We start from the raw sequence: 143594 nt of genomic DNA on the forward strand, positions 1-143594 counted from the left end.
ATTTCCACACCTCACCGGTCTTTCTGTTGTTCAAGTTTGTTAACTAAACCTTTTTAAATTAGCAAATGGGGTGTCCACTCTTTTTGTCATGGCCTTACGAGCCAGGTTGTGACAAACCCCCGTACTAGTTTTTTCTATTTAGGTGTGGCACTACTGAAATACAGAATTTTTGTACTCTTGCCACCTCTGCACTAATAAGGCATTTCACATTTACCTGCTTAATGACCACCAACTTTATTAGAGTGTGATTCACTTTGAAAATCCATATTGAAGCTGTGGTGCAGCACACAGTACAGATAGCGCCCAAAAATAAACTTGAAATAAAAACTTTTCATTAGTCAAGAAAAGAAGAAAGCAGGAAAAAAATGAAGAAATAAGTTTCTTACTCACTGAAAATGCTGGCGTAAAGCTGTATATAAATAAACAAAGTTCATGTGAACAGATTTTTTTCTTTTTATATTCAATTTTTGTCACGATTCAGGGGTGCAGGCCGCGTAGCGTGGAAAGGAGGTGAGGACCCAAAAGCAGGACGCAGGAGATGGTGTTAAAAGGTGAACCAAAATCAGCCTTTATTATGGCAAAAGAAAAAGGGAATGGCAAAATAAACTGGAGCAGCAAAACAAAGAAACCTACACTGGAAAATAACTAAGGAGGTCTGGAGAACACAGGGAAACACAGGACAACAAGACTGACATCTGACCAGGGCAAAACTCAGACAATAAATACACAGAGGAAACGAGGGGTGAGTGGAAACAGCTGGGGTAACAGGTGAACAGAATAACACTAACGAGACTCAGGGAGGTAACGCAAAACACAAGCACACAGGATAAGGAACTGTCAAAATAAGACAGGAAGTAACCCACTATGGTACACACACACTTGACACATAAGGAGACTGGCACACAGAGGGAATCTAAACACGACTAAACAGAATCCAACAACTCCTAAGCTGACACCAGACAGGGAACAACTGAACAGGGAAGACACAGACACCTGAGACACAAACAATGAAGACAAACACCAGCACACAAGAACGTGGGGAGACAGATACACAGAGGAGCACAGACACAGGAGCATAAAGACACAGGAAGATGGGAACCCAGGAAAATCAGAATAACCTAATATTAACCAAAACAATACAAAACTACAACAACTGAGGAACTAGACTGTAAGAAAAACTAAGAATCACTAAGAGAACTCAAAACGCAGGCCCACTGCCTCAGGATCATGACAATTTTATATACTTTTTTACTGGATACATTTTTGATAATAACTAGGTTAAAATCATTCTTCTTAAAGTTAAACTGTGTAAAATCTCATCATTAGATGTCAGTCAACTAGTTCTATTTTCTTACCTCTGGTAACTCAAGCGCAAAATCTATGGTATCTACAGTGGCTGCTGTAGGACAAACATGTTTAGTCAGCCAAAAAAACAAAAAAAACAAACATTCAAATGTGCCCCATAAAGTCCAGCTGGTGTGTAAAGTGAAAAAAACAATGATAGTCTCTAGCATTCTCAGTGGTCCCTACATGTGTATCACTTTATGATTTTTATGATCTTTTTTTTTTTTAATGAATTTCCTTATTGAAGCCACCCCATGTTGTGTCTTTGTTTAATAAACTGACTTGTGTTGTTCTTCAATGTCTCTTCTGTTCAGTCAGTTTTGAGCAACTGTTGTGTGTGGGTTTATTTTTATTTTATATTCACTTTGCCTTTCAAACACTGGTCTGAAGCTCCAGGTCAGTCCTCTCGTGTTCTTCCACATTATTTAAAGTTATCAGGCAATGATGCACCTGCTTTTCTGTTTTACTTGTTCAATTTCTTCTTCCTGCTTTTTTTGCATTTCCTCAAATTCTTTCTTCAGAATTTCTTCTTTGTGGCTGGAAAGGTTGTGCAAAAGAGTATACTCGTGTTTTTGTTTATTTTGCTCTTGCATCAATTTCTCATATCTTTCCTTCAGATCCCTTATCTCCTCATTATACATTTCTATCAGGGATTCAAAGTCCCTGGTGTATTTCTCTCTGAATTCATTGAAGACTTCTGCTTGATTTCTGGCCTCATCTTCATATTTCTGCTTCATTTCCTCCATTTTCTTCTTGTAGTCATTCTCTAATTTTTTTCGCTTTTTCCCCTCCTGCTCGATTCTGATACAGTGTTCTCTTATTATTCTGTGATATGCTTCTCTTTCCTTTTCATATTCTTCTTTGAGCTCTTTAATTTTTATAGCTTCCATTTCCTGTCTTTGTATGTTTTCCTGACACCTTTTTTTCCACCATTCTTTCCTCTCCATCTCCCAGGCCTCTTTCTCTTTTCTCATTTCTTCTCTGGTCTGCTCCAGCTGTCTCATGAGCTCTTCCTTTGACTCAGATTTTATTTGCTTCTCCAAAGTTTCAAGTTTTTGTTTCCACTGTCGTTGCTGAATTTCTTCCTCTTCTCTCGTCTTTCTGTCTTCTTCTTCTCTGATCTTCTGTTCTCTCTCTCTCTTCTCTCGCTCCTGGTTAAAGCAGTCCTCCATCTGCTGGAGCTGTTTCATACTTTGCTCTTTCTCAGATTCAAATTTGGAGATCTGTTCTTCCATTTCTCTCTTTATTTTTTCCAGTTCTTCCTTGTGTTTCTGTTGTAGCTCCTCTCTCTCCCTTTTCATGTCTTCATCTTTCTCTTTCAGCAGTCTCTCCACCTCCTTCTGTATCGCTGCCTCGGCGTCTTGGAACATCTCAGTAGTGTAGTAGCTACCACCATTCTCCTTCAGCATGGCTTCAGTTTTGTTCAGCAGCTCTCTGACCTGTGTGCGGTTAGTCGGATCTTTGTTGTTGAAGACGTGGTATCTGCCCCCACATTCATTAATCAGAGATTTTACAAAGTCAGCACATTCTTCCTTTATGTAACTTTCAATGGATCGATCTTCGAGGTCATCTCCTCTGGTGAAGGTAACAATGATGAAGTTACCTGAGTTCTTGCCAAATGTCTTCTTGATCTTTTTCACAGCATCTTTTTCCTCCTCTGTAAAGCGGCCGATCTGCAGCACCAGTAGGAACACATGAGGTCCAGGAGACAACATGCTGATGCATTTCAGAAGCTCCTCTTGAACTTCATTATTGGACAGAGTCGTGTCAAATAAGCCGGGGGTGTCAACAACAACAACATGACGTCCATCAATCTCTCCTGCTGCTTTTTGACATTTGCTGGTCACAGATTTCTGACTGGCTTTGTATACAAACACCTTTTTGCCCAAAATGGTGTTTGCAGTTGCACTTTTCCCAGTACCAGTTTTCCCAATCAGCACCATCCTGATGGAATCTCGGGTTTGATTTTTATCAGATCCAGCCTCAGTTTTGCATTTAACTTCCTTCAGTTCAGCTTTAAGTCTTGTAACACGCTCAATCTGAGCTTTGCATAACTTCTCAATTGTGAAGCTTGTGGGTCCTTCAACTCTCATCTGTTCCACTTTGTCCATCAGCTCAACAATTGCTTCCTTCTTCTTGATGTTGAGAACAACATATCTTCCTCCCCAGGTGTGACAAAGCTCCTGGATGTCCTTGTTTTCCTTTACAAAGTTATCAATAGCTGGAGCTGTAGGATCTGACTCCACAGTGAACAGAATTATGGTGAAGTCACTGAGTCGAGAGCTGAATGTGTTCTGGATGGTACCTAACTCTTCTTTGTCTTCATCAGTGAGGGGACCCACAGGTAGGACCAGGATGAAGGCATGGACACCCTCAGGATCACAGAGGGAGATACACCTGAGTGATTCCTCCATCACTGCCTCCTGAGGTTTTCCACACAAGGCAGGAAGCTCCACCAGGGAAACCCGACGTCCACACACCTCTCCCTGATGTTTAACACACTCTGTGTTGGAGACTGAATGAAGCTCAGTCTGACCTAAAATGGCCTTGGCTGCTGAAGTCTTGCCTGCTCCTCTCCTCCCACACAGAACCAGGTTCAAAGATGGTTTGATGTGTTCAGGTTGTGGTCTGATGGCCTCTTCAGTGACTGTGAGGAATTTTCCTTTGTTCTGATGCACGATGTCCTCAATCTTCTTCATTAACTGTTTGTGGTCTTCTTCGAACATGTTATAGTGTCTTCCTCCACAGTCTTTGAGGAGTTCACCGACAGAGGAACTTGTTTCATTGTCATGTGTGATGATGACCATGGAGTGTTTAAAGGAATCTTCACCAAACAAACTCAGAATGAACTTCAGAGTTTTTCTGTTCTTCTCAGTGAAATCAGAAGGTTTCACTAACAGCAGCAGAACATTTGGTCCAGGAGGACAGAGACTCACACAGTGCTTCATCTCTTCTATGACAGTTTCCACTGCCAGACTGAACATGTCTGAAGTTTTCACTACTGTTAAAGGTTTTCCTCTCCAAGTTCCATGATGGGAAACTAGCCTGGCTTTTTTATTTGTAATAAAGGCACAGAGTGATGTCTTCTGTTTGTGGCTCTTTCCAAAGAGCATGATCCTGAGTCCATGTTCTATGAAGAAACAAACATACAAGAATTAGTTTCAAGAGTTCATGTAAGCAGTCTGACTGCACTTTTTAGTAAAATATCTTTGACAGGAACTCTGCATGAAATAAGCATGTGTCTGTTAAAGTGTTGTGATGAATGTGTTGTAATGATTGGCAAACCCTTGCTTTTTCCAAATGAAAAATGTATATATAATTTTATATATTAATAACTTTAAAATGTTTATAAGATAATACTGTAAGCAGATCTTCTGTTTTCCTCTAAACCACTGATCGTTCAGTTGGTATTGGTTCAAACTGCAGAAGAGTTTGTGAATTTGTGCATCAGAACATATTGATGCACTGTTTAATAAATTAATGCCTAAAATCTATGCCTACCCTTTTTTTTTTGTTTTTACAATTCCAAAAACCTGATCCTGTCTTTTCACAGGTTACTCACTCACTCATCAGATTGGCTTCTTTATTATTTTTGCTGTTTGTAGTAGACTGTGTTGGTCATCAGTGAAATGAACTGGCTGCATCTCTGTGGCCATAAATTTAAAATGGTTTGACTGGTTGATTTGTGTTAGACTCAAAGTCCCAGTCACAAGAATATAATAGTAGGCTATGTGTGATCAATTTGGGTTAAACTTTTTACATCATTATTAAAATATTCTTCTGCACTTACCAAGAGACGGAGCACAATTAAAATTAACAGGGATTCCAGTTCTGCTTGGATGTTGATAAATCACATGCTTTCCATCATTCCTCTCTATAATTTGCTTCATTTTTGTCAGCAGCTCATGAACTTCAAGGTATTTCAGTCTCAGAGACTGATATCTACACCTTCTGATCATGTCCTGTAAAGATGCACGGTACATATAAGACTCATCTCCTTCTCTGAGTGCTGATTTCAGTATCAGTGATTGGTCAAAAGAGTGATCACTGAAGCGGTTCAGGATTTCACAGAGCCTCAGTTTTTGTTCCTCAGTGAAATCTTCAGGCTGTAGAACCAGCAGAAACAGATGAGGTCCAGGATCAGAGAGGCGCACACAGTTTTCCACATGTCCTCTTAGTTTGTCTTCAGAGATGTCGGGATGAAGCAGATCTGGTGTGTTGACGACAGAAATTTCTTTGCTTTGAATCAGTCCACTGACTCTCACACAGCAGTCTGCTTCTTCCACTGTGTTAAACTTGTTCTCTCTCAGTAAGACGTTTCCCACAGAACTCCTCTCAGACCAGCTGTTCCCCAGCAGAACAATCCTCAGCTCAGACACTGGAAATGGTAACAAACATTTTAAAAGTTAACTATCATGGTTGGCCGGCTGTGTGGCAGGCAGGGGATGGACCCAAAATGCAGGATATGGATGACAAGTATTAGGGCCACAAAAAAATTTTTAATTGTGCATTTTGAGAATAAAGTCAAAATTTCAAGAATAAAGTTGAAATTTTGAGAAAAAAGTCGAAATTTTGAGAAAAAAGTCAAAATACTATTTTGAGGAAAATGTCAAAATGTGCAGATTTAAGTCGTTTCAAGTCAAACACCTGCCACGCCACGTCTACTATAACCTCCAGAATGTCTTGTATTATGAGTTAGCGAAACTATACTTTAGAATCGGTTTTAGTAACAAGGAACTTATTTCTCTTTTAGTACATAAACACAATGTAGTGATGACTATGAGGATGGTAATGAGATGTGCAGAAAGCTGCATCGGCTCAGAAGGAAAACCACACAAACTGGCAATGGTCAGATGTAAGGATTTCGATGATTGCACATTCGTGCAGTACAGAGGGGATTTGCAGAATCACAAGTCACAATAAGGGGCTCGCCACACGGGGAGCGACATCGTTCGCTCTCCATTCATTTCCTATGGAACTTGTGCGATGAGGCCACAATCACTTCGCAGAAGTTCCATGAATGGAGAGGGAGCGACGTCGCTCCCCGTGTGTAGAGCCCCTAAGCCAGCTGATCAAGATGTTTCATCTACCCAAGGCATTTTGTAGAGGGTATAGCATCCACGGCCGTTATTTGACTTGAAATGACAACTTGGACTTTTTTCTCGAAATTTTAACTTTATTCTCAAAATGCACGATTTAAATGTGGCCCTAATACTCCGACGTATCAAGGAGTCTGTGGAGATGATTTAAACAATTTTGCCAAAGCATATAATATAGTTGAAGTTATTGCTTAGTTAGTTATAGTTTCTGAGTGATCAATTCTCTGTTTCTTGCACCATACTGTCGCTAAGCAACGCAAGTTATCTGAAATGGTTTAAGTCGTTTCCATGGTAACCACTGACTCACAAACTTAAAACGCAATGTTTCCCTCTTCACAGGGTTAACAAACTTGCAGTTGTCAGTAAACCCACTTTCTGGCATAGGTACACCTGCACCATAGTTAACTAAAGAACAACGTTTCACTCGGTGTAGTCTACATTTTTGTAGTGGGTATACTGTGCTTAGAAACAAAAGTACACCAGTTAGTGATGTAATCAACAATTTATATTGATTTTTAAGCATATTTAACACTGCAAAATTTCTCTGATGCTTACATTTGAATAAATGTACAACAAACTGTAAAACAGTTGTCTTTGTATTAAAAACATGTAGAATTTATAAAACAGTATAAAAGCAAAACATGTTTAAGTATTAAATAGTAAATACAGAAGTACTATACAAAAAAACAGGTTGAACCAACTATGTCTATCAAACTGGCAGGTTCTTCTAAAGCTGACTCTGTGACTTCAGCTGCTTTATAAAAACATCCAAAAAGTGTCGTTTGTTTTCTCTTCATTTTCAGAACATTGTAAAATCCTCTAGCTCACATGTGTCAGACTCAATCATAGGTCGGACCAAAATTAAAGACAGTCTGAGTCGCAGGACGATCAGGATTAAAAATAACTTTTATCAGCAATATGAATTTGAATGGCCAGAATACAGCAACTTTTTCCTCAACACATTAACTAAAATATAACATTATTTTTTTCTTTAAAAATAACATCAGGAAAAATGAATCTATTTCAAGCTGATGAAAATTTGCCAATTTTTCAGGTAAAAACTGTGAAGTGAATTTATGCTCTTCACAGTCGAAAAAATGCTGCGTAAACTGTGTGTGCAGTTTCTCAGCAAAAAGCGCAGCTGCAAACAGTGGTGGAGACCTGCTCTGATTTCATGCGTACTCACTCGGTCCCGTCCCTGAAGCTGCAGGGGCTTACAGTAAGATGCTTCATTGTGTTGCAGACTCACACAGCCACCTTTCATCCCGAAGCCCTGCTGGGACCTAAACCTTTACTTTTCATGAACTGACAGATTTCCTCAGGTAGCTCATGGCACCTGTGTGATAAAGAACGTCACCAAATTCATAAGCTATTTCCTCCGAAACTGTCAGTGATTTAAATCTTTTCCTCTTACAAAGTTCATTGTCTGTGTTACGGTGCTTATGACGTGTTCTGTTTTCAGGACTTTGCTGCGCGTTTCCTGCTGTGTGACGCAGCGATGCACTGTAAGCTCACCTGTGCAGGTCTCCCCCTGCATCTTCTCCCATATCCGCTCGTCTCCCCGAACATAGCAGGCGAGGGGGGGGGTGGGGGGGGGTGCACAGGTCTTGGCCTACGCGGCAGCAGTTCCAGTGCATTGTGAGATTTGTAGTATACGTGGTGGGAGCGCAATTTACCCGCTTGCCCGTTTGATAAGTAAGTGAAACCAGTGGTGTAGTCTACGTAATACGCTGGTATATGCTGTATACCCACTAGAAAAGCTCTGAGAATAGCTTACTATTCCGATTTTCCACAGAAAATCGTCTTTGCCACGTCGGCACAAGTATAGAGTGAAATATTTTCAGCGGAAAAAAAACACTAGACTTCGAATAAAACTCAGATGACCAAGCTTTCCACCAGCATTTAAACGCACCATGTACGCACGAATCTTGGAGCTCTCCGGAAGCGTAAAATGTGTCTCAAAAAACTGCCGTTTTGTCCGTGCGTATCAGGTGATTCGTGTATCTGTATTTTACGGTTTGTATGCGTACTTTTATTTTGTATTCATAATTTCTTAATATTTGTATTTGTATTTGAACACACATTTACAAGTACCTGAAATTACGCACAAAACGTTATTTACAACAAACAAAAAATTACAAATCCAGCATTACAGACACACAGATATTTTGCGTCAACTTTCTCTCCATACCTCTGGGCCACCATAATAAAGTGGCTGTCAGAGCATCAGAGGAGCGAATTCATCTGCTGACGTTTATGTTTTTACAAGCACTGAAATTCCAGTTAGACGTTAGTTTGTTATTTTGTACGTAACATGAAGCTTTTACAGTCGTGACAGCGATGATGTCACGGATTTGTAATGAGGCAGCTGCAGCTGTCAGACTGTCAGTCAGTTCCTCTGAAACATTTACTGTAGTTACTGTAGCATCACTGTTATATCACACTGATCTGGATGAAGCTTTAGACACAGAACACACTGATCGATCATTGATCATTGGTCGTATTGTAAAAGCTCACTGATGGAAAAATGCCTGAGTACCCGGAGAAAACCCATGCAATCTCTACACAGAAAGGCTGGATTTGAACCCAGACCTTCCCACCACCCACCACACCACTGTGCCATACCCACAAAATAAAATCATAGATGCAAAATCATTTTTTAATTAATACAATTTAATTATTATAAAATTGTATTGTATAAAAATGTGTCATTTAAAATGTAACTCCATGACTTTATTCAGTGTCAGCAACAGAATCTGTCAATGTCTACACATGTATTTGTCACAGGACGGCTGTGTGGCAGGCTGAGTTGGACCCAACTGCAGGATGTGGAAGTCAGAATTAACTCTAAAAACAGCTTTATTTCACTGGTTAACTCAGGAATACAAACTACAAATACTGTGAGCTGGCCATGAGCCAGGAAAACATAAACGCAAGGGTTATTTGGAATTGCTATGAAATTTGAGGACACACAGCAGGCAGGAAGCCACAGCCAACAGCACAACACGGGGAAATTGCAGATATAAACACAAGAGAACGCGGACAAGTGGAAACTAAACAGAATAAACAGGGAACAAGGGTTTGCCAAAATAAAACAGGAAGAGCCCAAACGTAACACAGACGTGGACTTAACACAGAGAAGCATACGCTGAAGGAATACAAACACACAGAGACTTAGACAAAACACAAGAGGACATGAGACAGGCACGAAAAACTAAACTCCAGATAAGAACATAGAAATACTATACCTAAAGTAATACAAAGGTGAGAAACTACACCATAAACAACATAAGAAACAAACTGAAGAAATCTAATACCAAAACTCAAAAGTTCAAAAACATAACGTTGGGTCAAAACCCACGATCATGACAGCGTTATCAATGTCTACATATGTATTGTCTTGACTTTGATGATGTTGGACACATAGATCATATAGCTGGGTTTGAACGGTTTTTGATATGATAATATGATAAATTTGGCTCTGTACATCACTATAATTACCAGGTTTATACATGTAAACATTAAGATGCAACTTAAAAGCATAACCAAACAAATCTATCCATCATGTGATTTTTTTCTGTAATGTTCACTGGATGGTATTTCACTGTAAAGATGAACAGTAGCCCAAAACATACCATGTAATGTTGAAGGTAAAGAAGTGAAATATTCTGCAGTTGCTGAGTCAGTCACCTCATCTTAACTAGATTAAGCTGCATTTCATAGCTGAAGATAAACCTAAAGATGAAAGACCCACAACCGATCAACAGCTGAAGACGGCTGCAGTAACAGCCAGACAAGACGTGAAGATCACACATTTGTGATGTTCCAGATTTCAGTTGCATGTAAGATTCAGACAGTTAAAGGCAAACATGAACAGGCTGAAACACAGCTTCTTCCCTCAGGCTGTGAAAGCCATCAATCCCCCACCTTCAGCCAAACTATTCACCCTGATGGGCAAACAGCGGAACTAATGGACAATTGACTCAAATGGACAATTACAGTGAAATCCACCCCAATCCCCGATCCCCCCCCCCCCCCCCCCCCCCCCCCCATCCCCACCCCACCCCCCCATCTGCCAGCCCACCACCGACTGCACTTGTCACTTTAAACAATCTAACCTTGTACATACTTTTCCCTAGCATTGATATATTTACCTTAATCTGCTACATTTACTTATTTATTGTTGTCTTGCATATGTTTTTTAATTACTGCCGCAGAGAGGATGCTAAACTGCATTTCACTGTTTTAACATTGTTCTTAGCATTGTTTCTTTTTTAACAGTGACAATAAAAATGCTATTCTATTCTAAAGGATTCTTGAGAAAGCTGATTAAAATTGTTACTAAGTTACAGATTTTTGTACTTAGTTGTATTTTACTTTCTTCAATAAACAAGTGCACATTTGGGCCTGGATCAAAAACATGTAGTCTTTCAAAACTCACTGTCGGGTGGTATGAATTCAAAGCTTCTCCAACGTCTCATGGTTAAGATTTCTTCTGGAACTGTAACAATAAAGAAAAACATGTTTTAAGTCATTTTTTCTCTCTTTTTTTATTATTATTTATACACAGGTAAGGGTGGAAAAAAAAGAAATCTAACTTAAAGTAAGGTAGGACTTGTTTTACAAATATAAATCCTGACAGGAATGGGGACTTTATGACTTTAATGTGCATTTAATCTGTTTGATGCTCAACTATCTGCAGCATTTGTAGAGAAACAAGTGAAAGTGGACTGTTACTGGAAGAGACTATAGACCTGGACTAGGACAGGATTTATGTTTTTTATTTTCAGAAAATAAATCCTGATAGACTTTCAGTGTAAAATGCATTTTCAAGGCAGGGATAATTCACCTTATATCTTTAAAAGTATACAACATATAGCAGTTAACCAGGTTTCTAAAGCCTAGTTATATGTTATATAAAACTATAAGTAGGAGCAGCTAACTCAAGGGCAATTCATATAGGTCTCTTAAATTTCTGCTGATACTGCTGCCTTACTGTCACTCTGCTGAAAACTCACAGAAATGCCAGTAAGAACTGATACTGTTCCACAGAAGAGAAAGCTGAAGGCTCTGCATTCTGTTCTGTTTGTAGAAACTCTATGAAAGACCAGTAAACCTGCAGTCTGGGAGTGAAGAACTCTGTTTGGGCAATACGGTCTCTTTTAGCCTCTCAGTACTTTCACTGCAGCATTCTGGATTAACTGAAGGATTTTTAAGGGCATTTTAAACAACCTAATAATAATGATTTACAATAGTCCAGCCTAGAAATAATAAATGAATAAACAAAACTTTCAGTATCACTCTGACACAGGATGCCTCTTATTTTAGAGATATATTGCACAAATCCAAGAAAGCAGTTCTTCGTATTTGTTTATCATGTGCCTTGAAGGACATATGCTGGTCAGAAACAACTCCTAAATTCCTGAAAGTGTTACTGCAGACTAAGGTAATGCCATGCATACGCCCCCGAGGTTCCTTACGTAGGACATGCCCAGAACATCTCACCCAAGAGGAACCCAGGAGACATCCTAGTCAGTTGCTTGAACCACATCAACTAGCTCATTTCAATGTGGAAGAGCAGCAGTTCTACTCTGAGCCCCTATTGAATGACTGCAGCCTTCACTCTATCTCAGCCACCCTTGAGATTAAGCTCATTTCTGCTGCTTGTATGTGCGATCTGGTACTTTTTGGTCACTACACAAAGCTCATGATCATAGGTGATGTAGGGACCTAAACTGAATGGTAAATCGACAACTTCACTTTAACCCTCAGTTTTCTCTTCACCACGACAGGCTGGTGCAGCATCCACATCACTGCAACCACATTCCCAATCCATCTGTCAATCTCCTGCTCCCCTGTTCCCTCATTCATGAATGAGATCCCAAGATACTTGGAGCACCAGCTTGTCCCTGACCCACAGTGCGCTCTGCACACGACAGCAACTTCCGCTTTATTTTTACACATCGTGTCAAACTGCCAACAGTTAATTTGCATATCTTATTTTAACTTTTGTATCTTTACTGTGGGCTTTTTGCTGTGTAAAACAAACAGCGGTGGATGCAGCAGCTAGTTCACTTTTCTTCACCGTGGAGTTTGTTGATCAGGTGGTTGATGAACCACCTCAAGTGTTTCCCATTAAAGGTCTAATGGTGGTTACAGGAACAAGCGCTGCTGTTTTAGATGATAGAAAAACGTTTTCTTTCACTTCGCCTGAGCTCACCATCTTGATAACGGGTCCGCCTCTTTGCACTTCACTGAGTGTATGCAGATGTTGTGTTATCAGTAATGTTGTTGAAAATCTGGGGGCTGCATGGGCTCAGTGTTGTCATATTTTTCTTTCACACGTGTGATCCTTGATACAGTTTCTATTGATACATGTTTTTAGTCGCTACTGTGAATAAAATGCTTTCATGATGACACATGAGCATCGCAGAGTTTATACGAAAAACTGAAGCAAAACACACACACACACACACACACACACACACACACACACACACACACACACACACACACACACGAAACCCAGCGTTTCCCTCATTTAATGCTTAACAAACTCAGCTGCTGGGTCCCCGACCTTCTCATCTTTCTTCTGTTTATAGTGATATTATAGTGACTGTGATGAGAGCAACCATGTCTCGCAGTAAGAACAGAAAAGAGAGGATTTGTGAAGATCTATCCACATGGTTTAGCTGTCATATCCCAACTTCCCCCAGACTATGCATCTTAGGTGATGTCAGTGAATTAATTATGGAGTTAAATATATCACACATAGTTCTTACTGCCTTGTGCATCGCTAAGAAGATGATCCTCATGAACTGGAAGACAAAAAATAAACTATGTATTACTCAGTACAGAAATTTATTAGTAGATCATGTTAGTTTAGAGAGAATGTCTGCTTCTTCTAAAAACAAATTGGAGGAATTTGACTCTCTTTGGTTCCCACTGCTCAGCTCCATTACTTAGTGGGGGTGGTGGGCTGCGGGCTCTGCTCCTGATGTGCTTTGTGAGGGGGTGGGGGGGGACTCCGGGGGCCTGGGTAGCTGGTAGCCTCCTGAGGCTGGGGTCCTGGGGCGACCTTCTGGTGATGTCTGTGTGCCTGTCCTGGTTGATGGTGGTGGGGGCTTGGATGGTGCTGCCTTCGGTCCTGGGGTGTGGGCGGGGTGCTTGGGGGGGTGGTGCCGGCCCTCGGTCGGTTGGCTGGTCTTCCCTGTGTGGCTTGGGGGCTGGGGTCTGGGGCCCCGGCACTGGGGCCACGCCGGCTCCCGGTGGGCCCCCCCTGGCGCGGGGGGGGCCTCTGCTGTCCCGGCCGCGCCGCCGGGTGGGGTGGGTTGGCCTGACGTCGGGATGTCCGGTCTACGCTTTTGGGGCCCTGGGGTGCCTGCATTGCGGGGGGGTGGGGTGGGGGATGGGGCCGCGGTGGGGTGGTTGGGGGGGACTGGGCACTGCATTTCCATGCCCAGGCCAGTATGTCCTGTCGCCTGTTTGTGTCTATTGTTGAGTGAATGGGCATCTAGGAGGAGCGGGCCGCCCTCTGCGGTGGGGGCGAGGGCGCCAACCTCGGGTGCTGCAGTGCTCCGGGATGCTGTCACCGCGGCCCCGGGCTCACCTCCCCCTGCCCTGTGCTGGGGTGTGGGAGGTCGGGGTGCCTATTGAGCCAGCGGACAGCTGGCTCTCTTCTTCCAGGATTTTTCCTGGTCATATGCCCCCCCCCCCTCCCCCTCCCCCTCCCCATACACAAACACACACACACACACACACACAGAATACACATCACTCACAGATGTAGGATGGAGAGGCCACGTGGAGAGCTGCACCACCACTTGCCTCTCCGTTTTAATTGCACTTTAGTCATTATAACTCACAACACATACACACTTACACCCTGATACACATAGGACCTTTGGGGCAGGCATGTTACTCAGAGGTTGATGAGATGGGCCGCTGAGGTGGCCCCACTCGGATCCTCGTCACTGTCTGTCTCCAAATTTTATTTGCACTTTAGACATGGAGGGTTTTGGGGGGGCAGTGTGGGCAAGCGCTGACGACCAACAGTTGGCGCTTGTGGCATAACTGTCCCCTCAATTTTAACTGCACCCTATACACCTCATTCACTCACAAACATTAACACATAGACCTACAAGTTGGGGAGGAGGAGGGGTGGATGGGTCATCTTACACCCCGATTTCTTGCGTCTCGCCCGGGGTAGGGGTCGGGGGGTTCCTTGGGGACCGGGCTGGTGGCGTCCTGGGGTCGCTGTTGGCCCTGGGGTGGTTTCCACTTGCCCCGCCTTCAGAGGGTGGGTAGCTATGGATGAATGTGTGTCTTTGTGTATTTGTCACCGTCTCCGTGAGTATGGGTGGGTGAGTGAATGTGTATGTATGGCATATCTGTGTGTGGGTAAGTATGTATGGGCATGTATGAGTATCTGTGTATAAATGTGTACACGGGTGTCTGGGTGTGTTTGTATGTATGGCTGGACCTGGGTCTGGGCCTTGTGCCTTGCCTCCTGGCCACTCCTTGCTGGTTGCCTCCTCCCCCCTACCCCCCTGGGATGGGGGTGCCTCGGGGTTCCTGGGTAGGGCTGGGTGTTCTGGCGTGGGTACTGGCCTGCCCCCCTTGGGGGTGCGGTGCGGGGCTGCGTTGGCTTCTTCGGCGTGGGGGGGGGCTCTGTGGAGGGTCGGGCGGTCCTTGGGTGCCGTGGGCCCGGGAGCCCTGCCGCCGGCCAGTGCAGGGGGCTGGCCGCTGGGGGGGGCTGGCTTCTCATCGCCTTGGGTTCCCTGGAGCCCTCGCTCCTCGACTGGGGGGGCTCCGTCTGAGACCACCCTCTCCCGTCTGCTGGGGTAGGTGTGCGGTTGTCTTTGGACTGAGTGGCCGGGGGTCTTCCTGGCTCTTGGTGGGCTGCTGGTGGCCTGGGGTTCCGGGGGCTTTCCGTACCTGCCTCTGGCTTCTGATGGGTGGAGCTGCAGCGTTTTGCCCTCATTGGTAAGTACGTTCCATGACACAGACACAAACATGACACAGACACAAACGCCCACTCAATCACAACTCAACAAAATTGTTGGTGTGCGTAACATGCTTTGTTAGTTTTGTTTTTCACACACAAATTTATTTTTACAAGTATTGATAGTATTTTTTTATATGTTAAAGTGATGAAGTATCTGATTAATAGACTTGTGCTCTTTCCCCTTTTTTTTTTTTTGCTCCCTTTCTCTCTCCCTTTTTCTTCTCTTTATTTTCCTCTTCTTCAGCCTGTCAGCTCTGGCTGTTACATAGTATGTGGAAAAATAACTCAGATAAATAAAATAAAGGGTTAAAACATCAACAAGAAGAGCCTATTGAGAACCTATAGAGCTCATCTTGAAATAGCAAATATGTTTGGCACAACAACGCATTCAGATCACAGTTCTGCTTGCAAGATCTACCAGACATGACAGGCTATAAAAAAAAAAAAAAAAAAAAAAAAAAAAAAGAACAGAAAAGAGAGAAAAACATCATGAGGAACACTTGCGTAATGAAAACAGAGATGAAGATGACTTTATTATCTATTTATAAAGTCTGTACATATGAGGCTATATTATACCTATAGCCTAATCATACACGATGTGTGTGAATTAGTCATGCTGTGCTTTTACTGCTCAAAGTAAATTAGAAAAGTGCTATATATGAACCAGTCCATTTACCATTTAATGCACCACACATTTATATCTTAATCCCTCCTCTATAGACAATCCAGATACTACATAGTAAATAATTTTATAAAGCCTAATTTTGTTCACTCACCTGTTTCGACTCCTGCTGCGACGCACTTAAGATGTGATCGAGTGAAAATGAAAGCTTGCAACTAGAAAAACAGGCAGAACCTGCTCTGACACACCAGACAAAGCCAGAAAACAAATATTTCCCGAGTCCCTTCCTGTACTCCCTGTACACACACAACTGTAAGACTACTCACAATACAAATGGCATTGTGAAATTATTAAATGATACAACTGTTTTGGGCCTGATCATCTGAGGAGCTGAGACAGCAGTAGGTACAGAGGCTTACTGTCATGGCTTGTGTGTGGCAGGAGCAGGAAAACCCCAAAATGCAGGACTCGGAAGTGATGAACTTAGTGTTATTTATCGAAATGAAGATTTAAAAAAAAAAAAAACAACTGAACTGGGCTGAAGCCGGAACTAAACCACAGGATACTAAGTATCCTGCTCCGAAACCTGGTTCCAAACACCTACATCACGTGACCGTGGCTAAGCGAGGCTTCGGTGCGTTTCACTCCCGCCAGGCGGCCGAGGTGCCAGGATTCATTTGTTTTTTTCTTCTTTTTTTTTTATTTAATGAATTTTTTTTGTTGTTGTTGTTGTTTTCTTAGCTGGGCCTTATTTTTTAACCTACGCTTCTATTTAATACAAGCAGACACACGCACGTATAAGTCATTGTTTCTGTGGACTGTAAAGAAGGATCCATGTGCAAACAGCAGAAACATTTCTTTCGGTGTAAAAGTGGATCAACGAGCTCACACGCTGGGACCGCTGACTGTGAGCGCTGAAAATCCTCAATCCTCCATTTGTTTCTGCACGCGCTGAATGACCTCTATTTGTTTTCAGAGACATTAGAGGAAGTTCCCCATCAACCCTGCATCCACCCTCCGCTCAGTGTCCTCCTCAGCCATGTTGGTCACCACGATCACTACAGAAGCGATGAACCAAATAATTAAACTGAGATCGCACTGCAATAATTTACTGGTGACATCGACGTTTAAATTTTTCATTACCATATTGTATGAATTTGTATAATTTATAGTTGATATGTATCAGTAGAATTCAGCTGAGGGGTCACAGTGACTTGACTGGACGGGCCTGGACCTCCGAAACCGTCCAGAACGTTGATGCTGCAACCTGCAACCTGCACACTGCACAGCAGGAGGTTCCTGCGCTAAATAAATACATTTGTTTTTAAATCAAGAAAAAGCACGTCCAGGCGAACTATTTCTTAACAATTTTCATGACAAATTAGTTTTTGTTCCTTTTTGTTTTTTTTCATCCCCACTGCGTCCTAAATATCTCACAGTGTTTGTATTGGTCAGTGTGAAGATGTGAAAATGACTGTTGAGACTGGAATGAGCCCATGAAAACATAATTTTAACCTTTATTTTAAAGAAGGAAAAGATTTTTTTCTTTAGCATTTATTTTTAAATGAATAGAAACTAAAGCCGAAGGCTACACCAGCTTGTAGCTTTAACTGTGAAAACCTGACGACACGAACTCCCAGAAAGCTTAAAATCAACCAAAAACATCCAAACTTTTATTTATTTTTTCCAGCGCTGGTAAGAAACAAAGCCGACTGAGGCCAAAGACAGTTATGCGGTTACCACAGTAAACACAGCATCTTTTCTCAGTATTTTATATTTTATAAATTGGTTTATTGTGTGTTCCACTGAATTAAGCAGCTGAAACAGCCTCATGAATGTTAACAGAGAGAAAATAGTGTTTGTTGAAGCGCTCTGTTCACTGCAGCTCGCCGTCTTTAACAGTCTCCTTGTTTCTCCAGAACATGTGCTGATCATCAGTGGCGGTTTCTGATATGGGCGACATGGGCAGCCGCCCAGGGCGGCATTTCATCAGGGCGGCCCCCTTCCCCCAAAGCATTGCGAACGCCGCAGCAGCGCCTACCGCACTACTCCACTTGTGGGGTAATGGGCGCCCTCTGCCTGCTGTGTATTGCATGTAGCTTTCTGCAATGGTCAGACAGGTTGTAACAGAAGGAAAGGGGCAGGCGGGGGATTCTCTGTCTCGCTGTCACTGCTTCACTAGACCGTCACACACACACAGCGCTGCCCCGCCCCCTTCTCCTGCGAGTCAAGTGAAGCAGTGATGGCGTGAGAGTGAGACAGTCAGCCGGGTTCATTCATTCATGCCTGTACAGTTTTGGCCTGGTTACAGCCAACAGTAACTGCTGAATTATAAATAAAGGCAACTCACCCAAAGCTCTGTATATTTACCTCCGCCAAGGAGGTTATGTTTTCGGTCGCGTTGTTTGTTTGTCTGTCTGTTTTTCAGCAGAATTACTCCAAAAGTTATGAACGGATGTCACTGAAATTTTGTGGAGCGGTTGGAAATGACAAGAGGAAGCAGTGATTAAATTTTGGCGGCGATCCAAATCACGATCTGGATCCAGGAATTTTTTTAAGGATTCTTCAGTATTGCGGGATACAAGCAGAGCCTTCCCCTTTAAGAGACACCACCCACTTTTCTCTGCCCCGTGTGTGTGTATGCGGGCTAGCGTGGGAGATGAGCGCGAGGGAAAAAGTGTGTTCGGTGGCGGTGGAAAAAGGAATAAAAGTTCTGTTGCTAAAATCCTTCGACTTGCTGCATTTCTCCGCCTTGCTAAAGGTGACCCACATGGATGAGCAAGTTAGTTACTAGCCACGAGCCAAGCGAAGTAGAGACCAGAGGTCTCCCTACTACGGTAAGGAGCCGCGATCTGGTCGAGGTAACACACTATTGCGGGATAGGGGGTTATTGTTGTCTGGGAAAGATGAAAGATTATTTCAAAGTATTTAGATACACATATTACAGCGTCAGTGACCCTATGGCCTTGGCGGAGGTTTGCGCTCTGAGTGCTTCTAGTTAAATATATATCACACCTGGTGCTATTAACATGAGTTTCAATGGAGGTTTTGTTGTGTTGGGCTGGCAACTGTCAGTCAGATCTGACAACCCTGTGGATGGGCGGTGGTTATAACCTATTCAGCTTCAGTGCAAATTACGGCAGATGGAAAGGAAAAGGTCAAAGCCATCAGGAACAACAAGAACAACAGGAGAAATAAGCAAAGATGAAGGTAAGCAGAAGCTGTGTAATATTTCAGTTTCTTCCATGTTTTTTCAAATAAAATTTAAAAGAAATTCTGAGTGTGCCTGTGATGGTGGGGAGACCTTCAGTTAAAAGCTGTCTGTCAGCCCATGGCAGAAAGCTACATGCACCACACAGCAGGTGCTCATTACCCCCCAAGTGGAGTAGTGCGGTAGGTGCTGCTGCGCGATTGCTATGGGGGGTTGGGGTAGGGGTGGGAGGGCGCCGGCAGGGATGCTCGCCCAGAGCGCCAAACAGGCTAGGACCGCCACTGTCCATGTGGGTCACCTTTAGCAAGGCGGAGAAATGCAGCAAGTCGAAGGATTTTAGCAACAGAACTTTTATTCCTTTTTCCACCGCCACCGAACACACTTTTTCCCTCGCGCTCATCTCCCACGCTAGCCCGCATACACACACACGGGGCAGAGAAAAGTGGGTGGTGTCTCTTAAAGGGGAAGGCTCTGCCTGTATCCCGCAATACTGAAGAATCCTTAAAAAAATTCCTGGATCCAGATCGTGATTTGGATCGCCGCCAAAATTTAATCACTGCTTCCTCTTGTCATTTCCAACCGCTCCACAAAATTTCAGTGACATCCGTTCATAACTTTTGGAGTAATTCTGCTGAAAAACAGACAGACAAACAAACAACGCGACCGAAAACATAACCTCCTTGGCGGAGGTAAATATACAGAGCTTTGGGTGAGTTGCCTTTATTTATAATTCAGCAGTTACTGTTGGCTGTAACCAGGCCAAAACTGTACAGGCATGAATGAATGAACCCGGCTGACTGTCTCACTCTCACGCCATCACTGCTTCACTTGACTCGCAGGAGAAGGGGGCGGGGCAGCGCTGTGTGTGTGTGACGGTCTAGTGAAGCAGTGACAGCGAGACAGAGAATCCCCCGCCTGCCCCTTTCCTTCTGTTACAACCTGTCTGACCATTGCAGAAAGCTACATGCAATACACAGCAGGCAGAGGGCGCCCATTACCCCACAAGTGGAGTAGTGCGGTAGGCGCTGCTGCGGCGATCGCAATGCTTTGGGGGAAGGGGGCCGCCCTGATGAAATGCCGCCCTGGGCGGCTGCCCATGTCGCCCATATCAGAAACCGCCACTGTCCGTCCCCATCAGAAAGGTGACATTCCATGTCCCAATAGCCAGCCTCGATAGCCGGGGATCGGTCCGCCAGGGAATCAAACCCGATACACACTGCACCCGACACCTACGGCACCTCCTGCGGGTGGTGGGACATTCTTTTATCCACTAACTCTGGTCACTGTGTTGATTTGGTCCTGTTGGATCTAACAGTGGCCTTCGATACGGGAAAACTGGGTGGGCATTATGGGTGTTGTTTCAGATTGGTTCAGATCCTACCTTTCAGAGAGAAGTTTTGTGTCCATATTGGAGCTGCTGAATCTTGTGCAGCGCCCCTTACATGTGGGGTGCCTCAAGGCTCTATACTTGGCCCTCTTCTTTTCTCTCTGTAGCTACTTCCAGTGGGATTAATTTTTAGGAGGCACGACATCACATTCCACTTTTATGCTGATGATTGTCAAATTTATGTGCCACTGAAGCAGCAAAATGCATATTCTGAAAACCATCTTTTAGAGTGCATTGGAGATATTAAGGCATGGCTGTTCACAAATTTTTTGCACCTGAATGAAAAAAGACTGAGGTCATGTTGTTTGGGCCCAGTGACACCTCCAAAATTAATGCTGATCTGGGTCCTATGAGTCAACATCTGACACTGACAGCAACAAATGTGGGTGTAAAACTGGACAGTAATCTTAAACCTGATGCTCAAATTAAGTCAGTAGTCAAGTCCAGCTTTTATCTATTAAGACAACTGGCCAAGGTGAAGCGATTTCTTTCACGGCACCACTTTGAGATTTTAATCCATGCTTTTATCACTACTCGCTTAGACTATTGCAATGCACTTTATGTTGGGCTGAACCAGACACTACTCACCCGACTACAGATGGTACAAAATGCTGCTGCTCGTCTTTTAGTTGGTGTCAAAAAATGTGAACATATTACACCAATTTTAGCCTTACTTCACTGGCTCCCAGTTCATTTTAGGATTGATTTTAAAATTCTTTTTGTTTTTAAATGTCTTCATGGCCTTGCCCCACCGTATCTGTCTGACCTTCTCTACTTATATGTCCCTGCACTTCCCTCTGGTCAGCTGATCTGTCACTGCTGGTTATCCCAAAGACAAAGAGGAAGATGAGAGGTGAGCGTGCTTTTTCAGTCATTGCCCCAAAACTGTGGAATGATCTCCCTCTGCACATCAGGCAGGCTGACTCATTCTCTGCTTTTAAATGCTCTCTTAAAACACATAAGATTTTGGTTCTTATTGTTTTAATTGTGGTTTTACTTTTTTTATATATGTATTTTAAACCTATTTGCTCTTACTTGTGTACAGCACTTTGGCCAATGGCATTAATTTTAAAGTCCTTTATAAATAAAGTTGAGTTGAGCCTCTCTGCAGCTTCTCTCCTCCTGCCATCCCCCCAAAACCCCATCCCCATAGATTCGGTGCCTGCTCCCAGACCACCAAAAAACAAACCTAAAATCAGAAAAAAAAAAGAAAAAAAAACTATTTAAGCATTAAAATTAAAAAAGAAAAATTAATATAGCTTCGTTGTGCCAAATCTCCCTGCTTCGGGGGTTAGCGCGAGAGTTGAACGTCACAACTGCGGGACCCTGATGCTCGTTTTTACGCCCTGCACCGCAGACTGGTGTACCTAATAAAGCGGCGAAGGAGCATCACGGTTAATGGACAGTTTCTGAGGACTGGGTGTGCGTTCATGAAGCCGTAAGTGTCATTCTTCGTCGGGTTACGCAATACGACAGCGGGGCAACTGTGTCCGTATCGTGAACGTATATGTCATTCCCCACATATCTGTTGTAGCTCGGTAGCAGGTTAAGCTACATCCGGTTAGCCTGTACGTTGCTACTGCAGCCTGACTGTTCAATAATGACGGCACCCAGTTATGTTAAACTGTACAGCGAGGCCGTTTATATCGGAATTGCATTTTATTTATCTCGCTTTGTGTGTTATTAATATACTGATAAGTCCGAGTCTGTTTGTCTATTTGTGGTCTATGGAGCCCTCTTGTGGACGTTATATAGTAGTGCGTGTTACAGTCAGCAGAGATTGAGGTGATTGTTATTACTCTGCTTGTTTATACTGTTAATGAGTGGATTGTTGTCCATGCTTTTTCAGAAACCACATCTTTTATCTACCCAGTCACCTACCTGTTACCGACTCTGTGCCTTCATTGTGATTCACCTATGAGACTTTATTAAAGACTGTTCCCTTACACTCCTGGGTTGCTGCAGTCTTTCTGACCGAAGACTTAGGCCAGACCTGTATACACCACCTAGCCAGAATATCCCTTACATTCGTCAACTGCACCAAAGAGTAAAACTATTAAATGTGGATTATTAAACATTAGGTCTCTCTTCTAAGTCCCTGTTAGTAAATGATTTAATAATTGATCAACATATTGATTTATTCTGCCTTACAGAAACCTGGTTACAGCAGGACTCTATAAGCAGACGTAAAGTAAAATGTCTCTTATTGTTGAGACCAAAAACAAAAGGAAATAATCCTTCCTGGAGAAACAAAGGCTAGAATCCTGAACGTAGAATGTTCTTGTGGAATAAACAAACACACCACCACACAGGAGATGTACGACAACAACCTGACAAGGAACAGATAAGAACACAGAAAATATATACACACTATGTAATGAGACAATGGGAAACAGGGAAATACGGGAAGCAAAACTAAACATATATATATATATATATATATATATATATATATATATATATATATATATATATATATATATATATATATAGTGTAAACATTAAACTGTTTTTTTTTTTTCTCTCTTCAGCTCTCAGCGGAGACGGTCGCACTTTTCTTCTCTCCCCTTTTTCCCCTGCTTTGCTGCTTGCTGCTTTAGAGCCTCTCTTCACACAACTTCCGAACTGGAATTTATAATTATGGATCTGGTCAGCTGGTCTCTCAACGCCATTGTTTTTATCAAATTTTCACCATGAGGAGATTGGGGGAAGGAGAACCCTATTCCCTCTTATCAATTGACATTCCAGCTGGCTATGTTATGGTTCCTGTGTGGTGTGGAAGATGATGTGCCTGGCCGTATTGTCAATGGAGGACACACACATTTGTCTCATTGACACTGGGGTTTCTCTGAGTTGGAGCTGGAGATACCTGGCTTGTCGTTGCAATTAAGGAAGTCTAGGCAGCTGTCTGGCCTTGGTAAGGTTGCTTATGACGGGAACGTGGGAAGGTACAGACTCAAACTCAGACTCTGTATATTTGGAGTTGATTCTGAGGGGTAAGATCTTGGAGATGTATGTATCTGTTTCTGCACAGCGAAGGAACGAACCAAGAAGATTCAGATGAATTGGATTTTTTTCACCACAGAGAGATGCCAGTAAGACTGAAGGCTGTCAACAAATTAATCAGTACAGTCTGTACCAAAACAAGTCGTAGAATCAGGAATTTGGCTCCCTGGCAGCCTTGGACTGCTGCTTATCAAATTGTCTCCGGGATGGTTGTAAACAGATGCTCTACACCCCCGCTGTCCTGTCTTCTTCTGACCTGTGTTGAACTGATCTCCCTGACCTAGCCGCTGATGAACTCTACATTTTATCAGAACTGTTAGCTGAGGTGGGAGTTTGAGTCAGCCCCACATTAGCCCCCCCCCTCGCCTCCGCTGGCTCCCCTGTCCATCCCTCCCCACCCTAGTGCTCTCATGCTATATGTTTCTGCTCTATCGCAGATGTTTTTTGTGACCTTATACTGTGTATGTGCATATGTATACAAAGTATGAGATGATTTTTTTCCTCACTCATCCCTATATGTTTTCACTATTGTTTCTGTCTTTTTAATGGCCTAACCCTAACCCTCCAGAAGGGGGGGCAGCATGGCCACAGTTCACCTATCTCCCCATGTTTGTTCTGTTTGTCTTCTTGGATGGGTGTTCTGTTAACTGTAATTTCCCCATTGTGGGATCAATAAAGTATCATCAAATACTAGATACCAGCATAACCTGAAACACAAAATAACCCACACCCAAAATCTAAGCCAGGAATCAAAACCAGGAGCCTAACATAAGAAATACAACATAATACATTAAACAGAATATTAAAGAACACAAAACGCTGGCCAACAGCCCAGGACCATGACAGTATTTGTTTTCTGGGTTTGTCTGGTGTGTCAGAGCAGACTGTGTCCACACAGGTTCTGCCTGTTTTTCCAGTTGCAAGCTTTCATTTTCACTTAATCACATCTCGATTGTATCGCAGTAGGAGTCTTAACAGGTGAGTTAACATAATGAGAATAAATATATAAAAGGAATTACTATGTAGTATCTGGATTGTCTATAGAGAAGGGATTAAGACATAACTGTGTGGTGCATAAAATGGTAAATAGACTGGTTCTTATATAGTACTTTTCTACTCTACTTTGAGCAGTCACAGCACTTCATACAACATCATTCACTCACATCATGTATGATTAGGCTATAGCTATGATATAGCCTCATATGTGCAGACTTTGTGAATAGATCATAAAGTCTTCAATGAAAACACTTGATCTGTTTTCATTGCACTCCAAGTGTTCCTCATATCTCTGATGTATTTCTCTCTCTGCAGAAGAGGGTTTTTTTGTCCATATCACTGGGCGATATGGACCAAAAACAATTTCTCAATATTTTTTTAGCTGAATGACAATATATGAACTATATCTTGACATTTTTTCTTCCCAAAAGGTATAAAAAAAAGGCACTTCTGAGTCAAAGCTACATGTCCCAAATGTCACACAGTTACATTCATTCAGCTGTAGATGTACGTGAGAAATTACTCAAAAATAAACCACTGGCATATTTAAATAATAATCCTCCTCAAATAAATTAATACTTTTTTCTGCAAGCACACGTAAGATCACGTGACTTACGGTACAACCCAACTTCTGCTGCGTATGGCGGCGTTTTCTAACCTGCAGGCAGGTACTTTTGGGGATCCAAACAGACCGGACACAATAAGAAGGCTGTATGTACACAAAACAAGGCGACAGCGGAGGATTTCAGGTTTAGAAAACTCTCCGACCTCACTGGAAAAAGTCGTTAAATTTATCGTTAGTCGTCGGAGAGTGTGTGTGTATATATGAATACAATATGTAAAGCAGTAAAATCAAATGAATATATGTGAGTGTGACTTTGCCAGAAAAAGACAGGTTAGTGATCTTTTTCAGTTATGAATAAAATAATACTAACAGCTGACTGAATCTCTTGTAATGCTGAAAGCCGTTATTACCATTACTCCTTGTCGCAGTGAAGAAACTGCTTTTTGACACATCTCAGTCCAACATCAGTATACAGCACCACTGTATAAGATGTGGAGGAACATGGTTATTAAGTTTAATACTTATATGGTATTAGATGTTATGGCCTATCAGAATACTGTTCTATGTCTGTTTGAAAGTGAAAAAAAAATCCAAATTAATAATCAAGGTGTATTAAAATGTAAATGTGCATTTATTTCTATTCTATAAAGCTGCTACGCTAGTGGCAAGAAGACGAGAGGCCATGGAAGCTGCCAGGAGGAAGATGCAAGAAGAGCATGATGCCAAAGTAGCCATCTTCAAAGAGAAACAGAGATTGGTACAGTAGTGAAATAGAAAGAATTTTCAAAGAACGGCGATTTTCCACAATTTTAGACTTCAACACATTGTTTTTATTCATTTTGGATAGCAAGAAGAGGAGAAGAGGAGGCAGAAAACAGAGATGGGGGAGAGTATGGAGCAAGGAAAAAGTTACAAAGGAGCTGCAAAGGTAAGTGTTCATCTGGACACTTTTGGAGCTATATTTGTGCTATTCTGTGAAAGGATCTCAGGCCTCAGATCATGTTATCATCCATAGAATGGTAACAAAAATAAACATTTTCATTTTTTTTAGTTTTGTCATTTGACAGCAAACAACAAAGCCGTCCACTATTCTAACCCATCATTCATGTCACAGTAGATTAAATGAATGAAAGCTTGTGTCAGTGAAGGTTCCTCACAGGGTTAAATGTTCACGTCAGTGTTTTCAGCATCTCCATTTGTAGTTTTGTTGCAAACTTAAATCTTAATGTTGTAATTCTTAGGATTTTTGTCCTGGTTATTATTATTATTATTATTTTTTTTAATCTGGTATTAGTAACAGCATAGCAGCATAATCTGAAGATTGACATGCAAATGCACTTTCAGTCACTGCAAATGGGCCTCAGGACCCGTGCTTTACGAGCATCAGCGAGCTTCTGGTTGGCCTACATGTCCTCTGTGTTAGGGTTATAGTGCCATCTCTTGGTCTGCACCGGTCATCTCTGATTGCTTCTTGTTGTTCCAGGTTACCCCTTCAGTATTTCAGCTGATCTGCCAGTGCAGCTAGATGTGAGCTACACTGACATGGTCAAACAGTGTTTGGTCTGAGCAGGTTTAAGAGCTGTTTGACTCATCGGTCATTTTAGAGTGTTTCTGTTTAGCTAAGAGCACAACTGTTGTTGTTGTTTAACAGTTTAGCCATGGTCTGACTGTACTGTGGGTGTGTAGCTTGTATCACCATGTCACAGAAGTAATCTGTTTAAAATTTGCAGCCCACTGAGGAGGCCTGCTCATCTCAAACGGTGCTAAAGCCAAAGACGGACAAGAAGCGTCTTCGCAGTACAGGTACGCACAGGTAGTGGATGAGGTAGGGTTCATTTTATTATGGCAGACTGACAGGTGACAGGAGACTAATTGATTAATGACACTGCGCCTCTGCATTAACCCCTGACAATAGCTTTTTAATGCCAAGAGGGTTTTGCTGTGGTGTAGAGCGTTAGTAAATCTGCCCGTGGACAAAGTTATTTTTGCAGTTGACCTCATTAAATATGTATTTGTAGAAGTTTCCCTTTCATAGCCCACAGGAGAGCCACAATACAAGAAGCATGCAGGCAATCAAGAAATGTTTTTTAAATGATGGATTTGGCTCTGCAACACCACAAACTGCTTTCATGTAATCTTTATATACAATACTCAAAAGTCTGTAAAAATGAGACAATTAATGGGACTCAAAGACTGGAGGTGTCTTGGATTAATTTCTAGCACTTAAATAATTCTGACTTTAGGAAATATCCAACATTACATGTGTGCATTTACACATGTGACTGTCTAACTTCAATATGCAGATGGGACAGGATCAGCTGTAACAGAGCTTTTAGGTTTATTACAGAGTATCAAACTCAGACTCCTGTGTTCCACCTGAGGTCTGTCATTGTTATCGTAGCTACGCTTCAGCTGACAGACAGGCTCTAACCAAAGATCCAGAAAATCACAATGTATAATTTTTAAATAATTAATTTGCATTTTATTGCACAAAATAAGTATTTGATACAGTAGAAAAACAGAATTTAATATTTGGTACAGAAACCTTTGTTTGCAGTTACAGAGGTCAGAGGGCGGAGGGGTTGGTCTGGGGTGGGTGTGGTTCGGGTTGTAGAGCAGGTCATCTGTGAGTAGCTCCAGTCTGTATGCCAGAAGCACGATATAAGAACCAGTCCATTTATCATGACCATTCTTTTTTTGTTGGTTTTTGGGTGCATGTTTTTTAGATTACAATCCCCTCACTGGACATGGAGGAGGCTCCTGTTCCTGGAGGCCTGGCAGGAGAGGGCCATCATCTGGTGGATGAGGCTAAAGAAGGTTGGAGGCACTGGACTGCTGGATCTTTTGACCTCTGACATCCTGATTCTCACACTGGCTGCAGGAAATAAGCTGATAATGACACCTATTCCATGCTTTATTAGAGTTGAGCATGCTTCATGCTTCTTGTGTTGATGCCTGCATCATGTTTAATTTCTCTCTGTTTAGTTTCAGCCCTCTCTGTCATGCTGTTAATGGATAACTGAACTGAAAAGTAGTTGAAAGCTTGTAATGAAGCCATTCCTGTAAATGGTTTATAACCAGTAGGTTTGGCTGATGTGTTTCACAGCCAGTGTGTGTTTTTTTTCTCATATATTTTATTTTATGTGTTTACCAATGTGTGCCACTATAACTCAGAGATAATATCACTGCAGCACTTCTAGGTGGTGGACAATATTTAAAACATTATGATTACATAGAAAAAAATGTCAAAATGTTAGGAGGTTCTATTCATTGTTATGCATGTTTTTTATGCAATAAAGAATAAAGTCCCCAGGATTTCCAGTGTATACTCTTACAAACATTAGCTAACCTGTGGCCCTGTGTAATCTTCTAAACAGTTACTGTACTGTTTACATTGTGAGGAAACTGGGAACCAGCACTCCATGTCCTCAACAATCCACAGCATATCTTTAAGGAACTGACATTTGTAGGTGAATCTGCAGCAGCGATGCATCACAGCGTCCTCAAACAGATATGGCAAACATTGCACATACTACCCAGTGTCTCTCTGACCTTTCACTGGAAATAACCTTTAGCTTTTCTCAGTTTGTACAGCCTTGTCTTCTTTTTGCGTGGCTAAGCTCCTCCCACCTGAGACCAGGAACATTAATGAGGTGAAAGGATATAATTCAACAGGCATTTAACAAAAGTATGACAACTGCTGTGGAGTTGAGATATTAGTGACATCAAAATATGGAGAATAACATTTAAGAAAAGGCAGCAAACAGCTTGAATTTCAAGCCAGTAAGGCAGTGCCTTAAAGTGCAGTACAGCTGAGGATAGGCTAGGTCTCCAAAAATCTATACTCCCAAAGTGTCAACATCTGCCTTTTTCTTTCTATTAGCGACTAATGGACCATAAATACAGTCTCACCAAGAAGACTCCTGGCGTTCATGTTGCAACCCTAATTCCAGAAAGTTAGGGGGAGCTGTGTAAAATGTAAATGAAAACAGTGCAATGACAGTAGAACATAGACGATGTTTAAACTGAGACATTTTACTATTTCATGAAAAATAGCTCACTTTGATTTTGATAACATGCTTTGAAAAGTTGAGACAGGTAATAAAAGGAAGCGGTCCTATAAAGAGAACGCTGGCATTTTGCAGCTAATTAGGTTAATTGGCAGCAGGTCATTAACGTGGTTGGGCATAAACAACATCTTAGAGAGGGAGAGTTTCTCACAAGGAAGGATGTGCAGAGGTTCACCAGTCAAACAAAATGCCAGTTCCTTTCAGAATAATGTTCCTCAATGTAAAATTGTGAAGACTTTGAACATCTCGTAATCTAGAGTACATACTATCATCAACAAAGCCAAAGATCAGTATGGATCCCTGTGATCTATGTGCCTTCAGGCAGCCACTGTATTAAAACAGACATGATTCTGTCATGGAAATCAGTGTGAGCTCAGGAACACTCCCATAAATCTCATCAACATGTGCAGCCATCTTCTCCTGGGTCATAGCTCATTTTAAATGGAGCAATAAAGGCATTCTATTCTATTCTAAGGTAAAGTTCAGCTGCTCTTTAGTCAGACAAATTGAAATTTGAGATTTTTTCTTGGAAAGAATGGATCCTTCATCCTCCAGACAAAAGACCATCTGGCTTGTTAATTTTTTTTTACAGGTGCTGATCATAAAATTAAAATATGATGACAAAGTTGATTTATTTCAGTAATTCCATTCAAAAAGTTAAACTTGTGTATTATATTCATTCATTACACACAGACTGATATATTTCAAATGTTTATTTCTTTTAATTTTGATGATTAAAACTGACAACTAATGAAAACCCCTGGTTTCCAGAGATGTACACAGAGAACCGACATGCTGCATTTACGGTCGTTCGAATTTTCAAGACTTTTTGTGACGTCTTCTTTCAAGGAGCACAAAAGTAGATAAAATGGCAAATCTTAATAAATAAAAGAATATTTTAAATAAAATGGCCGACCAATACAACATTTGATCTTGCAAAAGTTATTTATTTAGTTATTTAAAAGTTATTTAGATAGCACTAGGGACAATATATTAGCATATGTTATGTTAATAGTAATTATACATATTTGAATTAACTTTATTAGCCAAGCATCAAACAATTTGACTTTTTTTTAGAACGTTTTCACACAGTAGTTTGTACATTTGTGACAGTTATAATAATTATTATTGTTATATTACTATTCCTAAGCTTTATTAATTTTAGAACAGAAGAAGTTAAGTTTATAACAGCTACATTTACACAGCAGATGAATTTAGTGGTGTGAGGAGGGTTTCATATGCAACCTAAAGGCAGCATCGTGAGGCCCTAAGGCCTCGTGGGCGGAGGCAATGAATCCCAGCCAGACTATCGCAAGCCGTTCCGGTCATAATTCGCCGGTTTTCGAACGCGTTTATTAAAGATTTATTTTTTTAAAAACGCAGTAAAATCCGGCGAAAATCGCGCCAGAACTCTGTATTTTACGGCGCCTGCATGCATCAAGTGCGTTTTCTGAAATTATGCAATCCCGTCCCCCTGGTTTTCTCAGCCACTTAAGTTAAACTGCAGTTAACCAACGGAAGAAGACCAACTGCAGACCACACTAGTTCATCACAGATTCACTTTGCTGCAGCCTAACTACTTGCTCTGGTCCACTCTTTCCATTCTGCAGCAAACCATTGTAACAGACTTGACTTATGTACTAACCTCACTGTGCATTCTAATGTTTTTAAAGCATAATAAAGCAAGTAAAAGACAGAATGCTCTTTCTGAAACATGTAGAGACATTAACTTTTACTAAAATACAGTTTTGCTCTACTTATATTAGTGCCACTTTATAATAATTGCCTTGGAATTTAATAATCTTACCAACAGTATTATTTTTGACTCTTGGCATAAGTAAGTAGCAGATATGCAGGTCTGACTCCTCACTACACGAGTCACATTTCTTGGCCTCTAGAGCAGGGATCCTTAAATCCAGGCCTTGAGGTCCGGTGTCCTGCAGGTTTTAGATGTGTCCCTGATTCAACACACCTGAATCAAATGGCTGAATTACCTCCTCAGTATGCAGTCAAGTTCTCCAGAGTCCTGCTAATGACTTCTATATTTGACTCAGGTGTGTTGAAGCAGAGACACATCTAAAACCTGCAGGACACCGGACCTTGAGGCCTGGATTTGAGGATCCCTGCTCCAGAGGGCACACACATGTAAATGACACAAAAATGGTGGTATTTAAAAAGTTATGTTTGCTTGTTTTCCCTCTTTTTATGGTTATGAGGCCAGGTGGGACACCAGTGTTTTCTCCATGTCTCCACTGCCGTCTTGCTCCAGCATCTACCTGCCTCTCTGTTCCTATATTAACATATAGGAATTCTGCCTTACAGAAACCTGGTTACAGCAGGATGAATATGTTAGTTTAAATGAATCAACACCCCCGAGTCACAGTAACTGTCAGAATGCTCGAATCACAGGTCGAGGAGGATGATTAGTTGCAATCTTCAATTCCAGCTTATTAATTAATCAAAGACCCAGACAAAGTTTAAATTCTTTTGAAAGCCTCTGCAGATGATGTTTTGGGTTCTTTTGGTGCTATTTCAGTTATTTTCTCGGATTATGTTTAGTTCTCTTTTGTATTCCTGTTTATTTCTAGTTTATTTTCCACTATGAGATCTGGGAAAGGGGAGCCTGCGTGTCCGAGTGGAACAGACCCGGTTGGATACGTCATCGACTCTTGGAGCTCGTGGAGACCTGTGTGCTTCTCGGCCCTAGAGGTGGAAGACGTGGAAGACGCTTACATATTTGGCTATCTGGTAGCGGTATCTTTTCTGTTTGGGCTTGGAGGATACCTGATTTACCGTGAAATCAAGAAAACCTGGACGGCAGTTCGACATCTGCAGAGGCTGCCGACCCAGGTGGATGGGCTGACCAGAATGGTACAGACTCAGACTCAAAGCCTGATGAACCTGAGCCGTAGACTTGGGGAGTAGCAGGTGTGAGGGGTTCGATCTGGAGATAAGGTACGGTTCTGCTCAGTGAGGACGGTAACTAATGAATTTGGATTATTGGATTTATTGAATGGTTTCCCAGTGAGACTGAAGGCTGTTGAAAAAACAAGCAGCCTGTTCCAAAACAACACCTGCATTATCAGAATTCGGCTCCCTAGCCGGCCTTGGCTGGCAATCATATCTCTCCAGAACTATGTGTGAAGGCCGCTATCCCCCTCAGCCCTCTCTGTGATTTGTGAAGCTGGATCTGGTGTACCAAGGCTGCTGATGAACTTCCATCACTATCAGCAAACTGTTTGCCTGGGAGCTGGCATCTGGGCTCCACAATGCCCCCACCCTCTCGTCTCCGTCTGCGTCCCCTCCTGACCCTGACCCTACCCACCATACTGCTATCCCGGCTTTATATGTGCAATATGCTTTTTGCTGAGGTGTTTTTTGGAACCTCGTAAGGTGTTCTTTATGAACACAGTATGAGATGATTTTTTTGAACCTAACTATCCCAATGTATCTCTTTCTGTCTCTCTGCTAAAGGTAGCGCCGTTGTGAAACGGTTGCATGACCTCAGACATCTGTCCCCCCCCTGTCTGTGTTATGTTTTTGTTTTGGATGGATGTTCTGTTAACTGCAATTTCCCCATTTGTGGGACTAATAAAGGCATTCTTGATTCTTGATGATTCTTGTTTCCCTGTGTCTAGTCACTTTCTGTTTTATTTTGACAGTCTTGTGTTCCCTGTGCTTTGTGTTTAGTTTTGCTTCCTCCATTATTAGTTTCATTTGCTTCACCTGCTGTACCCTGGTGTTTCCTCTTGCCCTGATTACCTAATGTGTATTTAAGCCCCCAGTTTTCTTCTGTTCTTTGTCGTGTCGTTGTCTATGCATCTGTTTGTGTGTGGTCACCGTCCCTTGTATCCTGTAGTGATGGGCAAAACGAGGCTTTGTGAAACACTGAAGCGTTCAAAGCATTTGTGCCGGAATTGTATCGAAGCTTCGAAACAATCTGAAACCCATCTGCACAGTGACACCTGCTGGCCAATTTGGTTATTGCCACGTCCTGGTAATGCTGCTCGATGAAACAACGCCACAGACGCGCCCTGCACAAGTCCAAACTAAGCTCCTGATTATACCTGAGTATCAATAATTATGATTTAATTCCAGTGGACAGGCTGGGGGAGAAGAAGAAAAAAAAAAAAAAAAAAAAAGAGAGAGAGAGAGGGGAGAAAACAGAAAAAGAGGACAGAGCACCACTACACTAACCAAAACAATTCAAATGCTGCAACTGCAAAAAAAACCAGAAAAAAGACAACATACCAAAACAGAACAAGCAATACCTGGAAAAAAAACTATGTGGAAAAGGCACAACAAAATGAAGCATGGTTGTATAAGAACAACAATTTTGTTATGCTGTGATTGCGTTAGTCTCTGTGTCATGGAATGCACTTACCAACGAGGGCAGAAAGCCGCCGCTCCGCCCACAAGGAGCCAGAGGCAGGCAGAGAAGGACCCAGGAAATGCGAGCCATCCGCAGCCCATCAAGAGCCACGAAAACCCGCGGCCGCACATTCTAGCGACAACCGCATACCCACCCCAGCAGAGGGGAGAGGGAGGTCCCAGATGGAGCCCCCCCAGTCGAGGGGCAAGGGCCCCAGGGAATTCGAGGCATCAGGAAACCGGCCCCCCCAGAGGCCAGCCCCCCCGTGCAGGCCTGCGGCAGGGCCCCAGGGCCCAGGTGCCCAAGAACCGCCCGACATACCGCAAAGCCCCCCCCCACGCCGGAGAAGCCCAAGCCGCCCCGGCCGACAGCCCCCAGGAGAGCAGGTCGACACCCACGCCAGAACATCCAGCCCGGCCCAGGAACCCCAAGGCACCCACACCCCGGGGAAGCGGGGGACGCAGGAGCGGCCACCGAGAAGCAGCCGGGAGGCAAGGCACAAGAAGGCCCAGATTCAGGTCCAGCCATGCACACACACACACACACACTCACCCACATATGCTCATGCGCACACACACTCACCCACATATGCTCATGCGCGCGCGCACACACACACACACACACACACACACACACACACACACACACACAACCCTACCCATAATTAGATTTTTTAAAAAATATATGGATTTTGTGTCAATCAGCTTTCCTGTTGTGCATTAATCAGCATCTCTAACACAAACATTAATTTGTGTTAGATCGTGTGTTTTTGTCCAAACCATGATGGTATGAACTGTATCAGCAGAGTGTTTCTTTGGCCTGTGTGGACACAAAAGAGCAACAACTGTTTCATCTCGTATTAGAAATCTGAAGCTTGTACTTCCTGTTCTTATTAAAATGCTGACTCCACTCAAAGCTAACATGAAGGTTATATTTGATCTAAATGTGCTGTGACTGTCTGTACGGTCTTCTGTCTTCTGCTCGATATTTACAAACATTTCTTTTGTAACTTTTTTCCATATGAATTAAAATCAAACACAAACTTGAGTTTGAAACTTTTTAAAATGTATTTACATTGTCTTACACAGGAAAACCTCACAGGGCAGCTGGGAGGAAATAGTGATTACTGTCATTAAATAATTAGCATTGATTATTATGAGCGTCTCTATGTGACCCCAAACAGCCTCATGTGTCTGAAAATGAGATTAAATGCATAAAATCAACAGAGTTTTGAGTAATGGCAATATTTGGCATGGAAAAGAAAAGAATTAAGATTATAGTCCCTTAAACATTTCATGGTCTTTATGTACAGCCATGATATAAACTTCCAAACAGACGCGACATGCAGACAAAGGAAAGAAATCAACATTCAAGAAGCTGAACAGATGCAAAAGTCTCAGTTTTCTCGTTTTTCCTCGGATTCATTCAGGAAGGAACTGAACGACAGAACAAGCGCGCTTTGTTAAAGCTGCTTTCACCTTCTGACCTGCGATAAAAGACACCAAACATCATGATTATGATTGTCTAAGCGACACTAAATGTTTCACAGCAAAGGACAAAAAAAAACTCCTCTTCAAAAGGAGGACAACGTCTGATTTTTGAGAAAAATCGGAAAATGTCCTCACTGCTAATATTTAGTATTTCCCATCGCTAACACATACAGATTTGAAAAGAAGGGTGGGATAAATTTTTTAAATGTCAGAAATAAATCTGTAATAAATCCTAATTCAATTCTTGAATCATTCACTTATTTCACTTTTTAAACTGAATTTTGAAAATAATTTTGAAAATCTGTTTTTAATTCTGAATTTGAATTTAATAAATTTAGAAGCACTGTACATATATTAGTACTTTTATCTGCAACCTCAAACATTATTATTATTTTTTTTTCAGAATAAAATGGGCCTTTGGTGGTTAATTATGAATGTACATTGAAGACATTGTGTTGCTTACATTTGACAGAATATGCATTATTTTTTTCCTGTCATTTTTGACTATTTGGTAAACAAAAAATGTTTTTTATAAATGATCAAATGATACCCAATTAACAAAATGATGGTAAAAATGTATTTATCGCAATTCTGGTAATTTTCCTTCAGCTCTGGCTAAAATCTCTTTGGTGGGTGTCAAAATTTTGCTTATGCAGCAAAATCGTGAACACACAGAAAAATCCCAGGTGTTGTCATTCATGAGTTTTTAGGTGCAGTTGTGGTTTCAGTAGGTTTGTAGATTCCTTGCTAATGTACTAAAGGAGTTATTGTCAGGATGTTCACACTCCATCTTCTCTCCACACGTGCTGTGGTCACAGAGTGGTTAGAAAGAAGAAAGTCATCTGTTACGATGACAAATCACTTAGGTTCGTTTACTTGCTATTTCTAGCTGGGTTTCACTGATCTCAGAGCAGTGAAAGCACAGCTAGCAGCAGCTTGCCTCATGCAAACAGGCAAGGTACTTTATGACAGTGTGAGATGAAAGGAGAACAATCACGTTACTTTAGTACATTTTAATGTGTCTATTTTTAGATAAGATCTAATGGAAGGTCTCTGTTATGCACTTTTACATGTGAACTGAAATACACAGAAATCATTTTGTTATAATAAGAGCCCCGTATTACAGAGCAGAGCAGAAGAAATGGGGTTATATATTATTGGTGATAGTAGGTGAGGATCAGGTGTGCCAGTGGAATCACACCTGTGCAGACACACCTATGAAGTGAGTTAGCCCCTCCCACACACACATGACAGAGAGAGGAAATCAGAGAAGGCAGGTCAGCACCTGATAGGACAGCTGGGACTATGGCAGCTATAGTGATTTTTCTCTTTTTACCTCCGCCAAGGAGGTTATGTTTTCGGTCGCATTGGTTTATTAGTCTGTTTGTCAGCAGGATTACTCCAAAAGTTATGAACGGATTTCGATGGAATTTTGTGGAGTGGTTGGAAACGACAAGAGGAAGAAGTGATAAAATTTTGGCGGTGATCCGGATCACAATCTGGATCCAGGAATTGTTTTAAGGATTCTTCACTATTGCGGGATAGGGGGTTATTGTTGTCTGGGAAAGATGAAAGATTATTTCACAGTATTTAGATACACGTATTACAGCGTCAGTGACCCTATGGCCTTGGCGGAGGAGTGCTTCTAGTTTCTTTATGAGATTTGTCACAAATTATTATTATTTAGTGTTTTTTTCCCCTCTTTTCTCTTGCTGAGGTGGCATTATTGTTACTATCATGACACAAGCTGTAATAGATCTGCTTCACAAATCATTTTCACAATATTTCCATCTTATCCCTTTTTTTTTTTACTTGTTTGGTTCTGTTTCAGTTTAATTTAGAGTAATAAGTTTTCTCCTTTAATGATTTGAGAATAGACCCCATAATATGCTAGAGGCAGATGAGTAATTGATCTGCCCCCCCCCAACCCCCACCCTTGAAACTTCTGCACTGATCTAAAACCTCCTCAGACTAAGACCTGTGCACGTGTTGCTTTAATGCACTACATTAGCATGATGCTGATACATTAATATCTAATGTAATTTTATATAATATAAACAAATTTACCAAAAAAGGAGGAAAATGATGAAAACTTAATTAAATAGAAAAGAATACAGAAGACTAGATTACACATGATATATTATGACTTGATTATGTTTATTTAGTCATGTCTACTTTCATCACAACAAGATTAACAGCATATATTTTATATATTTATACATTTGCACACTCCTCCACACACACACACACATGCAGCTTCATGAGTGTGTGTATCCGTGCAGATGTGACAACATGAATGTGATCTTTCCCAAATCAAAAGTGTTGAACTCATTCTGACAAAATTGCTGTCAGATTCATTTTAGGAAAAGTCACCAACAAAATGCACCTCAGAAAAAAACAATAATGTGTGTTACTGTTCTTTCTGCTTTTTTGCAAAATGCTGAATTTGAAAATTCATGAAAACAACAATAATTGTATTTTTTAAACAGCTTGTACACACTGATGGATTACCATTACAGAAACATAAAAACACCCAAAGACATATTCTAAACTCTAAACTCTAAACTTTTCTCTGAGCTGGAAGCAGCATTAAGAACGTGACTCCTGTTTTTATCCTTGTATTTCTCTGTGAGCTGATTTAAAGTCAGTCCGATCATCATGTTAATAGTTTACAAACTTCCTTATTTATCGTCACAGACAAAATCACACTTCTAAAAATCTGTTTCCACAGATGGATTCATGAGTTATTTGGTGAAAATCAAACAGTATCATCATTTTCAGCAGGGTTCCACTTTCTCTGACTCATTAACACATTTCATCCAGACTTTTAATGGCTTCATGTTTAGATGTTTTCCCACTGAGCTGGAATTTCTCCTCTGCCCTGGAATTTTAAGTTGTAGTACTCTTCCAGTTTGTATTTAAATTGACACACAAACCATTTCCAGTATGCAAGTTTAGACCCATCAGGAGTGATTCTCCAGTTATCATAAGGTGGACCAGCAGTTTTGTACAGTTTGTAGGGGAAAGTTTCTTCAGAATCATCATGAGGGTAAAACCTGAGATTATTTGCAACATTTGTTGTGCAGAAATTGATGCTGAACTCATCTGTGTGTCTGCGTAGTGCCATCCTTTGATCCCTGAGGATCAATGAAAAAGGAGTGCTGTGGTCCTCAGGACTGTGATCTTTCATGGTGTTGATACAAACAGCTCCACAGAAAGGACACGTTTCCCAGCAGCAGTCACACAGCTGATCAATGAGGGTTTCATCAGGCTTCAGCCTGGATTCCTTCAGCTTATCCAGAGAAATCCTGCTCATCTGCTCAGTGATGGATCTAAATCCTTTTTCTATTTCTTTCTTGAGGAAGTCAAAATCTTTTATGTCACTAAAGTTTTGAGAACAAATGGGATCAAATGTTAGTTCATCTTTGAGCAAACTGGAAAATTCCTTCAGCCACATCTCTGTGTCTCCCCTCTGGGTTTTGACTTTCTCTGTTGCAGTAAATAAAGCTGACCTCACCACTGTGTTGGTGTCATCAACATTTTTCTTGAACATATTCACAGCTTCATCTTTGTGATCCCTGAAGTACTTCTGGACATCTGCTTTAATGAAAGCTTCTGTTTGTGTCCTTGGATTTGTGATGTAGGTGATGAAACCATCAAAGTCTTCTTCCACAGCGAGTGACTTCAACATATGTTTCTCCAAGTCCAGCCTGTTCCCACTGAATGCTGGGAAATTACACCTCATCTGATGAGGCAGCAGATGAGCTTCCTCTACAAAAGCTTCTAAAGACTGTGTAATACTGTGTTTTCTTGCTTTCTAAATAAATGTGTGGATCATTGCTCATTTTGAATTTCTTGTGGGACTCTAGAAACCAACTCTCTGCCCTGTAGAACACATACAGCAAGAGATCAACTGTAAACTCCTTCTTCAAACTATATTTCCTCTCTGACAGAAATGTCTGCACTTGTTTTTTTACATGATTGGCTACTTCATGCAAATATGTTGGTGTGTAGCCTGTTGTAGCTACAGGTTTGCTTCTGATTGCATCAAGTGGCTCATTTTCAGCTTTGACAATGAGCGATCTGATCTGTTGTTGTTCTTCATGGGAGAAAGGACCACTTGATGTATATTTTTGGTAAGCCTCTGTCGCTGGTCTCAGATGTCCACTTGTCATTATATATTCAGAATAATCACCAAGCTCTGAGAGTTTCTTGTATCTGCAGCTTCTTTTGCGTTCATCTATGAGAGCCGGTTCAAACCCAAGTTCTTGAAGGATCATAAACTGATCTTGTTCCAAGCTGATGTCTTCAACAGGTTTTATATTTGCTGTTAATTCAGTAACCCAGCTGCTCCAAACAGAGCTGAACTGTTTGTTCAGCTCCTCTTCATCTCTGGCCTTATCCTTCAGCTGCTGAGCGAGCTCTTTGCTCTGTTGGAGCAGTTTCTTCTCAAACTCAGTCTTCTTATCATCCATCATTTTACAGCTTTTCTTCTGCTTGATAACTTCATCCAGTTTCCTTTTCACTCTGCTCACCTGTTCATCATGAAACTCTTTGATTTTGATTTCAAATCGTCCTCTCCACTGAGCCAAGATCTCTTTCTCTTTGTCATCCTCAAAGTATATTTTCACTGCTTCACTGATTTCTTCATATATTTGGTTTGTCTCTTTATAAAGATCAGACTTCTCAACCTCACCAAGTTCTGCATTTTGAATTATGGTAAAAACTTTGTTTTCAAGCGTCAGCAAGATGCTCCTAATGGTCCAGGTCAAGGTCGCATACTGGACCTCCAGTTTTCTGTACACTGCAATTTCAAGTGTGTTCCTAAACTTGAAAACAAAGCTTTCATTCAGAAGTGCGGTCCACAGGTCCTGAACTTTGCTTCTGAACTGTGAGAGCGTGATCCCAGCAGACTGTGAAGCTTTAGAGAGGATGGTGTTCTTCACTTCCTGGATGCTCTCACTGTAACCTGGATTTGGAGGAGCCATGGGTGGACTGCCCTCCCACAGCTGGGCACAGAATTTCGCATCTTTATGAGCATCAAATTCAATGACATCACTGAAGCACTCTGCATCACAATCCTCCTCCTCAGCTGCTATTATGATCATCTGGGCCAGTTTATCCTGCAGGCGTCTCTTTCCATCCATGTTCTTCTCTGCTGCTGCAACATCTGAGACATTCTGGTGAACAAACACACAACTGGGAGAAAGTTGAACTTTCTTCATCCTCATGAAAGCCTGAACAACAATCTGCAGAATGTCCTGCATCTCAGATGGATTCTCTCCAAAGATGTTGATCAGGGTCAGGTTTCCCAGACCAACAACAAATGCTGCCAGTTTGTTGTCATGATGAAGAGTGTTGTTACCTTCTAACTCAAGAGCACGCAGTCCTTCAGTGTCCACCACTAGAACATAGTCAAACTTAAAGTCTTTCTTCATCTCCTCTGATACTTTGAGCAGCTGCATGAAGGCACCTTTGGTGCACCTGCCAGCACTCACTGCAAACTGCAGTCCAAACATGGTGTTCAGCATTGTTGATTTTCCACTGCTTTGTATGCCCAAAACTGACAACACAAAGACTCTCTGGTCCCCCAGTTTCTAAATGACTTCCTCTAAAACACTGGAGATCCATGTTGAAGGCACGTGACCTGCATCACCATCCATCAGCTCCATCGGGTGTCCTGATATCATCAGCTGTGCAGCCAGCTCAGGGTATTTAGACCAGTCAGTGTGTCTGCTCTCTCCTTGTGTTGCTCTGTGGGCTTCATAGATCTGTCCCATTTCTCTGAAGATGTGCTCCAAACCAAAAGATGCAGACTGAAGTTTTTTGGAAACTTCTTCAAGCTCAGTTTGTTTTCTTAATAACTGATCTGATTTGATATGTTTGTTTTTCAAATCCAAGATCTCAGACCATGTTTGATAATAACTTTGGAGGATTTGTGAAAGATCATCTGTGGAGAGGTCATCCATGAAGATCTGAGTCCATCTGAGGAAATACTCTTTGTCTGTTGGTGGCAGTGATGAGAGGCTTCCAATGAACAACTCCATCAGTTTACTGCAGGAAGCAGCACATTGTTTCTGACGTATGATCATCAGTTGTTGTTCTTTTTGACTTTTCTCCTGTTCAATGTCTCCTCTGAGATGATACAGTTCTTTATGTATTTTGCTCCACTGATGCCACAGATGGCCTTGACAAGGGAGAAACTTATCTTTGATCTTTGAGACATCCTTCTTATCTTTTGTAAGCAGATTGATTATTTCCATAGCAGCAGATTTCCCTCTTTGACAGGCTGGGTCACTTTCATCCACTCTGATTCCAGAGAGCTCAGCCATGCTTTCAAGCTGGAAGGATGGTTTCAAGATGGAACCATCTGGAGGAGACAAAACGTCTCTGATGATCTTTTTCAGACGTTCAGATACATCTGACTGGCTTTTGTCTTTGAGACCCATTTTGTATTTTCCCTTTTTTGTCTTAACGGCATCACAGCTGTCATCATCAATGAGACAGATGAGAGGTTTATGAGACTTAAAAAGATCTGATATAAGTGACCAACTTTCTTCATGTTTTTGTAGAGATGCAACAAGAAAAATATTGATGGAGGATTTTTGAATCAGTATATCACGCTGTTCTTCAATTAACAGAGCATCACCATGGAGATTACAAAAGGCGATGCAGTCATTGAAGGCATCACTGGGTTTTCCAGCAGGGCAGTACCAGGCGATCTCTGCCACACCATCCATCAGATGGTGAGATTTGGTGCTTCCTGTACAGTTTCTGTGGAAGAAGGTGGAGTGACTGTCATTGATCAAAGTGTTCATCAGCTGAGATTTAGACACTGACAGAGAACCCAGGCGGAAAAATGACACTAAGGGTGTTTGAGCTTTGTAGACTGGAACAGTCTTCATGGTGACGATGTTTGAGCCATCTTTGATTTGATTTACCTTCCAGGTTTTAGTTATTTGTCTGAACGTCCACAGAGGAAACTCAATCTCCTCTGTGACTGGGTCAGGAACAAGCAGAGGTACAGCATACTGACACTGAGAGAGCTTTGTAACCATCATCTGTTTAAGGAAGCTGTCTGAGCAGTGAAATACTGCCATCTGAACGTCCATTGGTGAACTCGAGTCTGCTCTTTCTTCTGTGTGTCTTTACTTCTGCTCACAAAAACATCCCAATCACTTTCTGCAGTGATCTGAAACATTGGAACAGGCTTTGAATAGTTTAACTCAGCACTTTCTGGTCTTACAGGAATATATCTGGCCCTGCAGTCCAACATTATCAGCCTGTGTAGAAAAGTATGAGCTAGATCTTTCTCACATGTGACATGTTGTTTCACGGGTGGACGTATTTGAAGAAAATCTTTTAGTGACAACTTCTGTTGAAGTTTGTCTTGAAGGTCAAGTCTCTCAAGCAGTGTCTTGGTTTCCATTTGACATGACTTCTTCCAGCTGATTTCTTTAGAAACCTTCAATGAATGCAAATAAACATGCATGATATGTTCAGAAATTATAGTGTCATAGAACGGGACAAATCTTGAGACACATAAATTTGAGCTTTCCTACCTTCTCTGTGTTTTCACTCATGTTCTCATCTGAGGTACCTGCAAGATAAAATTAACCAGTAAGTGAGATCAATGTGACAAGATTTAACCAGTAGCATGACAAAATTGAAACCACCCCAGGTGAATGAATGAGGCGTATTCTAATGCAACATCAAAACTGAACCATTGGTTAACAGCTAACTGTTGTGTCATGTGTGTAAATGATAAGGTTTATTTGACACATGTGCAGTTGTACACAATACAATGCACAGTGAAATTTATTTAGCACAGTAAAATGTGTACATCATTCTAAATTTAAATAAGTGCTTATTGTCATGTCCTGGGCCGGTGGCCCAGTGTTATGTTTTCTTGGTGTCTGTTATTTTCTCGGTTTCTATGTTGTCATCTTGTTCCACATGTTTTCCTGGTGTCTAGTCTGCGTCTGCGTCTTTGTCTCCCCCTTTCTGGCTTCCTGTTTTACTTTGATGGTCGTCTGTTCCTTGTCTTCAGTTTTGCTTTCCCCCCGTTAGGGTAATCATAATCACCTGTGTGCCCACCTGTTTCCTCTTCCCTCATCAGCCCCTCTGTGTATTTAAGTCTTGTGTTTCCCATGCTCCTTGTCGCGTCGTTGACGTTGTGTGTCCGTGTGTTCCTGTGTTCCTGTGTTCCTGCGTTCCCTGCGCCTGCCCTTCGTCTCCCTGTGCCTCCCTTCCAAGGTTTTTGTATTTTTGTGTTTCCCCGGTGGAATAAACGCCCTTTTAAGTTACCTCTGGAGTCCTGCGTTTTTGCCCTTCCTTGCCCGTTTCCTCCCCGGGCATGACAGAACGACGCGACCATAGTAAAGACCCTGCAAGCTCCGGCCGCTACAACGGCACTCGCCTGGCGCTGGGGGGACCAGCTTTTTTGAATGGTCCCCGGCGACGCCGCTCACCGCCCCCGCCTAAACCGCAGGTCTGCCGCGTGGGCGGACTGTTTTTGGCGCCGGCCGCTCCCTCACCTGCCTCTCCGTTCGCTCGCCCCTCTTCCCTCTCACAGACGGAGCAGCAAGGGAGGAGGAGGGTTTCCTGGCAGCTGCGGGAGGAGTTTTTTCCGGCGCCGCGTGGTATAACGCCACGGCTATCCCAGCCGTCTGCACAGGCGAGTCTTCAGCCTGCTTCCGTGGGGTGGAAGTTTGGCTCTCAGCAGCAGAAAGAGCAACTTCAGCCCACCGACACAGTGAGTGAGTCTGTTCTGTTCCCGAAAGTGACTGTTCCTGTTCATGACGTCATGTACTCTGCTGCTTCCTCCCTCTCAGAGGAGAGCAGGAAAATTCTGATCCGAAGAGTGGACCGATTATGCTTGGACTTGTTATCTGACCCGTGTAAGGAGGAACAGGAAGCCATCACCACCAGGCTTCAAGCCCTGATTGCCAGTTTCCCTTGGCTGTTGGACTCCTTGCACGGGTTAGTGAAAGACTTTGTAATCACCACCCTTCACCTACAGCCAGCACCACAGACCACTGCTGCAGCCTCTCAGCCACTCCTGTCAGTTCCCTTAGCTTCTTCCCAGTATTCCCAGTCAGCTGTAGCTCCAGCTCCCCCTCAGTCGCAGTGTTCCCAGTCAGCTGTAGCTCCAGCTCCCCCTCAGTCGCAGTGTTCCCAGTCAGCTGTAGCTCCAGCTCCCCCTCAGTCGCAGTGTTCCCAGTCAGCTGTAGCTCCAGCTCCCCCTCAGTCGCAGGGTTCCCAGTCAGCTGTAGCTCCAGCTCCCCCTCAGTCGCAGTGTTCCCAGTCAGCTGTAGCTCCAGCTCCCCCTCAGTCGCAGTCCCAGACCCCTCAGTTAGCTCCAGCTCCCTCTGCTCACCCTGCTCCAGCTCCCTTAGCTCCAGCTTCCCCTGCACCCGTACCTGTTCCGCGGGTGGGGGCAGCCACGGACGGGCTGACCTCTGCACCCGTACCTGTTCCGTGGGTGGGGGCAGCCACGGACGGGCTGACCTCTGCACCCGTACCTGTTCCGCGGGTGGGGGCAGCCAGGTCCAAGCCTTCGCATCGGTCTTCTGTGTTAGCTGCAGCAGCAGGGTCTCAGTCAGCTCTAGCTCCAGTCGCTCTCCCTCGCCTTCAGTCAGCTCTAGCTCCAGTCGCTCTCCCTCGCCTTCAGTCAGCTCTAGCTCCAGTCGCTCTCCCTCGGTCCCCAGTGTCAGCTGTTTTAGTGCCCTCTCAGTCAGCTCCCTCTCAGGCCCCAGTGTCAGCTAGCTCTCACCTCTCTGTTTCCACGCAGCCAGATCTCCCTAGCCCTCAGGCTGCTCCCACGCAGCCAGCAGCGCTGTCTCGCACTCAGTCTGCTCCCACGCAGCCAGCAGCGCTGTCTCGCACTCAGTCTGCTCCAGCCCCTGTAGCTCTCCCTCGCACTCAGTCTGCTCCAGCCCCTGTAGCTCTCCCTCGCACTCAGTCTGCTCCAGCCCCTGTCGCTCTCCCTCGCACTCAGTCTGCTCCAGCCCCTGTCGCTCCCCCTAGCACTCAGTCAGCCCCAGCTCCTGTCGCTCCCCCTAACACTCAGTCAGCCCCAGCTCCTGTCGCTCCCTGTCCACTCCACTCTCAGTCAGTTCCAGTAGCTCTTCCTCGGTCCCCAGTGTCAGTCGTCTCCCGGCCTGCTTCCACGCAGCCAGTCGTCTCCCGGCCTGCTTCCACGCAGCCAGTCGTCTCCCGGCCTGCTTCCACGCAGCCAGTCGTCTCCCGGCCTGCTTCCACGCAGCCAGTCGTCTCCCGGCCTGCTTCCACGCAGCCAGTCGTCTCCCGGCCTGCTTCCACGCAGTCCCCTGCACCTCGGCTATTCCCCGAGCAGCCCCTGCTGCTCAATAAAGCAGCAGTGTGTCCTGTTCCGCGGTCCCAGCCTACGCATCCGGTGCCTCACTATGTAGGCCCCGTTCAGCCCATGGGCTCCGCTCAGTCCGAGCCAGGGGGTCCCGCTCAGTCCGAGCGCTCCGCGCCAGAGGGTCCCGCTCAGTCCGAGCCGATGGGGGTCTCCGCTCAGTCCGAGCCAGGGGGTCCCGCTCAGTCCGAGCGCCCCGCGCCAGAGGGCCCCGCTCAGTCCGAGCCGGTGGGGGTCTCCGCTCAGTCCGAGCGCTCCGCGCCAGAGGGTCCCGCTCAGTCCGAGCCGATGGGGGTCTCCGCTCAGTCCGAGCGCTCCGCGCCAGAGGGTCCCGCTCAGTCCGAGCGCTCCGCGCACGAGGGTCCCGCTCGGTCCGAGCCGATGGGGGTCTCCGCTCAGTCCGAGCGCCCCGAGCCAGGGGGTCCCGCTCAGTCCGAGCGCTCCGCGCCAGAGGGTCCCGCTCAGTCCGAGCGCTCCGCGCCAGAGGGTCCCGCTCAGTCCGAGCCAGGGGGTCCCGCTCAGTCCGAGCGCCCCGCGCCAGAGGGCCCCGCGCAGTCCGAGCCGGTGGGGTCTCTGCTCAGTCCGAGCGCTCCACGTCGCCCGAGGGTTCCCCACCAGAGCCCGGGGTCGCCCGTCTCCGCCGCCGCATGCCCCGCGGTCGGCCTCCAGTGTCTGCTCCCCGTCGCCGCCGCCGCATGCCCCGCGGTCGGCCTCCAGTGACCCCTCCTCGTCGCCGCCGCCGCTGGGAGCGCGGTCGGCCTCCAGTGACCCCTCCTTGTCGCCGCCGCCGCTGGGAGCGCGGTCGGCCTCCAGTGACTCCTCCTCGTCGTCGCCGCCGCCGCTGGGAGCGCGGTCGGCCTCCAGTGACTCCTCCTCGTCGTCGCCGCCGCCGCTGGGAGCGCGGTCGGCCTCCAGTGCCTGCTCCTCGTCGCCGCCGCCGCCGCCGCTGGGAGCGCGGTCGGCCTCCAGTCCTGTCTCCTCGTCGCCGCCGCTGGGAGCGCGGTCGACCTCCTTGAACTGTGTGTATTTTTGTTTTGGTTTTCACATGGACTCCCCTGAACTGTCTGTTTTCCGCCTTGGATGTCCCAGCAGACCTCCTGAACTGTTTTGCCTCTTCGCCTGGGTTTTGTTTCGACTGTTTTCCCCCTGCCGATTGCTGTTTTTGGTTTGTTTTTGCTCTTGGTCGGGGCGTTTCCTTGCACTGTTTCCGGCCTTGTGCCGTCGCCTTTTGTTCTGGTTCCTGTGTTTTTGTTTTTCTGACCCTTGTTAACCCCCAAGATTGTTTCGGTTTTTTTTGTTTTGGTTGCCTTCTGTCTTTTTTGGGGTGTCTGTTCCGGCTCTTGCCGTTGATTTTTGCTTCTGCTCTGTGGTTCTGTTTTGGGTTCCTGTGTTTTGTGTTGTTTGGTCCCTCCGTCCTGGTCCCCCACCTCCCGCCCTGGTCTGGGTTTGGTTTTCCTTTTGTTTGTGGCCGTCGGGGGCCGGCCTTTGCGGGGGGGGTACTGTCATGTCCTGGGCCGGTGGCCCAGTGTTATGTTTTCTTGGTGTCTGTTATTTTCTCGGTTTCTATGTTGTCATCTTGTTCCACATGTTTTCCTGGTGTCTAGTCTGCGTCTGCGTCTTTGTCTCCCCCTTTCTGGCTTCCTGTTTTACTTTGATGGTCATCTGTTCCTTGTCTTCAGTTTTGCTTTCCCCCCGTTAGGGTAATCATAATCACCTGTGTGCCCACCTGTTTCCTCTTCCCTCATCAGCCCCTCTGTGTATTTAAGTCTTGTGTTTCCCATGCTCCTTGTCGCGTCGTTGACGTTGTGTGTCCGTGTGTTCCTGTGTTCCTGTGTTCCTGTGTTCCCTGCGCCTGCCCTTCGTCTCCCTGTGCCTCCCTTCCAAGGTTTTTGTATTTTTGTGTTTCCCCGGTGGAATAAACGCCCTCCGTTACCTCTGGAGTCCTGCGTTTTTGCCCTTCCTTGCCCGTTTCCTCCCCGGCCATGACACTTATTGCTTCTGCTCCTGTGTGATGCTGCAGGCATTTATAACTGAAAGAGAAAATCTGAGAGATGACCTACTCTATGAAACAAACTTATGTTACTGATAGGGGTGGGACTCGATTAAAAAAATTAATCGAATTAATTACAAGCTTTGTAATTAATTAATCGAAATTAATCGCATTTTAATCGCATTTCAATATTTGACATGAGAAATATTAATTTAAGTTTAGTTGATGAATGAATCAATATACATAAGCTTAAACTTCAAAATTTTGTTTATTTTCCCACCAGTCTACTACACAGACCAATGAAGGGTGGAAGTGCTCCTGTGATGAGCAAACACCTGAAATTAAAGTTAAGCATCATAACTGGATAGTTTTATTCAACATTAATGTCTCACTTGTTATAGTTGGAAATTAATCATTCACTCAGCTGTATTCCTTGATGTTGAAATGTGTTATGCTTGTTTTAACAGCTTATTTTGAATTAAAGACTTAAAATTAAACCACAAAAAGGAGAAAAAGTTCGTTCTCCGTTTAACAGCTGCTTTTACACAGCTGTGCTTCACACTCACGGTTGCTAGGCGACATGAGCTACGCAGAGGTGACGGCAGCTGATATGAAGGCTAGCCGCTCACTTCCAGCCTTTGTGGTGTTCGTGGGCTGCGAAAGACGTGGGCCGGGTCCTTCGCAGGATGCGGCCCCTAATTTGGACATTGTGCGTCGATATAATCTGTATGCCGGGAACTCGCGCACTGAGAAACGTTCCACGGTGCAAAGTGCGATTAAAATGCGTTAAAATTTTTAACGTGTTAATTTCCCCGTAATTAATTAATCAAAATTAACACGTTAAAGTCCCACCCCTAGTTACTGAAAAACACCTGGTGACATTCTGCAACACCTGAACCATTACTGTGAAATTCAGTTATTATACTAATTTAAGACACTTTCTGTTTGAGCCACATCAATAGCAATATTTTTTTTTACTAACATTTCAATATGTTTATTGAAATGTTGGCTCCCACTATGGTAACGCATGACTTCCTGTCACAGTGCACAATGGTGATTTTGTGTAGCTTCATCTGTGTAGCTCAATTAATTATAAATCTCTAGATATTTCACAGTGTAATCTTCACATGCTTTATCCAAAGCTCACTCTCTGCTTAATCATCTGTACATTATATTCATAGTATTCACTCCTGAGTCACTAGCAGCATGGCTGCTTCCCCTGTCTGTCTCACACTTTCCTGCTGTGTTTCAAATGTTTAGTTACTCCTCAGCCTTCTTTAGTAATACTGGTACTTGTAATAAATGTAGCTTGTTTGTAGCCTTGGAGACCCGGGGCCGCACACTGGAAAATCCTGTAGATAGCTGTAGTGTTAGTGTGTTTCAGGGGAATGTTTTTCATGCAGCACCATTTCAATATGAATTCACTTCCTGTTTGGAGAAATGTTAATAAAACAGAAAAGTCCTGGTAAGCACGAGAGGTACATGTGCCTTCTTTATCAAGTCACACACAAGTAACTAGACATGTTGTCAGAAATCCTCTAGGTGGGCAATGACAGGATGTCTAACTGGTTTGTGGTCACCAGAGAGAACTCACCCAGCGTGTCTGCACTGACACTGCCAGTAAAAAGTTAGCAGGAACTAGCTCACTACCTTGACCCTTTCCAGTGCCATGGAGTGGTTTCAGATAGCACCACCGGAAAGACAAGTGATGCTTGGGAGGCCACAGTAAAATTAAATGACCTTTACTCTATACTTAAAATATATATGGGAGTAGATTTAACCTTAATTCCAGACAGTGTGTACCAGTCCTTAAAACAGAAACCCTTGTTGGAAGCCTCAAAGCTAAAACTGTATGGGGCAGGGATGTCACCTCTCACAGTCAAAGGAAAGATTTACAGCTAGCCTGAGTACAGACAAGAAAAAGACTGCAGTCAGTGGATGATCTAATGCAGGGATTCCTTAGTCATCCTGCAAGTGTTGCTTTGGGATTAGTGGCAGAAGTGGAGACAGTGTCACTGGCCTCAGAAGAAGTGGTGAAACAACAGTTAGATTAGAGGGGGAGTACAAAATTGAGCTTAAAGCCAATTTTGTACTCCCCCTCTGGATCAGGTGACCCTGAACCACCCCTTAGCTATGCTGCAATAGGCCTAGGCTGCTCAGGTGTTCCTATGATGCACCTCTTTTTACTCTGTTTATACCAGTTTATACCCATTTATACCTCTCTGGCTCTCTTCCATGGCATGTCTTTTGTCCTGTCTCTCTCCCCTCAGCCCCAACCGGTCACTGTTATTATAGGGCAGGGATCCTCATATATAGGCCTCAAGAGCCGGTGTCCTGCAGGTTTTAGATGTGTCTCTGCTTCAACACACCTGAGTCAAATATAGAAGTCATTAGCAGGACTCTGGAGAACTTTACTGCATGCTGAGGAGGTAATTCAGCCATTTGATTCAGGTGTGTTGGATCAGGGACACATCTAAAAGCTGCAGGACACCGGCTCTCGAGGCCTGGAGTTGAGGATCCCTGTTGTAGGGCCTTTACCTCAGAATATAAAGTGCCTTGAGGCGACTGTTTGTTGTGATTTGGTGCTATATAAATAAAATTGAATTGAAAATCAAAATTCAATTAATTGCACAGCCCTACTTACCACTGAAACAATGGCTCAAAAAGCTAAACTGCTACTTTCTAAGCAAACATTCTCCATTTCTGTCATATTCTTGATTTTTTTTTTTTTCTTAGTGAGCAGTGTCTTCTGCACTTAATGCGGGTGACTGCAGCAATCTGCTAGTGATCAAAGATTGCAAGGAGGTTTTTGGTGCAGCACTCTCTTTGCAATCTTTTTCACCCAGTGACAAAAAGCGACCTCCTGTAATTACTCGTCAAGCAGTAGCAGCCGGTGACTACCAGGGGCTCACTAACCGCTGTGTAGGCCTATCTGAATAGAGCTTTAATAACTGATTTCACAGCAACTACCAGTAACTGCTTACAACCAGTTGGGGTATACTCATTTTTTCCTAGTAACTGATGGATGCCAGGCAGTCGCCAACCTGTCTCTAGGTCTGTCTGACTTAGTGACACTGACAACTGCACTTTTCCAAAACTCTTCACAAGGTCACTGGGGTCCCAGTAAGTCACACAGACCCATAATCCCATTATGGACACAAATAGCTGCCGTAACACCTCCACCGCTGACTGGTGTCAGCTACCAAACCAGAGCCATGAAAACCAAGAATCCACTGTTCTCTCACCTGATGCTGGAACTGTACCACATCTCATGTAGAACAACTATGGCAGTAGATACACAGGCACACTCATCTGGGCAGCAGACTCCACAGACTGGAGTTTCATGCACTTTTTATCTTTTTCGGTTTGGACACATCAATTACAAATGGAAGTGTGGGGGCCAGCCCAAGCCTTGAATTTGAATTTGGGCATCCATCATACCACTTCATTGTCACCTGAGCCTAAATAACATTAAGATTAAAATTAAGATTAAGATTAAGATAGTGTTTATTTGTCACATGCACAGTTATACACAGTACAATGCACAGTGAAATGTATTTTGTACCTGCAACCATATATACACACACATATAAATAAGAAGAATAAAAAAGTAATTCACACTATACACTATACTCTATATACTACACACTATACACACTTTTACATGGAATTATAGATTATAATATTTACATTGTGCAATAATAGTCCAGTTAGGGCTCAGAGTTGAGCAGACGGATGGCTTGTGGGTAAAAACTCTTCTTCAACCTTTCAGTCTTAGTCCTCAGGCAGCTGTAACGCCGGCCTGATGGGAGCAGGGAGAAGAGAGAGTGTCCAGGGTGGCTGGGCTGTTTTAGGATCTTCATGGCCCTCAGCCTGCACTGCTTGGTGTAAATGTCCTGCAGGTTGGGGAGGGTGGTTCTGATGGTCCGTTCAGCTGAACGAACCACCCTTTTTAGAGCCATGAAGTCCTGCTTAGTGCAGTTTCCCATCCAGGTGGTGATGCTCCCACGCATGATGCTCTCGATGGTGCGGGTGTAAAAGTTCCTGAGCACCTTGAGTGGGAGCTTGAAGTCTCTCAGCCGCCTGAGGAGGTAGAGACGCTGTCTGGCCTTCTTCACAGTGATATTAATGTGATGAGTCCAGGACAGGTCCTGTGAGATGGTCACTCCCAGGTATTTGAAAGTGTCCACTCTTTCCACCTCAGCACCACTGATGACAAGTGGATGGTAGTCCCTCTGCTGCTTCCTGCTGAAGTCCACAATCAGTTCCTTTGTTTTGCTGGCGTTGAGCAGGAGGTGGTTCTCCCGGCACCAGTTCTCCAGGCAGGAGACCTCTCTCCTGTAGGCTGTCTCCTCATTGTGGGAGATTAGTCCCATAACAGCAGTGTCGTCAGCAAACTTGATGATGACGTTGGACTCTGACGTGGCCACGCAGTCATGGGTGTACAGTGAGTACAGCAGAGGGCTGAGCACACAGCCTTGGGGGGATCCGGTGTTGAGGGTGAGGGAGGATGAGGTGAGGTGACCCACTCCTACCACCTGTGGTCTGCTGGTCAGGAAGCTGTGAACCCACCTGCACAGTGATGGGCCCAGGCCCAGGTCCAGCAGCTTAGAGACCAGCCTGGAGGGAACTATGGTGTTGAATGCTGAGCTGTAATCTACAAACAGCACTCTCACATAGTTCCCCTTATCGGTGTCTATGTGCGAAAGGGTCTTGTGGAGGAGGAAGGATATGGCGTCATCTGTGGATCTGTCAGGCCGGTATGCAAACTGTAGTGGGTCGAGGGTGGTGGGCAGTGAGGTGATGAATGTCTTGATGAGTCTCTCAAAACATTTCATCACCACAGAGGTGAGCGCTATGGGCCTGAAGTCATTGGGGCTGCTGGGGTGTGGTTTCTTTGGGACAGGGACTATGATGGACTTTTTAAAGCAGGTGGGAATCACACACAGTTTCAGTGAGAGGTTGAATATCAGTGTAAACACAGGTGCCAGCTGGTCAGCGCAGGTCTTAAGGACACGTCCACTAATACCGTCTGGTCCAGCCGCTTTCCTGGTGTTTACACTTCCAAACACCCTCCTCACGTCGCGCTCCATCACAGTGAGTGTCTCCGCCCCTCCGGCCGGGAGCACAGCGGGCTGTCGGCTTCCCGACTCGAAGCGCGCAAAGACGTTGTTGAGTTCATCAGCCAGAGAAGCATCGGCACTCACCGGGGGTGTGTGTGGTGCTTTGTAGTCCGTGATGGTGCGTAGTCCCTGCCACAGTCCCCTGGAGTCAGACTGTTGTAGTTGCTGTTCCAGTCTGTGGCCGTAGCGATGTTTGGCCTCTTTCACCGCTCTGCGGACGTTGTATGATGCAACCTTGTAGTCCTCCATGTTCCCAGAGGCGAGGCCGGAGTTGTAGGCAACGGTGCGGGACCTCAGGGCGTTGCGGACAGATTTATCCACCCACGGCTTCTGGTTGGGAAAGGTCCTGATGGTCCTCCTAAGCGTAGTGTCATCAACGACTTTCCCAATAAATCCCACAACAGTTTCCGTAAACTCCTCGATGTCTCCGCCCGCGCTGCTGCGAAACATGTCCCAGTCGGTTGAATCCAACGCACCCTGCAGAGCGGCCTCTGTTTGATCAGACCACCGTGTCACTTCTCTCACAGCAGGGGGTTCCTGCCTGAGCTTTTGTTTGTATTTCGGCATGAGAAGGACAGAGGTGTGGTCAGACTTCCCAAAGGGCGGAAGTGGCTTTGCTTTGTAGCCCTCTTTGAATGGAGAGTAGCAGTGGTCTAGGGTCCTCTCTCCTCTGGTGGGGCAGTCGATGTGTTGAGTAAACTCCGGTATCACCTTTTTCAAGTTTGCACTGTTAAAGTCCCCGGCTACGATGAGAGCCGCATCACGCTGGTTAGCCTGATAGGTGGAAATAGCCTCATGTAGCTCGGATAGTGCAGTGTTTGTGTCCGCCTGAGGTGGAATATAGACGGCACTGAAGATGACCGAAGTGAACTCGCGGGGCAGGTAGTGGGGGTGGCATTTCAGGGTTAGGAGCTCCAGGTTAGGCGAACATGATTGTTTCAGAGGGACGACATTTGTATTGTCACACCAGTTGTTATTAATCATTAGGCACACACCTCCTCCTCTTGATTTTCCAGACTCACTCGTTCTGTCTATGCGATGAACACTGAAGAACTCCGCCGGCTGTACGGCGTGGTCCGGTATGAGGGGGGTCAGCCATGTCTCCGTGAGACAGATGATGTTGCAGTCCCTTATGTCCCTCTGAAACTGTATCCTGGCCCTGAGTTCGTCCAGCTTGTTATCCAGTGACTGGACATTAGCCAACAGGATGCTCGGCAGTGGCGTTTGGTGCGCTCTACGCCTCAGCCTCTCTCTTACGCCGGCTCTTTTCCCTCTGGGCCTTGTCCGTGACCTGGGTGCTCCACGCCCTCCTTTGTTTGAGCTGGCCCACTGGCGCAGGATCTCCTGGGGCCAAGCCGGGTCGGGAGAAAAAGGTGTCAGAATACAGCCAGAGTGCTGTACTCTGATATTAAAAAGAGTCTGTCTGTCATACGTGATATGACACAGAGCAGGCGGAATTATAAAGTCCAAAATTAAAGCTAAAGCTAATATATAGAGACAAAGCGTAGGAGCAGGTACGACGGCTGCTGACCTCACCGGCGCCATCTTGAGAGATAACCTGAGGGTTGAAGCTGAATATAAATCTTTTGGGATGATTGCTGTTTCAGCCCACTGAAATCCTTTCAGTATGATACATATTGTAAAACTGTCATGTCCATGACATTGAGAAGGGTGGGACAAGTATTAGCATGCCATATCCACTCCAGAGGACATAGGCTTTTTAGGAAATATGTGATTTAGGGTGTTTGACCGACTGTTGGATATGTTAGATATGAGATTCTTATCTAAAAGATGTACATTTTTGCATAACTATGTAAATGCATCTAATTACAGACTAGTAAATAAGCCATTGGAATATATAAATAATAGCATACAGAATTGCTGAGCACCAATGGAATAATATTGAATACAAGTGGTCAGCAATTGGGCCCAGTGTTACAAGAAGTGCCGTAAGTATGTTATTAGGCTGCTATACCAGAAGACAGCCAAAAGATTATGATATCAAAATGGCGGCATGTACGAACACAGCAGCTCTTGGCTCCCTTTTTTTGTGCTTTTTATTTAGTATTGCATGTGTGCTGCTGTATGAAAGCCGCACAATAATTGGTGCAGAAATAGCAGAATCATCTACACTCACTGCTGTCCAAATCTAGATCTCAGTCGTGTGCTGACTCTTCTACCTGCTCAGAGAGCTCACTGTAGTGATTATAACAGCAGTTTACATCCCACCCAATGCTAACGTTAGCGTAGACCCGTCGCTCCTGCATAATACCATCAACAAGCTGGTGCAGGTCTGCCCAGAAGGAGCCTTCGTTGTTGCAGGGGACTTTAACAAAGTCTGCCTAGAGACCATGTTCACTAGATTTGTACAGTATGTACAAATTATTGCACTCTTATTACACTCTTCTCTGTCCAATAACTGGCATTTGTGCAATATTTGGTATATTTTGTACATTTGTTACATTTATTTATTCCCCTGTAAGTTCTGGTTTTGTTTGATATTTAGACTGTTGTTCTTTGTAGCATAGACATACTGGTTTTATTAGCTTCTTGTTTAGGTTTGATAAGGAAAGGCACTGAACTGTGGCAGCTGCTACATTATCATCATACTCCATGTTTGATGACTAGAGAAGCTTTCTATTTTATTGTTTATAAAACCACAAATGAGCCATAAAAGCAAGGTCCGCTAATCTGGCCATGCAACCTGACCACAGTGTGAAAACAAAACACTCTTGCAGGAACAGTGAGTAAACTAGTTAGATTAAACTGCCACAGCTTACAAATGCACAGTTATATCTGAACATGCATGCACGAATGCATCAGCATCAGCATCCGATGGCTAACTACAGAACTGTTTGGAGTTGGTTAACAACAAAACTATTGTAATTACTTGTGGAAACATACCTCAGGTGTCAAACTCAAGGCCCACAAGCCAGATCCAGCCCGCAATATAATTATACACAGCCCACAAGATAATTTCATATGGCCATTAATGGCTTGCTGGTAAATAGTACTCCAACCATTCATACTACAAATCCCACTGGGTAACTAGTATATGTGGGAGAAGATGCAGGAGACCTGCACAGTGAGCTGCTAGTGCATCACTGCATCACACAGCAGGAAACACAGTGCACTGAAGCTGGAACATGTAATAAGCACCGTAACACAGACAGTGAACTTTATAAGAGGCAAAGGTTTAAATCACAGTCAGTTTCAGTCTTTTCTGGAGGAAATACCTTCAGAATCTGGTGACGTGCCTGATCACACAGGTGCGCTGAGCTGCCTGAGGAAATTTGAGGAAATTTGTCATTTCATGGAAGTAAAGGAAAAGACTTAACAGCACTCCGGGCTGAAAAGTGGGTGTGAGTTGGCTTTTCTGTACAACATGACAAAGCATCTTAATGCATTAAACATGCATCTTCAGGGACGGGGCTGTGTGACTAGGGTCACGAATGACACAGTGAAAGCTTTTGAAATCAGGCTGTTCCTGTGGGAGGCAAAGATGCAAAATGTAACTTATGCCATTTTTCATGTTTCCAAAAAAATCCCAAAACAATCACAAACCAGTTCACTGCTGCTGTTTCCAGCTGTGCTTTTTGCTGACAAACTGGACACACTGCTCACTGAGGTTACGCTTTGCCGACTTTGTTCTGCATGTTTGGTAGTACATACTAGGGCTGCAATGATTAGTCGACATTGTTGACAATAATCAACAATAAAAATAGTTGTCGACGAATTTAATTGTTGGTAATAGTCGTTTTTTATTACTGATGATTTTTTTTTTTTTTTTACAGAGTGAGACTTCTTTCTGTCCGTCTATCTCTGGCGAGCTTCGCACATGCGCAATAGCACTCAGCGGCATATTTAGTCATGGCGGCTACTGGCGAAACAGCATGGCGTGCTATATGGTCCAAGGTGTGGGAGAATTTCACTCTTGATAAAGAAAAAAATAAACTTAACTGCAACATTTGCAAAGGGGACCTCGCATATCATGGAAGCACTTCTGTGATGCATGAGCATTTAAAGAGGAGGCACATCAGACACCTGGAAGCAGACACGGAGTTAGATGCACCCCGGTAAAATATGCTTGTAAGCTAATTAACAGCACACACAGGAGACAACTCGTATATACTGTTATTTGCCGAAAAAAGGTTGCGTGTATGACTGCAGAACCGATAACAAAAAATACAACTTGAATTAATTTTTTGGTTTTGAAACAAGTATCTTTTATGAAATTTATGTAGCACGAAGAGGACCAGCTTGATACAAGATGTTCTGAACTATTACTGCTGCTAATGTGCCAACTTTTTCTTCCCTGTAAAACAAAGTACTATATATATATATATTAGGGGTGGGACTTTAACGCATTAATTTCGATTAATTAATTACGGGGAAATTAACGAATTAAAAATTTTAACGCACTTTAATCGCACTTTGCACCGTGGAACATTTCTCAGTGCACGAGTTCCAGGCATACAGATTATATCGACGCACAATGTCCAAATTCAGGGGCCAGCCTTCATATCAGCTGCCGTCACCTCTGCGTAGCTCATGTCCCCTAGCAACGTGAGTGTGAAGCACAGCTGTGTAAAAGCAGCTGTTAAACGGAGAATGAACTTTTTCTCCTTTTTGTGGTTTAATTTTAAGTCTTTTATTGAAAATAAGCTGTTAAAACAAGCATGACACATTTCAACATCAAGGAATACAGCTGAGAGAATGATTAATTTACAACTAGATTAAGTGAGACATTAATGTTGACTAAAACTATCCAGTTATGATGCTTAACTTTAATTTCAGGAGTTTGCTTATCACAGGAGCACTTCCACCCTTCGTTGGTCTGTGTAGTAGACTGGTGGGAAAATAAACAAAATTTTGAAGTTTAAGCTTCAAAAGTATATTGATTCATTCATCAACCAAACTTAAATGAATATTTCTCATGTCAAATATTGAAATGTGATTAAAATGCGATTAATTTCGATTATTTATATATATATATATATATATATATATAGAGGCTAAGACACACCCAGAATGGCTGACTGAGGGCCGGACAGTCCTGATCCCCAAGGACCCCCAGAAGGGACCAGTCCCATACAACTACTGGCCCATAACCTGCCTCAGTACAACATAGAATCTCCTGTCAGGCATCATAGCAGCTAAGATGAGCAGGCATGTGGCACAATACATGAGCGAGGCCCAGAAAGGGATAGGCAGAGAGACCAGGGGAGCAAAACACCAGCTACTAGTAGATAGAGCAGTCACTCGAGACTAAGACCCGACTGACCAACCTGTGCACCGCCTGGAATGAGGAAAGCCTATGACTCAATGCCGCACACATCAATCCTGGAATGCCTAGAACTGTATAAGATCAACAGGACCCTAAGAGCCTTCATCAAGAACTCACTGGGTATGTGGAGAACAACACTAGAGGCCAACAAGTCAACATCAAGTGTGGGATTTACCAAGGAGATGCTCTGTCCCCACTGCTGTTCTACATAGGCCTGAATCCCCTCAGCCAGATCATCAACAAGACTGGCTATGGATACCAACTACGGAATGGAGCAAACATCAGCCACCTCCTGTACATGGATGACATCAAGCTGTATGCTAAGAGTGAACAAGATATCGATTCACTGATCCATACCACCAGGATCTACAGCAATGATATTGGCATGTCATTCCGACCGGAGAAGTGTAGTCGGATGGTAACTAAGAGAGGAAAAGTAGTCAGAACTGAGGGGATTGCACTACCAGAAGGCAACATTGTAGACATTGAGGACAGCTACAAGTACCTTGGAATCCCACAGGCAAATGGGAACCACGAAGAGGCCGCTAGGAAAGCTGCAACCTCCAAGTACCTGCAGAGAGTAAGGCAAGTCCTGAAGAGTCATCTGAATGGGAAGAACAAGATCTGGGCTATCAACACCTACGCCCTGCCAGTTGTCAGGGATAATAAGCTGGCCAAAGAAGGAGATGGAAGCCACAGATGTTAAGACAAGAAAGCTCCTTACCATGCATGGAGGGTTTCACCCCAAATCCAGCACCCTGAGACTGTACGCTAAGCGGAAGGAAGGTGGCCGAGGACTAGTGAGTGTCAGAATCACTGTCCTAGATGAAACAACGAAGATCCATGAATGCATCAGGCAGCAGAAACCCGAGAAAGAAGAGGACGAAGAACAGGAACCATCATGGAAGGACAGGCCTCTGCACGGCATGTACCACCGGCAGATAGAAGAGGTGGCCGACATAGAGAAATTCTACCAATGGCTGGACAAGGCTGGACTGAAAGACAGCACAGAGGCACTAATCATGGCAGCACAAGAGCAGGCTCTGAGTACAACATCAATAGAGGCTGGGGTGTACCACACCAGGCAGGACCACAGGTGCAGGCTGTGCAGAGATGCCCCTCAGACAATTCAGCACATAACAGCAGGGTGCAAGATGCTAGCAGGCAGGGCATGCATGGAATATAACCAAGTGGCCGGCATAGTATACAGGAACATCTGTGCCGAGTATGACCTGGAAGTCATACTGCTGATATTTATTGAGCATTTAGAAACGTTGCATTTACCAGCCACACATTACTCCGTTTATGTTCGCTCCACTTCAGTAGCGCTAGCTAAGCTCTTTATGTCCCGCGAGCACAACTTACAGACTCGGTCCGGCCCGCTGTAACCCCTGATTATAGCGCTATAAATGATACATTAATTATATGGGTTTGCGCATTTAATCCCTTTGTACCTGATAAGCCCCGGTGATGGAGGATACACCAGTACGATTGTCTCTTATGTGTTATTATTCCTCCGTTTAGGCTCAGATCGTTTGATGTTTGACGGCGCACTGACCGGAAATGCAAACTCCTCTCTGACGTGTTAAAAAGTAACGAGTCTGTTTGAAAATGTAAGAAGTAGAAAGTACCGATACTTGTGTAAAAATGTAGGGAGTAAAAGTAAAAAGTACTCAGAAAAATAAATACTCAAGTAAAGTACAGATACCTAAAAAATCTACTTAAGTACAGTAATGAAGTATTTGTACTTCGTTACTTCCCACCTCTGCAGTGGTCCCCGTGGTATTCGGAACACTCGGGGCAGTGACCCTCAAACTGGGTGAGTGGCTCCAGCAGATTCCTGGAACAACATCCGATATCTCTGTCCAGAAGACTGGGAACAGCTAAGATACTGCGCAGGACCCTCAAGCTCCCAGGACTCTGGTAGAGAGCAAAATAGACCGCCCGTAGAGGTGAGCTGGGATTTTGTATATATATATATATATATATTAGGGGTGGGACTTTAACGCGTTAATTAATTAATTACGGGGAAATTAACAAATTAAAAATTTTAACGCACTTTGCACCGTGGAACGTTTCTCAGTGCACGAGTTCCAGGCATACAGATTATATCGACGCACAATGTCCAAATTCAGGGGCCGCATCCTTCGAAGGACCCGGCCCATGTCCTTCACAGCCCACGAAGACCGCAAAGGCCGGAGGCCGCTGTTAGCCTTCATATCGTCGCCTGCCCTCACCTCTGCTAGTTCATGTCGTCTAGTATGACTGCGAAGCACGGCTGTGTAAAAGCAGCTGGTTAAACGGAGAACAAACTTTTTCTCCTTTTTGTGGTTTAATTTTAAGTCTTTATTCAAAATAAGCTGCTAAAACAAGCATAACAACATCAAGGAATACAGCTGAGAGAATGATTAATTTCCAACTATATTAAGCGAGACACTAATGTTGAATAAAACTATCCAGTTATGATGCTTAACTTTAATTTCAGGAGTTTGCTTATCACAGGAGCACTTCCACCCTTCATTGGTCTGTGTAGTAGACTGGTGGGAAAACAAACAAAATTTTGAAGTTTAAGCTTATGTATATTGATTCATTCATCAACCAAACTTAAATTAATATTTCTCATGTCAAATATTAAAATGTGATTAAAATGTGATTAATTTCGATTAATTAATTACAAAGCTTGTAATTAATTCGATTAATTTTTTTAATCGAGTCCCACCCCTTATATATATATATATATATATATATATATATATATATATATATATATATATATATATATATATATATATATATATAGATAGATAGATAGATAGATAGATAGATAGATACACACACACACGCAAAGTTTCAAGGTTTCTGTACTTCTCAACACAAAGCAAACGTCGCATATTTAGTGCTCTCTCAGCAAGAAACCTTACTGCTGTTGCTCGCCACTTCTTAACCTAGTTTCAACAACTCTTTTACATAGCTTCACGGTGTGGCTCTATTATTATTTTACATTAATACGCACTGTTTCATTAAGCGTTTACAGACACAACAAAAATACACATTAATATACCTACCTATGTCTCTAATTTTCTAAGCTCTTCCCGGTTTGTGCAGCTCCGTTTACTTTCGATTTCTACGGGAAGTTGTCAGCGGGAGCAGACGAAATTTCCTGTGAATTTGCAACCAATTTCAGCAATGCTGGAAAATAATGTGAACATCACTACAGAGTCTGGAGTCGCTCAATTTCCCTTTCTCTGGTCTCCATTTGCTTCGAGTGTGGGCGCGACTAAAGCCTGCTCTGCTTTAGATAAACCGCTGTGATCGGCCGCAGTGAGCGCTGACCCGTACGTCAATGTCGCCGCCATATTGGATGTGGCAAAATCGGCAAACATGACAGAGATGCTGCACTCTTGTGCCGTGTTCGAACCATTTTACAGTCAAAACGGGATCACAGGGATTACCTTTTACAGGTAAGACTGAAGAATTGTGTTTGTTTGTTTTTTAATTATTGTATTTGGCCATTCTAACATTTTGCGGTGCTTCTTTTGTTTTGATTTTGATAAATATTGCACTTCCTCCTTTATGGGAATGGGATACACTTCAGGTTTTCTACAGTTCTTGATAGCCATAAGCTCACTTTTATTAAGATTGAGGCACAAACCAGATGCTTTTGAGAACCCCTGAATTACTTAATGGCTACAAGGATCTGGCCTTCATTTCTCAAAAGGGTGTTGTAACATCTGCAAGTTGTGTTAAAATTAGTTCTCTGCCTTTTGTAGAGGTATTGTATTAATAATTCTCTGAAGTTGTTTTTTGCCCTGTTTATCCTCTGCTAGATTTAACTTTTTGTATCCCCCACTCTTAGATCCCAAATAAGGTAATTGGTTAGTATATTCTTTGCAATGTATTTATTTTATTTCTTTCACTCTTTTTTTCTCTCTCAAACATTTCAAAGTTCATATTTAATTGGATAGACAGTAAATGATATATTATCCCAGCTATTTTTTTTTTTGCAATCTCTCTCACTGTCCTACAATAAAAATAAAGAATATATAAAAAAAAAAAATAGTTCTCTGCCAAGGAGGGAGATGCCTTCCACAGCACCATTTTTGATATGATAAGCCATATGCTGTGCCATTATCAGAAAGAGGTAGGGGGAGGCAGGACAGCCTTGTCTTATTCCTCTAGAGAGATTGAATCTGGGGGGGGGGGGGGGGGGGGGGGTGTAATTTAATAGAGCTCTTGCTGTTCTAATAAAGTGTCTTTATAGCAGAAGAAAATTAACCACCAAAGTCAAATTTATGCATTGACTGTAGGATAAATTGATGCTCTACTGTGTCAAAGGCCTTATAGAAATCTAGGAACAGACTAAAATCATCATCTGGAATATCAGAGTAATCTAGAATGTCCATAACTAGCCTAATATTGTTTGTTATGTGTCTTTTGGACATAAAACCTGACTGTGTTTCTTCAATTATTGAGCCCAGTACCATTTTCAATCTACTTGAAAAAATGAAAGCAAATATTTTATAGTTGTTATTAAGTAATGATATTGGGCGCCAATTATCAATCAGGGAAGTGTCTTTATTGGATTTGGGAATTAGTGTTGTTAATCCTTGGATCATGGTTAGAAAGTATAGAAAATGAACAATTTCCTCCAAAGAGAAAGGGAGCCAGATTTTTTGTGAAAGATTTATAAAACTCTGTGGCCAGTTCATCGGTGCCAGATGACTGATTATTTTTAATCAATTGATTGTATCTATAACCTCCTCAAGTCTAATAGGATCATCACACAGCTCCATCTCATCTTCAGAGATGGTTTTAGCTGTTAAGGAGTTCATAAAGGCATCAGCCGACCTCTGTCAAAATTTGGAACTGTATAATTCTGAATAAAATTGACTAGTATATGGATATTATCTTATGATCATCTGTAAGCACCCCATTCACATTTAACTTATTGAGACTGTTAATCTTGGAGTGGTGTTTTTCAAATTGAATAAGTAGTAAGAATTTTGTTCTCCTTCCTCCACCATCTTGCTCTAGATCTGACAAAGGCACCTTTAGCTTTCAGGTTATACAGTTCATCTAATTTAGTTTGCAGAATTGAGATGTCTAGTCTTTCGCCCTCCGATAATGTATCTGGGGTTTTACTATTCAAACAGGTGATCCTTGACACCACATTTAACTCCTCAAGTTTTCTAGATTTGGCTAAATCAGTACTGAATTTTCTGAAAAAAAGTACCAAGCTCAAACTTCAAAAGCTCCCAGTTAATGCCAAATTGTTCCTCTTTTCTGGCTTTAGACCAAAAGTGTGAAATCAAATGCATCACCTCTCTCTTTACTACTTTATTCGTTAACAGCGCAACTGTTAAGCTTCAAATATCCTGAACAGGGGGCACCTAATTGAGAGATGGTTAATTTTATTTTAATATACATAGCCTTATGATCTGTTAGGGAAGTGGGGTGTATGTCTACCTCAATGTCATTTTTGTTAAAACCCTGGGAAACTAACCAAAAATCAATTCTTGATTGCTTTGAACCTGCTTTATTGCTCCATGTAAATGTTTTTTTTTAATTGGGATATTTTACTCTTCATGTCTTCAAGATTAAATTTATCCATGAATGCAATGTGATTTGTCTTAGTTTTGCTGACCCTGGAGGCCCTTTATCAATGGAACTATCAAGGATAATATTGAAGTCTCCTCCTAACAGTAACTTAGCCTTTGGAAATTTGAATAACCAGCTTAGCAATATGTCTTCTATAGATATACTCAGGAGTGAAAGTAGGCTGGTACGGTCCGGTACTGCACCACTAAAAGATTCTGCGCTGGTACGCAGTACCTGGAAGAGGGGAGCGGCTGTCTGCTGTAAAGCTGTCATTTAGAACCGGTCATGGCTGCAGTTTGGGTCAGAATAACGTTCACTGCTACGTTTAATGTCTGTCTGCTCGTTACAAAATATCCCAATTAAAAGCAAAAAGAGACACTCACTAATTGTGTTTCATCTTATTCTGCTCAATTTCAACAACAATAAAAGCTGTGAAAACAACTGAACTGTCAAATTTTTAATTCAAGCACCTCAAGAGACTAAGACTGTATAATGAAGATAGAGGAGCTGAGTTTGATCAGACATGGGACTCTCTTCTGAAATACATTAAAATTGCAGCCTTTAGCAACTTTGTGAACTTCACTGTGCCAGGATATAGAATTTTTTTGTAACTGTCAGTTATGCCTGTTTTGTTTTTTTTAATTAAGGTTTATAACCGATGCAGAGGTGCTTTGTTCGGTTTGTTAAATGTTCAGTTTTGTGTTCCTATTTTTTTGTATGACAAAAAAACTAATTAAAAAGGTTATTTTCTCAAAAAAAAAATTTTTAATTCAAAAGAAATCAAAACAAAAATTTTGATTATTTCTTTCCAGAAGTTTTGCATTGGTGCACAGAGCCAGAATGCATGGAGGTGGTCATCAGTTGTGTGAAGTGTACAGTGTGTGCAACAAGGTTATTATAGTTACTGAAAACAAACAAAATAATAAAAACTGAAATTGAAAAAAGATTTTTGTTATCTGAAATAAATAATAATGATCATTAAAAGGAGAAAACGATAACCAACTAAAACTGTGTTGTGAGTTTACAAAACTAACTAAAATGAAGTGAAATTATAGATAAAATGAATTTTGTTTTCATTATTTTATTTAAAAGCCTTGTGGATTGATATGAAATCTTTTTTTTCTTCGCTCCAGCAGTTTAAGCTGGGAGCACCGCAACTCTGTCTGTGCGTGCGTGCGTGCGTGCGTGCGTGCGTTCACTGCTCTGGTCCAAAAAGTAATGCAGTGGTCTGCCGAGAAAGCAGCAGAGTCCCATACGGAGTATCTTTGAGTAGGATAGCACAGATGGAAGTGAGTGTCTTGTTGTGGATGATGAAAACACCAAAAAAAAAAACACCAGCATCAAAGTCCATGTGATAAGCGCACACAAGGCAGAGGAAAAAGTCCCAGACGGCACCACATATAAACCACAAGGTAATTGACGCACATAATCCAGCTACACAAGGATGAATGCAGACATAAATGCCAGGTTGTGTACAGAGGCTGCACAGACCCAGCTGAAGTCTAATTAGCCAGCATTTAACCAAGCTAGCTCTCTGAGCAGCTTCGACCAGCTTCATGTGGTGAGAACATCAGGATGCAGCTGGATTTGAGCTCTGACTCCTTCAAACAGTTCAGTTTGTGTCAAACACCACATGTAGATGTTGTTAATCTACTGCACTGTCGCTGATCTTTACTGTAGATTTTATTGAGTTTTGGAGTTTGTTTTTCTTTATTTTTCTCTCTGTTGATGTTCATGTGTGTCCTTAATATTGCACACATTTAGCATGTAGTGCTGCTGTCTTGTGAACAGTTGGTTGTTGAATATATTTCTTTAAACTGCATCTTTTGTCAAGTTTTTATTACACAATAGTCACTCTTGCATCTGACAAAGTATGAAAAGCTAAACTAATACTAAGCATTAAACCAAGAATAAAAAGTAATAAAAATGAGCAAAACCACTTTGAAAACTAACTAACTGAATTAGAGGGAAAAAAAGTGAAAATGAACTAAAACTAAACTATAATGTAAAATCCAAAACGATTATAGCCTTGGTGTGCAAACAATAAGTGCTTTAACAATTGAAAAAATATATTCCACATTGTCAAGTGTTTCTAATTTCTGCCTTATACATGCAGGCAACAGTAAAGTTAGATGTTAGATTCAACTCATTGTCACAATGAAATATCCATTCCAGATCACTCATCCAGAGACGAGCATCTGCATCATGCAGCCAGAGACCCGCGCTACCGTTAGGCAATGTGGTTTAAGTGTCTTGCCCAAGGACACAACGCAGCGCAGGGACAGGGGCTCGAACCTGGCTGCAAGGCAAGCGCCTTCCCACTGCGCCACTGCTACGAGTACCATCCATCCATCCGCTTATCCTGTTCAGGGTTGCGGGGGGGCTGGAGCCTATCCCCTATGTCATAGGGTGAGAGGCAGGGTACACCCTGAACAGGTGGCCAGCCTGTCACAGGGCTAACACAGAGAGACAGACAACCATTCACAGTCACATTCACACCTATGGCCAATTTTGAGAAGCCAATTAACCTAACCCCAGTAAGTGCATGTGTTTGGACTGTGGGAGGAAACCGGAGTACCCGGAGGAAACCCACGCAAGCACGGGGAGAACATGCAAACTCCACACAGAGAAGGGGAGATGCCTGGGCCAAGGTGGAATCGAACCCAGGCCTTCCAGATGGTATTCTAACACTGTGCTGCCTTTATTATTAGGTTTTTTTTTAATATATGGATTTTGTGTCACACAGGTTTCCTGTTGTGCATTAATCAGCATCTCTAACACAAACATTAATTTGTGTTAGATCGTGTGTTTTTGTCCAACCCATGATGGTCTGAACTGTATCAGCAGTGTGTTTCTTTGGCCTGTGTGGACACAAAAGAGCAACAACTGTTTCATCTCGTATTAGAAATCTGAAGCTTGTACTTCCTGTTCTTATTAAAATGCTGACCCCACTCAAAGCTAACATGAAGGTTATATTTGATCTAAATGTGCTGTGACTGTCTGTACGGTCTTCTGTCTTCTGCTCGATATTTACAAACATTTCTTTTGTTACTTTTTTCCATATGAATTAAAAACAAACACAAACTTGAGTTTGAAACTTTTTAAAATGTATTTACATCGTCTTACACAGGAAAACCTCACAGGGCAGCTGGGAGGAAATAGTGATTACTGTCATTAAATAATTAGCATTGATTATTATGAGCGTCTCTATGTGACCCCAAACAGCCTCACGTGACTGAAAATGAGATGAAATGCATAAAATCAACAGAGTTTTGAGTAATGGCAATATTTGGCATGGAAAAGAAAAGAATTAAGATTATAGTCCCTTAAACGTTTCATGGTCTTTATGTACAGCCATGATATAAACTTCCAAACAGACACAACATGCAGACAAAGGAAAGAAATCAACATTCAAGAAGCTGAACAGATGCAAAAGTCTCAGTTTTCTCGTTTTTCCTCGGATTCATTCAGGAAGGAACTGAACGACAGAACAAGCGCGCTTTGTTAAAGCTGCTTTCACCTTCTGACCTGCGATAAAAGACACCAACATCATGATTATGATTGTCTAAGCGACACTAAATGTTTCACAGCAAAGGAAAAAAAAAATCTCCTCTTCAAAAGGAGGAAAACGTCTGATTTTTGAGAAAAATCGGAAATATCCTCACTCCAAACTTCCATCTTAATCCCACGATCGAAGCGTTCCTTAAACATTGAGCCGCTGTGCATGTCGAGCTTTCAGTCGCAGTGCAGACAGAAGCATCAAGTCACAAAAGTCAGTAAGAAAAGAAAATCCTGACAGCACTTTAAAAAAGATTAAAACACAGTAAAATAACACTTTGGATAATAACAGAGATACATGTATCAAACATAAAGAGAGATTTCCCTTTGAGATTAAGCAGAAAGATAATGGATAAAGGCACAATATAAATATGCACACAGTCACGCAGGACACAAAACTACACAGAAATACACATTCGTAACGGTCAAGCTGCATGTGTGTGAAAATCTTCTTCAGGCTCAGTTATTGTTCAGTCTTAATCTCGTTCAGACCGGGAAGGTCGACCGCTCTGCGCTCGGTGCCGATTACAGAACAAAAAGAAAAACCCTCTGAAATACAGTCGACGAGCAAAGTAGAAGTTTATTGCACTGCATCCTTTGTTTGTGATTCCCTCCAATATGACTGAGCAGGAGTGTGGGCTGTGCTGTGGCTGAGTGATGATGAAGGATCTGAGGTGGTTTGGAAAGCAGTTTGTTTTCTTTTTGCTTTATTATAATAATATTTGCATTTTACTGCCTTTTCATACACAGAAATAAGACTGCAACCAATTATTTTACTCTTAATTAATAAATTCAATATAACTTTATCTGTAAAATGCTTGTTTTTCACCAAAAGCCAAAAATACTCAGCTGTAAGTTTTCTGGCATTTTGCTAAAACAATGAAAAAATACTTTTAAACAAAAAGAAAGAAAATCAACAACCCAACAACTAAAAACACCACCCGAGTATTTTATGCTTTCCTCTGAAATCTGTGCCCGCTGGGCCCGTTCAGTAATCCCGTCGTGGGTGCTCGTATTTTCCTAATCATCAGAAAGCATGGATCAGGTTATGTTAGCAGGGTCAAGTTGTCCACGGTCACTTCAGAAATTTAAAAAAAAATGCTACATGACCTTTAGGAGTTTAACATTTTTCCAAAAGTCGGGTTTGTAAGTTTTTCTTTAGAAAGACGGGGGAGTTGGAGACTAGCTTATGAAGAAAAGATGAACTCCCATTAATCTGAAATATTCCAGTTCACTTGTACCTGAAGGAGCTTTAAAAGACCAGACCAGCATTCTTTAACGGGCATTAACAGCTTCAGATCACAGTGCAGGAACACGGTACAGCCAGTACGACGCTGCGGACGTTCGCGTCATGATTTCGTGTCACTCCAACCCCTCTGTGGGATTTCAAGGACACTTTGGGAGTGCGCTCTGAGGAGCCCGACACAGAGAGTGCTGATTATCGCTGCCCAAACACAACAACCCAAAACAAACAAAAAAAAAAAAAAACGTACGAGCCCGAAAACATCATCAGCCAGGAAAAAGCGTTTTCAGCTCAGTGACCTCACTCACATCAGCCAACGAGGTTTTTAGAGAAGCTTTTTCTACATGAGGAGCAGGAAAGGAGAACCACACCGGCTGCAGATATTTAAGCCTCATGTGGAGTTTGTCTGCATACGTAGTCCAGAGAAAATCATACCAAATATTAGGAAAGTCTAACTTTCAGTCCTGGAGCGTTATTGGAGGATATTACTTTTATATTACTGAGATATTACTTTTGTGACTTTGTCAGTGTTATGTTACCATTTATAGTTCTCACCTGATAAAACATCAACTTAAGTCTCGAGTCTGAAGATCCCACACAGGGGAAATAAAAAAAAAAAAAAGTGACCCTTCTACTCCGTGTATTTATGAGCATGCTCAGTGCACTGTTTTCCCACGCTTCCACCACTTCCTGTATTGTGTCTTTCAGTTAGCGTGTCTGATCCTCGGCACACGGTCAGTGACCGAACCTGCTGTAACACAGTGGAGAGGTCAGACCTGACGGTGTTGACCGATGGCTGGTTTGGTCAGATCGTGATGTTGTGACACATTAATTTTTTTTAGCCTCACTGAGTACCTTTAGTTTAATAATGGACTACATGAGAGGCAATGAGGAACAAATAAAAGTGGGATTATTTGATGCTTGATGATGACTGTCAGGAACTAAAACAAAACAAAATGATGCTTTCAAGTCACCCCAGAAACAGATTTTTCAAAATAAAGCTCAAAGAGAAAGCCGCTGACAAACAACAACAGCGGCTTTTAAGCTGTTTAAACTCAGAGAGAGAGATGATGTTACTGCAGGACAGTTTGATGCTTAAGTGAAAATGAAAGCCAAAAACCGCGAAGAAACTGATAATCATGTCGTCCCTTCTGTGTCCAAATCAGTGCCAGTTTCAGCCGCGGTGAGCTTAGCTGCCGTAGAGGAGGGAGTGCCGGGCGAGGGGGGGGCCTCTGCCCACTGAAGCGTCCAGTTTGTTTCTCACAGGCAGCTCCGCCCCAAAGCCCGCCTCAATACGTTTACCATCACACAGCGAGTCACGAGTGCTCACACAGTTAGAGCAGATTTCTAACAGGTGAGTGTGTATTGTTGGGCACGCACACAGTTTCACTCCACAAGTCACCGACATGACGACGACAATTTCCCTTTTAGTGTGCAATAAATCAGCCGCATCCTCATTACAAGAAGTCCAGCTCCAGCGCTTGGTGAAGGGACACGAGGTCGCCGTGATTGGAGATCCGCCAGAAAGGCATGTTGTGCTGCAGAGGAGGGAGAGAAAAACCAGGCATCAGAAAACAGAGCGTGTAAAAGGTGACGCGCAGTGTTTCACTACACCAAGCTCACCGAAGCCGGACAATCCAAGATGATGGAGTTCATCCACAGGAAGAGAGATTTACTGAAGGAGCAGCTCATTACACGGCTCTCTTATTTATGAGCTTTGCAATTGAATTATTTCCAGATAAATAAAGTTCATAATTTAAGGAAACTACAAGAAGAAACCACAGTGGCTTTGGATCACTGCAGTGTTTACAGGCACCTGAGCAAAACTTGAATCCAGCAGCTTCTGTGTGTGTTACACCCAGTCAACTACTCTGTGCTGCATAATGTCATATTCTTCCTGAAGCTGAAGTTTTAAGTATTTAGTTTTGTTTCTGGGGTGAGCGCACTTACATCACTGAGCGTAAGCTCCTTAGGCTCAAACACTTCAGGTTAGAGTCGTAGTAACCTTACTTACATCTGCAGTCTGCACCCACTGGAGGTGCCTGTGATCTCATTTTCTAGTTTTTTTCTAGAAAACCAGTTTCTTTACTGCTGGACTGTAAATAGGAGGCCACTCAGTGTCGGCCAGGATCATTTTTATGGTGCTGATACGATAAATGGATGCTTTGTTTTTTTCCCTGGAACAGGAGCTCATGTTCAGGGGAAAAAAAAAAAAATCCCATTCGGCAGTGAACACGTGTGCCTGCATCCTTTTTTCTAGAAGTCTCATATTCTGCCCGACAAAAAACACAATCAAAGCCTTTTAACACTGAAATGAGTTAAAAGGTCACTACTTTAGGGGTCCTGTGACGCTGCAGTTTGTCTAAATGTAGCTCAATGAGATATCTTACACAAAAAGAAGGCATTGGTTGAGTTTTACCTGTTTCGCTGCAAACTCCTCATCTCGACCGTCGCCTATCACCACATACGTCACTTTTTTCCCGAAGCGAGAGATGATCCTCTCGAAGCAGCTCTCTTTCCCTGCGTAACAGGAAACCACGGGGAAGAGCAAAGTAAAGCATCAGCATCAAGTTTACTCAGAGTTTGAGTTTAAACACACAGAAAAAGGTCTGCACGCGTACCTATTTTTGTGGCACTGTAGATGTTCTCGATGGGGAAGACCTCTCCCAGGCCGTAGAGCAACACTCTGGCCAGAGCTGGAACCAGCTGAGTCGTGGTGACCAACACGTTCATACACTTCCCCCTGTTGGTGGGTGACACACACACACACACACACACACACACACACACACACACACACACACACACACACAGTTAAATTTAAGAAAATTCGTAAGTGGCCCAACATCATCCTAACAATGAGCAGTGGGGAATCAATGTCTACTCCTGGAATAACTTAAAGAATTAAAAAGACCAGACACCATCACAGCTGTACAAGTAGCACATGAGTCGGGGTTAAAGGTGAACCTCAAACATATGAGTGGAGTAAACATCACATTCACAATGACAGGAGGACTGTGTGTAATCTGATCGGAGGCTCTCAAACCTGGACTGGATGAGCAGCAGAGACTTCAGTGCCGTGCTCAGCCAGGCGTCGGTAACGTTCTCGATCTCGGACCGAAGCCTTAAAAGCAGCTCCCTCTTCATGGGACTCAGCAGGCCTGGAAGACAAAAAAACATCCATCTGTGGCGAGCCTTTGGGAACGGCCTTTTCACTGCGAGGTCGTAACTCCATCAGGAGCGACACAGAAATGCACTCCTTTATTAAAAAAAAAAGTCTAAAATGGTGTACAGCAGCGCTTTTTAAAACTCTCGTTAATATAAAGAGTAACACTAAGGTTTCTGTTTAGTTTTAGCTGCAGAGCTGAAACAGCAGCAGGAAAATAAGGAGAAAATAAATCAGACCATTCTGTGTTTGCTTCCTTTTTCCTTCTTTGGACCGCGACACTAAGTTTAGTGTTTGGGATTCAAAAAGTGTGGAGGTGCATGTTTCTATACCCTGAGGACAGATGACTATATAATGTATGGGAGTCTGCTCCAATCTTTTCTGCATATGTTTGTCTGTGTGAGGGGATGGACTGAGTTCAGCTGACTGGCTGAGACGGTGGCCTGTGACTCGGGACGCTCCTGGAAAACAGTTTAGCACTCAAAAAAAACTGGGAGGAGTGAGAGTCTAAGGTAAGAAAACAAACAGTGTGACTTTATAATCACGTGAAACTGTCAATCACATTCTTGGATAATTGCTTCCTTTTAGAAGCAGCTGAAATGTGTGACAGGTCAAATGTTATATGCCTGTTTACTCTGAGTGCTGCTGAATCCTGCAGGGCCGTCTACAACTTCCTGTTAGAGAGTGAAAGGAGGACGGTGGTGACGCTGTAGCTGCATCATATCTTAGAACCAAAGCTTGACTGAATGAATAAAATATGAAGCATTTGTTTTAACATCTTGTAGTTCTAGGAGCAACACTCAGTTATTAAGTCACATGTCTGTAACTGCTGGAGCTTCTGCAGGCTCTCTTCTTTCCACCTTCAGACCTCCAGTGAATCGGCCTTTGTGCAGGATGTTAACTGATGTAAAATTATTTATTTAATCCTTTTTTCTCCTGTTAGCAGTCAGGCACCTTTCTGTTCTTTGATTTGAGAGGGTAAGTTTCAGATATCCCACATTAGCCTTAAATAAATAAAGAGCTTAAGTTCCCGTCACAGCTGGTTTCTTTGTTTTAATGTAAGAAGGGTTTTTCCTTCAGTTTAGCAGCAGCAGATTATTTCTGAGCTCCCGTCTCTTAAGCCTTCAGATGATGCTGCTTTGCAAACTCACCCCCAACATTTCCCTTGTAGCTGTTATAGATCTCTTTTAGCCGGCGGTAGCGAAAGGCCAGTTTGCGCATCCACTCCACCCCCCCCTGGACTCCCGTGGTGGCTCCCGATGCACCTCCGCTGCTGGGGCCATTAAAGCCGTCTGCCATGAAGTTGTAGTTGCTGAAATAAGGAAAAAGCAGCCGTGAGTACATCGGACGACACAAAGCATTTTGTAGTGGGTCTGTTAGTTGGTGGGGGCAGCATGTAACACACCTCAGGTCCTGTCCATTGTCATCAGAGGCCACATCCTCAACATGGACTTGATCACACTCCTTGAAGAAAACACAAGTAGAGGGATTCTTTTCCTCGTTTTGTTAGGAACTATTTCATCATGTACTCATCAAACATTTGCTTTATTAAAACTAAAACACCTATGACCAGTGACTGGGGGGGTCTTTGTACACCTTTAACCTGTCAAAACACAAGGAGGTGGAAGAGGGAAAAACTCGCCAGCAACCTGATTATTATGCACCTTTCAAACAGCCTCCCTTTAGATTGGCTGCAGGTTTAGAACCACTCGTATCAGGAAACGACACCTCTGCAAGTATTTGTTGGATGCAAACAAGTATTAATGCAGTTCAATTAATGCAGCTGCCTGTTTGTATCTGACATACATGAATTTCTAGTGAACTCAGTGACCTCGTTAGGAGATCGGGAATTCTGGTTTGTACCAGCTGCTGTGAACAGAAGCAAAAGCTGCTTTTCTCCAATATTCACTCCGGTCTAAACAAACTTCACTGTTACCTCCAGGTCGTTGAAGAAAAGGTGGGTGTCTGCCAGCTCAAAGATCAGCTCCTCCATCTGTAAGCCCAAGTTCAGCACAGTCGCTGGGTCCTGGGAGAAAAGGGAAAAAAAAAAAAAAACAGGCCCACAATCAGCATGTTACACAACAAGCTGTGTAACACCTTTGTGCGCTCTAAGGTTTTAATCTTTGGAGACACCAACCTTGCCAAACTTCTGTGCGTAAGAGCCGGTGAGCAATGAGTGGAATATAATGATGGTTTCATCCAAATCCCATAAAAAAATGCGCTGAAACACAAAATAATCAGATTATTCTCTGCACTGTAATCCACATTAAACTCTTATTTTACAGGAGCTGTATTTTATCCCACACAGCAGGGTTAAAAAAAAAAAGCACCATTACATTTCAAAGTGTTATTGATTTGATAGTTTGCAACATAAAGTGGACTCTGGACTTGCCACAGATGTTGATTAGCTCCTTTAATAAATGTTTAATGGGGGTTTAGTTTAAAACCGCTGGTTTCATAATTAAATCAAATGGCTACCTCCAGGTCAGTGTCAGGAGGCACAGAGTTGTCAGACTTCTTGCCCTTCCCTTTGGATTTGCCCACCGAGTTTCTGCGGCCAACCTCGTCCTGGTCTCGAGCTCCAGCAGGGACTGCCACATTTGTGGGCAGAGCCGCGCCTACGGGCAGGTTTTCTGCTGGGGACGCATCTAAAATAAGACAGAGGATGTGAGTGTGGGGGGGTCCGGCATAAAAATGAGCCAAATCAAATGTGCAGCGACCGCTTTGTGAATAAAGAAGCAGCCGAAAGAAGTTTTTTAATCATTTAGATTCTCACTTAAATTCTTATTTAACAGCACAACATTATCTAGATTGTCAGATTTAGATGCTGCAGAATTAATTTGGCACTAATCACAGTCATGATGGATGATCTAAAGCTAAAAGCAGCATTCCTGAAACAGACTCAACAAAACCTCAATCTCAGTCAGTCCAGGACTACATCAGAAAACACTGAAGCTGTTTTCACACATGAACTTTTTTCACAGGTAACACAGAGCAGGAAACAGTCTGCTTCACACACACACACACACGGGCACATCTGGAAATCATCTGTTTAGTTTAGGTGAGAGCGTGCAGGAAATAGGAACACACTGTTCCCTCACTAGCAGTGAATGCACCAGAATATTAGCTGCTCTTTTCACACTTTAGCATAACCTGGTATCACACAGACTTTAGCAGGAAGCTGGCAGTTTAATGTCTGATCCAACTGCTTTAAATTTCTCACATGCACCTCTGAAATGTCTGCAGCAGCTCAAGGCTGCAGTGCGTGTGTAAAAAGAGCTCGAGTCAGCCTAAAACCAGAGAAGTGCAGCGGTTATTATTTATATGGAGCTAACTTTTAGAAACATAGTGCCATGAGAAATTTTTGTTTACGCATCCTCGCTATTACCTCTATTAGAGAAAGACCAAAGGAACGGTTTACCCTGCTGGGGTAGGGTTACCCCACCCTGGAGTGGGGTGGGTATCCTTGTAACCCCTCGGCTTTCTCTCTGTATGTTGGAGCTTTTAACCAGTGGATGAGAGGTTCACTTCCCTGCACCTTCAGGCAAGAGAACAGGTTCTGACTATTGTTTGTGATTATGCACCAAATGGCAGTTCAGAGTACCCAGCCTTCTTGGAGTCACTGGGTGGAGAACTCAATGGTGCTCCATCCAGTGACTCCGTAGTCCTACTGGGAGACTTCAACGCTCACGTGGCCAACAACAGTGAGACCTGGAGGGGCGTTAGTGGGAGAAACAGCCTTCCTGATCTGAACCCGAGTGGTGTTCTGTTACTGGACTTCAGTGAAAACCAGTTTGTCCATAATGAACTCCATGTGCGAATGTGAGAACACCCTAGGTGGCAGATCTGATGATCGATTTTGTGATCGTATCATCAGATCTGCGACCGTATGAGGAGCTGAGCTGTCAACTGATCACCACCAGGTGGCAGTGGAGGATGCTGGACAGACCTGGTGCACCTAAAAGGTATAGTGAGGGTACGCTGGGAATGCCTGGCAAAGGCCCCAGTCTGTGAGTCCTTCCAACTTTCACCTCCTGCAGAACTCTGACAGCTTTCCAAGGAAGACTGAAAACACTGAGTCTGAATGGACCATGTTCCACACCTACATTGTTGAGGCTACTGCATGAAGCTGTGGCTGAATCAGGTGGTGGAGCCTGGAGGTGAAGGGAGCCATCAAGCTGAAAAACGAGTCCTATCGGGCTTGATTAGCTTGTGGGACTCTGGAGGCAGCTGATGGGTACCGGCAGGCCAAGCAGAATGCTGCCTGGGCCGTGGAAGAAGCCATAACTCGGGTGCAGACAGAGTTCAGTGAGGCCGTGGAAAAGACTTCCCGTCTGCCTCGAAGAGATTCTGGCGAACCGTCAGGCGACTCAGGAGGGGAAAGCGGTGCTCTACTCACAAGGTGTATAGTGCAGGTTGGGTGGTGGAAGGAATACTTTGACGACCTCCTTAATCCCACTGACACATCTTCTGTAAAGGAAGCAAGAAACTGGGGACAAGGGGGACGGGGTCCACGGGAGTTTGCTCATCCAGTCTACATGTGTTTTGTGAACTTGTTGAAACCATTCGACTGTGTGTCTCGGGGTACTTGTCCAGGTATAGACAAGAAGCAGAAGGCTTCCATCTTAGTGTCCTCAGAGTCTCACCCTTGATTTTTCTGGATGATGCGGTCCTGCTGGCTTCATCAGGTGGTGGCCTCCAGCTCGCACTGGAGCGGTTTTGCACTCAAGTGTGAAGCGGAGGGTATGAGAATCTCCAAGTCTGAGGCCATGGTCCTCAGGTGGAAAAGGGTGGAGTGCCCCCTCTGGGTCAGGGATGAGTTGCTGCCTCAGGTGGAGGAGTGTAAGTATCTCGGGGTCTTGTTCACGAGTGATGGGAGAAGGGAGCAGAAGACTGACAGATCAGGACTGTCTGCAGTGATGAAGAAGCTGCACCGGTCTGTTGTGGCGATTTACCAGTGGATCTACGTCCCTACCCTCACCTATGGTCACAAACTTTGGGTAGTGAGTGAAAGAACGAGATCATGGATACAAGAAGCGGAAATGAGCTTCCCCTGAAGGGTGGCTGGCCTCTCCCTTAGAGGCAGGGTGAAGAATACAGTGATTCGAGAGGGGCTTAGAGCTGCTGCTCCTCCACATTGAAAGCGTTGAGGTGGTTTGTGCATCTGACTGAGACACCTCCTGCACGAGATGTTCTGGGCATGTCCTACTGGGAGGAGGCCTCGAGGCAGACCCAGGACTCGGTGGAGAGATTATATCTCTGGAGTTAGAAAAAAAAATTCAAGTTCCCCCAAATGAGCTGGAGGTGATTGGGGAGATGGAGTTCTGGGTTTCTGAACTTATGCTGCTGCCCCCATGACCTGGCCCCAATAAATAAAAATCAATGCATGGATATCCTCACTGTAGTTTTTGTGCCTCAAATGTATGTACAGCACTGTATGTTTATGTTGTACTGCTAATCAATATGTGCTGTGGAACAAAGTAATTGATCACACGATGGTTTTGAAACAGGAAAATAAATCCGATTATAATGAGAGATTGCAAAAAAAAAAAAAAAACCTCTGGGAGGCAGTCCAGCTGATGCAGCCTCCTCCGATTTCACCGCTGAATATCCGGCTACCCCCACACCACCGCTGTGCTCATCGCTGCTGGGAAGCCCAGCGGGCACGTAGCTGGAAGGAAGAGTGTAGTACTGAGAGAACTGACTCTGTCCCAGAGAGTTATAGCTGCTAAAATCCTGGAGAGAAATGAAACAACAAACACACGTGATCAGCAGAATGATGGGAAAAGGCTCCACACAGGGCTGACTAACAATACGCAGAAACAATCTCATCTTTTTAAGAAGCTCTAATATCACTGAACATAACATGAACTCAGGTTCTGAGTCAGAGAGTCAGAGAAACCCTCTGTGATCAAAACCTGATCCCCAAAACATCCACCTGCCCTCAGTCAAAGATATAAATACTGAAGGAAGTTTGAGTTGCTCACATTGCAAACATCTGGGTGCTTTTAATATAGATCACTACATACATACAGGCCAGCATAGAATCTTGATCAAATACATACAAGACTGCAGTTTTAATTGAGATTTGTGATGTATGACTTTGCTTGCATATATTCATAACTTGAACTCTGAGTGTTTTCTTTTAGTTTTTTGATCATTTTAAAGACAAAATTTGCACAAAATTGTTTCATTTCTTCTGAAAATGAACTATTCAATTTTCCACTCCTACAGTGCACTCACCACTATTTAATAAACACACTGAGACAGTTTTATTCTTTATTTTACAGTGGAAACCCCTCAGGTCTCTCTCACCTGATGGGCCACTGCTGAGGAGGTTGTAGTTGCGGCTGTAGCTGAAGGGATGTTGGAGTACACACTGGATGTTGTGAAGCTTGAGCCTGGAGAAAGAAAACACTCTTATTATAACAGTTGCAAAGATTTTTTAAAAATTTACTTCTATATGATCTTATGATGCCAAGAGAGGAAATCAGAGTTGTGCCGCTGCAGGTTTTCCTTTATTGTGTTCTTCAGGTATTTGCAGACAGTGAGGCAGAGTGAGATGGCAGCTTGCCTTGGCTGGGGTATGAGTAGTGCAGCTGGCCTGGCTGGGTTGAGGTATATGTGGAGCTGAAGCTGAGAAACCCAGACTGGCCACCAGAGGGTGCATCAGGCAGCCCTGTCTCTGTTTTTATGCCTGGCCACATAGCACCTGAAGATGAAAGAGAGCAATGGAAGCTGAAGATGAAAGAGGCGGCAGGGAAAAAAAAAAAAAGTGGGTCAATGAAGATGCAGCAAAGTTAGGAAACCGGGTACTCCAGTCAGGAACTGTGTGTGTGAAAGCAGAGTTTAAAAGCAGACTGATTCCACAGCGCCAAAGCACAGTGAGGCCTTTAAAGCAAAGTAATAAGGTGTGAGGCTCAGTTTTTAGAGAGCAGACAGTCCCTAAAAAACAAGGGCTGTCTGAAAAGAGCGGGCACTGACCAAAAGGTGGGAGGCCGTAGGTCTGGCCTGTCTGGGGGAAGGATGAGTACACAGTGGACTGGCCCAGAGGGGGAAACGCCACCTGACCGGTGTATGACGTTACTGCTGGGCTGAAAGAGAGACAGAGAGGATTACTGCCTGCAACCCAACTGGGTAAAACCTGCCTGCAGATGCATCATATAAAACAAAAGAGATTTTTCTTCATGTAAAAAAAAAAAAAAAAATCAGTGAATACTTCCTCACCACATCTGCATACACCTACTTCATCACTTTTAAAAAAGTGTGGTTGTGTCAGCCATATCAGCAGCTTATATTCGGCCCTCGTACGTGCACATGTAAGGTCTCGTGCACTTGTGGGGACGGCAGCTCAAGGGCAGCAAATCTAATCTGGTGGTCTGGCTCACGTGTTACGTGATGCCATCAAAAAGTCTTCTGATTGGAACGTCTTAAAAAATTTAAATGAGGTCCAAACTTTGCCGGCTAAAGCCAGGATGTCACCAATCACAAGAAGTTAATATAATTAACTAAAACTAAACTAAATACTGGAAAAAACATTTTACTGAACTAAAATAAAGACAAACTAGACGAGTCATCTGCTTTCAAAGAGCTCAGTTTTATTGTTATACCTGCACTGACTTTCCTAAATCTTGCCTCTGACACAGACAATATTAATTAAAAAAAAGACTAAAACTAACACCAATAATAATAGAAACTAAACATTTTTTACATTAAACTAAACTGAAAGAAGAAAACACTCCATAAAATAACTGAAACTAAATGAAAACCAATTAGAAAATACAAAACTATAATAACTTAAATGTGCACATTCACCTGGGAGTGATTCAGGCTGGGGAGCGATCTGATAACCAACATTTTTTTTTGTTTGAAATGCCAAACTTTATTGCATACAGAAGTAAATCAGTTGCATTTTTAACTCTTTGACTCTGTAAAATATTCACACATCCCTTCCACGCAGCATACTCACGTGCTTCCCTGATAAACCTGTTGGGTGTATTCAGACGTGACTGTGGCGTCGGAGGCTGCAGAAAACAAACTGTTTTAGCTACAAGAGCTCTTATAGAGTAACATTACTGCACACTGTTCAGAGCTGAGTCTGTCTGTTCGTACCAGAATGACCGTATGAGTTAATTGAGTCGGCACATGGTTGGGACGCAGGCCCCCGGTCTGCGCTGGACTGCTCCTGTTCACCTATGACCGCACACACAACGTCAGAGCTGCAGCAGCATTTCCAGACACTGTGAGCCTTTGATTTTCTAACATTTCCTACTGACCTGGATCAATTTGGGTGGTTGACAGCGCAGCGTAGGAGCTATCCTGCTCTGATGAACCTAAAACAGCAGCTGGGCTCCCATCATCACCCAGATTACTGAGAAAGCATCAAAAATTCAATTATAATTAATCAGTAATTTAAGGAAAAGATGCAGAGATATAAGTGGATACCAACCCCGGCTCTTTCTTCGGTCCACTGTCGATGTCAATCTTGGCTTTCTTTGCCTGTAAATGCACAAAAATACATCCATACAAGTCAGACAGATTTAACGAAGCAGCAGAGTTTGGCATCCCGGCTCCCAGCAAAAGGTCCATGGATTGATGTTTATCAGTCACTGTGATATCAGTATCAAAATACCATAAACAAAGAAACTTAATAAAACAAAAACTGACAAAACAGCACAGATCAAATTAGATAAAACTTTTAAAAAAAGAGCTAAATTACATGGACAAATGCAGTTAAAAATACAGGAGCCTAATATGTAAATACAGTACAATAAAGGTAAAAACTTAAATTTAATAAAATACAACAATAAAACTCTAACTGAAATGTTGAATATAACACAAGCTGCTCTAAAAAGTAAAACAGCTCCTTACAGTAAATAACTGTGGTGTGCACATAGTATCGTAATATTTTAATACGTCTCAGCAGGTAAAGAGTGCGTATCTTCCATCATCAACTGTCTCAATTAATTAGCAACTTTTTTTAGTCAAAGTGAGAAAAAAACCTTTAACCCGCCACAAAAAAAAGGAGGCACATTATGAGATGTTTTCCTGGCTCAAAATGGGCTTTTAGTGGTGGCTACATAGGTAACCACGACTGGCCTGCATACAAATAAAGCAAAAATATATACTTTTTTGCATATACTTATTATTATAAGTATATGCATTTTCCTGCATTTGATCATTTTATCACAAAACTTGACTAAATTTAAGTGATTAAGAGCCACTTAAAAATACCGGTCATATATATATTTCCCATCACAGCCGCGGTGATGTTCCTTTGGTTTAATATCAAACAAAATTAAAAAAAGAATATTATATGATTAAAAAATATCCACATATTTTCTTGTTTGAGGGGCAGGCAACAAACAAGTTGAAATTATCATTCACATTTTATATCATTTCAACCAAGTCATCTTTATGAACTCAGCCATAAACTAAGATCCAACTTCAGTTTGGCTAAAACAAAAAAAGTGACCATCAAAATCATTTTTATTCTCATTACACTTGGATACAATAACATGCTGTTTGGCACCCCTCATAGAAATGAATAAATACAAAACTAGAAAATATAAAGACTGACAAGAATGAAAAGGTGATACTTGAAATCTTTGCATGATCTTTGAGATGAAGCACATTTGCCCTTTAATCCAAATAAAGAAAATAATACAGGAGCAAACTGCTAACTATGAGATTCTATTTTAAATATTTGCATGAACTTAAAGTCACTTTTTAAAAAAAAAAAAAAAAAAATCACACACCAAAGTCACAGTGAGAGGAAATCAGCTGGTAAAGTTCTTATGCAAATGAGTGAACGCAGACTTACCGGCAGCTCCTGCGAGTCATCCATCTCTGCGGCGGAGCGACCCGACATGTCTGCACGCTCAGCCTACTCTATGTACCGGCAGAGCCCGGCGGGACCCTGCTTCACACAGAACAAAGACAAACAGGCACAGAGTCAATGGTGGGCGTACTGCCTTATGTAGTATCCCCATGCGTGACGCCCCCTCCCCTTGCCCCAAAAAGTGAATCCCTCTCCTGCCCCTATCGCGGTTCGATCAGTGGCGATGAAGGAAGTGGGGCACCCTGCTCTAATCTCCAGCACGAGACCCGCAGGTGAGGCACGTGTGGCATTGATCCTGACCAGTGTCCCCGCCACTCTGTTTTTACTGGAGGATTAAGGATGCGTGCCACCTTACATGCGAACTAACCTACATTCAATGAAAACATACCCTCTGGGAGCATTAGGTGCTCAGGTGCACGCTCTCATATCAATAGATGCCCCGGGGGGGATAAGATCTAACCTCATTTTTTTCCACTGCTCACTTTAACGGGCCTCTGCCCACAGCTGGAGGGATGAACATTCACCCAACTGACATAATGTAAACGCACACAGAGAAATCAGGTCAGACAGCAAATTAACACCACATGAATGTGCCAGGTAGGTATTAACCGCGCACGTTCTCAGGAGTGCGATATTAAGCAGTTCATTAAAGGAAAGGTAAGCCTTTTTATGAGCTAAATCTTTTTAGTGAACTAAAACAAACAAACAAAAAAAATACGTTTGTGACATTAACTGAATTTTAAATGCAAATCTTTTTGGCTTCTAAACATCTAAAACAAGATAATCGAGATAAAACATTTTGCACTTCTGTCGTTTCATCTTTCAGCACAAAAACGTCCAAATTCACGGCCCACCGGGGTGTGACACGTTTAATTTAATTCAAAGTTCAGAGTAACAGACACTGATGTTAATTTCATACAGGAAAACACTTTTTAAATGGTTTATATTATTTTGTATTATGCACTGAAGACTGCACTGAGAGAAGCTGGTTATCACAGTGTAAAATTTTCTCACTCACATTTCTAATTAATAATGAACAACTAACTCTGCTGAAAAGGTGAAACATCGAGGCACATGGAGCCGGACGGTATGACCAAAACATCCTTAAGATTCTGATGGTTTCAGTATTATTTTAATTAATATTAGTTTTGCATAAGTGGGCTTGTTATAAAGACTAACAGTGACCACTTCTTAACCCTAGAACATGAAGTGAATTCTTTAACACTACCACGTGAGTGAAAAATCACCCGACGCTCATGTTCTAGGGTTAACCATCACATCGATACCTGCACTGACTCGCACGCCCTCAGGGACCCCACCCCCCGTCACAGGGGACACCACAGGAAAATCTCACTGTGGCCTCTGGATTTCCAAACATCTTTTTTTTTTTTAGGAGTTTTAAGTCTATTAAATTCCTTCTGGAAAAAAAAAAGGCTTTTTAAAATTTACTTCCATTGATATATAAAATGATGAAGCAAAAAAAAAAACAGTAGCTTAATAAACTGTTTGATGCATTTAAAAAAAAAATCAGGTTAGATTTAATATTCATGTTTAGAAGTGCTCAGCCCATACTTCTGTAAAGATACAGAACATGTCATCTGATCATTTTTATATGTACAATGGCTACGTTTTCTGGGTTATACAAGCAGCTAAATTAGAGAACCAATTAAAGATCGACTAATACACAAGCCTCAATCTATCAGCAAACAGGACATTTACCTGCTGACATTTCATCTGACACACATTAATTATGTGTTTGCTAAAGACCTGAAAGACTTCTAAAAAGTATAATTTTTTTAACATAATGATGATACGTTTATCTTGGAACAAACAAGGAATAAATAAAGACAAGAAAGATAAGAAAATAAACACTGGCATTGGATATTGATCAACCTGTTGCTTTAAAACCTGTGAATTCCATGAAACTGAATATATCTCATTTTTTTGGGAGGGTGACTATTCGTGTAAGCATGTTTAGGCTGCATACAGCCGAGGCAGCAAGCCTGTGTTACCTTATTTTTAGTCTATAGATACTTAACTGGGATGTGTTTAAGAATGCTGCTCTGAGAGAGGACAGTTCTGTGGATTTAGAGGAATATGCATCAGTGGTTACCAGTTATATCAGCACATGCGTTGATAATATTGTCCCCACCAAATGCTGCAAGATATATCCCAACCAGAAACCATGGATGAACTGTGAGGTACGCTCCATGCTGCATGCACGCTCAACTGCATTTGCCTCTGGTGACACGGAGGGCTACAGAAAGACCAGGTATGACCTACGTAGATCCATCAGGGAAGCCAAGAGGCAGTACAGACTGAAGCTGGAGGGATATTACAAACACTCTGATTCCCGACGCATGTGGCAGGGCTTGCAACACATCACTGACTTTCAGCAGAGGAACAGCAGGATCACAGCCTGCAACAATGCCCTACCAGATGAGTTGAACCAGTTCTATGCTCGCTTTGACACCCTCAACTCCATCCAACATAGAGAGATTCTACTACCGGAGGCAACACAGAGCTCTTCACCCACTGTAACATCGACTGAGGTGTGCAAGGCCCTGAGGAGGACCAACCCCCGAAAAGCACCTGGCCCCGTGCTCTGAGGGTCTGCTCTTCAGAGCTGGCCGAGGTTTTTACAGATATTTTTAATTTGTCCCTCTCCCAATCATCTGTGCCCACATGCTTCAAGTCCACCACTATAGTGCCCCTCCCCAAGAAAACCAACACAACCTCTTTGAATGACTATCGTCCCATTGCACTCACTTCACTTGTAATGAAGTGCTTTGAGAGGATGGTCATGTCCCATATTAAAGGATCCATTCCGGACACATTAGATCCCCTGCAATTTGCATACCGTCAGAACCGTTCAACTGATGATGCTGTTAATGCAGCCATCCATACAGCCCTCTCACACCTTGAAAATAAGGACACTTATGTTCGAATGCTGTTTATAGACTACAGTTCAGCTTTCAACACTGTCATCCCAAGCAGGCTGGTTGAAAAGCTGTTCACCCTCGGAATATCAACCTCCCTCTGCCGCTGGGTCTTGGACTTCCTTACAGACAGACCTCAGGCAGTCAGAGTTGGTACCGGGACATCAGAAACAAAGACAGTGAGCACTGGGACCCCACAAGGCTGTGTGCTCAGTCCTCTCCTGTACACCCTCTTCACCTACGACTGCATCCCCTCCCAAAGCAATACCTCCATCGTCAAGTTTGCTGACGACACCACCGTCATTGGGCTGATTACTGGGGGAGAGGAAGCAGCTTACAGGGAAGAGGTGGCCCAGCTGGTGTCCTGGTGCCAGGAAAATAATCTCTCCTTAAATACAGAGAAGACTAAGGAGATGATTATTGACCCGAGGAAGAGAAGAGACCAGCATGCTCCATTATTCATCAAGGGGACTCAGGTGGAGAGACTGAAGACCTTCAAATTCCTTGGCACCCACATCAGTGAAGACCTCACCTGGACCTACAACACAGCACAGACTGTCAAGAAAGCTCAGCAGAGACTCTTCTTCTTAAGGAAACTGAGGAAATTCGGATTATCCCCCAAGCTCCTCAGCAACTTTTACAGATGCACTGTGGAGAGCATCCTGACAAACTCCATCACGGTGTGGTGTGGAAACTGCACCAGTCAGGACAGGAAGGCTCTCCAGCGTGTCATCAAAACAGCACAATTCATCTGTGGAGCTGCCTTCCCATCACTACAGGACACTTATAATACCCGGGTAATAAAGAGGGCACACAACATCATCAAGGACCGTACCCACCCACAGCACACACTGTTCACACTCCTGCCGTCTGGCAGACGTTACAGGAGTGTAAAAGCAAGAACAACCAGACTAAAAAACAGTTTCTATCCACAGGCCATCAGGCTACTGAACCACTGACTGATTATCAAACTGTGATTACCTGCCTTTCTTTTCATCTGTATATATAATATATATCTGTATATATTGCACTTGCTTTATTATTTATTTATTTTTATTTTCTACTTTTACTTTCCTAATATACTAGTTCTTAAATTTTATTTGAACTTAGTTGCTTATTTCAATTGTTTGTAAGGCAGTCGCAAGTAAGAATTTCATTGCTCAGCATAACCACAATGTTTTGCGGTGTACATGACAATAAACTTCTTGAATCTTGAATCTTAAGCTACGCCCACACTGGAAGCAGTTTGCTCGTTGCATCCTTTTGGAGCGGACGCCCTCTGATGCATTTACTACCAGGTCACATGTCAATCAAAGATATTCATCACTATCACTGGTAGTTGCTTCAGCCACTCAGTCGCCTGGAAGTTGAGGAAAGTTTATCTCAGGTCTCCCGCGGTTATATCGCCCATAACTGTGGAATATATTCACTTTCCATGGTCTCTGGTTGCAGTGAATCACTTCCAGTGTGCATGCAGCTTTAACCATTAAGAAAACGAAGCCCCATTTAATAAAACTGTTAATAACTTACAATTTACGAAGTCTGTTTCAGAAACTGTTACAGATGCATCTATGAAGGCGTATCAGGGCCATATTGAGGATTTTTTTTTTTTTTTTTGCATTTGGACTGTAATTTTGAAATTAGGAGAAAGACTGAAATACCATTTTCAGAAAAAAGTAAAAATGTCACTAAACTTGTCATTTCAAGTAAAACTACTTTTGTTAGTGCACGAGTAAATCTACAAAATTTCTTATGCAGATGAATTAGGGAAATTGCACTTCAGAATAGGGCTCTATTATATTATTCATAATAATACCGATATGAATTTTTATGTACTGTTGAAGTGCCATATCACAATATCATTGCCAAAGTGATGCCAAAGTGTTGATATTCCCTAATGCACACAACAGTGACACAAGGCCGGATGCGTCTGAGAGCGAAAGCAGCACGTCAGCCTCAACTTGGTAAGATGTCTGTGTAGATTCTCAGTCATCCAGGTCATAGTAGTCTCTGGAGCTTGAAAAAGGCGACTGGACTTCTTTTTGTTTCTTGAAGACGTTTCACCTCTCATCCGAAAGGCTTCTTCAGTTCTCAACCAAATGGTGGAGAGACCCAGGTATTTAAACCCCTGTGGGCGTAGTCCCCAGGAGGTGGTTATGACCCTCTATTGATCATGTGCGTGAACACATGTGCCCAGGTGTGAAGGGGGCGTGGGTCATATTTAATCAGTGGTTTCAGTTTCTTTGACTCCCACCACCCTCTGGAACACAAACTTGGGGTGATCAGGACCCTACAACACCGTGCGGAAAGTGTTCCCTCTAAGGCAGAAGGGAAGCATAAGGAACACACACACATTGAGAAAGCCCTTCATCAGGCCTTCATCAAATCAGCTAAGATGCACAGGAATGAAGGCCAAACACAAACTACAGAGAATGGGAAGGACAAGAGGAACAACATTGTCATCCCATATGTGTCAGGCTTGTCAGAGAAACTCAGAAGAATTTTCTCCAAGCATGACATCTCAGTATACTTCAAACCAAGTCACACCCTAAGACAAAAACTGGTTCATCCCAAGGACAAACCCGCCAAACACAAGATCAGCGATGTAGTGTATGCTGTTCAGTGCAGTGAAGAGTGCTCGGACCTCTACATTGGTGAAACCAAACAGCCTCTTCACAAACGAATGGCACAACATAGAAGAGCCACCTCGACAGGACAAGATTCAGCAGTACATCTGCATCTGAAGGAAAAAGGGCACTCTTTTGAGGATGCCAATGTTCACATTTTGGACAGGGAAAACAGATGGTTTGAAAGAGGAGTGAAAGAAGCCATCTATGTCCACTGTGAACAACCATCATTGAACAGAGGAGGTGGATTACGTCACCAACTTTCCCCCGCTTACAGTGCTGTCCTGAGCTCCCTTCCCAGACGTCTCAACCCCCATTCACACCTTTGTTCCAGTGACCTCAATAGGCCACAGGAAACAATGGAGCGGAGTCCTAAGTTGGTTTCAACTGAAACCACTGATTAAATATGACCCACGCCCCCCTTCACACCTGGGCACATGTGTTCAAGCACATGATCAATAGAGGGTCATAACCACCTCCAGGGGACTACGCCCACAGGGGTTTAAATACCTGGGTCTCTCCACCATTTGGTTGAGAACTGAAGAAGCCTTTCGGATGAGAGGTGAAACGTCTTCAAGAAACAAAAAGAAGTCCAGTCGCCTTTTTCAAGCTCCAGAGACTACTATGACCTGGATAACTGAGAATCTACACAGACATATGGACCAAACGTTGCTACTGAAAAACTTTAGATTCTCCTACTACCTGCACACAAAGGTCCAAGAATACCTTTCATACCTTCCAGCAACGGTGATGCTATTTTCCAGAGCTGTGATTGGTCAGCAGGCAGTGATTTAATGCATTCTGATCTCTTATCTCAAGCATAACTTGCTCTGGAGCAGGTTAAGTGTGGAGCATAAGCTACCATGCTTTAGTAAGAAATGAACTGCCTTCATAGTACAGAAAACCCAGGGTTAACCCCAGGTACAGCCCCCCCCCCCCCCCCCCCCCCCCCCCCCCCCCGATGCTGTCCCTTCAGTTTCTGTGGTTTGTTTTATTTAAGAAGGGGCAGGCCACATTATTTAATATGAATACGTGGGTCCAGATTTGGTCATAGAGACTCATTTTCATCAGGAGTTCATGTTATTGGCTTAAATAAAATTAAATTTGAAAATACGCGAAAAGGAAGTATACAAAAATCACATAAGCACTGAAAAATGAAGAATAACAAAAAGAAAAAAGTGGTATGTAAAAAAAAATCATAAGAAATAAAGCACACAAAGCCCATATTATGGGAGGACAAATAACAGAAAATGACAAAACCATTACTCCACATTCTGAGCGCAAGCCTTATTACATGTTTTAATACACAAAAATTTAATGATTGAAGCAATATTTAATCAGAACTAAGATTTATTACTGCACATCTACAACGGCCTCCTTACTAATAACTATCGGTGGACCGGTGCTGTTAGAGTATTAGCTCTAATGCACATGCTACCATCGCTGTTTATCCTGCACTTTAGTCTGGCACTAATACTGGCACGGCACGGGTTCCGTGAAGTCGGGCTAAAAGTTCCCATCCATGCCCGTCTTCATGCTAACAGACTCCCGTTAGGTTAGCTGGATTTAGCACCCGGGAACAATTTACTGTGAAGGTGAAGGCAGACCTCCGTCTACTTCCTGGAAACCAGTCACTCGTTTCAGTTCTAACCCGGGGCAACTGAAACGTTTATTTACACAGCATATGAAACATAGACGAAGCCAAGTAATTTAAACTAATTTGCACAACTAGTAAATTAAACACACCAACATAGATGAAAAGCACGACCACACCAGCATTTAGACTACACCGGAACGCTAGCGGGGAAAGTCGTTTATTACTTATTCATTATGAACGGTTTAAATACAATAAATTCTGTCACCAGTCGTTCATGTTGCGTACATTGCAGTAAACCCAACCTCACATACTAGCGGGTAAATCACCAGCTGTACTTATGTTCCCCCGGGCATAAAGTTTTCCGCTCCAGAGATTAGTCGGGCCCAGCAGCCATTGGAGTGGGTACTGAAATGGCAGCGTGTGAAAGCATCTCACTTCTGCAGCACTCAACTGCAAAGCTGATCGCAAAAAAAACATCCCGGACACACCAAAAACATCGAAACACGTCTTACCATTGAAAGAGTGATGGAGGAACACTTTTATTTAAGCGTCTTCAGCTGAATCCACCATATGAAGCTTTGTCTGTTGTTAGGGAGCACTATTTTGCAGGAAGTTGTCGTTGCGAAGTCTTCTGCGCATGTGCGAAGGGACGGCGCTGTGGGGCGTGCAGTCCGGATGGACAGGTGAGAGAAAAATGCAAACAACTGTCCTTTGAACAGGTGAGCATGACTTAGATGCGGCCAGTTTTACCTCAGGGTTCGTTACATCGAGTAGAAGTAAAGCACAGGTGCAATTTTCAACTGTAGTAAACACTATAAAAGAACTTGTAGTAAACTCTTCAAAATAAAATAGTAGCACATACATTAATTAATTTTAATTTTTTAATTAAAGTGTATTTTTAATTAAATGTGAGACTGAATAACAATATAAAAAGCAAATGAATAATAAATAAATAAACACTCATACTGATGGAACAGGGTTTCACATTTCACTATTTGGATAAAAACTCATGTGTAGTTTACACCTGGACATTTTTAATCTTTTTTTTTTCCCTGTCATTTCATACCTTGAGAGATTAACTGATTTATTGATATATTTGGTATGTTCATCATTAATGAAAATTGTTGTTACATGCCTTAATATATTGCATTCGGGGGTGGAAATATAAGTGACTGTGCATTTAAGCATGAGTGAACAGTATATAATTGTGCAATTTGCAATTTGATCTGTAGTGAGAGTAGGGAGCAGGTGGAAGAGAGCCTGGAGAGGTGGAGGTATGCTCTGGAGAGAAGAGGAATGAAAATCATTAGAAGCAAGACAGAATACATGCGTGTGCATGAGAGGGAGACAGGTGTAACAGTGAAGCTGCGAGGAGCAGATGTGGTGAAGGTGGATGAGGTTAAATATGGGCAGACAACAGGCAGTGCACGAGAGAGGTGAAGAAGAGAGTGCAGGCAGGGTGGAGTGGGTGGACACGGTATCGGGGTGATTTGTGACAGAAGGATAGCAGCAAGAGTGAAAGGGAAGGTTTACATGATGGTGGCGGAGACAGTGGCACTGGAGGTGGCAGAGTTGAAAATGTTAAGAGGTTAGGAGTGACCAGAATGGACAAGATTAGAAATGAGGGACAGCTCAGGTTGAGCTGTTTGGAAACAAAGTTAGTGAGGCAGGGCTGAGATGGACATGTGCAGAGGAGGGAGGGATGGTGGATATATTAGACAAAGGATGCTGAATATGGAGCTGCCATGCAGGAAGAAAAGAGGGATGACCACAGAGACGATTCATGGATGTAGTGAAAGAGGACATGCTGAGGGTTGGTGTGACAGAGGAAGGATAGGATTACATGAGGGCAGATTGTGTTGACCCCTAAAGGGAGTAGCCAAAATAGAATAGAATTGAATGCCTTTATTGTCATTATACAGGATGTACAATGAGTTTGGAGGGCCACTCCTGTTCACTCCTTTCTAAATAATAAATTAAAACTTCTAAAAATATACAGAAAATAAAAGAATGTATGAAAATATACGTTGAAAAAAATAAGTGTATACATATAAGAACGAAGATGGTGAGTATTGCACTTGGTGAATGAATATTGGATATTACACAATATAGGAGTGATAGATATTGTTCAGTATGAATAATATAATATTGCACAGAGATGTGGGTATTGAAGTTATACAGAAGTTGTGTGTGGTAGTTAAAGCAAGTCATTTAGCATTTTCCTGTTATTTCTGGCCATTTGATAAACCTGAGTGTATTTTATGCTTGCATGAATTATGGCTATAAATACTTTTTCCCAGTCTTGGTGATTCTCTGTTGGGGAAAGGGTAAAAGTTTCTTGGTAGCAAGGATAAACACAACCAGTGACCCTGTGGCTCAGGGAAAGCAGAAAGGTACATCAGGCCAGCTGCTGAGTCACATCCCATTCTTAATCCAGAGGCTTTCATGTGATGCTGGTTCACCCTTTGCAGCTTTAACAGCTTCAGCTCTTTTGGGAAGGCTTTCCACAGGTTTAGGAGTGTTTATGGGAATTTCTGACCATTCTTCCAGAAGCACATTTGTGAGGTCAGACACTGATGTTGGAGAGAAGGCCTGGCTCACAAAGGTGTTCTATCAGGCTGAGGTCAGGACTCTGTGCAGGCCAGTCAAGTTCTTCCACACCAAACTGGCTCATCCATGTCTTTATGGAGCTGCTTTGTGCACTGGTGTGCAGTCATGTTGGAACAGGAAGGGGCCATCCCCAAACTGTTCCCACAGAGTTGGGAGCATCAAATTGTCCCAAACGTCTTGGTATGCTGAAGCATTAAGAGTTCCTTTCACTGGAACTAAGGGGCCGAGCCCAACTCCTGAAAAACATCCCCACACCATGCTGACCCCACTCTGTGATTTCACGTAGCCCACCACTTGTTGCACAGGTAGCATCCTATCACGGTACCACGCTGAGTATCTGAGAATGACCCATTCTTTCATGTATATTTGTAGAAGCAGTCTGCATGCCCAGGTGCTTGACTTTATATACCTGAGGCCATGGAAATGACTGGAACACCTGAATTCCGTGATTTGGATGGCACTAACAGTGAGTGAATACTTTTGGCAATATAGTGTATCTGCAGCATGCAATAATGCAAAAAAATCTTATAATTCAAACTGAATTATTATAGCTTAAACTAGCAGTATACGTATAAAGTAAATACGTTAGATTTTTGGGGGCCAGTAACACTTCTGCCTTTTATGAGTAGAGAAAAAAAAAAAAAAAACTTTCATATGTTAGCATCACAAACCAAAAACAGTCCACAGGAGTTGGATTTAGAGACTTTATTTGCCATTTCTGACACAGATTACAGTTCAGTTTTTCAGTTGATCATGTAAATTGGTTGTACAGTAGCAGTGGCATGAAAATAAATATACATAAAAAATACAAAACAGAAACTTAATACTTCCAAATATGGAAGAAAATGATCTAGAACTGTGCTGCCTTGTTTTTTAGTATTATTATTTTCAGCAGGCTTAAACATTAATTTTTTTGGGATGCAGAAACCTAAAACGATATCATGAGTAATCCATGCTTAATTGACGAGCCTCTTTTAATAATGACTATCAGAGCATGAATCTTCCTTACACTTTTGATAAAAAGATAAAATATTTAATAACTCTTTCCATGTTAACAACATTTTATTGCACTTTCCAGAACCATCTTATGCAGGACACCAGAAGCTGGTCCGCCCACGAAGCACTTTTCTTTTAAAGATACCTTTCTAGAAAAAAAAAGGACCAACAGGTTTAGGGGGGAGAGAGAGATATGTACATACAGTATACAGAGATCAGGCTGCCTCGGACAGGCACAAGACATTCACAGTTCTCTACATGATGCATAAATACAAAGACATTTGTGATCATCGACTCTAGTTTGGAGTGTTTGCAGTAAAACAGCAATCACTTAAGTTAAAATAGGATTGATATACAGTATGTATGTGCTGTCACTGATGTGGGGCTGTTATTGCTGGTTGAACTCCTCAGAAGTCCTTTGTAAAGTTTGCAAACAGCAGATATAGACCAACATAGTCGCTAGATGAAGATGGTGAGGAGGTGAAGACCCCAAAATAAATTATATTGCTATATATGTGGAATAATTCTACTTGGAAATTTGTATATGCTAATCAACATTTAGAACTTATTAATAATGTCGTAAACAGTTGATGTTTGTGGTTAATAAAATAAATGTAACTTCTTTTTTTCTCTACACAGTACAGTAAAAGTTCAGTTTGAGGACAAACGGGTCAAAAAAAAGTCTTAATGAGTCTGTTTGGTCCAAGATTTGTGTAAAATATCAACATGCTGTTATTTCTTTTTGATTCAGAGCAGAGATATGAAGCTAAATGAGAGATATATACGGCCATCTAACCCAAAGTTTCTGATGTTTCAAGCAAAGAAAAAAAAGCTTAATTTTTCATGACCCTTGTTTCCTCGAGTGCAATCGAGCATTCATATGAAGACAAAAACACAGTGTGAATATTAAGAAAAATAAAGAGCTTGGACTTATGTAGAAATGAAATGAAGGCATCACCTCTAAACGGCTCGCGTTCTCATCAAAAGTCCCAAAATAAAGAAACGTTCTTGATGTTTTTGATAAGCCGGCTCTGCTGCTGCCGCCATCCAGACTGCCTTTTGAACTTCAGGCACTTTCCTTCATGTCACGTCACCGGAGCCATCAGAGATGTTTCAGGACCACGGAGAGCATCCGTACTTGGCACATATATATATTACAGTTTGATGGTTGAGGCAGAAGAGTGTAGGGCCAGTGGTGTTGTAACATGAGAGTCCCCCATCTGTACACTGCTCATGCACAAGCTCTCTCAAGATCTGCCCGCCCCACCCCCAGTATTCGTGTCAGTTAGATCCTCTTATAACGTCCTCCGAGACAGGCCGCTCCGGTGTGGTCCATGTGTCAAAACAACACTCAGTCCGGAGCTTTTGTCCTGCTTCCTGTTCGTCCTCGGGACAGACGCAGAAAAACGTTGGCGTTCACATGAAGGAGTGCTCGGCCGGAGGCCCGTAAGAGAAGCCGGGAAAGGCTCCGGCTGCTTCCTTGATGCTGCTGGTCACGGTCAGCGTGTCTGTGCACAGAGAGGATGACACTGGCAGGTGGGTGAACTCGGGGTCAAAGTGTCGGAGGTCTGTGGGACCAGACTGAAACAAAGAGGGAGGCGAGGTTAGAAAGCTGTGTTTATAGTAATGAATATCCTGCTGATATCAGGGGTTTTTCCTGGCTCAGTCAGCCTTTGGGGGCACTACACAGGGCATGAGCTCCACATACAGTAAATGCACATGTATTTTAAGCTGAATTAATGTGCCAAAAATGCCTAAATTTCCATAATACAGAATTAATATTGCAAAAACATCACATTAATGTAGTTCATGATAATCCTGAAGGGAAAATCTAGTACTGTGAGAGCCCTCTTCTGGGAAATCAAATCATTCTGATTAACTGATCAAGTATGAATACTTACCACTGAGGGAACAAATGGAGGCGTGATCTTCTTGGCCATCAGGTCCTCCCAGTTGATTGGAGAGAAGAATGAATGGTACTTGAGTTCAAGCTGAAGGGAAAAAGAATCCAGATGAGCACTGATGGAAAAGTTTATAGTACTGCATGTCAACCATTCCCAAAGACGGCCGCGGTCCATTTCGATATGTGAAAATCTTCTGTGGACCACCCAAAACTTTAATCACAGCTCTGATCATCATGCAAGCCTGAGATAAAGTGTTTCTTTTTTTGCGCTTTTCTTGATTAATTTTTTTATTAGGTTCATAATGAGGAATGATTGTGTAATTGTTTTAATCCCATTCTTTTATTTAATTTGTTCCATTTCTTTCAAAAAGGCAAAACCTTAACAGCAACTTGGCAGATGACTTTTTAAAGTACAGTTGTAGTACCTACAAGGCCCACTAGGGGACAGCGGCCCGCACTTTGGGAATCTCGGCTCTGTGTACTGTGTGCACTTACAAAGTCATCCTTTACTCCCAGCCTCTTGGTGCGGTCCTTCTGCAGGAGCCCCTCCAGCAGGTCCCTGCCTGCATTCGACACGTTGGGCTTGAGCACCGGAGCCTTGTGCAGGATGTTGTTGTACATCTCAGCCGTGTTGCGACTGTAGAATGGGGGCTGTTTCAGAAAAAGGAAGGAGTTGTGTTAATCTTGAATAAACAAAGAAGAGATTTAAAAATGTGTAAAGTCACAAGTTTCACTTACAAGTCCATAGAGCATCTCGTAGAGCACCGATCCCAGGCACCACCAGTCGACAGTGCGGTCGTACGCCTGCTTCTGGAGAACCTCAGGAGCCAAATACTGAAGTAAAACAGAGAAAACATCAGTGCAAGTCCATCATTTTCCTCCAGGGGTCTTACTGTGTTCATACTGACAATGAGTAAATATCTAAAGCTATCTCTCGTACCTCAGGCGTCCCACAGAAGGTTGTTGTTGTACCATTGGGCTCAAGGCCTTCTTTGCAGAGGCCAAAGTCTGTTAGGACAATGTGGCCCTGTGAGTCTAGCAGGATGTTCTCCGGCTTCAGGTCCCTGTCAAAAACAAAAAAAAGAGACAAAGAAATGATTACTTTAAATGCATCGGGGCACACTTTTACAGATTTCCACTAGGGGGAGCTGTGGGATCACTCTTTACCTGTACACGATGTGCAGAGAGTGGAGGTAGCCAAGTGCACTTGCAATTTCAGCAGCGTAGAACCTGGCTCTGGGCTCCAGGAAGATCCTCTCTCTCTGGAGATGGTAGAACAGCTGGAGTAGGGAAAAAAGCAAACATCTGTTAACATCTGCCTCAAACACGGTTAGATATTCTGGCCTGATTCTGCCAGACTGCAGCTTACCTCTCCACCATTGACATAGTCCAGCACAAAGTACAGCTTGTCAGTAGTCTGGAAGGAGTAGTGCAGTCCCACCAGAAAGGGATGCTTGATGTTCTTCATCAGCACGCTGCGCTCAGCCATGATATGCTTTTGCTGGAGGACAGAAGATACATTATTACAAACTGCTTTTACGGTAGTTATTAAACACATTATTCACAGAGAGAAAATAGGTTTAGGTGGAATTAAGTTTAACACCTCAGGGGTCTTACCTCTTTCTTCTTCAGGATGATTTTCTTCTGTAACACTTTGACAGCGTAGTACTTAGTGGTCTCCTTATGCCGAGCCAGCAAAACCTGTTTCAGAGAAAACATTTGCATTAGTAATGCAGTTGCAGAGATGACCTACATCAGCGGGGGCGAGCAGTTATATAAAAGGCTGCGTGCAAGGATAGACTCACTTTTCCAAAGCTGCCTTTTCCGATGATTTTGAGGTAGTCAAAATCACAGGGTTTGATCCTAATGAAGAGAAAAAGGCAGAAAATTTAATTTATGATTTTATTCATATCTGTTTTCTCAAAAATTGTAACACAGAGATTTATTTAAAGGCTACTTACTGAGTGTCCTCAGCCAGTGAACTTCGGGAATTTAGGCACATCTGAAAGATAATGAAACACGGAAAAATTCACAACAATGTCACATTTTACAGACGAAATGAGTCAGACTGTAAGGGAAGTAAATAGTTTCTACTTACATCACTATCAGGAAGTTCATTTTCAACCTCCTCGTTCTGATTCTCATCTATCTTCAGGAAGTTGTTAACTTCAACACTGAAAACAAAGAACAAAGAGTCACTCATGAGATGGATTTCAGCTTCACCTGTTTTTTATTCAGCACGGATGATCGGATTTGACATGTCTTAAGCAGCTGAATGGACGTCCTCTGCGTGGGTGCGAGTCGAATGACTGTCTGAAACTTCCAGACAGGTCAAGTTCACCGAGGTTCGTCAAAGCTCAACCTGTCTGAGAAAATCTTAAGCTGCTGACCCACAAGGAGAGGGTTCAGCCAGCTCCGCAGGACTCAGCGGTCCAGCTCAGATGCCCTCCCGGAGCATCTGGAGGGGTCAGACGTAACACCCGAGATTTTTTTCCTCCCACCTCACCCCATCGAACCCTGACCTGTGTCACAGGCCAAACTGTGTATCGCGTAATAATTGAATTACAGGTTTACCCTCATCTCGGGAACAGAGGGGATTTGCTTGAGAGGTGATTACGCAGTGGAGAGATTGGTAGCCCGCCTGTCATGAAAGAACTATTCTTAACCTGGCTTCTTGGACCCAGATTATGCTTTTAGCAGGATGTCCTGCTAAACCCAGATGGCTGATTGGATTGGCCGGGCCCTGTACGCACTAATCATGAATGGGATAGTGATCAGAAATAAATACTGGAAGCCCTGAAAGCCAAGAAGTAAGCAGAGCCAAGAGAGATGATCTCTGTGCCTTACTTAAAGGCTGATTTTTTTTTTCCATCCAAAATCTTACACTTCCATTCATCTTTTAAATTTTATTTTAAATATAAATACTCACTGTTGGCAGATATGCGGGGTAGACACCAGCTTCTGGATGAAGTCATTCAGCCCCATTTTTCTCTCCTTGATGAAAGCTGCAGACAGAGAGGGGAAACCCTTTATGTCAGTGTCACACAAACACACACAAACACACGCAGGCTGCATCATGATGCAAACACCTTTGCCTCCAGTTAGAGAAGAAAAATCTCCGTGTTTGAGCCCCAATCCGCAGTTTGGGAGTTTTAAATATGGCCTTGCGTGTAGTGTGTATAGACCTCTTATGTGGCGGGCTTATAGGTTATGCAACCACTTGGGTCATTCATTCAGAGACCAACAGCAGCGGCCAACAAAGCATTTTCCATCCCAAATCCTCATTACAGCACAGATGGCCCGATTTGGTATTTTTAGACAGATTTTTCTCAGCGCTATCATTTATGTCCAAGTTTGAATTTTCTACCAATATAGATACAGCACAAAAAAACCCCCAAAAAACGCTCTCTGCAATTAATTGCTTTGCACCTGTTCCGCTTATTTATCACAAAAAAGAAAGAAAGAAAATGCTTAATTTAGCGCGATTAACACCTTTATTTTATGATGAATAATAATAATAGGTAGTGTTATAATTAAAGTGTAATTTTGTGGCTCACCGGCGAGAACGGCAACAATTCCCCTCATTTTGCAGTAAGTTAGATCACATCCAGCTTCAGTCACGGCCATGCTGAGCGACCACCAAATATCCAAAGTCCAGAAATATGTGGGAAAAAGCGATAATATTTCCTCTGCGGTCCTCCGCTCTAACCGTTAGTCACCGTCGGTCTGTGTGGCATCAAACGCGCAGCTCGATCTCAAACCGTCCGCGCTCCGCTCTGATCTGCAGCTGCGCGCGCCAGCCAGTGCCGCTTATAGGGGACCACGTGGTACCGGGAGTTGACGCCCCGTGTTCGTCATCGGCGTATCCACGGCAACAATCTCGTGACGTCACGGGATTCCGCTGCAGCCATATTCTGCCTGCAGGAGGCGAGGCGGGGGGGGGGGGGGGCGACTAGAAGAGCTCACCGCATTGGAGGAGGAAGAGGAGGTGGCGGTGGGAGTGTGATAGAGGGTGCCTTCTCCCACCTCCTCCTCCTCACCATCATCCTCCTCCTCGCTTTCATTCAGTGGAAAATCTCCAAACTGGCTGTCATCACCACAGGCGCAAAAGGGATTATCGTCAGTTATTATGGAGAAGAAGGAGAAGAAGTGCAATCCCAGGAATAGTCTTGTGGAATCGTGCGGCAGCAGCTCCCGTTTTTTCTCTTCTTTGTTTCCTGCTGCAAACCCTTCATCCTCAGAGGATGTGCAGAAATGTATGTCACGACTGCTGCATTTCACCTCCAGCCTGCAGCAGCTGCACTGTTAGACCCCAGTAACCCACACAAAGGTGATAAAGCCATAAGGTGCACAGGCAAAAGAAGAGAAATACTGCACAGACAGTCCTCTGTTTAAAGCACGGAAGCTTCCAGAAATCTTCCTGCTTCTTTTCATGATAAGTAATTAATTCCAATCAATAGCGTAACCATGATCTCACACACAAGGTCACGGTTATGAGGTGACTTAGCATGACAATTATATAAATTCAGAGAAATAACATCATGCTTATCTAAGCTTAAGCAGTGATAGGTCCAGCTGTCACAGATGTGGTCCACTAACCCTGTTACATAAGTTACATAACTGCGCCATAATGCAGATGGGAATACACTGCCCAGGGAGGAAGGTGAGCGCATGCAAATTTTCCAGGAAGTCCTGCTGACGTTAATAAGCATCTGCTGATTCAAAGTGTTATTTAATCCCTCACTGAGTGATAGCATTGATATGGCAATGCAAAACAGCAATTATTCAAGCGTGGCCGTGAGGTGCTTCTTCATTATAGTCCCTACTGTGCTGTATCAGAGACAAACATGCTTTTAAGCCCGTCTGCATTTATTTGTCAACTTCACAGAATAACAGATTAGTGTTTTACATCATAAATATGATGCTGTGCAACTGATGTTCAAACCGCTGTGATAATTTCAGTGGAAGGAAAGCCTAAAAGATCAGCAAAATATTTTGATCAAACCAGATTTTAGTCAAAGGTTAGTGAACACAGGAGGGGACCAGCAGCAATGTGATGACCAGAGACCAGAAGGTCAACAAGATTCAGGAGCTCATGAGCAATCCTCGAGGAAAATAACCCGAAACTCATTACAGCCTGGAATGTCCAGTAGCGTCATCTACAAATTAATGCATACTCTTCATCCAATCATATATCACTCAGTCCTGTGAAAAACCTGGTATACCTTTATGACTTTTATAGGAATTAAGAAGGAAAGTAGCAGCCAAGTGCTGCTAATCAACAGATTATCAGCAGGTGTGAGCACCTCTGCTGGTCTGCAGCGTTCAGGTGTGTGTTGACAGAATGCCACAACGTCCCCAGGAGTGGACATCCCAGGAAATGCACCCCAAGGTCAGACTGTGCAATCATAAGAAAAGTAACAAAAATCCAAAAGTGACTCTGCGGGCCTCAGTTAGCATGTTAAATGGTAAAGTTCATGAGCCAGAAAAAGACTGAATGGGATTAGCTTGTTTGGAAGGGTTGCCAAGAGAAGCCCTCTTCTCTCTACAAAGAACATGGCTGCACAGCCTAAGTTTGCAAAGCTGCATCTGAGCAAACCACAAGGCTTCTGAAACAATGTCCTTTAGACAGTGGAGATGGAGGCAATAATGCACAGCAGCACATTTGGTGAAAACCAAACACAGCATGTCAGCACAAAAACCTCCATCATCTGTCAAGTACGGTGGTGGAGGGCTGATGATTTGGGCTTGTTTTGCAGCCTGGGAGTCTGGGCACCTTGAGGTCACTGAGTTGACCACAAACTCCTCCGTATAGCAAAGTGTTCTGGAGTCACAATATTTCTGCCTGAAATGCTGTGGTGGGGCCTTCAGAGATCTGTGCATAAATGAATGTCTGCAAACCTCAATGAAGTGAAGCAACACTGTAAAGAAGAGTGGGCCAGAATCCCTCCACAATGATGTGAGACTGATGAAGTCAAGTTCAAGTTATCGCTGCTGAAGGTGCTTCTACCAGCCTTTGAATCCCGGGGTGTACTCAGGTTTCCACAGAGTGACGTCTGATCGCACCCACGTGAGACCAGAGAACTTAACAGTGCAGTGAATGCACCGGAGCTGAGTGGGTGTCATACGTACAGGAAGCCCCAAACTAACCCACAGTGAGTATTTTCAGTAGTGAGAACGTGTCTGACGGGGCCATCTCCTGTAGTATTCATGTGTGAAAATGACCTTACTTCTACTCGAGTGACATTTCCATTTGTGTGGAGTTTACACTGTGGTACTGATTAACACCCTGAGATGTAAGTCCTCATCAATGGGAGACAGGTATGCAAACACTGAACCCTGTCAGAATATGAGTTTGGCTTTTGAAATCGTTACAGTTAGCACACTCTCGCTCCAAAGGAAATAACACAGAGATAATTAACCGTTCAGTTTCTCCAGTGCTGCTGAACTGCTTCTACTTCAGGATAAGATCTGAGCGCTTCTCTTCCAGTCAGATCAGGACTGGTTCAGCAGAGATGCGTCAGTGGGAAAGTACTTTGTTTTTGTGCCCCTCTCGGCAATGTGACAGTCACGCACCATTTAAAGGAAGTGAGACTCCACAGGACCGGCACTTCATGTACTGTATAAAGAGAAAGAGGACGTTGGGGGCTTTATTTGAAGCCCAAAGGGGACCAAACAGAAAGTAGCGCAGAGCCAGCTGGCAGTATGTCAAGTTATGCCCTGGATGGATACCTAAGCGAACACACACACAGCTCAGCTTCAGGTCTGTTTACACACAGAAACACAGTGGCTCTGATTACAGGACACCAACACCTCTCCCAGGCTTGGTGTGTGTGTGTGTGTGTGTGTGTGTGTGTGTGTCCCACTCCTGTAGTGTTTCTGTAAATTATTCAAGTATATCATTTCATCATCTATGTGCAGGGATACATAAGCCCGTGTGTCTCTGTCTCTCTGCTGTCTGTCACATGACAGGTTAATCAGGCTTTATTTAGCACTTTCACACAGGCTGCCCTGCTTTCCATCGCTCTGTCCAACCGTGTGATTGATGCTCAGCAGGCGAAATTTCCACTCACTGACAAGCAATCGTGTGAGGCACCTGCCAGCCCTTCCACTGAAAGCCTTTTCAAGCTCTCGTGGGGCGGCGTTGATGGTAACGTCCCAGCCTCAGTGTGGCATCGCCACTTTTGTCACCGCAGAGGGTGCCAAGTTGGCTTGTGAGCGGCATCAAACACCTGCCCCAGTTTGCGCCTCACATGAGACAAAGTGAAACCAGATCTTTAGGGTAGAGGCTGAGAAGTAACTGAAACCAATTTAAAGTTATTTGAAAGACGGTAGCCGAATAAAACATGACGCAGAGCATAACCGCATCGAACTGCATTCATAGAGGTTCACAGAGAGGAAAAAAGGGGATTTATTTAAAGGTGCATGTACATTATTTTGGTTCAGCTGATTACAATATAGCCCCGTCTCTGGGGTGGTGGTTGTCTTCACTGTCTTTCCAGACAATTTGGTTTTAATTTCATTTATGATTTTCACATAAAAAAAAAAAAGAGATCCAAATAATGGAGATAATTTATCTGAACGTCTTACACTCGCCTTCCTGTCATACGTCTGTATGTTTCATTTCCCTGCCCAGCTCTCTCTCATTTAAATAGAAAGTTGGAAATCTGACATCAGACAGAAGCTTCAGGGAGTTTTGTGGATGTGGGTGAAACCTGACTGGTGCATATTTTTCTGACAGATTAATGGTTAAAATAGTCAAAAAGGAAGTAAACCTGAGACGGGCTTGGAGTTACAGACAGAGAGTAACCCTGGACAAGAAGTCTTCGTTTCACTCTTAAGATTACGCCTGAATAACAAGTCGAAGTTTCAGGCTTTCTACACAAAATAAATCTTTCTGACCATATTTCCACATCTTTAAAGAAGATTAAAAAACAAAACAAAAAAAAAACTATGTTGCATTACTTAAAAATATAGTTATCATGTATTTCCTAGTTTCTGAAGTTTGTGAAAATGTGTGTTTTCTGTAAATTTTGACTAAAAGATTAATATATTTTCCATGTGTGCCCAATGCCTTGGAGATGCATCATTATAAGTGTTGGAAATTTGGAAAGATGCTAAAAATATTTATCAGTTTGCAACAGATGGAATATTCTTCATCCAAATGTGTGCACTCAAAATGGCTTCCGCAATAGTTATTTTGTTAATAAAATTAACCTACTGAAATGACCTATTGAATTACCTTCAGTATTTTTTGAGTAAAAATGGCAGAAATTGACACATTTAAGCTTCTAAATTGTGAACATTTTCATGTTTTTTTACTTGTCTATGACTGTGAGAATAATATTTCTGGAGGTTTGGACTGTGGTCCAAGCCAAACAAGCTAACAAATAATGAAATGTATATTTCTGTGACTCAAATCTTATAGTAAGGCTCATCCTGAACTCTCAGCTTGCTGCTTACTACCAGAGCAATGAGCAGGTTGCAGCAGAAGGTGGATGAATGAGTCATACAGTCAAACAGGTCCTTGGTGACCAACCGCAGGGCTGCAGGAAGGCTAATGAGGATGGAGGACCCACATTGCAATTGTTGGGAGCAATCCTGGCCTTGTGTGACTCACACCCACTCAGTCACGCTGCCCTGGGCGCTCATTTGAAAACAGATCTCTGCTCAAATCTGTTCTCTCTCTTCTTCCAGTTCCTCGTCTCTGTTTTAATGTGTCATCTGCATTATTCTGGCACCTCGAATTACTCATCCAGAGACCCGCAGAGAGGCAGACCGGAGATGGCGGTCCAGCCGGGCTGCGGTCCAGCCGGGCTGCGTCGCAGAGCGGCCCTGGGCCCCCGTGAGTGGGAGCAGATTCTGGCTGATGAAACTACAGTTAGAATTTCTTGGTCTTTGCGTTGCTTCTGAAATCCCAGGCAGTAGATGAGAAGTGTTTCTATTTTATTTTTCTATCCTCCATGTGGAGATTAGATGGCTGCTCGTGCGCCTGCTTCATCAGATAAAAAAGAGAAATGTTTGCTCTCTTCTGCGATGACTCAGACTCACTCTCCTTACAAACTGTTCCATAATACATTACTTTAATAGCCTGCCAAGCAAGTGGGAAGATCCAGCCTATTTGGAGCTGCAAAGCCTCTATTAATTTTCATAATGTGACTGCGGTTATTGCTGTAATTACTATAATGATGGCAGCAGTTTTTTCATCATGTTCTCCAGCCTAACATCTGTTTTCTCACATGTTAAAAACAGAGTTCAGGAAAGAAAAAAAAAAGGAAGCAGATAAAAACAGGCCCAGGAGCCGTCTCCATTCAAACCACCGGGCTGTCATTCACTAACTGCAGCATCTGTGTCAGCCAAACATCATGAATCAGTCTCCAGCGGTGACTTCCGTTACAGTTCCCGTTTCTCTGTTTACGGCCGGCAGCGGGACGATATGAAACATACTGTTAAAAACAGCAACCAGACCTCTCAGCTCAGTTTGGCCGGCGAAGGCTGACGTCTCCAGGAGACCTCAGAAGCAAATAAAGCTTACTCACCGCCGTGGTATTCGTTTTGCCCCGTTTATGATCTGCTGAGTGTTCATGGGTTTTGAAAATTCACCGTGACCCTCGTGAGGTCAGTTATTGGATATTCCTTTCAAAACCGAAGCAGTTAATTAAGAGTGTGAAGTGATTTAGATGGTGATGATAGTGAAGCAGCAGGAGTTTGGTCATCACGCCAACGGTTAAAACAAGACACGGAGGATCTAAAAATAATGCACGGTATATTTGTTACACAGATTTTCTCAGCAGCTGATGTTAAATGACCCCCCCCCCCCAAAAAAAAAAGTAAAGTAAAGCTCAGAGTGGTTTGATTCATTCACCAGAGCAGTTTTCAGTTATCTGACAGTTGCTTAAAGACTGATTCAATCACTTGCAAAGAGATTTTGCTCTGACTCTGCTAAAGATGGCCATGAATCAGATAAATTCTCACTGAGTCGATCTAAACCACAATGAGGGGGTAAAATTCAGTGCCCAGTTTTGCAAATTGGTTTCACAACACAATCAAAATGTTCCAACCCTGCGCCTTTAAAAAAAAAAACCCACTTGAAGCAGTGAGAACGGGATGTTTCTAATATGTCACAAGACACCCTGAACTGTTCCAAAACAACACTTCATTTTGGAAAAGATGATGAAGCCACAGAGAGCTGAATCACCAGTGATGATCCACGGTGTGAAGGTTGGGTCAGTTTGACAGAAACGTTCACATTTGCTCTGAGATCTGCAGTAAAATCAAAAATTTGAAGCTGCAAATGCTCACAGCATTACTCCCAGAGAGCGATTCAAATGTAGCACGAGTGGTAGAAGTTGTGTATCGTTGCACAATGAGATGACCTTGATGCTAACAACAGCTGAATTTCAGTCAGGTAGAATTTTAACATTTTATAGGTGTTGCTTTTTTTTTTTGGAGTTTTTGATGTGGATCCAGATTTTGTAATATTCAGATCTGCAGGTTCTCACAGTTTGAATCCAGTTTACAGGTTAGCTGAAATGATGCCTACCAGCCCCTCTGAAGCACACTCATACCTCAATACTTCTCATTTGTTTAGCTTGTATAAGAACCAAAGGGGTTTTCCGGGACTGTATTTTTTTTTTTTTGGATGATGGTCATGTCACAGTCATGTGGATTTCTTATCTATTGTCCTCACTGTGCAGTTGAGGCTTGTGGTGCTCTGTGAAACCACAGCTTTAATTTTTATCGTTTGCTTTTGTTAAACAGAGAAATGTAATGTGTTTCTCACAGACAGTTAATTCCCTTCTGCCTGAGACCTGCTGTCCTCTGTTTTTTAGACTTTATGCCAAACTAAACTAACCATCTGCTGCCTGCTGCTTCTGACATTACATGCAACTCTTAGCTAAAAGGGTGGATTTTCCTCTCCCGTTAAGGTTTAGTAACTGTGTGGCTCAAAGGGTTAGGGTTTTGTTTTTAGGCTATCACTGAACACCTGCATCACCTGATCCTTGGTCCGGGTTACAAAGCCAAGGCCCAGCAGAAGCTTTTATCCTCTCAGGTGACAAATGAGATGAGATGTGAGGGTGCTGCAGAGAGGAGGTGAGAGGCGCTGATGTGGGCGTCGGGAAAATGAACCAAATGATGTGAGAAGTTATACAGAGGAGTGCTCTATGGTGCCTTTGAATTTGTTACTTATGTAACTAGAAACGGTGATGTCACAGCATGTCGAGGGAACGCCAAAACAAGAGCAGTGATTGAAGAGTTATTAAAGAGTCACAAAGATAAAATTGTGATTGAAAAGGCAGAAAGGACAATATTCAGATGACTGAGCTGTAAAAGTTGCTTGTCTCATGGTGCACCCCACCCCCCTCCCCCTGTGCTGCTGAGAGGCTGCACATTTGTCCTCAGATCCTCTCTGACAGTAATTTAAAGGAGCACCTACCTATGAAGGATTTCTTGCCGGTCTTCATGTCCTCCTAAGTGTTTGATTAGATTTGATATCGGGCACAGAGAATCTCTGGTGAATGAATGAACGTCTGTCTGCTGCAGCGTTTCCAGGTGATTGAGAAAGATGCAGCCCTCCAGTAAATATTCCTCCCTCTCCGGCTCCGTCTACTTTTCAATGGCTCCCACTGCAGCTGTGCTCAGAAAAGTAATTGATTCACAGGAAAATAACTTTCAGGGCTGCACTTCCCTCTTCTGTCTCTGCCTCTTTTGCCGTTTCTTCCTCTTATCGCACAGCCTGCCAACAGCTGAAACCAAAGATCTGTGACGCACCTTCCTCTCCTCTGCCTCTACCCCCCCCCAAAAAAAACCTAACCTCACCACCTCCACCCTCGACTGTTCTATTATCTACCTGAAGAGCATCGAACAACACAAAGGCAGGTGTCTGGTTACAGCTCCCGTGAGCATGGGAGTCCCGCCGGAGGTGAAAGCAGTCTCCATGACATGGGAACCACCTGAGGAATACAGAGAACACACACAGAGGGGTTTAAGCTTGCTTTTAATTGGCCCCCGCTGCAGGAGTGCTATAGTCACTGCTCATCAACCTCCTCTGCCTCCTTCACTTTACTGCCTCTCAGGATTTGGAGGGATAAAAAGCCCTGGTTAGTCACACTGACAGGCCTGATTGTTTTATTAGCCTTGAGCTTCAGGTTATCATCACAAACAATGAGTGCTGTGTGGTGAGGAGTGAAGGATGTGGGGGTTGAGAAACAGCAGCAACAACAGCAACAACAGCATCATTGATGAGTAACACTTTTTCTAGACAGTAAAGTGGCGCGGTGAATTATGATTTGCTTTGGGAAGAACGAACTGTAATCATACTGTAACAAATTTACAAAACGTAGCAAAGCTGTTACTTTGTATCATTTGAGAAAGATAAAGTTCAGTGGGTGTAACTGCAGATAATTATAAAATCAATTAAGATAAAAATATGAGTTTTAGCTTAAGGTGGTCACATTTTGTTGGTCCTTTTTGAGCCGCGTGAGCTAAAGAAGGAAATGAAAGACATGAATAAAATATGGTTTTATTAGTGTCTTTATGAGCCTTTATCAGTTCTCTGTTTTCAAATGAATCCTGCTACGATGTCATCGTGTATCAGCTCGATCTGCAGCAGCCAAATACAGCACAGAGGTAAATACAGATGAATGAAGTAAAGAAAACCAAGAGTAGAGGGATGAAACAGCATCCTCCCAAAACAGATTCAGTGGGTTTAATGAACGACTAAGATGCTGCACAGTGAAGGTCACAGCATGTCATTAAAACATCATCTGTCCTGTTTTAGCTTTACTGAGAAATACTGAACAGCAGTGCAGATATGTTTTCACACAGTTTGTGCTATAAGATACAAAACAGATACATGTGCATTTTAAACAGTTATTACTATAAACAGGTTCCTTAAACTCACAGCTCAACGGCTCGGTTAACACACAGAAGTATGACCTCAGGGCGTCTCTTCTCTTGTTGTCACCTGTTTCCAGAAAGCTGCAGACCTGGGACTTGTAGTCAGTTTAGTCAGTTGGACACAATTACAGATGGCAACTTAGATTAATCTACTTCTGACTTCACAGCAACATCTTACAGTTAGGTAGAAAAAAAATGGCAAAACTAGTTACACGAAGATCTTCCGTCAGTCAGATCTGTATCTACTGATTTGTATCCATGTACAAAAAAACTGGAAGTTTTTCCAGCTTTAAAGGGAGAAAATACAACTGCATTTGGAGAGCTCACAGTTCAAGTTCCACATGGAAATGATCATTTATTTTATACTTTATTTGTTTTATTACTGGACAATCTTTTCAGTTTGGTTTGAGCAGCAAAAACCGAGTTTGATTTAGGCCTAAAAATGGTGCAGACATTAAAATTGGTTTCATAGCTCTGTCTGTGATACGACAACTGGAGTCCATGTTAATGAATACATCACTTTTTTTTGTCACTATTCCTCATTCTGTTGAGAGTCTGGATGAATTGAGGTGGAGTCTAACTCATTGTAGCAGAGCTTTGACTGCAGCAGGTTGGAGGAGGTGCTAAGCTGGCTTAACCTGGAAAAAAAAACCTGGTTCATCCTGTTAGTTATACAGTACACAGGAAGGAAAAATTATTATTATTAGGCAGTGTTACTAGAGGTATGAGGAAACAGCTTCTCTGATTCTGACACTAAAATCTTCATGCATATCAAATGTTACCTTTTCATGCCCCTCTGCGGGCTGTCGAAGCCCTCACAGTCGGGAGGCGGGAGCGTGATGACTGTGTGAAAACATATCTGCGTGAACGACCGCTGTTCACGTTACTGTGAGATTTCACAGCTCGTTCAATCTGCGGCTAATGACACAGAACAAAAAGCATCTGATGCAGCTGCACACAGACATCAGCTTCTCCCTCCACCAGCTGATGAGCATCATTTAGATCTCAAAGCCACGAGAGGTCGGAGAAAGTTTATAAATGGTCTCATTCAAATGAAGTTTAAAAGAGAGAAGTGAGCTTTGGCTGAGTCATTTTATATCCTCCGCCCTCTGTTCAAATGAATCCACTGTGCCAACAAACATATTTTTTCAGCCTGCCCATCACCTCCACAGCACAGTTGACAGGGATGAGGAAAATAAATACAGGCAGAGATCATGTGAAAAAGCCCCGTGGATGCTTTTTTTTAAAGGGGATCACAGCCCGAATGCTTCACGAGATCGAGAATTATCACTGACACACCGATTTCTGACCGGACGCATTTCTATGTAATTTCAATCAGGGCAGAGTGTGAGCAGAGGAAGCGTAGCAGATATGAGTCAGTGTGAAGGAACAGGCCGATGATGCAGCTGGATGTCAGACATGTGATTGTTTGCCACTGACAATCTCAGCATTCATCAGCGAGGACTCAAGTGTTTCAGAAATGAGGTGAACAAAAGGTTGTTGTTTTGCTCGTTTGCTGGACTTTTCCACTCAAACTGTATTTCTTGTTGTTGCTGGACTGGAAAACTCCAACAACCCAGTTCATTTTTTTTAATGGTATTTGTACTGAATGATGTTTGTTTGTTAGCATCCTCAGTAATTTACTTCAGAGGATTTTTAAGGTATTTTCAGAGACAGTTTGTGATGTGTTTTGATTGCGGGCAGCACTGTGGTGTTAGCACAGTAAAAAGGTCTGAGAGCTGAACCCTCCAGCTGTGAGGAGCTTGGACGTTCTCCCTGTTCCTGCGTGGGTTCTCCTCAGGTACAAAGACATCCAGGTTAGGTAAACTAGTGATTCTAAACCGGCTCTAAGTGTGAATGTGAGTGTAAATGTGTCTGTGTGTTAGCCTTGCAAGAGACTGGTGCCTGCCCAAGGCATTTCACCCTATGACAGCTGAGAGAGGCTTAGATAAGCAATCAGGGAACAAAATAATTAAATATTAATTAAATAAATAGACTATATATTTTTTTAAAAAGTCTGTTTTCCTTTTGCTAGAACAGAGTTAGGGTTAATTATCATCCACGATGACGTGGACCTCACAGATGTAAAATGCTAGTAAAATGGTTTTAAATGTGTTTTCTTTATACTTTTATACCTATTAAGAAAAAATGCATAAGGAAAATAATAGGTTAATGTCACATTTAGTTAATTAAAGTTTTAATTTGACAATATGAAAACTCTCAACCTTGTCATCGCTGCAAGTTTACCATCAAACAGTCACAAAGTATTCAGGCTACAGACAGATGTGCACAGGTGTTTTATAAAATGGGGATTTTTATTTTGAAAAATCTATCCGTCCACATGAAAGTACAACAAATGACGTCAGGAGCAACAGGTGATGTTGTAATTCCAACCGTATACAAATTTTAGCCAATCAGAAGCCTGCAAACAATAAGTGGACGTGAGTTTCTGAAAATCCTCACCTGGAAGGAGTTTTTCCAAAGCTCAGTTTTCAGTTTAAAATACTGTTTACTTGTGGATGATGAAGGCCAAGATGCAAAGAAAAAGCCATAAAGCTGAAACATAAAGGTGCTGTTGGTTCAAGCTCATCATTTACCCCCAAATCTTAATTAACACATTAAACACACACTGAAAGATACATGAAGGGAAAAGTTTCTTGCAGCTTAGTGCCAATCTCTGATCATTGTTTCTCTTTCCGTCACATCTGCAGCCACGTTTGTCCTCCTTTTGCCTGCTTCAGCAATAACCTGCAGCTCATGATCACCAAGTGAGCTCTGGATGAGAAGGACGAATCACCTGTGAGCAGGAGGCGAGGGATTGAGATCACTCTGTCTGTACAGTGGGTCACTCTGCGAGCAGTCCTGGCTCACCCGTTGCTATCTTTAACCTGATTAGTAACAGGTCACGCTAGGAGAAGATCTCAGTGTGTGTGTGTGTGTGTGTGTGTGTGTGTGTGAGAGGCTGAGCTCTGCCAGTGTAAGAGGCACTGGAGGCTTTTCCCCATGAAAATGTGATCTGATAAATGTGGCATACAAAGATGTGTGGAAAACAGAATTTGAACAGAGGAGCCTGAAGTCAGTGTCAGAAAGCTGCCTGTTGGTTAAGGGCAGATTTATAGAGACACTCTCTAAACACGAAAGAGCTTATCACTCGCTGCCATAAAAATAGAAACGGGCAGCTACTTTAGTCTTCCTAAGAACCGTGTGAGTCTAAAGTGTTGAGTCAGAGTTGGCGCTGAAAGACAGGAATCACAAAAGGTAAAATAAAGAAATCTTTGTCAGCGTGGCCTTCAGTACGCACTGGCTTGTCACAGCAGGAAAAACTCAGGTGTTAATAATAATAATAATAAATGTGATTGCTGTGGAAAGTTACAATTTCAGCTGCGGAAAAGAGCGACACACAAAGTTTGCAAAATGTACGAATTTCTAAGTGAACAGATGCATATTTCATTTATGACCACCACATTTTTTTTTCTTCCAAAAACAGAAGTAAAAGATAATGAAGTTACAAATAGTTTTATTAAAATCAGCTGACATATGAGATTTATTTCTGGAGCAGGGGTGTGTGAAAATTCAGGTTGTTGCAATGGTGACGGGAATCTGTTCCTTTTTTTAATGTGTAGGGTGAGATTTTTATAGTGACTAAAATTAAAGCAGAACTAGGTGTGAAAAAAGACTTTAGTTCACAGGAGGAAAAAGAAAAGCTACACTTGTTGTCCCGTTCTTGTGTGGTAACAGATTCTAGCTGCTCAGCAGTTTTAGGTCATCTTTGTCATATTTTACAGTGTATCAAATGTTTTCATTTCTAAAGGTCTGGACTGCAGGCAGGCACGAGTTTAGGATCCTCTTGGTGAAATATTAAAGCTCTTCCCTGAAGAAGATGATGTCTGGATGGGTGCATATGTTGCTCTGAAACATATATATGCCTTTCAGCACTGATGGTGCCTTTCCAGATGAGCAAGCTGCCAACGACTGATCCCATTAGAGATGCAGACTTTTAAACTGAGTGCTGATAACAAGCCGGATGCTCCCTCTGCTCTTTAGTCTGGAGGATGTGTCATCCATGTTTCTGTGACAGTTTCTGTCACACAACTGTGTCTGATTTTAAGATCAGGATTTGTAGAGGCTGATTATTGAACCTCTTTGCCTCTCTCAGATGACCTTTATATAGCCAATCATATTACTCACCTGTTGCTAATTAACCTAATTAGCTGCAAAGTGTTCCTACAGCCGTTTCTTTTTAGCACCACTTACTTCTCCAGCTTTTTATATTAGTTCATGAGATTTGCAAATCCCTGCATTCTGGTTTTACTTTCATTTTGCACAGGGCCACAACTCTTTTCAACGTGCCTAAATCTAACCATGAAGTGGAAATTCAAAATCAAACAGAACCAATCAGCAGGTGAAAGGAAGCACAGACCTCATTCTCCTGGCTGTTAAACCTGTGACCTGTGCCAGGGCCACCTTTCAAACTGTCCAATGACTTTGCAGGTCTCTAAAATTGGGCCGTTATCATGTGTGAAGCAGTGCTCCCAAATGACACCTTGTGTGTGTAACTGTGAGATGCAGCTTTATATAGGAAGAGAATGCGTTGGCTGTTCAGAGCCCTTCAGATTACTTAGACCAAGGTACAGACTAAACAACAAACACTCCGGATGGACCCTGAGAAAGTCAGGACTCTAAGATATCAGCACTTCTTCACACACAAACAGACCCTCACAGATACACACTAACAGGAGCCAGACGAGATAAGGGCACCTGGAAATCACTTTCACTGTCAGCCACTTAACTTTAGTATACAAACATTTGTAAAAATACAGTCAAGTATTTTGTGAATGAACCTCTGATTGGGCGTGTTAAACCTGCACGTATCCTAACAAATTTAATAAAGTCAGTTCAGACTTTTAGCCAAACAAGGCAACAAACTGACCCACTTTGGCTCTGAGTCTCCGCAGTGGAAGGGAAAGTTTAAGCTGACTGTATCAGAGCGCCATTAAAAATGTGACAGTTTAATATTTCTGTCAGTAATGAGGACACCGCACTGCTTGGACTATAGTAGGGCATTTGGCCAGTCTACCCTGAAGGACGGAGCAGGATGGAAAATATAACATTCAAAAATAGCCCCTTCGTCCTCGCTCGCTGGCATATTATTCTCAGAAGACCTCTGCCTGTTATTTTTACAGGTCAACAAAAAGGTAATGACACGCATTTCATCAGGTTATTAGTGCCAGCATTTACTGCAGAGATACCCTGATATATTCTCTATAAGTGTCTTTCTCTACCATCTCATTGTATAAGCTCATGAGCCTGTGTGTGTGTGTGTGCGCGTGCAGTCATGCATGTATAACTTGGTGTGTATATGCATGGGCACATGTGCAGCGCTGCAGACCAGTGAGCAGGATGAGTTTAAATGTCTGTCATGAATACTTTGTTGTTACACAACATCTCTCACAGTCTGACCTAACCGCTGAGCTACCAGGGAGGATCCCAGGAATGTGATGGGACAGTGGGAATGGTATGAATGATTCATTGGTCATGTGTGTTATGTTTAAGGATACTTAATCAGTAAACAGAGGCACGGAAGGCGTCACGCAGACAACACCACGGGCTGTATGCAGGAGAGGTGTTCGACTTTCTCGTTGGCTTTTATTTTGACATCCAGGGTTCTAAAAACATAGCTAAGAATTAAATATTTTAATTGTTTAGTAATAATGAGATGTAGTTTGCTTGCATTTATGAGGGCATAGAAAGAAGACTGTGCACTCAAGGTGTCCTGTGTCGTGTGTGCTGTGAGGCACTGAGTTATGGCCGGAGTCAAAAAGCAGGGTTACTGTTGTGAAGGAATATGTTGTTAAATCCAAGCAAGTTTAATGTCAGCCAAGGTCTCCTGGCTGTTAACCCTGGACATGATGGCACCACTGCTCCACCACCTTCCTTATGAGGACTTTACAAGTCTGTAAAATGTGTCTGTTCTCTCTCAGCTGTCGGTGTAGCTGCTGGAGGATCATAACGCCAACGCTAAAGAACAACGCACGTATCAGTAGATGCAAGAGGCACCAGACAAAGAGGCATTACCTGCATCAGGATGAGGCTGCATCGCCATATCTGCACGGATTCAGCCTCAAGTGGCCACTAGAGGAACTGCAGTCTTTGGCACTTAGGCCCTGATTGCAGACATAAATGTGAACAGCTGGAAACCCGACGGCTGACTAACCATTCTGTTACTGCAGCCTGTGGTGCATGCACTCTGACCTTTATTTATAATTCCCAAACATGTTGCTGAACATTACATCAAAACTCTGCTGCTTAACCCTGGAACGTGTGAACGTGTCCTATAACTTATTGAGTCCTTTCTCCATAAACTCCATAAACTTCAAAGCTGTAACATCCTGAATAAGAAATAAGAGTTTGTGTCTTTGTCAGAAACCTCAAAATGTCTCTTCATATTCTTTGAATGAAGGAAAATATTAAAGTAGGCCAGCAAACTCAAACTGTGTCTGAGTACTTTGGTCCAAGTACTCGAACAGTCCAGAAGAATATGAAGCATCTTCTGTCCCCTCCTCTCAGTCGCACTGGCAGGACAGCACTCCCTCTTCCCTCCACCGCTAACAGGAGGGTAAAAGCAGGTAATTAAAGGCTGTAGAGACGAGGCAGCAGGTTCACACAAGCTTGCTCTGCCAAAGCTACAGCCCCTCCTGCCAGAGTTTACTCCCAAGTTAACTGTCACAAAGCAGTGGCATCATAATACTTCAAGATGACTGTAGTGCATGAAAGTAACTGGATACTATATAATATCAAATAACTAAATCAACAGTGGGTTACATTATTTGCTAAACAGGAAATTCAGTTCAGGTTTTGGATTATTTTTGCAGGTATTTGGTCAAAACACAAACTAGCACAGAGGTCTCCATAAAGACCTGCTTCTTTTACATAATTTAGTTCCTGATTTAAAGAAAATAATGGAAACTGAATCAAGTTACATCTTGAAGATGTACCATCACTTGTCCAAGACGTCTCATCAGTTCTGCGTCCCAGATGTGTCCGATACCAGTAAATTTCCCTATTTTTGGATTATGATTAAATCCAGCTTCAGAAGCTCATCAACGTCAAAATTAAAATTATGCAGACAAATACTGAATACTTAATCCTGCGGTCAATGAGCAGATGTATTAACTGTAATTTATAAATCATTAAAATAACACGGTATATTTAGCAGAAAACTTCCAACTGAAAAAGCACTTCCTGCTTTTCTGTTTCCTATTGTTGTAATTTTGGACTTTGGACTGAAGGTTGGAAATAGCTTTGCATTTTAATATTGATATAATTAAACAGAAATAATTCCAGAAAAAGGATATAAACAGTTTCAGCTGAATTTCAGCCAGGAGGGAAAATATTTTCTAAACTTTGCAGCCTTTGTTGAGGCGTTTAGTCTGGTAGGCGGTGGGTGTGTGTTTGTGTGTGTGTGTGTATTCTGATACTTACCTGTCGCACCTATGATAACAGTAAATCGAATCTCGCCTCGAGCTGCTGATATTTTACAGATTTCTCTCAGTTCTTCTGCACTTCCAGCCTGCAGCTTCCACTCTGAGTAGGAAGTTTATCATCACCCCTCAGTTCTCTGATCCTCCTCAGCCCACTTCAGGCCAGGCTGCCTATAATGTGCCATCCTGTGCTCAGCCAAACGCAGCTGAGCAAGTTTATTTATTTAACTAAAAAAACCCCATGAAAAATGTAAAAGCTCTTCTAAAAGACTAAACAGAGCTCCTGCTGCCTTTCGGAGATAAGTTAGAGGTCTGTTTCTGTGGTTTTCGGGCAGCTTAATGATATTTAGAAATGTGAATAAACTCTTTTACTTAAACAGAAACAAAGTAACAGTAAAATTAGGATTTGGGGTTTTCTGTGGTTTTAAAAACTGAATGTATTTTGAGTTTTGGACGGCTCACAGAAAACCTTGTTTATCATGTCAGTGATTAATAAACAAACCCACTGTAACATCTATAATAAAGCACTGATGACTCTGGGAAGCAGGGATCTATTTGTGTGCCTGAATGTGGGGTTTAATTGTTTCTTTTTGTTCATGCAGAGCTGACGTTTGTGTATTTATATAACCGCACTGAATGAGTGTGATTGCTCGTCAGCCTCCGGTCTGATGAATGGGAACAGGAAGTAGAAATGATGTGGCGATGCTGCCAAGAAGCCGTCCTGGCCTTCTGAAAGTTGCTCGGGATAAATGTCAAATAATAAAGTGCTGCGTCACCCTGCAGAGCCTTTTCATCCAGATGTACAGTTACATGGCTGCTGGGCGGGGGGGATTAGATGACATCAGTGGTCTTCGGAGGGCTGACGAGAGTTTAGAAGAGGACGATTACGTCAGCCTGGAGCCGGGACTTTAATATTAATGAGCTCGTCTGCCATGACAGAGTTTGTGGGAAAAGCTCTGGAGATGAGAAGCGGGCAGCAGGTGCAGGCCTGAAGCAACAAGAGTTGATGACGAGTCGCTGCACATTTCCCAAAGAGCACGACGAGAACATTTACATAATGTCTGCGAGTACAAATACTCTGATTACACAACACTGTGCCTCGTTCTGTCATGTCAGAGCAAATCTCTCTCAGATTCACTTTAGTTTCATTCCTCTGACTTGCACTCAGCATGTTTGGATTATTTTTAGATGTGAAACATTTGACATTTGGTGTCATGATACTAAGATTAGAGTAAAGCCACCTAAATCTTATTTATTTAATGCCTCAGGGGCGGCTTTGTCGTTACAGTTTTGAATTGTCCTTACATAAATTTGTGTTTCTGTCCCATTCTCACAACATGCTGCTCAAAGTTCCTCTTGAACGCTTATTCATGGATGTGGAGGATGTGATACAGGTTGGTGAGGGGAAAGGGTGAGATGGAGGCAGATGTGTCGTCCCCTGATGGGAGCAGCCAAAAGAAGAAGAATGACGACGTTTCACATCTAAAAGGTCAACTTCACTTTGACCCTTCACTGGGTTGAGATGATATTTGACTGGACTGTGAACTGATGGCATCTTTGTTGCCAGCTTATTAACTTCCTTTAAAGTTCCATCAGAAAACTGACTCTGGACCAGTTTGGATGGAAACTGTGCTTCTTAATTGGAGATGTTGTAGTTTGGGATTTTTAAATTATTTTTCACCTAATTTCCTGTGTTTTGTTTATTTTTTTTTTAAATATTTCCTTGTCTTGTTATTTGTCAGTTTTACTTTCTGTTCCCTCCTTTGTGACTGATCTGTTACTATCGCCTGTGTTGAAATCCTGTCTTTCACCTTCTACTTCCTAGATTGTCTTTTCTTTTTTGCAGTCAAGCTTTCGGAAAATTCCAGCGTTTCTCGTGTTTTTGTTCTTTTTCCTCGTGTGTGACCTTTTCCCTTCTTTGTGGACTTTGCATAGTTCCCTCTCGCTGAATGGCCGCTGTGTTTGACCTCTGCCTGTAAATAAAGACTTGGATTGTTTCGGTTTTTTGCATCCTTGCCGCAAATGTTTCATCTGGGTTCTTTCCCGGGTGAATATTTTCCAGATTTTATGACTTTAAAGATATCCCTTTGTGACCTGCACATTTTACTAACCGATTAACAAAATCAATCATGAAAATAATCATTAATTGCAGCTCTATTGTTTAAGATTTAAACCATTCATTCAATATAAAATGGCAGAAACTGTAAATGTGTCCAAGTAACAATTAAACACATATTCAATTTAACATTATAAGCAACTAGAAAAGAAACTTGTGCATATTGGGGGTATACTTGCTTAAAAATAATAATTAAGCATCTATCAAGATGGATTGGATTCCTAAAGGAAACTCTGATATCTTCCGGGGATCTTAAATTCAGAGAGCTGCTTTCTCCCAAAACAAAACAAAACCCTTAACATCTCATAGCTCGCGGTAAATGTCCCGATGTGGAAATCAGTTTGAAGCTCATGTGTTTTGACTGCTCTCTTGTGCGGTGGAGGAGTTTGTTATGTAACACTCAGGGATGGGAGGCTAAAAAAGAAAGGAGCCCGTGGAGGAGCGGCTCTGACCTGCAGGTGCAGACGCTGTGGGAGGACTGCCTGTTTTTGGCAGCCTGACCCTCCACATGAGTTTAACAGTGTACCCAAACATGCATAATGATCTATGGAGTTCATGCAGAGTCAAGCAGAATAAACCGGATTTAATGATGAACTCCAGCTCGACCTTTTGTGCACGGAGCGTTTGGATCTGTTTGTGCAGATTTCAGTTGGATAAATGTTTCTCAGCGGCTGAATCCCTGTGGGTGGTGCCACTGTTACTGGCTGCATTGTGGTGTAAAGAGCTTCTAAATAAAATTATCCCATCATAAAGATACAATTTTACAACAGCTGCTCATTGTTATCACCATCATGGTATAAATATTGCATTCATGTTTCAAACTAATCCACCGTGACCTGACTGGTGCTTTGCTGCATGATGCGTCATTGCGTTGCAACACCTGGTTTCACTCCTTTTGTTGGGCAACCTTGTGTTTTTTTTTTTTTTGCCCTCAGACTGGACAAGGTTTGTGTCTGTATGTGTGTGTCTGTTCTGTGCTTTTCCCACAATCATACAGTCAACTTCACACTTGGCAGGGATATTTCTGTGGACTCAAAGACACTCAGAGCTGAGACTGAAGTCATGTGAAAAACATTGGCTGCAGCGTGATAAGACGTTCTTATCATCCCAAAAGTTAAGAAATCCCTGCTACAGCAGTGAAAACATGAACACAACATGAGTGTTTGGTCATGTTGTGTTAGAACAGCTCAATAAAACAAACCGACCCCAAATAGGTCAATAAGGTTGAAAAAAAGAAAGACAAAACAACACAAGAAAAACTTAGAGAAAAGAAAGGGGCTCAATTAAAGAGCAAAAACGGAGGTCAACAGTACTTTTGGATGCTGCCTTATTTCCCAGGTGGATCCACAGCTTTGCTTTGGTACAGATTTTTACAGCTGATGCTCTTCCAGATGCATCCATCCCCTTCATGTGAATGGCAGGAGCAGTTTTTATTTGCAGGATTATCCAAATCATTAGTTTTCAGTGTGGTCAGAATGCAGCAGCAGGAGTCCTTAGACGTACACAGAACTCTGACCACGTTACACCAGTACTGAAGTCCCAGTTCAACACAAAATTACCTTTAAAACTGATCTACGAGTTCATAAAGCACTCAGGGGTTTGGTCAGGCGATCAGCTGCAGATCTTTTAAGTGTTCCCAGAATTAGATCGGAGTGTGCTGAAGGTGCTTTCAGTTACTTTGGTCCTGTTCTTCTTTCCTGTTGGCCTAAGGTCACCCAGCACACTCTCAGTTGAATTCTGGTCATCCATCAGTGGGACCAGGGCCTTCAATATCGGGTGAAGTGGGAAGGTTATGGACCCCGAGGAGGAGACCTGGGTTCATTCATTGGGTGGGTGAGTCTGTGTGGCCGCTGGGAGGTGACCACTCAGCTTCCTGACACACCTGTAATCATCAACCAGTACTTAACGACCAGTTGGCGCCTCCAGTCCTTACCTGATAGTCAGCTACTGTTCAGTGGTAACTTGGCTCTTCAGATGTTGTTCTGCACCATATTAACATCTTTGTTTACCCGTCACTGGTTTTCTCCTATCTACCAACTCAACACTCACCTACTCTCTGCCTCTGGACCTCTGCTTCCCTGCCTGCCCTCCTGCATAATCTAACCGGCAACCCCTCCCGCCTACAGACTCTAGCCCTTTAATAAGTAGACAAGCCAGAATGACCTCATTCAGTCTCTTTAAAACAACATCTTTCTGGAGTTCACTTGCCATTTGGATTAAATCCTGTCTCTTACTGATGAACCTTTCCATGGACCCAGCCCCCAGTTCCGGCCTTCCCTGTGACTGGCTCCTGTTGTAATATTTGTTATGAAAAATAAAGACTTTTTTAGTTCCACCTCCACAGTGTCTCCATCTGAGTCCACCACTTTGTTTCAGCCCAACCAGCTCCTGACAACAATTGTGTCTACATTCAAAAACACACTCAAAACCTTTTTATTGTCACAGGTCTACACAGCTGTGTTTGCGTGTATGTTAATGATTTTTCTTTTTTATTGCCTTAAGGCATAGCAGACCTACATGGAGCTATTTTGCCTTTGTTTCACATGCACGCTCTTTTCATTGACTTCTTCTCTTGGGTGTATCTTTGTGTACATTTGTGTGTACACTGCTCTCTTGGCTCAAGGTTGGTGGCACACCTCATTCCTCCTTCCATAACTCGGTCATGCTGCTGGCTGCAGGAATGCAAAGTCGCTGTGCAGGTTCAAATAAATCAGATGGCTTCCCATTTATTAAACACAGAACTCAGGTCAGTCTGAAAGCTTCTCAAATCATCCTGCAGCCCTTATAAACATCCCCTGCTAAGGAAAGATATTATTAGTATTACCAGAAATCAATACCATATTTATTTTTACATGCATACATTAAGGAACTGAAACTAAGCTTCTTTTACATCTTTAGTCTTTTTTGAACAACAGATTATTCAGTAACTGACATGATGACACAAACAAAAGGAAATGCCTGAATGATTATCTTATACTCTCAGTGGCCTGTGCAGTTCTTTTATTGTTGTGTGCATGCAGCTGTGATTGAATTAAAGCAGCAGTTTGTTATGACTACAGTTGTTGGCTCTGATTGTTTGGAGAGGAACCGCTCAGCATTGACGTCAATGCAAATACATATACCCCAAGAAAAAAAAAAAAAAAAAAAAAAAAAAAGAGTTCAGCTGACCGCGGACCTGTGGAAATAAAAATGATTGGTTCACTTTCAGGTCATGCTTAACGCGCCTTTATCCTTAATGTCTGACAGCACCAGCATGTTCCAGCTCTTCGCTGAGTCTGCACAATGTGAGAGGATATGAACAGTTTGGGTGCACAGCTTACATTTTTAATAGTTCTTCCTGCAGCAGCAGCCGGGGTTGGAGGCTCCTTCCTGCATGTCATCCCCCTTCTTGCTCTTCCCAGCTTCCAGCCCATCTTTATTGCTCTTTACTTAATAGATTCTGGAAAAATGGACTCTTAACTTTTAACTAAATCAGCTGTTTCCCAGTTTGTGTCTTTATTCACAGCTAATCTAAAAGGCTTTGGCTTCATAGCAAACAGAGAATGGTATCAATTTAGTGAAGAAGCATTCCTCAAAGTGCCAAGCTCTCCTTTAAAGGTTTAGCTCGGCTTTTAAATAATTTCATCCAGCCAGTGTGGCTCTCCTTTGTTAAAAATAATGTATGACTAAAGCTCCGCTCTGCTTTGCCTGGTTAACTGCACTCACTCTATAATAACTGATTAAAGCAGTCGAGCTGGTGCTGATCAAAGACTTGAGACATTGTTAAAAGGATTACATAAACAAGTGTATAATATGCTTTTGAAGAGCAACAACAATTAAGAAGTCTGAGCTGATGAATTAGTCATCTCGTTATTAAAGGTGCATGTAGGAGAAGTGCTTTTAATTAAAAATGTGAGTGAACATGGGGACCCAGAACTGCATGCAGATATCAGACATGTCCAAAATAAAGGTTGTTAGTTTGTGCACATGATATTAATTTACAGCAGTGGTGTGCTGTGAGGCAGGTCCAGGTGTGCTATGAGATTTTGTGCAATACACTGCACAAAAAGGAGTGAAGAATACATCATTAACCAATTAATCGTCCCTAAAACGAACCCTTTAAAAAACACAAAGTCCAGTCAGTTCTTGAAGTTGCTTTGGTTGTGTGAATGATCAGGGTGTGACATATCAAATCCTCTGATTGAAAAGAGGCTAATACGGAGGAAAATGGATCAGTTTCTTGTGTGAAAAAGTGCAGAAACCAAACCAGCAAAATTATCCATCTCATGGTTTCAGCTGGACTAGAGGGGGTGTCAGCTCCCCTCAGCCTGAGTGTGTCATCTGTCTGGAAAAGATGGGTAATACTAAGATTGTGCTAAACAAGCTAAAAGAGCACTCAGTCTGAACTGAAAGGCAGCAGTACAGCTCGCTGGATTGTCTGAAGATGTTTGATTAAAGCAACGGCGCCAACATTCAGGCTGCTGCCGCTTATATGCTGCTTTTCTACTCTATTTCACTCAAAGTGCTTTCTTAGTACAAACCTCATTCATCCAATCACATAAGTGCTTTTAAGCTAACATTCACACCCCCAATGGATGCATCGGGGACAACTCGGGGTTGCCCAAGGATACATCGACATGCAGATTGGAGGAGCCACGGATCAAACCATCACCTTCTGATCAGTAGACCTCCTGGCCACTGGAGCAGCCACACTGACACAGAGACTTTTTCATGCACATTTGAATAGCCTAAAATTGTGCCTTGAAAATCTGTCTTTCTCTTTGGTGTAACTTGGTTACAAAAAGTCTGAAAAATCTGTTTACAAATGTATTTCGACCCTTTGCTGTGACTCTCTGAACTGTGGTTAAACAGAGCACTAAAGGCTATATGGATGTTCTGGATTTCTATATTCTATCTCATCTCCATGCATTATTGAACAAATGAGCTGATCAGTTCTTGTTAAGATGTTAATATTTCATGCAGTTGTCCTATATCATACACAAAACTTTCATTGTAGGTCAACCTGCATATGAGATGATGGAAACTGCTCCACACTGGTCACCATCTTTAAATCTAGGGCACGCAGACATTTCACGCTCTGCAAGACGAAGTAAGTGGGAGCAGCAGAGGAGAGAGCGGAGGGGCCACGTTCAGCTTTATGCAGAGGAGAGGACACATGGGACTGGAGAAAATGAGAGTTCAGAATATTTCTTCCACTGCTTGCTATGTGTTGCTATGTGTGAACTTTATTGTGATGTCAACAAACTCTTAACATAAGTCAGATGAAGTTCTTCATTCACAAAAGAAAAGTTAACCTAATGCTGACCACATTGTAGTCCTTCTGGCCCCATGCTCTTCCTGGCAAACACAAACACCCACTTCATGTGAAAATGAGTGCATGTAAAAACAGAACAACATGTGGGAAGCATGTGCGGTCACATGTTGAGTGTTCAAGACTTTTCCATGATGTCAAGGCTGCAGAATGGCCCTTTTGTTTTGCCATATTTCATAATGTTCACTGGATGTAAAGACCTCCTGTTTATTTAGATCGCTCGCCACAAGTTAGAAATCTCTTAGGTATTTAAGGAGCATGAAGCGTGCATGGCATTTCCGTAGAAAGGATTTAGTAAAATGCTGTGATGTAACCTGCAGCTGCAGTTTCTGGTTGTAGTATCAGACAAACCAGGTTAACCAGGCATGGTATGCAAAGCATCAAGCCAGGAATAAACAGTGTGACCCAGGCAGGAGTGGGAACATGCGTAAGGAGGCGCCCACAGGAAACCCACAGAAAAGATTCATTTGAATATTTATGAAAAACCTACAGGCGGCTCAGTATACAGCATGACTCGGCCATGGCAGTCTTGACCTACTTCTCTTATAGATGTTAAAGTAAATAAATGGTGTCCATTGCTAACGACTCGAACACTGCTTTTAGCTTCAATTTGCTTTTTGAATTTGTAAAAGGAAATTTTGCCTCAGAAAGAAAAACGTAGAAAAACAAAGTTCATTTAAAAGTTCATATGTGACCAAACCAGTCTGATTTTAATCTAATTCAAAGCAGCAATGCTTTATCACAACATAATATTTGACTGTTTGTGCAATTGTTGTTCTGAATTTAAATAATTTTTTTCATAACTTATGTAACTCTTGACTGACATAAAAATGCCACAGCCTGCCCCATGCTCACCCAGTTCTGTCAACCCTCCTTGAATACATCTCTACCTTTCTCCATCTCCCCCACTTCGACCCCTGTTCCTGCTTCTTTCCACCTCGCTCTCTTTCCTCCATCCTTTCCATCTCACTTCCTTTGCTCTATTGTGATCTGCAGGATGTCCAGTCTGAATGTTATATTGAGGACCTGAATGCAGGCGAACAAAAGGTGAGCTGTTTATCATCAGGCAAAAACACAGGTGTGTGATTAGGGTAACTGGAGACAGCTGGGGAGGATGAGACACAGCTGAATAGAATCACAAAAGACATGTGTCATGGTCCTGGGCTGGTGGCCCTGCGTTTTGAGTTCTTTTAGTGATGTTCTGTTTCTTAGCTTTTCTTACAGTCTAGTTTCTCCGTTTGTTGTAGTTTTGTGTTAATTATTGGTTTTTCTGATTTCCCTGTGTATCTGTCTCCCCGTGTCCTTGTGTGCTGTGTCTGATATCCCTTGCGTGTCAGGTCTTCAGTGTTTGTGTTTCAGGTGTCTTCCCTGTTCAGTTGTTTCCCTGTCTTGTGTCAGCTTAGGTGTTGTAGTTGGGTTCTGTTTAGCCATTTGCAGTTGCAATTTTTTAGAAGCCAACCTGCAGTCAACACACACAAGCAAAAGGTATTGCTGAATTTTAATGTATTTGATTTTTCTGTTCATTCATATTAATTTTTCTACAGTAAAATCATCATTAAAATCAGTTCACTGAACAGTATTTTTCTTCTGTTTTTGCAGTGTTATCAGTTGTCATTCAGTGTAGTTTCTAATAAACCTAAGTGTCTTCATATCTAAATACATTAAAATCTGGAAAACAATTATTTTTTTCTTTTTAGTAAAAAAATGATTTTGCACTTCAATGCAGGCTGTGCAGTGCAGTCGATGCGGTGGTCATGCAAGTGTTGTGTTTAGAGTAGTTTGACTGGGTGAGGACTATTTGTTATTTATGCATTTTTTTGAATGGTTGCTAGACAGCTTGCATTAATGTCACGTACAGTAACATGGACTAAAATGAAAATATCACTGTACTACAATTATGTAATGTCACCTCTTTATATAGGTCCTCAAGTAATTCACAAGGCTGATGGACATGGATGGACCTCAGTTCATTCTATGAGCATCTGGACAGTCATCTATTCAGTGGTTCAGGTCAAATGAGGGAATTAAAGAAATTACACCCATACTGGAACGTCTTCTCAAGGATGTGAGTACATTTCTTTACTTTGAAATTGTTTCAGTGCAATAGAGACTTGAGACTAGAGACTTGCCAGTATACTCAGTACAGTACAGAATCAGCTGGGGTTGTCTTATGCAGAGCTGTAGCAGCTACAGATAAAGCTTGATGAGCCATACCATGAAGATATGGGAAAGAGTTGTTGAAGAGAAATGACAGTCAGTGAGCAGCAGGATGGTTTCATGCAGAAAATGAGCATGACAGTAGAAAGCCAGTAGAAGAGTGAAGGGGGAGGTTTACAAGATGGTACCTGCTGTGATGGATGGTTTGGAGACGGTGGCTCTGACAAAAAGACAGGAAGCAGAGCTGGAGGTGGCTGGGTTGAAAATATTCAGCTCTCCATTGGGAGTGACCGGGATGTAGAGGATCAGAAATGGTGACATCAGAGGGAAACAACTTAGTCTCCAAACTGCTTAAACTGAGCAGATTAGAGAGGCAAGGCTGAGATGGTTTGGACATATGCAGAGAAGGGATAGTGGGTATACTGGACAAAGGAAGCTGAAGATGGAGCTGCAAGGCAGGAGGAAAAGAGGAAGACCTCAGAAGATTCATGGAAGGAGGACATGCAGAGGGTTGGCATGGCAGAGTAGGATGCTCGGGATAGGGTGGGATGAAGGTCAGATGATCCACTGTGGTGACCACTAAACGAAGCAGCTGAAGGAAGGAGAATGTATTAATAGGGATAAGGCAGAAGGATGAAAGAGAGGAGGAGGAAAGATGGAAATGAAAGAAGTGAAGGGGATGGGAATTAGGAGAGAGGGTGAACCTAAATACTAAAAAGGTAGATATGCTGCCAAGTCCCATCTCTGTTCTACTTGTCTTATACATGTAATGTTTGCTTCTTTTATTTTTTTCTTTTACATTCATTATTAGTTTGTATATTAAAAAAAAAAAAATTAAATAAATATTGTCTTGTAAATTTCAAGCATCACTGTGTGGAACCAAAATATGTACTTGAAATCACTTGTGGACTGATGGGCTCATATAATCCTGATGGCAGCTGTATGCTCTGCTGGCAGGCATCGAATCAAAGACAGTTGGGCAGCAGCATTGCAGGGCCTACCAGGGTACGTGAGGAAGAATCCTGAAGATGTGTGAGGTAAGAGTTTATCATTCAAAATCAGACAAAAAACAAAACTAGTTCACATTACATAAGCACTGACACCTTTGTTTTGTTTTTCATGAAGCCTACATATCCTGAGGATGACATCAGGGGAATGATCACTGGAATATTTTATTGGTTGAAGATGAGCAGGAACCTCTTCCAGCTTCCTACAACGATGTCAGCATTATCATCGAGGAAAAACTCATCATAAGTCACCTGCGTGATGCCCCCAATGCCTTTGTGAACCCGATGGGACTGCTGTACATTTTGAACCTTGAATGTCCAAAAGACTTGAAGTACACTTTTGAGGTAATTCAGCGCCTGTTTATGGGAATGACTTTTGACTCGTGTACTGAAGGAGTCCACACTGAAGAACAAACTGTTCAGGGATGGGAAGATGTAATAACAAATTACAGTAGTCCAGCCTAGAAGTAATAAATGCATGAATTAGCTTTTCAACATCACTCTAAAAAAGGATGTTTCTAATTTTAAAAATATTGCACAAATGTAAAAAAGCGGTCCTACATATTTGTTTAATATGTGCATTGAAGGACATATCCTGGTCAAAAATGATTTCTCACAGTGTTACTGGAGGCCAACGTAATGCCATCCAGAGTAAGTATCTGGTTTGACACCATGTTTCTAAGATTTGTGGGGCCGAGTACAAGAACTTCAGTTTTATCTGAATTTAGAAGCAGGAAATTAGAGGTCATCCAGGCCTTTAATGTCTTTAAGACATTCCTGCAGTTTAATAAATTGATGTGTCATCTGGCTTCATGGATAGATAAAGCTGAGTATCATCTGAAAATTTATGCAATGCTTTCTAATAATACTGCCTAAGGGAAGCATGCATAATGTAAATAAAATTGGTCCTAGCACAGAACCCTGTGGAACTCCATAATTAACCTTATGTGTGAAGAAGACTCCCCATTTACATGAACAAATTGGAGTCTATTGGATAAATATGATTCAAACCACTGCAGTGCAGTACTTTTACTACCTATGGTATGCTCTAATCTCTGTAATAAAATGTTATGGTCAACAGTATCAAAAGCTGCACTGAGGTCCAACAGGACAAGTAGAGATGAGTCCACTGTCAGAGGCTGTAAGAAGTTCATTTGTAACCTTCACTAATGCTGTTTCTGTACTGTGATGAATTCTGAAACCTGACTGAAACTCTTCAAATAAACCGTTCCTCTGCAGATGATCAGTTAGCTGTTTTACAACTACTCTTTCAAGAATCATTGAGAGAAAAAGAAGGTTGGAGATTGGCCTATAATTAGCTAAGACAGATGGGTCAAATGATGGCTTTTTAAGTATCGGTTTAATTACAGCCACCTTGAAGGCCTGTGGTACAAAGCCAACTAATAAAGACAGTTTGAACATTTTTAAGATTGAAGTATCAATAATTGGAAAGACTTCTTTCAGCAGTCTAGTAGGAATGGGATCTAATAAACATGTTGCTGGTTTGGAGGAAGTAATTATTGAAGTTAAGTCCTGAAGATTAACTGGAGCGAGAGAGTCTAAACCAGGGGTAGGGAACTCCAGGCCTCAAGAGCCGGTGTCCTGCAGGTTTTAGATGTGTCCCTGATCCAGAACACCTGAATCACATATAGAAGTCATTAGCAGGACTCTGGAGAACTTGACTGCAGACTGAGGAGGTAATTCAGTCATTTGAGTCAGGTGTGCTGGATCAGGGACACATCTAAAACCTGCAGGACACCGGCTCTTGAGGCCTGGAGTTCCCTACCCCTGGTCTAAACAAATACCAGCAGTGCTGAAAGCAGCCGAACATGAAGATAACATTGAGATGGTTTTGTATCTAGTGTTACATCAATTCTTTTTTTTTTTTTTTTTCAGTTAGATTCATCTGGCTTTCCAGGTGTTTCCCCTCATTACATCAAGTGTATTTATTACCTCGCCCACCGAAAAGTGGAGGGACGTGATGTTTTTGTTTCTGTTAAAGATTAACTCAAAAAGTTTTGAAGCAAAAGTGAATGAAACTTTGTGGAAATATTCCTTTAAGGGTCCAAGAACAACATTTTCAGGGTCAAAGGTTAGGGTCACCAAAAATCCACATAATTGGAAAAATTGGTAAAATTTCTTTCTCAAGGATTTATTTTTTTTTTATCCATCCATCCATTTGCTTCCGCTTATCCTGTTAAGGGTTGCAGGTGGGCTGAAGCCTATCCCAGCTGACACAGGGCGAGAGGCAGGGTACACCTGTACAGGTCGGCAGCCTGTCGCAGGGCCAACACAGAGACAACCATTCAGTCACATTCATGCTCTCATTCACATCTGTGGGCAATTTAGTGTTTCCAGTTAACCTAACCATAGTAAGTGCATGTCTTTGGACTGTTGGAGGAAACCGAAGTGCCTGGAGGAAACCCATGCAGACACAGGGAGAACATGCAACATAATCGAACCCAGGCCTTCCAGATGATATGCAAACTGTGAGGCAGCAGTGCTAACAACCGTGCTGCCCCCCCCCCCCCCCCCCCCCTTTTTTTTTAATTATTAAATTAATCATGCTAAAATTTGGTACTGAGGGAAACGATGGCATTCTCTCTTACAGGAAATAACCCAACATTGTCATGATGTTTCTTTTGATGTCATGACGCCATTGGTCAAAATGTTTTGTTTTTTTTTCATTATAACTCAAAAATTATTCAACAGACACTATTTACAAAGATTTACATTTTAAAATGCTAATCAAATTCTTCATCTCCCAGGTCCTGTACAATTGCTTATGTGTAAATATGACATTGATCAATGGTAATATTTATTGGAAGACTTTTTTTTAAATATCACTGATATGTCATTTAACCATACTTAACAGAATTGTGGAAATTTCTTGAGAATTCTAAATAATCACACGCAGAGATGCAAAAATATTGTTCGAGTTTATTTAAATATTCAAGTAAGGAAAAAGTGAGGGAGAGTAGGAGAGAAAAAAGAGGAAAGAGTAAGATCCGAGCAATCAGAATATGATCCCCTATGAACAAGCACTAGGCGACAGTTGGGAGGAAAAAGTCCCTTCTAAAAGGAAGAAACCTCCAGCAGAACCAGGCTCAGGGAGGGGCGGCCATCTGCTGAGACCGGCTGGCTGTGTGTGTGAAAGGAAAGAAGAGGAGAGGATAGTGGGAAAGAGTGAGGAGGGTAGGGACTGAGGCTGGAGGGAGGGCGATAGAAGCAAAGATAGAGGTTGGAGAGAAGAGAGACGAAGAGGAGGCTAATCCTCAGGTGGAGCTGAGGAGGAGAACAATGACCAGATGCCACGTCGTCGGTTCACATTCTGCTCCTGTGATTTCATCTTCTTTGCCTCTTTTTCCTGTCTTTTTTGCCGTTTTCTTTCTTCCTCTTCTCGTTTTTTCATCCGCTTATTTAATTCTTTCACTCTGGCTTCCAGCAGTTTGGTTTCTATTTTATCTTTCTGTTTCAGGAGCTTCTTTATTTCATTACTATCTTCATCCACGTCTGACTGTCCGAACTGCAAATTCTTCTCTTCCAGGTCTTTCAGCAATTTTGTCAGTTCTTTTTTTGCCTGACTGACTTTCTGGGATTCCTGATGCTGTCCATACAGACCTTTCTTTCCCTCTTCCAGCTGTTTTTCTTCACTGAATTTATTTTCTTTTCTTTTTTCATCTTCGAGAGCCAGCATTCCCTGCTCCACCATCTCTCTGTGTGCTGCCTCATTCCACTGAGCCTCAGCTTTCTGAAGGCGTGAAACCTCTGCAGACAAAGTCTCGTTCTCCTCTTGCAGGTTCAGGATTTCCTCGTCTGCCTCATTCCACTGAGCCTCGGCTTTCTGAAGGCGTGAAACTTCTGCAGACAAAGTCTTGTTCACTTCTTGCAGGTTCAGGATTTCCTCGTCTGCCTCATTCCACTGAGCCTCGGCTTTCTGAAGGCGTGAAACCTCTGCAGACAAAGTCTTGTTCACTTCTTGCAGGTTCAGGATTTCCTCTTCTGCCTCATTCCACTGAGCCTCGGCTTTCTGAAGGCATGAAACCTCTGCAGACAAAGTCTCATTCTCCTCTTGCAGGTTCAGGATTTCCTCGTCTGCCTCATTCCACTGAGCCTCGGCTTTCTGAAGGCATGAAACTTCTGCAGACAAAGTCTTGTTCACTTCTTGCAGGTTCAGGATTTCCTCGTCTGCCTCATTCCACTGAGCCTCGGCTTTCTGAAGGCGTGAAACTTCTGCAGACAAAGTCTTGTTCACTTCTTGCAGGTTCAGGATTTCCTCGTCTGCCTCATTCCACTGAGCCTCGGCTTTCTGAAGGCGTGAAACCTCTGCAGACAAAGTCTCGTTCTCCTCTTGCAGGTTCAGGATTTCCTCTTCTGCCTCATTCCACTGAGCCTCGGCTTTCTGAAGGCGTGAAACCTCTGCAGACAAAGTCTCATTCTCCTCTTGCAGGTTCAGGATTTCCTCGTCTGCCTCATTCCACTGAGCCTCGGCTTTCTGAAGGCGTGAAACTTCTGCAGACAAAGTCTTGTTCACTTCTTGCAGGTTCAGGATTTCCTCGTCTGCCTCATTCCACTGAGCCTCGGCTTTCTGAAGGCGTGAAACCTCTGCAGACAAAGTCTCGTTCTCCTCTTGCAGGTTCAGGATTTCCTCTTCTGCCTCATTCCACTGAGCCTCGGCTTTCTGAAGGCGTGAAACCTCTGCAGACAAAGTCTTGTTCACTTCTTGCAGGTTCAGGATTTCCTCGTCTGCCTCATTCCACTGAGCCTCGGCTTTCTGAAGGCGTGAAACTTCTGCAGACAAAGTCTTGTTCACTTCTTGCAGGTTCAGGATTTCCTCGTCTGCCTCATTCCACTGAGCCTCGGCTTTCTGAAGGCGTGAAACCTCTGCAGACAAAGTCTCGTTCTCCTCTTGCAGGTTCAGGATTTCCTCTTCTGCCTCATTCCACTGAGCCTCGGCTTTCTGAAGGCGTGAAACCTCTGCAGACAAAGTCTCATTCTCCTCTTGCAGGTTCAGGATTTCCTCGTCTGCCTCATTCCACTGAGCCTCGGCTTTCTGAAGGCGTGAAACTTCTGCAGACAAAGTCTTGTTCACTTCTTGCAGGTTCAGGATTTCCTCGTCTGCCTCATTCCACTGAGCCTCGGCTTTCTGAAGGCGTGAAACCTCTGCAGACAAAGTCTCGTTCTCCTCTTGCAGGTTCAGGATTTCCTCTTCTGCCTCATTCCACTGAGCCTCGGCTTTCTGAAGGCGTGAAACCTCTGCAGACAAAGTCTTGTTCTCTTCTTGCAGGTTCAGGATTTCCTCGTCTGCCTCATTCCACTGAGCCTCGGCTTTCTGAAGGCGTGAAACTTCTGCAGACAAAGTCTTGTTCACTTCTTGCAGGTTCAGGATTTCCTCGTCTGCCTCATTCCACTGAGCCTCGGCTTTCTGAAGGCGTGAAACCTCTGCAGACAAAGTCTCGTTCTCCTCTTGCAGGTTCAGGATTTCCTCTTCTGCCTCATTCCACTGAGCCTCGGCTTTCTGAAGGCGTGAAACCTCTGCAGACAAAGTCTCGTTCACGTCTTGCAGGTTCAGGATTTCCTCGTCTGCCTCATTCCACTGAGCCTCGGCTTTCTGAAGGCGTGAAACTTCTGCAGACAAAGTCTTGTTCACTTCTTGCAGGTTCAGGATTTCCTCGTCTGCCTCATTCCACTGAGCCTCGGCTTTCTGAAGGCGTGAAACCTCTGCAGACAAAGTCTCGTTCTCCTCTTGCAGGTTCAGGATTTCCTCTTCTGCCTCATTCCACTGAGCCTCGGCTTTCTGAAGGCGTGAAACCTCTGCAGACAAAGTCTCATTCTCCTCTTGCAGGTTCAGGATTTCCTCGTCTGCCTCATTCCACTGAGCCTCGGCTTTCTGAAGGCGTGAAACTTCTGCAGACAAAGTCTTGTTCACTTCTTGCAGGTTCAGGATTTCCTCGTCTGCCTCATTCCACTGAGCCTCGGCTTTCTGAAGGCGTGAAACCTCTGCAGACAAAGTCTCGTTCTCCTCTTGCAGGTTCAGGATTTCCTCTTCTGCCTCATTCCACTGAGCCTCGGCTTTCTGAAGGCGTGAAACCTCTGCAGACAAAGTCTCATTCTCCTCTTGCAGGTTCAGGATTTCCTCGTCTGCCTCATTCCACTGAGCCTCGGCTTTCTGAAGGCGTGAAACCTCTGCAGACAAAGTCTCGTTCTCCTCTTGCAGGTTCAGGATTTCCTTGTCTGCCTCATTCCACTGAGCCTCGGCTTTCTGAAGGCGTGAAACCTCTGCAGACAAAGTCTTGTTCTCGTGTTGCAGGTTCAGGATTTTCCTGTGTGCAGCCTCATTCCACTGAGCCTCGGCTTTCTGAAGGCGTGAAACCTCTACAGACAAAGTCTTGTTCTCCTGTTGCAGGTTCACGATTTCCTCATCTGCCTCATTCCACTGAGCCTCAGCTTTCTGAAGGCGTGAAACTTCGGCAGACAAAGTCTCGTTCTCCTCTTGCAGGTTCAGGATTTTCCTGTGTGCTGCCTCATTCCACTGAGCCTCGGCTTTCTGAAGGCGTGAAACCTCTGCAGACAAAGTCTCGATCTCCTCTTGCAGGTTCAGGACTTCCTTGTCTGCCTCATTCCACTGAGCCTCGGCTTTCTGAAGACGTGAAACCTCTGCAGATAAAGTCTCGTTCTCCTCTTGCAGGTTCAGGATTTCCTTGTCTGCCTCATTCCACTGAGCCTCGGCTTTCTGAAGGCGTGAAACCTCTGCAGACAAAGCCTTGTTCTCGTGTTGCAGGTTCAGGATTTCCTCTTCTGCCTCATTCCACTGAGCCTCGGCTTTCTGAAGGCGTGAAACCTCTGCAGACAAAGTCTCGTTATCGTGTTGCAGGTTCAGGATTTTCCTGTGTGCTGCCTCATTCCACTGAGCCTCGGCTTTCTGAAGGCGTGAAACCTCTGCAGACAAAGTCTTGTTCTCCTGTTGTAGGTTCAGGATTTCCCCATCTGCCTCATTCCACTGAGCCTCGGCTTTCTGAAGGCGTGAAACCTCTGCAGACAAAGTCTTGTTCTCGTGTTGCAGGTTCAGGATTTTCCTGTGTGCAGCCTCATTCCACTGAGCCTCGGCTTTCTGAAGGCGTGAAACGTCTGCAGACAAAGTCTTGTTCTCCTGTTGTAGGTTCAGGATTTCCCCATCTGCCTCATTCCACTGAGCCTCGGCTTTCTGAAGGCGTGAAACTTCTGCAGACAAAGTCTTGTTCTCCTGTTGCAGGTTCAGGATTTTCCTGTGTGCAGCCTCATTCCACTGAGCCTCGGCTTTCTGAAGGCGTGAAACTTTGGCAGACAAAGTCTTGTTCTCCTGTTGTAGGTTCAGGATTTCCCCATCTGCCTCATTCCACTGAGCCTCGGCTTTCTGAAGGCGAGAATTTTCGGCACTCAGGATCTCGTTCTCGTGTTGCAGGTTCAGGATTTTCCTGTGTGCAGCCTCATTCCACTGAGCCTCGGCTTTCTGAAGGCGTGAAACTTCTGCAGACAAAGCCTTGTTCTTCTGTTGCAGGTTCAGGATTTCCCCATCTGCCTCATTCCACTGAGCCTCGGCTTTTTGAAGGCGAGAATTTTCGGCAGACAGGATCTCATTCTCTTGTTGCAGGTTCAGGATTTTCCTGTGTGCTGCCTCATTCCACTGAGCCTCTGCTTTCTGAAGGCGTGAAACTTCTGCAGACAAAGCCTTGTTCTTCTGTTGCAGGTTCAGGATTTCCCCATCTGCCTCATTCCACTGAGCCTCGGCTTTTTGAAGGCGAGAATTTTCGGCAGACAGGATCTCATTCTCTTGTTGCAGGTTCAGGATTTTCCTGTGTGCTGCCTCATTCCACTGAGCCTCGGCTTTCTGAAGGTGTGAAACCTTGGCAGACAAAGTCTTGTTCTCCTGTTGCAAGTTCAGGATTTTCCTGTGTGCTGCCTCATTCCACTGAGCCTCGGCTTTCTGAAGGCGAGAATTTTCGGCAGACAGGATCTCGTTCTTCTGTTGTAGGTTCAGGATTTCCTTGTCTGCCTCATTCCACTGAGCCTCGGCTTTCTGAAGGCGTGAAACCTTGGCAGACAAAGCCTTGTTCTTCTGTTGTAGGTTCAGGATTTCCCCGTCTGCCTCATTCCACTGAGCCTCGGCTTTCTGAAGGCGAGAATTTTCGGCAGACAGGATCTCGTTCTCTTGTTGCAGGTTCAGGATTTCCTTGTCTGCCTCATTCCACTGAGCCTCGGCTTTCTGAAGGCGTGAAACCTTGGCAGACAAAGCCTTGTTCTTCTGTTGTAGGTTCAGGATTTCCCCATCTGCCTCATTCCACTGAGCCTCGGCTTTCTGAAGGCGAGAATTTTCGGCAGACAGGATCTCGTTCTCTTGTTGCAGGTTCAGGATTTTCCTGTGTGCTGCCTCATTCCACTGAGCCTCGGCTTTCTGAAGGCGTGAAACCTTGGCAGACAGGATCTTGTTCTCCTGTTGTAGGTTCAGGATTTCTCCGTCTGCCTCATTCCACTGAGTCTCGGCTTTCTGAAGGCGTGAAACCTTGGCAGACAAAGCCTTGTTCTTCTGTTGCAGGTTCAGGATTTCCCCATCTGCCTCATTCCACTGAGCCTCGGCTTTCTGAAGGCGAGAATTTTCAGCAGACAGGATTTTGTTCTCCTGTTGTAGGTTCAGGATTTCTCCGTCTGCCTCATTCCACTGAGCCTCGGCTTTCTGAAGGCGTGAAACCTTGGCAGACAAAGTCTTGTTCTCCTGTTGCAAGTTCAGGATTTTCCTGTGTGCTGCCTCATTCCACTGAGCCTCGGCTTTCTGAAGGCGAGAATTTTCAGCAGACAGGATCTTGTTCTCCTGTTGTAGGTTCAGGATTTCTCCGTCTGCCTCATTCCACTGAGCCTCGGCTTTCTGAAGGCGTGAAACCTTGGCAGACAAAGCCTTGTTCTTCTGTTGCAGGTTCAGGATTTCCCCATCTGCCTCATTCCACTGAGCCTCGGCTTTCTGAAGGCGTGAAACTTCGGCAGACAAAGCCTTGTTCTTCTGTTGCAGGTTCAGGATTTCCCCATCCGCCTCATTCCACTGAGCCTCGGCTTTCTGAAGGCGTGAAACTTCTGCAGACAAAGCCTTGTTCTTCTGTTGTAGGTTCAGGATTTCCCCATCCGCCTCATTCCACTGAGCCTCAGCTTTCTGAAGGCGTGAAACTTCGGCAGACAAAGCCTTGTTCTTCTGTTGTAGGTTCAGGATTTCCCCATCCGCCTCATTCCACTGAGCCTCGGCTTTCTGAAGGCGAGAATTTTCTGCAGACAGGATCTCGTTCTCCTGTTGTAGGTTCAGGATTTCTTTGTCTGCCTCATTCCACTGAGCCTCGGCTTTCTGAAGGTGTGAAACTTTGGCAGACAAAGCCTTGTTCTTCTGTTGTAGGTGCAGGATTTTCCTGTGTGCTGCCTCATTCCACTGAGCCTCAGCTTTCTGAAGGCGAGAATTTTCGGCAGACAGGATCTCGTTCTCCTGTTGTAGGTTCAGGATTTCTTTGTCTGCCTCATTCCACTGAGCCTCGGCTTTCTGAAGGTGTGAAACTTCGGCAGACAAAGCCTTGTTCTTCTGTTGTAGGTGCAGGATTTTCCTGTGTGCTGCCTCATTCCACTGAGCCTCAGCTTTCTGAAGGCGAGAATTTTCGGCAGACAGGATCTCGTTCTCCTGTTGTAGGTTCAGGATTTCTTTGTCTGCCTCATTCCACTGAGCCTCGGCTTTCTGAAGGTGTGAAACTTCGGCAGACAAAGCCTTGTTCTTCTGTTGTAGGTGCAGGATTTTCCTGTGTGCTGCCTCATTCCACTGAGCCTCAGCTTTCTGAAGGCGAGAATTTTCGGCAGACAGGATCTCGTTCTCTTGTTGTAGGTTCAGGATTTCTTTGTCTGCCTCATTCCACTGAGCCTTGGCTTTCTGAAGGCGTGAAACTTTGGCAGACAAAGCCTTGTTGTCCTGTTGCAGGTTCAAGATTTCACTGTCCCTCTGCTGAAGCTGTTCTTTCAGCCTCTTCATTTCCAGTTCAGAGTCCCTAGACTCTTCCTGAGCCTCTGAACAAACCTGGTCCCCCCAAAAATCCGTTTTGGATTCCAGCAGTGAGCTCATCTTGGTGATTTGCTCTGTAATTACTACTGCTTCATCAGTTAGCTTTCCAAAGTGAATCTCATATTGGGCCAGCTTGGTTTGCATGTCTGCGCTTTGGACCTTCAGCTTCTTGATGTACCGTTTGAATTTCTTGGCTTTCTCTTTTAATTGGTTGTTTTCAAAAATGACTTCGTGAAAGTCTCTCCAAATCCAGCTGAGATCACACGTACTTTCAGGGTTTTGGTACAGGTTGGTCATATCTGACATTTTAATGAGAAACACAATAGTATATCTGGTATAAGAAATAAGATGATGTGTTTGTCTTCTCTTTGTCTGATTTGTCTGCAGAATAACAAATTCGTTGTTAATCGCTCTTGATGGTAGGTACTTGCGGAGTGTTTGTCCAGTATGCGGGCTGCCCGTTCTACACAGGATTGCGCTTTGTTTCTTTCTAAGATGATGACGTAATATTGCCTTTAAAGTGTGGAAAAGGTCCAGTCTACAAAAACATTCCATGCCCCGCCCATTGAGAATGGAGCCCCACCCACCTTACTCTTGACTTCCTGCCTGTCAGGTCTGGCAGTCATATTGTGTGGACAGTTAATAGAAATGAATGAATAAATAAAATAAAAACACAAACGTTAACAAGAGGAGCCTATAGAGAATTTATAGAGATTCTGTACCATTCATTAATTCAGTTTTATTTCTGTAGCTCCAAATTGCAACAACAGTCACCTCAATGCGATTGATATTGTAGGTAAAGACCCTACAATAACTACAGAGAAAACCCAACAGTCAAAACGACCCCCTATAAGCGTGTAAAAACTCCCTTTTAACAGGAAGAACCAGCAGAACCAGGATCAGGGAGGGGCAGTCGCTGTCTGTGTTTACCTCTGTGCTGCACACAGATGGTGCAGTAGTTTGGTTTGGACCGTTAAGTGTATTTGCTGCACAAGAAAGGGGAGCGTGCTCTCCCACATTTGTGCGCTTCGGCTTCCCTGTCCAGACGACCCAGATAGCAAAGCATTTCGGGCGGACCCGCTCTCAAGTCAGCCCAGGCTGTTCCTCAGTTCTGGCCCTCCGGAGAGGACCCGGTCTGCCTACGGACAGCGGCTCCGCTCCGGGCCCACGGCAGAGCCCCTTCAGCAAACGCGCCGTTTTTTTGTTTTTTTTTTCTTTTTCAAAAGTTACCGGCTGCTCTCACAGAAAGCAGGGCGCGGGACGGCAGCGCTTCTCTACGGTAAGAACTGTAAACTGTTCTGTTAAATGTGCTTCATTCATAGCGTTACCTGTTCAGTAAACTTGTCCTGGTGGGAGATCATGAAAGTAACTGCTTTATTTGTTGTTTTTATTGAGAAATTTGAGATTGTGCTGGTGGAGTTAGCTTATAGCACATTAGCTACCGTCATAGTAGCTAACATAGATGGAAGCTCTGAGTTTAAAAGTTCAAAAAGCCCCTCAGGGATTTATTTCACTGGGGCAGTTAAGGTGGGTGTCTCGGTAGTTTGTCATACCGGGCTAGGAACATGAATGATTTTATTGACCCTTTCCAGGACCGACTACAGGTAAAGTTAAGGTAGCACAGCTAATCTGGGAGCATCTGTCATGTAGCTAGATAGACAGGGGGGCCATATAAGTCATCTTCTGAATGCTTTATCACACTGGGACATGTTTGATGAAGGCAGAGACTGAGGTATGATCTGCAAAAGATCATAAAATGAAATGTATTTATTTAAATTCAGCTCCTCATATTAACTGACCTTGAGCTCATCCATGATCCAGTTATTGCTTCCTTGTTGCTGCTCCTGTCTGTACACATATATCCTGTTATTTCCCAGAGTTAAAGAACAACAATGGAGCAGAACCTGGATGGTGATCTGAACGGACTCTAGGACATAGAAATGTCATCAGTTTCTTTCAGGTGAATCATCTCTATTCATATTATACCTCTATGCTGTGTCGCAGCCTGCAGCTCACTGCTGATCTTATTCAGGCGGTCTCATCTCTGCATGCTGCCTAATTAAGGTCAATACAATCTGAACTGCCCATAGGCGTGAGTGTGAAAGGTTGTTTGTCTCTCTGTGTTAGCCCTGTGACAGGCTGGCGACCTGTTCAGGTTGTACCCTGCCTCTCACCCTATGACAGCTGGGATAGGCTCCAGCTGCTGGTGGATGTGAACATGGAGGAGCCAGAAAGGAGGAAGAGCTTTGATACCAGGTCAGCTGTGAGCCTCAGGGGTCATCATCTTTGTTATTTAAGTTTAAAGGTGTTGTTGCTCATGTGTTAACTAATCTTGAGGAGCTGTCTGTAGTGAGGGCAGTGAGTCTGTTACCTTGCTTGTGTCTTTCTGACCATTTGACAAACAGAAATGTATTTCATGCTTGAGCAAATGAAGCTTTTTAAAATATATAAAAGCAGGCAGATATCAGTCAGTCAGCACATTTTACTGTGAATCTCACATCTGACACACTAATTAGAGTGTTGCTGAGTCAGCACATTTGTTTTAGACATTTATTTGAGGAAATTTTGATTCTGTATTATTATTGTTAAAGAACCTCACTGCATGTTTTCTTGCATGATTATTGTTGTCTTGTTTTTCATTTATTTAGCCAGCCAGAGTTTTCACACTGGACCAACGGTGCTTGGTAGCTTCATCAATAGGAACACACACTTGTGCATATGTAATATAACACATTACTTATGTATTACTGTAGGTATTATATGATACTGATTGAAGTTTTTTGTCCCTCTCTGCTCTCCACTATAGATTTCCTCCATCCTGGCTCCCTTCCTGTGAAGATGTTGGAGGAAGATCAGTTAGAGCGGGAAGAATGTGGGGAAAAATCAGCTGGATGCGTGGAAGATGTTCCTGCTGTGTGAGTCATGTTTAAAAGAGTCTGCAGCCACAGAGCAATGCTGTCACCAAACTGACTGTTTCTGTTCTGCTCTTTCAGTTCTGCTGTCTCTTTAATTCTTAGTTTCCTCTCGCTGCCTCTTGTGTTTATATTCATAGACATACATACGCAGACGCCACATTGAGCGGGGCGGCCCGTTGCTGTGACACATCAGCGCGTCCGCCATATTGGATGTGGCAGATCTGCCACTAATCCAAGTAAATGGACTGAACTTCACGAAGCGCCTTTCTACAAAGTTCTGTATGTTTCACTCACACATTCAAACATGCACTTAATCTGATCATTTTAAATGTTAAATAATCCAGGTATGTTAGGGTGCAGCAGCAAACCAGCGTCTGTATTTCTAATGTTTTTATCAGTGTTTACAGCTGTTTGTAACGCTGTTACTGTGATGATAAATGTCTACAATAACCAGATCCTGACATGGAGATATGACATCTGCAGGTTTATGAATAAAAAAAACATTTTTATATTCACTGATTTTTAGCAATTTCCATCCATCCATCCATTCGCTTCCGCGCATCCTGTTAAGGGTCGTGGGGGGGGCTGGAGCCTATCCCAGCTCTCACAGGGCGAGAGGCAGGGTACACCCTGAACAGGTCGCCAGCCTGTTGCAGGGCCAACACAGACTGACAGACAGCCTTTCACACTCACATTCACACGCTCATTCACACCTATGGGCAATTTAGATTAGCCTATTAACCTAACCCCAGTAAGTGCATGTCTTTGGAATGTGGGAGGAAACTGGAGTACCCGGAGGAAACCCACGCAAGCACGGGGAGAACATGCAAACTCCACACAGAGAGAGGGAGAGGCCTGGGCCAAGGTGGAATCGAACCCAGGCCTTCCAGATGGTATTCTAACTGTGAGGCAGCAGTGCTAACCACTGCGCCACCGCCATTTTTAGCAATTTAAATAGTAAAAAAGTAAAACCAAAAAGAGCTTTTTCCAACAAAGTGCTTCATAAATTAAATGTAGTGTTATTATAATCACACAAATGCAGAAACAGAGTGAGGAGCAGACAGCAGCAAACAGAAGGTCTGAAGATCAGTCTGTATCAGAGTCGTTAGCTCAGGGTGATGCAGTTCAGTAAGAGCTTCATTGTTTGGAGGCTGGTTTCAGTGTGAGACTACATGGTATTATCTGCAAGTTGTTTTCAAAATTTTGTTATCGCCAAATACAATTTTTTAAAAAAATAGTTCACTCTTACCTGTGAAAGGTGAGCCCATGTGATCCAGTTTCGACTGTAAAATGATTTGAACAAGCACCAGAGTGATGCAGCACTCTGTTTATTTTTGCCACATCCAATAAGGAGGGGATCTTGACGTCAGTGCTCAGCGTCTGCGTGTATATGTCTACGTTTATATCGTCTGTATTCAGTTCAGAATGGGTGGATGCCTTCCCTGAGTTTAGCAGCATATAAAGCTGCATGTTTCTAAGTTCAGTCTTGTCTCATGAGTCTGCATTAGGATCCAGTTCCTGCCTTCCACACAGCGCTTTATGGTGACTGACTCATTTTTACATTACACTTGTTATTATGGAGGAAAAAATCTACTTTTAGCTGCGACAGCTTTGCAGGGTTTTCACAGCAGTGCAGGATTATCAAGTTCAGTGGTTCCACATTTTACTGACATCTAATAAGACCTCAAACACAAAGATCCTTTTGTAGCAAATTATTGAGTAAGCACATTCTTAATTATTATATTGATGCATGGGTGGAAGGTTTCAGGCATTTTTACCCTTCTTATAATTAGACGAGGGCTGCAACAATTCTTTGAATAACTGAAATAATAAAAGAACTGATAGTTGTAGACTTCATGCTTTAAGGCTGCTGCTGACACCAACACTGTAAACTGATGTGTTCAAAGGAAGTTCATTGAAGTGTTGCTGCTTGTGTGATCACAGATGCAGAGTCGTGTTTCCCAGGCTGCCCCTGAACACATCCTAAAGCCTGCAGCAGACAGATGGAGGTGTGCTGCTGACCCTGTGCAAGAAGATGCTGTTACTGCTGCTCCACAGACACACAGATTTGGATGGAGGACTTTATGGAGCCAGAGCTTTTTATTAGACATGTGACACTGTGACATTTCCTAAAAACTGGACTCACAGATGAAGCAGAGATTCAAGTCCAGAGATGCAAACAGAAGGTGAAGCAGTTTCTTACTCGCTGAGTCAAACTCAGTTCTCAGTGGTTCCCACACATTTACACTCTTTCTGTGGGGTGGGTGGATGTATGAGGATGTTTTATAACTCCAAACATGAACTGAAGACGGTCTGACTGCTTTCCTTAGTTTGGTTCATGTAAATAATGATTTTGAGCTTAATTGCCTCAAACTGATGTCTGAATGTCTGAACTGTTGTTAAAGTGTTGCCACAGTTTATGACCATTTCCTTTCTGAAGTCATTGTTCAGTGAACATCACACTGATGGGCTGCAACAAGCTCCCTTTTTATTGAGGATTTCATTATTTCTACTTTACTGGATACAAAATGTTTTAGAAGGTTTCCAGACAGAAACATCAGCTTTGCTTTAATGTAAACATGTATAATCTGATCTAAGATAAAGCGTCACTGATGGATGATGGCTCTGACAGCCACAGCAGAGTTAATTTATTAATACAAGCCCACTTTTACTCTTTGACTTTAAATAAAAGCTAAAATTGTAGCATTTGAGTTTGGGAGTTCATGGTTTTCTTTGTTTCTCCCTGTTGACGTTCATGTGTGTCCTTATAATATTACACACATTTAGCATGCAATGCTGCTGTCTTGTGAAAAGTTGGTTGTTGAATATATTTCTTTTAAACGGCATCTTTTGTTGACTTTTTATTACACAATAGTCACTCTTGTACCTTGAATCTTGCACCTGACAAAGTATGAAAAACTAATACTGAAACTAAACTAAAACTAAGCATTAAACCTAAAATAAAAATGGGCAAAACCACTCTGAAAACTAATTAAAACTAACTGAATTAAAGAAAAAAAAGTAAAAAACTAAAACTAAACAATAATGTAAAATCCAAAACTATTATAACCCTGCTTTGGACATTGTTCCAAAGCTTTTGTGGTTTGTTCAGATGCAGCTTTGCAAATCTAAGCCATGCACTCATGTTTCTGAGAGAAGCAGCTTTCTTCTGGCAGCCCTTCCAGTCACGCCGTACTTGTTCAGTCTTTTTCTAATTGCACTGTCATGAACTTCAACATTTAACATGCTAACTGAGGCCTGTAGAGCCTCAGATGTAGCTCTTGGGTTTCTTGCAGCTTCTCTGAGCATTGCAGGCTCTGACATTGGGGTGAACCTGCTGGGACGCCCACACCTGGGACGAGTGTGGCATTGCGTTACACACCTGAATGCTCCAGACTAGCAAACTTGCTGACGATCAGTTAATGAACTGTATTTGATTAGCAGCACCTGGTTGTTACCTATGATGGGGGCTCTGTAGCTCAGGAGGTAGAGCAGGTCACCTGCTAATTGGAGGGTTGGTGGTTTGATCCCTAGCTGCTCCAGTCTGCATGCAAAGTGTCCTTGAGCAAGATAATGAACCTTTCTTTTTCACGTCTGTATCTGAGTTACTGCACCTGTCAGAAGTAAAAAGGGAGAAGAAAAATATTCATGGCAGGTACTAATACCTTATATTATACTTAAATAGCCTTAGTTACATTCCATTACTGGCGAGATATTTTAAAATTCAAAGCAGAGAAAAAAAAACGTGCAAAATAAAATTAAACGTAAATGTTTCCGATGCAGTGTGCAACATTAAACGCTGCCTTGCGCGCTTTGTCTGCGGTGCAGTATCACACAATGAAACCAGCTGCTGCTGAATCAAATTTGCATTATTTTCTCACAGGACTCGAGTGTCCCATAAAACTGGATTTTTCTTTTTGATTCAGTGATCTTTAAGCAAAATGTGAAGACAACTGCGACACCAAGTGCTTCATGAGAGGGAGCATTAAAATGTCTAGATATGTCACATGGCACACACTCGCGGAGGCAGGTCGCATTTTATTCTTTCACCTGTGCACCTGCAGTTTGGACGCAGCTGATGCTTTCATCCGCTTTGAAAGCCTGAAAATCACAGTGTTGACTTACGTGGCCTCTTTTGTAGCTGACAAAGGCTGCTGCTCAGCATTCAGCCCAGGATGATCCACCTTTTGTACCTGATATTTGACTTCAGATTTGAGGCCTTTTTATGTGACCTGTTCATATTACATTATGGATTATGTGACATTCAGAGAACAGCTATGTTGACTGTTTAGGAGGACAGGAGGACATGATGCTGCTGTACTGAGAGGACTGTGCCAAATGCACGTCTATCTTATGAAAGCCCTCGAATGTCGCTGTTGTCCCTTTTGGTTTACAGTCATGTATTGAATCCCTGCAGAGCCAACACTCTAGCATTGTTGTTTGCATTTATACTGTGTGCACGCTGGTGTGGTGTGCGCTGCTCTGCCATCACGGGTGAAGTCGAGCTGTTAGATTTGGAACAACAACAAAAAAAGTCTTGGATAATAATTACTTTTCAGAAACGGCTCAGCCCACACACATATTGTCCAAAATTAAGCTTTGAAAACACTATATGTCTGCAGTGGTAGAATACCAGCTGTTTTAATTAGCATAACGAGGAAGCTACAATTACACCTTATAACAATTTGTTTAACAAAAGTTATGATTATCATATGCTGTGTTTTCCTGCATATTACTTCTAAATAGATATATCACAGTTGTAGGGTTGCAGTTGCATTTTTTTGGGTAGAGCATATAGTGCACATTTCACACAGGAGTACAGGTCAAGCTTAACTCAGCAGACTGATAACTTCCCTGCAGTGTGTTAAACTCTCAGGGCTGCTATCGTTACACTGAGATAAAATGAGCTTTCCCTTTATAGCATGAAGAGCTCACTCATACAGGAGGGGCTCAGAGCCGCTGCTCTTCCACAAGGAGTGATTAGAGCCGGTTCAGAAGGAATACCTCCTCGACGCCTCCTATAGGTGATGTGTTTTTGGCAATGGTCTGAGTGAAAGGAGACCCTGGGGCGGACAAGGAATGCCTCTGTGTCTCCCTGAAGAGCTGGAGGAGGTCTGCTTAAATTGCTGCCTGTGCAACACAGACCAGAAAAAGCAGCAGAGCATGGATGGGTGAAAGGAGCCCACACTAAATGTTTTCCACAGGGTCATCTTTTCAGCATTAGTCACACCAGAAAGAACTCATTGCACAGCAGAATCTCCAACATTAATAAATTCCCAAACATAGCTCCAAGGAAGGTTTTCCACCTCACCATTTTTTTATTTATTTATTTATTTTTTTGTGAATATGAAGGTAAATGGAGGTTTTTGCACTAACTTAGACATGCAAGTTCTCTTAAAGTGGACTGTTGATGATTAAACTGTGCTAATTAATTTTCTCCTGATTAACTATTGACTGCTTGCTTCGGCTCTAATCCTTTACATAAGTTAAAACTGGTTAAACACAGAAAAAAAAATGCTGAGTCACTGGAAGAATCTTTGGACAAACTAATCGTCTCTACCGCTCAGGCAATCCTGTGAGGATTACTGTACATGATCCAGTCTGTGTCCCTCTGTC

The 143594-nt window shown here is 43.0% G+C and overlaps 5 protein-coding genes and 1 pseudogene across 8 annotated transcripts; 1 reads left to right on the top strand and 5 right to left on the bottom strand.

Moving 5' to 3' along the window:
- Positions 1-544: 544 nt before the first annotated feature.
- On the bottom strand, positions 545-16268 carry LOC115788228 (GTPase IMAP family member 8-like). Its single transcript, XM_030741176.1, has 4 exons — positions 16227-16268; positions 10885-10944; positions 5135-5722; positions 545-4474 (listed from the first exon to the last, which is right to left on the bottom strand). Exons 2-4 carry the CDS (start codon positions 10922-10924, stop codon positions 1779-1781), a joined length of 3324 nt encoding a protein of 1107 aa, XP_030597036.1. The 5' UTR covers positions 10925-10944; positions 16227-16268; the 3' UTR covers positions 545-1778.
- Positions 16269-21983: 5715 nt separating this feature from the next.
- LOC115788379 (selenoprotein S-like) lies at positions 21984-28552 on the top strand. Of its 2 annotated transcripts, none has more exons than XM_030741373.1 (5): positions 21984-22108; positions 25888-25994; positions 26085-26165; positions 26968-27040; positions 27964-28552. In XM_030741373.1, the coding sequence occupies exons 2-5, from the start codon at positions 25920-25922 to the stop codon at positions 28041-28043; spliced, it is 309 nt and encodes a 102-aa protein (XP_030597233.1). In that variant the 5' UTR covers positions 21984-22108; positions 25888-25919; the 3' UTR covers positions 28044-28552. The 2 variants fall into 2 exon arrangements, with proteins under 2 accessions (XP_030597233.1, XP_030597234.1); XM_030741374.1 differs by lacking the exon at positions 21984-22108 and adding an exon at positions 24495-24654.
- An 8788-nt stretch (positions 28553-37340) lies between these two features.
- Positions 37341-47531, bottom strand: LOC115788337 (interferon-induced very large GTPase 1-like; annotated as a pseudogene).
- A 19141-nt stretch (positions 47532-66672) lies between these two features.
- eya3 (EYA transcriptional coactivator and phosphatase 3) lies at positions 66673-89176 on the bottom strand. 3 transcript variants are annotated; one of them, XM_030741021.1, is made up of 19 exons: positions 89035-89175; positions 81342-81437; positions 79968-80017; positions 79795-79889; positions 79631-79711; positions 79488-79542; positions 78503-78612; positions 78093-78230; positions 77834-77919; positions 77077-77254; positions 73997-74166; positions 73656-73739; positions 73455-73544; positions 72924-72982; positions 72670-72830; positions 71399-71513; positions 70974-71095; positions 70772-70872; positions 66673-69890 (listed from the first exon to the last, which is right to left on the bottom strand). In XM_030741021.1, exons 2-19 carry the CDS (start codon positions 81387-81389, stop codon positions 69810-69812), a joined length of 1824 nt encoding a protein of 607 aa, XP_030596881.1. In that variant the 5' UTR covers positions 81390-81437; positions 89035-89175; the 3' UTR covers positions 66673-69809. The 3 variants fall into 3 exon arrangements, with proteins under 3 accessions (XP_030596881.1, XP_030596880.1, XP_030596882.1); XM_030741020.1 differs by having other exon boundaries at positions 81342-81440; XM_030741022.1 differs by lacking the exon at positions 78093-78230 and having other exon boundaries at positions 81342-81440; positions 89035-89176.
- Positions 89177-91822: 2646 nt separating this feature from the next.
- Positions 91823-97812, bottom strand: LOC115787790 (serine/threonine-protein kinase Sgk1). The gene is made up of 13 exons (XM_030740506.1): positions 97589-97812; positions 96961-97036; positions 96130-96205; positions 95993-96033; positions 95837-95894; positions 95649-95732; positions 95401-95532; positions 95199-95311; positions 94972-95095; positions 94770-94865; positions 94527-94682; positions 94030-94119; positions 91823-93709 (listed from the first exon to the last, which is right to left on the bottom strand). Exons 1-13 carry the CDS (start codon positions 97656-97658, stop codon positions 93545-93547), a joined length of 1281 nt encoding a protein of 426 aa, XP_030596366.1. The 5' UTR covers positions 97659-97812; the 3' UTR covers positions 91823-93544.
- Positions 97813-127980: 30168 nt separating this feature from the next.
- On the bottom strand, positions 127981-135605 carry LOC115787549 (trichohyalin-like). Its single transcript, XM_030740283.1, has one exon. It carries the CDS (start codon positions 135367-135369, stop codon positions 128272-128274), a length of 7098 nt encoding a protein of 2365 aa, XP_030596143.1. The 5' UTR covers positions 135370-135605; the 3' UTR covers positions 127981-128271.
- Between the last annotated feature and the right edge of the window lie 7989 nt (positions 135606-143594).

Source organism: Archocentrus centrarchus, chromosome 11 (genome assembly GCF_007364275.1).
Source record: "Archocentrus centrarchus isolate MPI-CPG fArcCen1 chromosome 11, fArcCen1, whole genome shotgun sequence".
Taxonomy (NCBI): domain Eukaryota; kingdom Metazoa; phylum Chordata; class Actinopteri; order Cichliformes; family Cichlidae; genus Archocentrus; species Archocentrus centrarchus.

Coding starts and splice junctions, on each gene's coding strand:
- LOC115788228 (XM_030741176.1), bottom strand. CDS start 10,924: ATGAGACGTTGGAGAAGCTTTGAATTCATACCACCCGACA. Junction 5,723..10,884: donor TGAATTCATACCACCCGACA/GTGAGTTTTGAA, acceptor TACCATTTCCAG/TGTCTGAGCTGAGGATTGTT. Junction 4,475..5,134: donor TAATTGTGCTCCGTCTCTTG/GTAAGTGCAGAA, acceptor GTTTCTTCATAG/AACATGGACTCAGGATCATG.
- LOC115788379 (XM_030741373.1), top strand. CDS start 25,920: ATGGAAGCTGCCAGGAGGAAGATGCAAGAAGAGCATGATGCCAAAGTA. Junction 25,995..26,084: donor TCAAAGAGAAACAGAGATTG/GTACAGTAGTGA, acceptor CATTTTGGATAG/CAAGAAGAGGAGAAGAGGAG. Junction 26,166..26,967: donor GTTACAAAGGAGCTGCAAAG/GTAAGTGTTCAT, acceptor TAAAATTTGCAG/CCCACTGAGGAGGCCTGCTC.
- eya3 (XM_030741021.1), bottom strand. CDS start 81,389: ATGTCGGGTCGCTCCGCCGCAGAGATGGATGACTCGCAGGAGCTGCCG. Junction 79,712..79,794: donor AACCACCCAAATTGATCCAG/GTCAGTAGGAAA, acceptor GTGCGGTCATAG/GTGAACAGGAGCAGTCCAGC. Junction 77,920..78,092: donor CTACTCATACCCCAGCCAAG/GCAAGCTGCCAT, acceptor TTCTTTCTCCAG/GCTCAAGCTTCACAACATCC.
- LOC115787790 (XM_030740506.1), bottom strand. CDS start 97,658: ATGGCCGTGACTGAAGCTGGATGTGATCTAACTTACTGCAAAATGAGG. Junction 94,866..94,971: donor CCTTCTGTGGGACGCCTGAG/GTACGAGAGATA, acceptor GTTTTACTTCAG/TATTTGGCTCCTGAGGTTCT. Junction 93,710..94,029: donor CTCCATTTGTTCCCTCAGTG/GTAAGTATTCAT, acceptor TCTTTGTTTCAG/TCTGGTCCCACAGACCTCCG.
- LOC115787549 (XM_030740283.1), bottom strand. CDS start 135,369: ATGTCAGATATGACCAACCTGTACCAAAACCCTGAAAGTACGTGTGAT.